This window comes from Cricetulus griseus, chromosome X (assembly GCF_003668045.3).
Source record: "Cricetulus griseus strain 17A/GY chromosome X, alternate assembly CriGri-PICRH-1.0, whole genome shotgun sequence".
NCBI classification, from domain to species: Eukaryota; Metazoa; Chordata; class Mammalia; order Rodentia; family Cricetidae; genus Cricetulus; species Cricetulus griseus.
The window spans coordinates 30,592,939-30,737,117 of record NC_048604.1 but is presented as its reverse complement, the minus strand read 5'-3'; the positions used below and the strand labels follow the sequence as shown (position 1 = coordinate 30,737,117).

At 38.0% G+C, this 144,179-nt stretch overlaps 1 protein-coding gene, 1 non-coding gene and 1 pseudogene across 4 annotated transcripts; all 3 read left to right on the top strand.

Annotated features, from left to right (window-relative positions):
- The first annotated feature begins 42,091 nt into the window (after positions 1-42,091).
- Wdr44 (WD repeat domain 44) lies at positions 42,092-135,303 on the top strand. Of its 3 annotated transcripts, XM_027431945.2 has the most exons (21): positions 42,092-42,297; positions 42,382-42,567; positions 77,220-77,253; positions 84,289-84,363; positions 88,719-89,358; positions 90,129-90,259; positions 91,417-91,512; positions 94,490-94,626; positions 95,388-95,471; positions 100,215-100,321; positions 101,953-102,104; positions 104,180-104,318; positions 106,183-106,247; positions 115,596-115,709; positions 122,041-122,163; positions 127,311-127,502; positions 127,662-127,763; positions 127,968-128,083; positions 129,100-129,227; positions 130,666-130,800; positions 134,257-135,303. In XM_027431945.2, the coding sequence occupies exons 2-21, from the start codon at positions 42,491-42,493 to the stop codon at positions 134,349-134,351; spliced, it is 2,742 nt and encodes a 913-aa protein (XP_027287746.1). In that variant the 5' UTR covers positions 42,092-42,297; positions 42,382-42,490; the 3' UTR covers positions 134,352-135,303. The 3 variants fall into 3 exon arrangements, with proteins under 3 accessions (XP_027287746.1, XP_035305873.1, XP_035305874.1); XM_035449982.1 differs by having other exon boundaries at positions 42,092-42,567; XM_035449983.1 differs by lacking the exons at positions 129,100-129,227; positions 134,257-135,303 and having other exon boundaries at positions 42,092-42,567; positions 130,666-130,797.
- On the top strand, positions 57,349-67,814 carry LOC118239405 (annotated as a pseudogene).
- An 8,335-nt stretch (positions 135,304-143,638) lies between the features above and the next one.
- On the top strand, positions 143,639-143,913 carry LOC113837555. Its single transcript, XR_003488206.1, has one exon.
- The last annotated feature ends 266 nt before the right edge of the window (positions 143,914-144,179 follow it).

Sequence of the window (144,179 nt, the reverse complement as noted above, 5' to 3'; positions counted from 1 at the left end):
AGCCAAAACAACTCTTTACAATAAAAGATCCTCTGGAGGCATCACCATCCCTGACTTCAAGGTCTACTATAGAGCCATAGTTCTGAAAACAGCTTGGTATTGGCACAAGAATAGACAGATAGACCAATGGAATCGAATTGAAGACCCAGATATTAACCCACGCACCTACGAACACCTTATTTTTGACAAAGGTGCTAAATCCATACAATGGAAAAAAGATAGCATCTTCAACAAATGGTGCTGGCACAATTGGATTCGAACATGCAGAAAATTGCAGATAGATCCATACTTGTCACCATGCACGAAACTTAAGTGCAAATGGATCAAAGATCTCTCCATAAACCCAGCCACACTGAATCTTTTAGAAGAGAAAGTGGGAACAACCCTTGAACAAATTGGCACAGGAGAACGATTCCTGAACATCACGCCAGAAGCACAGACACTGAGGTCTGCAATTAATAAATGGGACCTCCTGAAACTGAGAAGCTTCTGTAAGGCAAAGGACACAGTCAGTAAGACAAAACGACCACCCACAGAATGGGAAAAAATCTTCACCAGCCCCACATCTGACAGAGGACTGATTTCCAAAATATACAAGGAGCTCAAGAAGCTAGCCACCAAAACACCATACAATGAAATTAAAAAGTGGGGTGCAGAACTAAACAGAGATTTTTCAACAGAGGAATCTGAAATGGCTGAAAGACACTTAAGAAAGTGCTCAAAATCCTTGGCCATCAGAGAAATGCAACTCAAAACAACTCTGAGATACCACCTCACACCTGTCAGAATGGCTAAAATCAAAAATACCAATGACAACCTATGCTGGAGAGGATGTGGAGAAGAAGGAACACTCCTCCATTGCTGGTGGGAGTGTGAACTTGTAAGACCACTTTGGAAATCAGTATGGCGGTTGCTCAGAAAAATGGGAATCAATCTACCTCAAGATCCAGCCATTCCTCTCTTGGGTATATACCCAAATACTGCTTGTCCATACAACAAGGACATATGTTCAACCATGTTCATAGCAGCATTGTTTGTAATAGCCAGAACCTGGAAACAACCTAGATGCCCCTCAACTGAAGAATGGAAAGAGAAAATGTGGTACATTTATACAATGGAGTACTACTCAGCAGAAAAAAGCAATGGAATCTTGAAATTCGCAGGCAAATGGATGGAACTAGAAGAAACCATCCTGAGTGAGGTAACCCAATCACAAAAAGACAAACATGGTATGTACTCACTCATATATGATTTTTAGACATAGAGCAAAGGTTTACCAGCCTATAATCCTCTACCCCAAGGAAACTAGAAATCATGAATGACTCTAAGGGATAAATGGACCCCAGGAATGGGAAATGGCATGAACTCCCGAGCTAATTGAGAGCATGAGGGTAGGGAAGTGGGTGCTGCCACAATAAGAGCACAAGATGAAGAGTAGAGGAGAAGAAATGGAGGAGCAGATATATTGAGTTGGGGGAAGAATAGAGGAGAGAGAGCAGGATGAGAGATACCATATCAGAGGGAGTCACTATAGGTCCGAGAAGAGATCTGGAACTAGGAAGATCTCCAGAGACCTATAAGGATGACACGATCTGACAGTCTGGGCAGTGGAGGAGAAGTTGGCCTAGAAACCCTTCCCCTAGAATGAGATTGATGAATACTCTCTATGCTATTCTAGAGTCCTCATCCAGTGGCTGATGAGAGCAGAGACAGACATCCACAGAAATACACTGAGCTGAAATCTGGAACTCAGTTGAAGAGAGGGAGGAATGAAGAACGAAGGGGTCTGTACCTGGTTGGAGAAACCCACAGAAACAGTTGGCCTGAAAAAGGGAAAGCATATCGACCCCAGATGCTCTTTGGGAGGACAGTACAGGACTAATCCAGCCCCCTGATCATGGATGCCAATGGGGAGGCCCCTGCACTCCTGGGATTTTTAGACATAGAGCAAAGGTTTACCAGCCTATAATCCTCTACCCCAAGGAAACTAGAAATCATGAATGACTCCAGAGGGAGGTGGACTGGCGTTTTGCCCTGGTGGGTGGGAGGGACTTCGAGAGCCCATCCCACTTGAAGGGATTCGCTCTGTCTCTGAACACATGGGGAGGGGCCTAGGCCCAGCACAGGAAGATTTGGTGGACTTGGTGGAACCCTGGTTGGGGGCCCTACCCTGCCTGGGGAGTGGCGGGTGGATGGGGTGGGGGGTAGGTTGGAGGTGGGGGAGAAGGAATGGGGGTGGGGGGAGGGAGAGGGAGAGGGAAAGTATATGTGAAAATATTAATAATTTAATAAAAAAAGAAAAAAAAAGATTTTCCAATCAAATGGACCCAAGTATCAAGGTGGTGTAGCAATTCTAATATCTAACAAATTAGACTTCAAACTAAAATCAATCAAAAGAGATGAAGAAGGGCATTTCATAATTATCACAGGAAAAGTCCATCAAGATGAAGTCTCAATCCTGAACATCTATGCCCCAAATAAAAAGGAAACCACATTAATAAAAGAAACATTATTAAAACTCAAATCACAAATAAGACCTCACACACTTATAGTAGGAGACTTCAACACCCTGATCTCACCATTAGATAGGACCATCAGACAGAAACTTAACAAAGAACAAAGGAATTAACAGAAGTTATGACCCAATTGAGTTTAACAATAGAACAATAGAACATCTATAGAACATTCCATCCAAACACAAAAGAATGTACTTTCTTTTCAGCATCACATGGAATCTTCTCTAAAATTGACCACATACTTGGCAACATAGCAAACCTCAATAGGTACAAAAAAAAAAAAACTGGAATAACATCCTTGTATCTCATCAGACCACCATGCTTTAAAGTTAGAATTCAACAACAACACAAATTGCAGAAACCCTACACACTCATGAAAATTGAATAATGCCCAATTGCACCACTCCTGGGTCAAGGAAGAAATAAAAAAGAAATTAAAGACTTCCTAGAATGCAATGAGAATAAAGATACAACATACACAAAGTTATGGGACACTTTGAAAGCAGTGCTAAAAGGAAAGTTCATAGCACTAAGTGGCCACATGAGGAAACTGGAGAATAGTCACACTTGAGAATTAGCAGCACTACTGAAAGCTCTAGAACAAAAAGAAGGAAACTCACCCTGGAGGAGTAGATGCCAGGAAATAATCAAATTGAGGGCTGAAATCAATAAAGTAGAAAATAGGAAAACAATACAAATAATCAATGTAACAAAGACTTGGTTCTTCGACAAAATCAACAAGATAGACAAACTTGTATCCAAACTAACCAAAAGGCAGTGAGAACATGCAAATTAACAAAATCAGAAATGAAAAGGGGGCATAACAACAGACACTGAAGAAATCCAGAGAATCATCAGGTCATACTTTGAAAACCTGTACTCCACAAAATTTGAAAATTTAAAGGAAATGGACAATTTTCTGGATAGATAACACTTACCGAAATTAAATCAAGAACAGATAAGCAATTTAAATAGACCTATAACCCCTAATGAAATAGAAGCAGTCATCAAAATCTCCCAATCAAAAAAAGTCCAGGGCCACATGGTTTCAGTGAAGAATTCTACCAGAAATTCAAAGAACAGCTAATACCAATTCTTCTCAAAGTGTTCCACACAGTAGAAGCAGAAAGGTCATTGCCAAACTCTTTATATGAGGCTACAATTGCCTTGGCACACAAGCCACACAAAGACACAACTAAGAAATAAAACTACAAAGAAATCATGCACCATGGTCAAATAGGCTTCATCCCAGGGATGCAGGGATGGTTCAACATACAAAAATCCATCAATGTAATCCACCATATAAACAAACTGAAAAAGAAACCACATGATCATTTCACTAGATGCTAAAAAGCTTTTGACAAAATCCAACACCCCTTCATGATAAAGGTCCTGGAGAGATCAAGTATAACAGGAACATACCTAACCATAATAAAAGCAATATACAGCAAACCATCAGCCAACATCAAACTAAAAGGAGAGAAACTCAACACGATCCCTCTAAAATCAGTAACAAGACAAGTCTGTCCACTCTCTCCATATCTCTTCAATATTGTCCTTGAAGTTCTTGCTAAAACAATAAGACAACAAAAGGAGATCAATGGGATACAAGTTGGAAAAGAAGTCAAACTTTCACTATTTGAAGATGACATGATAGTTTACATAAGTGACCCAAAAAACTCTACCAGGGAACTCCTACAGCTGATAAACACCTTCAGCAAAGTGGCAGGATAGAAGATTAACTCAAAAAATCTGTAGCCCTACTATATACAGACAATAAATTGGCTGAGAAAGAAATCAGAAAAACATCACCCTTTACAAAGGCCACAAACAACATAAAATATCTTGGGGTAATGCTGACAAGTGAAAGACCTGTATAACAAAAACGTTGAGTCTTTAAAGAAAAAAATTAAAGAAGATACCAGAAAATGGAAAGATCTCCCTGCTCTTGAATAGGTAGGATCAACATAGTAAAAATGGCAATCTTATCAAAAGCAATCTACAGATTCAATGCAATCCCCATCAAAATCCCAACACAATTCTTCACAGACCTTGATAGAACAATACTCAATTTCATATGGGAAAGCAAAAGACCCAGAATAGCCAAAACAACCCTATACAATAGAGGAACTTCTGGAGGCATCACCATCCCTGACTTCAAACTCTATTATAGAGCCATAGTCTTGAAAAAAAAAGCTTGATATTGGCACAAAAAATAGACATGTAGACCAATGGAATCGAATTGAAAACCCTGATATTAACCCACACACATATGAACACCTGATTTTTGACAAAGGAGCTAAAATTATACAATGGAAAAAAGAAAGCATCTTCAACAAATGGTGCTGACATAACTTTATGGATGCTGGCATGCAGAAGACTGCAAAGAGATCCCTATCTACCACCATGCACAAAATTTAAGTCCAAATGGATCAAAGACTTCAGCGTAAATCCAGCCACACTGAACCTATTAGAAGACAAAGTGGGAAGTACCCTTGAATTAATCGGTACAGGAGACTGCTTCCTGAATATAACACCAGTAGCACAGACACTGAGATCAACAATTAATAAATGAGACCTCCTGAAACTGAGAAGCTTCTGTAAGGCAAAGGACACAGTCAACAAGACAAAACAGCAGCCCAAAGACTGGGAAAAGATCTTCACCAACCCCACAACTGACAGAGGGCTGATTTCCAAAATGTACAAAGAACTCAAGAAGCTAGTCACCAAGACACCAAATAATCCAATTAAAAAGTGGGGTACAGAAGTAAATAGAGAATTCTCAATAGAGGCATCTAAAATTGCTGAAAGACACTTTAGCAAGTGCTCAACATCCTTAGCCATCAGGGAAATGCAAATCAAAACAACTCTAAGATACCATCTTACTCCTGTCAGAGTGGCTAAAATCAAAAACATCAATGACAGTTTATGCTGGAGAGGATGTGGAGAAAGGGGAACACTTCTCCACTGCTGGTGGGAGTGCCAACTTGTACAGCCACTTTGGAAATCAGTATGGTGGTTCCTCAGGAAAATGGAAATCAGTCTCCTACAAGATCTAGCAATTCCACTCTTAGGCATATACCCAAAACATGCACATTCATACAACAATTACATCTGTTCAACTATGCTCATAGTAGCATTATTTGTAATAGCCAGGACCTGGAGTCAATCTAGATGCTCCTCAACTGAAGAATGGATAAAGAAAATGTGGTACATTTACACAATTGATTACCACTCAGCCGGGAAAAAAAAAAAAACAACAAAAAACAGAATCTTGAAATTCACAGGCAAATGGATCTAACTAGAAGAAACCATCCTGAGTGAGGTAACCCAGTCACAAAAAGACAAACATGAGCCTGCATCCAGTAGCTGATGAAAGAAGAATCAGACACCGATAGCTAAACACTGAGCTGAACTCCAGGAATCCAGTTGCAGAGAGGGAAGGGTGATGAGCAAAGCGTTCAAGATCAGGCTGGTGAAACACACAGAAACATCTGGCCTGAACAAAGGGGAGCTCATGGACCCCAGACTGATAGCTGGGAAACCAGCATAGGACTGTTCCTGATCCCCTGAACGTGGGTGTCAGTTAGGAGTTCTGGGAAATCTATGGGGCCTCTGGTAGTGGATCAGTTATTTATTACTAGTATAAAATGGACTTTTGGAACCCACTCCACATAGATGGATACTCTCTCAGCCTAGATACATGGGGGAGGTCCTCGTCCCTAATCCAAATGACATGACAGACGTTTTAGATCCCCATGGAAGGCCTCACCTTCCCTGGGGAGCGGAAATGGGATGGGATGGGGGTTGGTGGGAAGCAGGGTAGGGGGGGAAGGGAGAGGGAACTGGGATTGCCATGTAAAACAAGCTGGTTTCTAATTTAAATAAAAAAGAAATAAATGAAGCAACAAAGAAAACACAAACTGAGAGGATTCTGAAAATGAAAAATTTAGCAATTGGAACAGGAATTACAGAGGCAGGGTTTGTCAACAGAATACAAGAGATGGAAGAGATAATCTCAGACATTGATGATAGGATAGAAGAAATGCATACCACGGTCAAAGAAAATGTTAAATCTAAAAAATTCCTGGCATAAAACATCCAGGAAATCTTGGACAGTATGAAAAGACCAAGCCTAAGAATGATAGAAACAAAAGAATTCCAGCTGAAAGGCAGAGAAAATATTGTCAACAAAATCATGGAAGAAAATCTTAGCTTAAAGAAGGTGATGTCTATAAAGGTACTCGAAGCTTACAGAAGAATTAAATGGATTGGACCAGAAAAGAAATTCCCCTTGCCACATAATTATCAAAACACTAAAAATACAAAACAAAGAAAGATTATTGAAAGCTGCAAGTGGAAAACACCAATCAACATGTAAAGGCAGAGATATATTAGAATTACGCCTCACTTCTCAATGGAGACTTGAAAACCCAGAAAGGTTGGAACAGATATGTGGCAGACGCTAAGAGAGCACAGATGCCAGCTCAGATTACTATACTCAGCAAAACTTTCAATCACCATAGATGGATAAAATATTTTATGATAAGGTCATATATAAATAATATCTACTACAAATCCAGACCCACAGAAGGTAGTAGAAGTAAAATTCCAACCTCAGGAGAGTAATTGCACCAATGAAAACACAGGAAATAAATAATCATTCCAACGATAGTTTCTCTTCCCTCTACTCCTCCCAGTACTAGCCCCCTCTCCCTCAGATCTACCTCCCCATATCCCTTAAAATATACCAGGCCTCCCAGGGTTATCCAACAAACATGGCCTAACAGGTTACAATAAAACTGGCTGAAAGAGGCAACCAGTAGGAGGAAAAGGATCCCAAAAGCAGGCAAAAGAGTCAGAAACATGCCCACTTGCCTCTACTCTGAAGCACATGCTCTCACTATACCTCAAAGGCCAGTGGTGGGGATTTCTTACAATTTCCTGACGAAAGTTTTAGTATTTTTGAAGAACTTCCTATTCCTTGACTGTTAGAGTATCATCCCCGAATAAACTCAGAAGTGTTTACTTCACAAAGCCTAGTAATAAAAATTACATGACCACTTTGGCAGAAATATCTTCAAGTGGCTGAATACAGAATCAATTATTTTCGAGTGGAAAGCCCCCCACACGGCTAAGGAAATCAGTTACTGGAGAGCCCCTAGTTTTCCACTTTTGTAATCATTAAAAAAAGGAAGGTTTGTTTCTTTGTTTTTTTAACTCAGAGAGTCACATATCATATAGACTATGGCAAACCCAAACCTCCAGGGCACGTGAGTTATAGATATCGGTGGCATTGGCAAACTGGTGGCGTGTATCACCTGCCACAAGATCAACTTCAATAAATATCCCCCAGGTTACTTTTAGAAAGTCAATGGAAGACGTGACTATTCAAAAAGAACCAGAGTTTATGCCAAATTGTCAACCTTAATAAATCACAAGTGTTGTGAACAGGCTGTCAAAAGCAAAACTATACACACTGATGTTGGGCACTCTAGAGTTCTGGGGAACACTTCCAGAGTAGTATGTCATCATGAAGGTGAACTAACTTCTGTGTAGAAGTACAGAGAAGATTTGTGATGTTTTCAGAAGGGAATTATGTCCTAACAGCTTAAAGCAACGTAGAAAGTTCACTAAATTCTTATAAATGCATAAAGCAAGAAGAGAAAGAAAAAGAAAGTTTGTACCCTTTCTCTAGCTGCAGCCAAACCATGGCAATAAATGAAATCACCACTTACATATGCTTTTATTGTTACTTATCTTACCCTCACATGCTCCTAAGTTATAAAAACCAAATACCAATTCTATAGAAAGAACCGTTTAATTACATTCCCTCCAAAATGCTTTACCTTACTCTTGAACTATTTTTAGACAAAAGTACATAGTTCTGGAAGGTACTAGGTAAAGACCTGTTACTTCAAATTCCTTTTAAGTTCCTTTGATACAACAGACACCACTAGCTAAAGATACTCGGCAAATCAGTTAACTTGATTTTTTACAAACAGGAAGAATAGTATTTGTATGAGTTTTTTTTAAGTTCCACATCTAACATAAGTTAGATCAACAAGCAGATGCCTTATCATATAACACAAAATGCCAGGGAATCACAGATGCTGCCTCACTCCAACAGGCCCCAACAACTGAAATGCTGTAGCCAGGTAGCATCACATAGGATTATAAAACCCAATAATTACATCAGAAAATATGCATAGCTGAAGTTCAGGGTATACTTAATAGAGAAAGAAAAAAAAAGAGAGGATAGATAATCTTCCAAGGAGTCATTGATTTGTCTAAATAGAGGGATCCATACATAGGCTCTGTACTTCTATTACAGACAACTCCCACAGTCAGCTAGAAGATATCCTTGCAAATCCCCACTCACATACACTTGTGAAATACACAATTAGACCCAAGAAGCACAAATTCAACAAATACTTAATAGTGTTTATTGTCACTGACCATAAAAGGGTGTAGAATCAATGATTGCCCTATAGATCAATTGTGGTCCTGTTGAAGTTTAAAGTATAGTGAATGTCGACATATTAAGCACATAATTACAGTTATCCTGATCACACTACCGTGATTCAAAAAGACAGGATAGTTCCAGAAGGGCCAATGACTCACGATGTGGCAGAGTATGGCCATGAACACTTACCTCTGGTCACAAATGATTGGATTACATGTGTGTCCCACTACACCTGATTCCTGTAGCATTTTCTAAGTATAAAATACACCGAATTTATTCCCCCAGTTTAACTGAAATTTTGTATCCTTCAACCAACTTTTCCCCAAACTTCTCCCCTGACTTACAGAGTATGGGTGATTTCAAGATGTTAGCATAAATCACTTTCTTGACAACTTTAGCCAGCTCCAATATGCCACTGTGTGACAGGCATACTCACAACTTTGCCCACTTACTTCCTTAGAAGGGATTCTTATAAACACAGAAGGTAAAGACAGGCTATGCTTAGAGAATCTTTCTCTCAGAACCTTTGTTAAGATAGTGTCGATCTTGCCCTTTCTTGATATAGTAAAATGTGAGGCTAGAGAGGGCTCAGCAGTTAAGAGTGCTCACTGTTCTTGCAAATGGTCAACTTCAGTTCCTAGCACCCACAATGGCGGTTCACAAACACCCATAACTCCAGCTCCAAGGGATCTAACGTCCTCTTCTGGACTCTGAGAACAACAGTATCAACCCCCACATGTACCCTTCCACATTATTTTTAAAAGCAATAAAAAAATAAATCTTAAAAATATAGAAAGATAGCCAGGCAGTGGTGGTACACACTTTTAATCCCAGCACTCGGGAGGCAGAGGCAGGTAGACGTCTGTGAGTTCAAAACAAGCCTGGTCAGCAAGAGCTAGTTCCAGGACAGGCTCCAAAGCTACACAGGGAAACCCTGTCTCAAGAAAACTACACACACACACACACACACACACACACACACACACACACATTATATATATATATATATATATATATATATATATATATATATCTTGGGATTCTATCTCCTAATTCAAGACACCAGAAAGAGGCAGAGAAACAGAAATACAGAGAGAGACAGAGACAAAGAAATACACACAGAGATTTCTTAAGCTATATGATGAATAATCTTGCCTTTGCTATTTTTTCTGACATATATTTAATGCCTTTACAGTTTAAGAAAAATAAAGCAAAAAAGAAATAAAGAACATACCTGGAAAATTGTGTATTAAAATAAAATACAATATAATATTCTATTGGAAGAGCAAGACTCCAAACCCCAAACTTCCCAACCCTAAATGGATAGAGTAGATGAAATCAAAATTTAAAATACCTGACAGCTGGTACATACCTGAAATCCTACCAAGGCTGAGGAGGAACTCAACTTATAGGACATCCTGGAATACACAATAAGAACCTGTCTCAAATAGTATTTTTAAATATTTGTATAACAAAATATAACAAACTTAAAATACTACAAAGTAGCAAACAAAGATTTGCATTATGTGAGAAAAGGATTAATACTTAGAATACCTGAAGAACTCATCTTCCTGTAAATCAATGAAGATAAGCCATAAGAAAAAGTCAGTTATTATCAAGTTCTGGCAGGTAGCCAAGTAATGTCTTTTAATGTTGAGATGTTTATGGGACTTCACTAACCAAAAACTAGAGAAGAGGTAGCCTATACCTGGCATTGAAATCTTTATTTGATAGCCTATGGTATTTGGTAGAGGCTCTATCCCACTGTTATATGGTAATTCCATTTAAGCTTTTATATATATATATATATATGTTTTAGAAAGTTTCTATGTTAGTAGGTTTCTATATGGTTTCTTCAAAGGTCTTTGGTGTTCGTTATTCCTCCATCCTCCCTATTCTAAGCCTTCACACCCACAACCTTAGTTAAACCTTCCTGTGCCTTTCCCCTTCATGCTACCTACATTCTATACCCTGTCCCTCAAAATTCCCTTCCATGGATACTCACTGCTTTCCTGACTTATATGTGTACTCCAATGTAAACACACATATTTAAAGATTCAAAGCCGCAAACACATATAAGGGAGAACATATGGCATTTGTCTTTCTGGATCTAGGTTGCCTCATTCTGAATGATTATTTCCAATTCCATCCATTTACCTATAAATTTCATTTTCCTTTACAGTTGAATAGAATTTCATTACATATATGTATCACATTTTCATTATCTATTCAACAGTTCACACATATCTAGACTATTTCTATGCCCAGTCTATTGTGAATAGAGCAGCAAGGAACATGGAAGAGCAAGTATCTCTATAGTAGAATATAGAGCCCTTTGAGAATATGTGTTGGTTTAAATAAGAATGGTCCCCATAGGCTCACAAATTTGAATGTTTAGTCATCAGTAAGCAGCACTATTTGAGAAAGATTAGTCTATGATATGTCCTTGTTTGAGTAAGTGTGGCCTTGTTGGAAGAAGTGTATCATTGGGGGTGGGATTGCCAGGGTTTGTAGGGAGAAACCCTGATTAAGAGGTACCCCTGACCATGCCTGTTTGGGCCTGGCCACAGGTACCACTAACCACAATCCTATATCCAAAACAGCTGAGATGATGCAGCCATAGTTGACTACGGCCATATTTCTGTGTTTTATCATGATCCCCACGGTATGGATATCGCCCCCAACCAGCAAGAAGCAGTTTGGAATGAATGATGCCCAAATTCCCAAATATTGTTCATAAATGTTGGTTTTCATTTAAATAGGGTTGGTTGTAAATGGTAATGATCACAGTCAATCTCTTTTTAAAGGAAAAAAGGGGAATAGGATATAGATACGAATAGATTTTTATTTATTGATACAACTTTAAGGTCAATTTTGTGATATGTATGTGTCTCCTCATGTTTAGGTATTGTGTTTATATAGATCTTTTAAAATGATATACATAATTAAGTATAGATTATATAGTTACCTATAATAGTCAAAAATTATAATTAGGTTAGTTAGGTTGTCTAGATATACAGAGATGTATTTGAGATGGATAGATATTCTTCAAACCATTCAAAGACCTACAGAATATATGGCATTTAAATGGCTTAGGGTTTTTCATGACAGTGAGACACAACTGTTCCTGGCACGCCAATTACGTCAGAAAGGAAGATGGGTGTCAAAGAAACTCGTTATGGAGTTTGCCTTCAACATGGCAAGATTAGCCATTTAGGCAAGGAACTGTTCTTGCCTAGACTGTTTGTTGCTATATAAACTGGACATGCAGGACCCACAGGAAAGTGACTTCTGAACTTACAAACAAGATGAACAGCCTGAAGGGTTCCTGCTGAAATGGAGAAGTGTACCAGACACACTGTGGCCTATGGGCTGAAGATGGATGCCCCAACATTACAGAGGAACTTTGGGTGACTATTCAGTTAGCGAGATGTCTCTGTCAGTTTTAGAGTTTATATATTATCCTTCTGTGGTCTTTGATGGAGTTGAAGACAGATAGTTATGGTTATAGTTTTCTTCAGTTATTATAAAAGATAAGTTACCCTTCTTTTTATTTAGACAGAAAAGAGGAGATGATGGGGAGGTCCTTCTGTACATATGATTGCCTTATTGGTTGATAATAAAGTACTGTTCGCCAGTAGGAAAACAAGATAGGTGGGACCAGGAGTCAAGGAGAATTCTGGGAAAGGTAGGAGAAAGTGCAGAGTCACCATGTGAGCCTGGGAAGACAGGATGCTTGCCGCTGGCATCTGATAAGATAAGTCTTATAAAATATATAGATTTATGATAATTAAGACTTAGCTAGAAGATGAGAAATCCTAGTCATTGGCCAAGCAGCACTTGTACCTAATATAAGTCTTAATATGTTACTTGGAACCTTAAACGTGGCAGCTGGCAGAACTTGGGAGGCCTGGCAGAAAGACTTACTGTTACAGGGTAGGAAGAGCAATCCCGAGAGGATCGAGAAGGCATCAGGATCCTAGATGTTTTAACTGTGGCAGAATAGGATATAATAGGAGAAATCGTAGGCAAGGAAATTCCAACAATGTCTCATTTAGAAGGCCTTTACCTCCTGGATTATGTAGGAGATGTGGTAAGGACAGACACTGGACCAATGAATGTAGACCGAACACAGACATACAAGGAAACCAGTTACAATTAGTAAACTCCTTTAGGGGCCTCTCGAAGGTCCCCACATCAAGAAAGGTGTGGTCATTCCCAGTCATTGTGATGGAAAATCTCTCACAGGATGAATAGATAGTACATTGCCTATTGCAAAGAATATTACCACTCTAGAAGGTAGTTTGGCTAGTGAGGAGGAATCAAACGTGACTGGAGAAGACAAAAAACATTTTGGCAAACTTCTATAAATGATCAGAGGCCTCAGTTGAAAGTAAGAATAAATAATAATTATTTCTGCACATTGGTGCACATTGGGACGGACATGACTATTATAACCCAAAAGTCTTGGCCTCAGAGTTGGCCCCTAAAAGAGGCAAATGTTCAATTTTTAGGGATTGGAACTCTATCTAGAGTATGCCAGAGTGTTAGGTGGGTTGTCTGCATAGGACCGGAAGGACAGAGAGGAAGGTTAAAGCCATATGTAGCAGACATAGCAATAAATCTCTGGAGTCATGACCTTTTACAGCAATGGAATACCCAGATTAACATTCCTCCAGTATCAGATGCAAATCATATACAACCTCTAGATGGTAGACAAAATATAGCAAGGTATTATGGAAAACAGTTACCAACCATCCAGGCTGTAGATAAACAAAGTACAAATGTTAAACCTGCAGAGGAACCAGAAGCTTTAACCTTAAAATGGCTTACAGATGAACCTGTCTGGGTAGGACAATGGCCTATGACTTCTGAGAAACTAGAGGCTTTGGAAAAGCTAGTGCAGGAACAGCTAGATGCTGGGCATATAGAAGATTCCACCAGTCCTTGGAATTCTCCTGTATTTGTTATCAAAAAGAAGTCTGGTAAGTGGAGGATGCTGACAGATCTGAGAGCCATCAATAAAGTAATTCAGCCTATGGGCTCTCTACAGCCTACAATGCCTTTGCCTTCCTTGATTCCTAAAGGATGGCCTATCATAGTCATTGATCTAAAAGATTGTTTCTTCACTATACCATTACAAGAAAAGGATAGGGACAAATTCAAATTCACTGTACCCACACTTAATAATTCACAGCCAGTTAAGAGATTTCAGTAGAAGGTTTTGCCACAGGGAATGTTAAATAGTCTTACCTTGTGCCAGCACTTCATACAAAAGCCTCTGGAGATAATTTGTAAGAAATTTCCACAATCCATACTTTACCATTATATGGATGACATATTATTGTCGGCTTCTAAGAAGGAAACATTAGAACGGATGTTTGAGAGAGTGAAGGAAGTTCTACCTCGTTGGGGATTACAGATTGCCCCGGAAAAGATACAAAGAGGAGATTCTATTAGTTGTTTAGGTTATAAAATAGACTTACAAAAAAGTCAGGCTGCAAAAAGTACAAATTAGAAGAGATCGTAATCAAACTCTTAATGGCCTGCAGAAATTGCTAGGGGAAATTTCTCAACTACAGAAAACAATTGGAGTAGAAGGACATGACTTAAAACATTTAAAAATAGCCCTTAAAGGGGACAAGGACTTAAAAACAGTCCAAGAATATTATCCGCTGAAGTGGAAAAATAATTACAATGGGTGGAAAGCAGAATAATGGATGCACATGTAGACCGTGTGGACCCTAATTTAGACTGTATTCTTGTTATGTTACCATCCAGAGAATACCCTACAGGGATTCTCATGCAGAGGGAAGATATTATATTGGAATGGCTATTTCTGCCACATAAAGAGAATAAAAAGCTAAAGACACACATAGAAAAGATTTCTGATTTGATTCTAAAAGGCAAATTAAGACTTCGTCAACTGACTGGAAAAGACCCAGCAGAAATTATAGTACCTTTAACTAATGAGGAAATTTCCTCCTTATGGGAGGACAATGAATACTGGCAGATAGTTTTTACTGACTTTTTGGGAACAATTTGCAACAATTATCCTAAAACTGACAGAATTAAATTCATAAAAAAGACAATCTGAATCCTTCCACGTATTGTAAGAAAAACTCCTATTTCTGGAGTTCTTACCTTCTACACTGATGTGAACAAATCAGGTAAGGCAGGATATAAATCAGGAGAGATAAGTAAAGTAGTTCAAAGTCCATATGACTCTGTACAAAAGGCAGAATTATACATAATTCTTATGGTACTTATGGATTTTACAGAGCCTCTCAATATAGTCACTGATTTTCAATATGCAGAAAGAGAGTCGTTTTACACATCGAAACTACAGAATTCGTTCCTGACAAGACAGAATTAACTTCACTGTTTATAAAATTACAAGAAACAATCAGGAACCAGAACTATCCGATATATATGACACATATCAGATCCCATACAGGTCTGCCAGGCCCACTAGCACAAGGCAATGATGAGACTGATCGTTTATTAATAGGAAGTGTGTTAGAAGCCTCAGAATTTCATAAAAACACCATATAAATAGCAAAGGTTTAAAAAAGGATTTTTTCATCAGTTGGCAACAAGCCAACGAGATAGTGAGAAACTTTCCTACCTGTTCCTTCTATAATCAAGCTCCATTGCCAGCAGGCTATAATCCTAAGGGCATTCAGAGAAATGAGGTTTGGCAGATGGATGTCTTTCACTTTCCAGAATTTGGAAATGTAAAATATGTGCATCATACTATAGACACATTTTCAGGGTTTCAATGGGCAACTGCTCTTAGCTCTGAAAAGGCCGATTCTGTTATAACACTCCTGTTAGATGTAATGGCCATTATGGGTGTATTTGCACAAATAAAAACTGACAATGCTCCAGCATATGTCTTCACCAAGTTGGAACAGTTTTTTCAACTATTATAACATAAAGCAAGTAACCGGTATACCACACAATCCCACAGGACAAGCAGTGGTAGAGAGATCTAATCAAACACTGAAAGAAATGCTCCATAAACAGGCATGGGGAACAAAACCCTCAAACATAGGTTACATAATGCTTTATTAACACTAAACTTTCTTTCTTTCTTTCTTTCTTTCTTTGTTTTTTTTTTTTCCGAGACAGAGTTTCTCTGTGTAGCTTTGGAGCCTATCCTGGCACACGCTCTGGAGACCAGGCTGGCCTCGAACTCATAGAGATTTCCCTGCCTCTGCCTCCCGAGTATTAAAGACGTGTGCCACCAATGCGAGGCAACACTAAACTTCCTTAACTCTAATGAGAAAGGACAAACAGCTGCAGAAAGACACTGGACTACAGAAAAAAACTGCTTAATTAAATCAGCCGGTATACTTCAAAGATGTATTGACCTCTGTATGGAAACCAGGACATGTGTTACATTGAGGAAGGGGTTTCACTTTGTTTCTACAGGAGAAGAAAAGTTTTGGATACCATCAAAGTTGATCAAGATCCAAGTCAAAAAAGAAAAACCTCTCGATGAGGAGAAATGACAGGTCATCTATCCACCATATCACATAAACTGTATAGAAACCTCACAAAGGAAAGGGAAGTGTTTTGTTTTACCTTCACAGGAAATCTCATCTCCAGAAAGCAAAAAGACACTGCATGGGTGGATACTTAAAGAAGAGAAGGTAGCTATCCAAAAAGAACCATAAAACAAAAGGAATTTGCCATATGGTAAACCATACAGCTGTCTCTTGGGGAAATCTATTTCTCTTTATTTCCTAGTCTCTATTCAATTAAACCAATGCTGGCTTAAGAGTTGGATTTGCCTTTCCTCCTATAAATCCAAGCATGCTGTTAAAATAAAATTCAGAGTTTCCGTACTATATCAAGAAGCCAATTGAAGTAATACAGAATGAGAGAAAAATTGGGGACTGTCATTTGTCTTTTCTCAGTTCTTTCTCTAAAAGTATAAATTCCCTCATAATTATTATTTTCTTTAATGTTGCCTTTCCCAGTATGCATACATATAAAGGTTAAAATTTCTCTGCTAACATTGATGTTTAAGTTCCCCACAGCCAATATAGAACTTCCCAACAGCAATCCTTGAACTCTCCGGAAAGAAAATGGTCCCCACCTCATTGAGTCCACTGGATCCAACTTGATTCGTTTGAACTGACACTCTGACCAGAGCTTTGGGTACTGACTTCAATCAACACAAGGACTTCAATCAAGATAAGGACTTCAACCAAGACCTTCAATCAAGCATCTCCCACCAAACACGGACTGGATACATGTGTTGCAGATAATCCACTCAAGACTTTCACTACTCTAATATTTTCTTCCTACAGGACCCTATGAGGCTATCATTATCCCAGTTCATCAGGAAGTAACTTGCAGAATACTACGCCCCCTTTTCCCACTGTTGTCACTAAGAATAATATACACCTAGTTAGGGCTAGTTTCCTATTGTTTAGGGTTGGATTTGGAAGAAGGTGTTCAGGCTTGGACATCTCTTTCAGATGACTTTAGAATTTAGTTGGAATAGATATAGTTAGGATGTGATATTAGTAGATTATTATATCTTCTTGTAATTCACCTTTATGATTATTAATTATAGATAATTTACACTGTTAAGTTTAAATCCTCTTTAGACTAAAAGGGGAATTGTAGGGAGAAACTCTGAGTAAGAGGTCCCCCTGGTCGGGCAGTGGTGACGCACACCTTTAATCCCAGCACTCGGGAGGCAGAGGTAGGTGGATCTCTGAGTTCGAGAGCAGTCTGGTCTACAAGAGATAGTTCCAGGTCAGCCTCCAAAGCCACAGAGAAACCCTGTCTCGAAAAAACCAAATCAAAAAAAAAAGAGGTACTTCTGACCACTCCCACTTGGGGCGGGTCACAGGGGCCTCTGACCACACCTGCTTGGGGCTGGTCACAGGTGCAGGGTGTGGTCAGCGTGATGTAACAAGGCTTTAAGTAGTAGGGAGGTGCACACGCAGGCCCCCTTTCTCTCTCCCACCTGGTTGAGAGGACTAGGAGGCATCTTGTGGGTCACTCCTGCTCCAGTGCAAACCTGGTCACTGGCTCCCTTGGGTGAGTACTAACTACCTGTTATCAATCTAGTACCTCTTTAAGGCTTTCTGTCTGTCTCTCTCTCTCTCTCTCTCTCTCTCTCTCTCTCTCTCTCTCTCTCTCTCTGTGTGTGTGTGTGTGTGTGTGTGTGTGTGTGTGTGTGTGTGTCTGTCTCTCCCAGCCCGTGGATCAGGATGTAGCTTTAGCTACTACTCCAGCACTATGTGTGCCACCATGCTCCCCACCATGATGATAAACCTCTAAAACTGTAATAAAACCTCTAATTAAATGATTTCTTTTATAGAAGTTGCTTAGTAATGATGTCTCTTCACAGCAATAGAACAATGACTAAGACATACTGTTTATCTAAGACCTTGAATATAATAATATATATATATATATATATTATATATATATATATATATATCCCTACTAACACAGTTACTATCCTCAACAAACCCACTTCAATACTGTTGCTGCCATCACCAATACCTAACTTTCCATCACCTTTAAAAGATCTATGGAAAGCATGCCTTGTGATGCATGCTTGCAATGCTAGCATTTATGAAGTGCAGCAGGAGGATCAAGAGCTGAAGGTCAGCTGGTGGAACACACTTTTAATGCCAGCACTCAGGGGACAAAGGCAAGAGGCTGTCTGTCTATGAGGTCAAGGCCAGTCTGATCCACAGAGCAAGTTCCAGGACAGCCAAAGCTACCCAGAGAAACCCTGTCTCAAAAAAAAAATCAAGGTCAAGTTTGTATTTAGTTACATATCCAGCTTGAACTCATTTTGGCAATTTAAGACTCGGTCTCAAAAAATACATAGATAGATATATAAATAGATGATAGATTGATTATATATATATATATATATATATATATATATATGGGTATATATGCGTAGACTAAAACATCTATAGTTTCAACATCTGAATATATCTAAAATATAACAACTTTTTCCCAAGATCATATCTTGGACAAAGTTGCTACCATATCTCATTTATGCTGTTAGAAGCATCCTAAACTAAATGGTCTTCCTATTTCCATTCCTGCAACCATCTAAATCATAGTGCATTTTTTTCTTTTTTAACTGAATTTTTTGGTTACCTTACATAGAACTTGTTCTGTGGGCCAGACTGACCTTGAACTCATAGAAATCTACTTGCCTCTGTATGGTTTCATCATGGCATCTTCACAAAGTGTGTCACTATTACCTTGTTCTCTTTCCTTACTTCCCCTATTGTTGTCTCCTTCTCTCTGGCTAGTTCTCACCCTTCCCCAAGTTAGTCCCATATTCTCCTTTCTTATCACATGTATTCCATTATGCTCTCAATTTCCTACCTCCCTTGAGATCTGTCCCTTGTGTCCTGTCTAGTGTTATCACACACACACACACACACACACACACACACACACACACACACACCTACACATACACCTACACACACACACCTACAAATGTATATAAAACCATGCACAAATTAAAAAAATTTAAATTGAGATTATGACTAAGAAAGAATTTGTATTTGTGTGTTGGACTCTCTGGCTTGTTTCAGTTAGCATAATGATCTACAACTGCATCCTTTGTCCTGTAATTATCATGTCTTAATTTTTTAATGACTATGAAATTCCATTGTCATGTATATATACCACATTCTCTTTATTCAGCCATCTCTTGGTTCCATTTACTGCCTATTTTAAATAGTGCCACAATAAACGTGAATATTAAAGTAGTCAGTTTTTCCACAGCAGTATGAATGGTCATTTAAAATAGAAATTAGATCTTAGCATATCCCTTCTCCAAACCACTTAATGATTCTCCATCATAATAAAGTTCAGGCTCCTTATCATGATTTTATAGGTTGTATAAGACCGGTCCACTACCTACCTCAAGAATTTCACTGTGTATAATACTTTCTCTAATCTGACTGATCTAGTCATACTGATTTCTGTTTCTCAGACATGCCAAATTTGCTTCTTCCTTGAGGTTTATTGTGGTTTCTGTTCCTTTCAGGATAAAGCTATCCTCCTGTTCTTCATATATCATGCTTTCTTGTCAGTCATCTCTTACCTTAAATGCTACATCATCAGAGAGCAAACTTCCATGACCTACCAATCCAAACAGACAGATATCATTCTCCATGATATCACTCTGTTTAAAACTCTGCATACCATTAAGCAATGCCTTGTATTATTCTTGCTCTTCTCCAGCCAGGAGAATCCTCGATCTTATTCTACTTTGTTTGTAGCTCTATGCTTAGCAAGTATGCTAACTCCTTGTGCAATAGCACTGACTCAGTAAAATTTTGATGAATGAAGAGATCACTAGTACCAACACAGCAGCACTGTTGCCAATGCCAAAAGTGTTTGCTCTTTGTACTTGAGCTTACTGTGACAGTTCCACTTTTCCTCTCTTCTTGTGGCTCTTTGTACCTAGATCTTAGATAAGGCAGCTGAGGTGTGGCCTCATGTATGGGTCCAGAAGTAGAGCCTACATTCAATTTGGTTGCTCGAGATCTGCTTCCTTGAGCACACTTTTCCCTCTCACAATGGCCAGTATTCCCGACTCAAATCTATAAATCCCTAGGCTCTCATCTTCTAGAGAAGCAGTTCTCAAATTTGGCTACACAAAGAACTACCTGCAGAAATGTAGTGAATATTAATGTCTGTCCAGGTCTCAACCTCAGAGGGTCTCATTATTTGCACACAGATGCATCCCGAGCATTGGCACCCTTTAACACTTCGAAGTCAACAACCACTGCTTTAGAAGATTTTTCCCCCACAGGGTAATCTAGGATTCCTTATAAGCAGAGTAGGTCAATTTTAGGTCCTCCTGATTCTCTCTGATTTATCATCAGTGATAAACGTAGACTTAAACTGTAATCCTTGGTATATGGATGTGCCACCAGCCTCTAATACTGAACTATTAATTCAATAATGTTTTGATCAAACACAGGATCTTAAATAATACTCTTGATCACTTTACCCAAATTAAGACACATTTAAGAAATGCTGTGAGGCCGAAGAGACGCCCAGCTGTTAATGCAGGAGGGAGGGTCTAGGTCCTGCCTCAACTTAATGTGCCAGGCTTTGTTGACTCCCCATGGGAGGCCTTACCCTTTGGGAGGAGTGGATGGGGGATGGGGAGGCAGGAGGGCAGGAGGAGGAATGGGAGGGAGAACTGTGGTTGGAATGTAAAATGAAATTAAAAAATAAAAAGAAAATAGAAAAAAGTGCACAAGCTGTTCTCACAGAGGACCCAGGTTCGGTTCCTAGCAATCATGTGGCAGCTCACAACTGTGTACAACTACAGTTCCAGGAGACCTGCGGCCTTCTGTGAGCACCATGTACACATGTGATACTCAGATACTCATGTGGGCAGCAAAAGACATACTCGTGTGATAGTAACAGTTATTTTTTTTTAAGAAATGTCGTGTATATTTGCTGTCACTAAGTTTTCAGGTGAGGTATGCAAAAGGGCAAGGAATGACTTTGCCAAACTTTCAGAGACTTTATCTACCACCATAGCTCACATCACACTGATGAGTACAAATCTACATTTTCTATTTTGTGTCCTGCCCACTTTTCAAATCTCCATCACTGTATATTCATTCAAGTGACTCCTGTTTCTTCTATTGCCTGACATTTAACCAACCAGTAAAATCAAGCACATGTTTCCCAAAAACTGACTTGCCCTTTTGCATGCTGCTTCTATTCCTGACAATTTTACTCTAGCAGTTACTCAAAACCACACAGTCCTGTGCCTCTTTATCTCCACATCTGCACTCCCTCTATGCTTTCAATTGAATTTACTTTCCAAGTAATTCCCACATCTGTCTCTTGCCCTTTATCCCCATTACCATGGCTTAAATCAAGGCCTATAAGGCTTCTCGCCTAAGCCAATTATTATTATTTCCCAAAGGGTTTCTTAGATACAGTTTGGGGCAATCAATTCCTTCCTTAATAGTAGCACTAAAGTGACCCTTTTAGCCCCAAACAGCCAGGAATGGTGATACGCTCTTGCAATCTGAGCATTTGGGAGGTGGAGGAAAGAGATCAGGAGTTATATACCTTGGCTATATAGTGAATTTGAAGCCATCTTGGCTACAGGAGATCTATCTCCCAAAATCAAAACCCAAATCCACAACTCCCTAAAGAGCTAGTCATGGCTGTGGTACTTCCCCACTCACAATCCTTCAGGAGCTCCATAATGAACACATAATGTACAAATATCTTCTCAGGTCCATTTAAGATCTGGTTCCCAGGAAGGGGGAATAGAAGTTCCAGGCCAGCTTGTCTATGGAAACCTTAAGGCCAGCTAGACTACACAGTAAGATCCTGTCTCAAAAGGAAACAGGAAAAATGGGGGAGAAAGATTTAGTTCCTCCTTCTCTTGCATACTTAGATTTAACACTTTCAAATTTTCAGTTCCCCATCTGTATCCTTGCAAGTGCCATTTCCTCTGTCTATAATACTCTCCTTCTTCTTAATCGAGTAAGCTACTCAGCATTCAGAGATACAGCTAAAGAGTTTCCTTCTCTTTCTAGGCAAACGAAGCTTCTCCATCCACTCAACAGTCTGGGCATGGTAGAACAGACAACTTTAATCCCAGTACTTGGGAGGCAGAGGAAGGTGAATTTCTGTGAGTTTGAGGCAAGCCTGGTGTCCGCAGTGAGTTCCAAGACTTCCAGGGTTACATGATATAGAGACTGTGTCTCAGAAAAAAAAAAAATTCTCTGGTGCCATTCAGGCTTAAGGAGTTTTAAAAGTTCTCCATGTGTCTCTGATGTTTATCCAAAGCTAACTATCACTGCTATCATATTGCTTTATGCTACAGTGTATTTCAACTAGGTCCCATCATTATCTCTCTCATCTAGATTCTCAAGCCTTTGCAAAAAGAAACCATGTCATATACAACTTTGTAATCCCAGTACCTGAAGAAAATAAATATAAAAATGAATTTCTATTATTACTTTTGTCATATTATAAACATATGCAGGTTTCTTTTTTATCAAAGTATGATATAGTATTACCTTATGAGAATATAGGAAGTCTTAATAATTTAGACTAAATATTTTCGCCAGTGATGTAAATGGCCACATGTCCTTAGTGGCATTAAACTCAACCTGCTCAGAGATGTGCCACAATAATTTAAGTTTCCTTTAAAAAAATTTACTGTAAGACTACTACATGTGAATTAATAAATCTCTCCTGAAAGTATTTATAACTGTAGCTACTCGTATTTCCTGAGGATATATTTACTAGTGGCATGCAGCAACATTCCAGGGCCTGCTTGTAGACACAGAGTGCAATGAGCCCACACCTAAAGTTTTCTTTTTTAAATAGAACTCGATCCTTGGACCAAGAACAATTTATCCCCAGAGCAGTCTTTCTAGATGGCTTCATTACACCATCACATTCTTACCAACAGCTGCCTAGCTAAAAAGTCTTGAAGATGGCTCAGCAAGCCCAGCTCAGAAATCTTGAAGATATTTATGGAATTACAAAAGAGTTCAGAGACCATTGAAATAGAGGACACCTGTCACTGTCATTACACAAAAAGAAGATACCAGACTACTTGAGCCTTTATTTTAGGAGAGAATGTTTAACCATACTTTGGAAGTCCCTGGACATGGAGCCATCGGAAAACCTGAGTTGGGTCTAGGATATGTGTATTTTTAACCTGTGCCCTACTTTGGCAAGACCTGTGAAAGGACCTTCTCAACAATTTCACCTTGATGACCTAGCCACAAATAGCATATTTATGGACCATTACACATTTCCAAAAGAACAGGGACCTGAATATTTTGTAGGGCCATGGGCTGGCAACAAGTGTCTTGATGCATGTGTATAGTTAATTCAAGAAATACAGGGTTCAAAAGTATTTGGTGTCCCTACTAACAAACTCATAAAATGTGCTTTAAAGCTACAAGCACAGGGAAGCTAAAAGTTGCCTCAGCCTTAGTCTAAGAATGACTGTTTGAGGATTTGTTTTTTAAAATAGCAAATACACTTCCAATTTTCAGGCCTGAAATGGCATGCAGCATGTTCCTTAGCAGAGGGCTTTATTATGGTTAGAGATGGGAAGAGATGGATCATTTTGGCTGGACCTTGATTTCTTTACAATTTTCCTTAGTCTATTCCAAAATAGGCACAGAAAACTCTCAGAAGAAAGTCTGCAAAGATTAGATATATTTGCAAGTATATCAGGTAGTGATATACTCTGAACAGGTGAATTTACAAAGAAGTTCCTCCCAGCACTCACTGCGAATACAGGGGGATGACAATATTCTCTATACCCCAAACTTGAACTCTTAGCCTTCTCAATTATTTTCCTTCATGTCCTACCTCTCATTTCCCAGGTTACAATATAGGCTTAGCTTCCTTTTTATTCTCTCAAAGGACACGGTTCTTTATTATCTGCCTTCAACAGACATGGTTTTTGGCTTCAGATTGAAAGAGCACTAGCTTCCTGACTACCTTTCATCACTTATTTGGCTAGTTTCCCTCTGACTGCTCCTAGGATGTCCTGTTTTTTCCTATCTCTGCCATGTTTGTGAAAGAACCCCTGCTCCCATGCTGTTCTTGGAGTTTTCTCCCAGAATTGTAACACCCAGTAATGGGCTACAGTTTTGCTCTTTCCAGAATCCCTTCCTGGCCCCTGCACTTTGCACCCACCATCATATGTTCTGTACCCCTACAAGCTTCTTCCCACCCTCGACACCGGCAATCCCAAATGTTTGGTCTCTTCTATTTGTTTTTCAAAAGTACTCTTGAATTTTGGATTTGTTTTCTGTACATCTACCTTGAAATATCATCCAGCTGTCATGGCAGACTGCATTTCCTTATCTCCCTCCAATTTTGTTTCTCTCCCCATTCATTAGTTAGCAACACAAATCTTCAGAGGAACTATCGAAATGACTAATTGATTTCAAGCACGTGTGTGTGTGTGTGTGTGTGTGTGTGTAAGGGGTAAGTTTCATATTTTAATAATGTCATTTAAAATTCTTCTCCCCAATTTCAGTCAACCAGAGGAATGACAACATTAGTTTATAGATGTTCTGAGTGTTTGTGGCTAGAAACTACAATTCATGGTGAAATGACAAATCCTTAAATTGTAAAAATGCAACATGGAGCTGGGTATGACAGCATAGGAGTATAATCTAAGCTGCTTACTTGAGAGGATAAGGAAGGAGGATTACTTGAGCCTAATAAGTTCAGGGTTGATCTGGGAAACATAGCAAGACTACAGTGTGTGTGTGTGTGTGTGTGTGTGTGTGTGTGTGTGTGTGTGTGTGTATTTACCTCAAATAAACAATGTTTAAAGTATTAAGTAATGACTTCCTGTGTCACATTCACTTTGGGGGAATTTTTAAATGCTGATATAAGTACCTTCTCAAGCACCCAGATTTTCATAGGGCTATGCTAGAAACAAAGCTCAGAAACCCTTTCTTTTAATAGGATTTCCAAGATGCCATTTTATATAGCTTTATTCAGTTTAGGAATTATGATATTGATCACATCATTGGGCCATGTACCCATAACAGTATATAGTAAGTTCTTTAACTTGGGTTTTTAAGAAGAAAGCAAAACCATCCATTGAAAACAACTGAATCTGGACTCTGAAGACCCCCCCCATGGAAGACCTCACCCTCCCTGGGGAGCAGAAAGTGTATGGGATAGGTAGGGTGTTAGTGGGGGACAGGGGAGGAGGGGAGGGTGAGGGAACTGGAATTGACATGTAAAACAAACTTATTTCTAATTTAAATTTTAAAAAATGGAAAAAGAAAACAACTGAATCTGAACTCTATTAATAATAACTAAATATTACCATTCATGGTTAAACATGCCTGAAACCCAGCACATAGCTGGCTAGAGATAGAAGGATAATAGGTTCAAGGTCATCCTGAGCTATATGGTGAGTTATAGGCTAGCCTGAGACACATAGTGAGACCCTGATTTGAAAAGAAACGAAGGAAGATAGAAAAAGCCAGAGGGAAGAAGAGAAGAAAGGAAGGGAGGGGAGAAGAGAGAAAACAAAACAAAAACTATTTGCTTTCTTGGGCACAAGTACACATTTATACATAGTGCACACAGTTAAACTCTGCTTTATCTAATGCATTTATTTCAATAAAACAAAATATAATTACCTGTGGTCTGTTTTGACATTAATCTCCAGATCCTCCTAAAGAACTGGCCCTTATATATTTTCTGGGCCTCTTTGCCTGTCCTTCCTAATTTGCCCTAATTGATTTATGAGATTTAATTCCTGCCTGCTTCATGATGCTCATGAGAAACTCCAAGTACTTGCCCTCATTAATTATTAAGAATTAATTAATTTCGGTGTTAATCTTTGTTTCTTTTAATATACACTGCAAACCACTAGATACCCGTCGAACTAATAAGAATTGGCAATTGTTTCAGCTAATATGTAACCTTAAAGTTCCAAAAGTGGTAATGGAAAAGAGAGAAGGGCATATGATGGCTAACCATGTTGTTGATATGATTAGACATGGAACCATCTAAGAGACAACTAAAGGTCTGTAAAAGCATTCTCTAGAAGGATTAGCTGAGAGAAGATCCTCCCACAGAGTAGGAAGTTCCTCCTGCCAGTGCAGTTCGAAAGTGATCTAAGGAAAAGACAGTGCTGGCGCTTGCTCCTTGCTGGGCAGAAAATCTATGCTGGTGTTGGTTTTGCTGCCGCTGATGCTACTGCTTCTGCCATCAGAGCCCTACTCCTTTAACCTTTCGATATGGACTAAAGACTAGCATCTAAGAATCATTCAGGTCTCAAAAAAAGGACTGCTGAGAAGTCAGCTCGATTTATACAATGAGAAGCAACCATGTTCTCAGCCTCTCTGAGAGCCAGAAGATGGCCATTGTTGAAGTATCCCTCCCTATTGTGTAATAAATCTCCTTTAAAATTCTGATGGCTACTCTTGGTTGTCAACTCGACTACATCTGGAATGAACTACGATGCAGAAATGGAGGGCACATCTGTGAGATATTTTTTGCTTGGATTGAAGTGGGTGGATCCACTTCTAGTCCAGACCTTTGAGGTAGGAAGACACATGTCTTTGATCTGGGTCTTGAGAGGGGAGAACACACCTTTAATCTGGGCCACACCTCCTGCTGGAAGCCTATATGCTATATAGTATATAAGGACACGGAAGAAGGAAGCTTTTGCTCTTTGCCTACTTGCTCACACCTTGCCAGCAAGTCCATTCCTTCACTGGCGTTAGAGCCTACTTTTTCAGGATTCCACTGTATACAGAAGACCAGCTGAGACATCCAGCCTTATGGAGTAACTTCTGGATGCTTGGACTCTACATTCATAGGCAGCCATTGTTGGATTACTTGGGTTATAGCCTTTAAGTCATTCTAATAAATCTCCTTCATATATATATATATATATATATATATAATATATATATATATATATAGAGAGAGAGAGAGAGAGAGAGAGAGAGAGATTCTGTATATAAGTTCTGCTACTCTAGTTCTAGAGAACACTGACAATACAAAAATAAATTCCCTGATGTATGGATCTTTTCCAAATGACATGGATACCTGAGATTTTGGCAAGACACAAATTTGTGGATAGGGTAGAGATTTGGGTTGAGATTCACAGGTCTAACTGACTCCATGTCTGCGTTAGCTGCAATATTTGGATTTTCTCATTTTTTAAAAAATTACCAATCTTCAGGAAAAAGGATGGCAGGAACAGCCTTGCTTGGGAAAAAATAAGTTTGGACTCTAAGCTGAAAACAAATTATTTTATTTCCCTTGCTACATAATAGGATGTCCTCTGTAATACAATAAATGTCCTCTACTATTATCCCAATCCATACACTTGTAGTGGTGTCACCTAAAGGTCCAGAGTCTTTCCCAGTACTCATGTGAAACACAGCTTACAATCCAAAATTTCTCATGTATAGTACATGAAGATTTCTATTACTAGCCTCATTGATTTCAATTCCACAACTAAAATGACAGATGCTGAATAATTGTTCACTAACAAATACACACCCAGAGGAACAATATTTAAGATCTGAATTAAATAAGTGAGTAACCCTGTCTTAGTTATTTTTTGGATACTGTGATAGAATGAATACCCTGGCAAAACCAACTTGGAAGGAAGGAAGGAAGGAAGGAAGGAAGGAAGGAAGGAAGGAAGGAAGGAAGGAAGGGTTATTCTGGCTCACAGTTCAAGTTACAGTCCATCATGGTAGGGGAGTCAAGGCAGCAGCAGCTTGAAGAGGCTGGCCACATTTCATCTTCAGTATGAAGAAGATGTATATGAATGCCTGTGCCTGGCTCACTTTCTGCTTTTATACACTCCAGGATCCTAACCCAAGGGATGGTCCTACCCGTAGTGGGTGGGTCTTCCCACTTTAATTAACCCAATCAAAATACCCCCTCCAGACACCCCCAGAAGCCCATCTTCCAGCTTATTCTAGGTATCATCAAATTGAAAATCGAGATTAACTATCACAGACCCTTTCTTGGATAAAGTTGTGGCTCTTTCCTTATAAAGTAGCCCAGTTGAAAACCAATGAAAACTCTACACTGACTACACAGACTAAATATTCTCACTCCACTGTAACAGAAATCGTCTGTCACCTTCTACTAGTGTTGGACCCATTTTCTGTAGTCCTTCAGCTCTTTGTGAACTACTGCTTGTAGGGGAATAGCTGTTCTCAACCGCAACCACTGTGACTCAGCTTTGCAGGGTGGTAAAAAAAAAAAAAAAAAACAGGATGAATGAAGCATGCAAAAAAAAGAAAGTCAGGTTTTTAGTATAAGACAAGTAATAACGAGGAACATAGGAATACTGTAATCAGAGGAGGCTGGAGAAGGCTGATATCCAGAAGCCTGGACTTAAAACATGAAAACTTTGAATATAGGCAAAAGACGATCAGTGAGAAATAAGGGATTCAACTTTTTAGGAACTGAAAATTTACCCATTGGAACCCCACTCCAGCTGACTTGGGTCACATATAGGCTCAGGATATTGGGGGTTCAAGTCAAACTTAAAACTAAATACTCACATGACAAAGTTAAAAATAGCTATGAAGAAAGACTCCATTCCAGGTACCTGTAATCCAAGCACTTGGGAGGCAGAGGTAGAAGAATCGGGAGTTTAAGGTCATCCTTTCCTATGTAGCAAGTTTGACTCTGTACCGAAGAGGTGGGGGAAGAACTAAGACATAGTGTAATGTCTGACATATAAGAACATTTCATCTGTTTTTAATTCTGTTTAAGATTCAATGAATAGAGTTGGTGAGGTGACTTAGCTGGTACAGGTACTTACTGCCAAGCATGATGACCTGAGTTTGATTCTCCAGGACCCACAGAGTGGAAGGAGTGAATTGACTTCTGTAAGTTCTCCTATGACCTCCACACACCTGTTGTGCCCCCTCTCTGACACACACACACACACACACACACACACACACACACACACACACACACACACACACGATAGGTGATAGATAGATGGATAGATAGACAGACAGATAGATGATAGGTGTTAAAATTTTTAAAAAAGGCATGAATAATGAGTGATCAAATAACCAAGGTGAACTAGATAACGATGCTGGAAATCGAGAAGCAGCATTAATACAAAGCAAACTATTAGAATCTAAAAGGAAGGAAATCAGCCAGGCATGAAAGAACATGCCTGTAATTCCAGAACTCTGGATACTGAGGCAGGTGTGCTATAGGCCATCCTGGACTCCATGGCAACAGCCTTTCTTTAAAAAAATCTGCTGACTTATAACAATTTGTTGGGTGAAATAAGACAATCACAGAAAGAGAAATGCTTTACAAGATCATTTATATATGGCCTCTAAAATCAGCAAACTCATAAAAGCAGAGAATATAATAGCGATTGCCTGAGCTTGGGGGAAGTATAGAGTCAGCTGTAAAATAGGAAGATATTGGTTGAAGGACACAAAATTTCATTTACATGACAGAGTAATTTCTGGAAATCTATTGCATGTAGCTACTATAGTTAGGGATAACACATTGTGCATGGTAGAGCACACCTGTAACCCCACCACTCAGTAGACGGAGGCATGAGGGCTTGCTTGGGCAACATAGGGAGATCCACTCAAAAATTACAATATTGCTTAGATCTTAAATGTTCTCAGGACAAACAAAGTGCTAAGTATGTAGAGTGATTTATATATGTTAGCTTAATAATTTCAAAATATATTTCTAAAAAATATTTATACCATACATACTTTATACTATAAATGCTTATACTACAAATACTTTATACTATAAATGTTCAACTCTTATTTTTGATTATAAATGAATTAAGATTTTTTCTTTTTTTCTTTCTCTCCATTTTATTTAAATTAGAAACAAGATTATTTTACATGTCAAGCCCAGTTCCCTCTGCCTCCCCTCCTCCCCTGCACTGCCCCCCAACTAACACCCTACCTATCACATACCCTTTCTGCACCCCAGGGAGGGTAAGGCCTTCCATGGGGGGGGGTCTTCAGAGTCTGTCATATCCTTTGGGATAGGGCCTAGGCCAACCCCCTTGTATCTAGGCTCAGGGAGTATCCCCCCAGGTGGAATGGACTCCCAAAGCCCATTCCTTTGCTAGAGATAAGAACTGATCTACTACGAGAGGCCCCATTGATTTCCAAGATCTCCTCACTGACACCCACGTTCCTGGGATCTGGATCACTTCCATACTGGTTTCCCAGCTATCAGTCTGGGAACCAAGAGTTCTCCCTTGTTATCAGCTGTTTCTGTGGGTTTCACCAGCCTGGTCTTGACGCCTTTGCTCATCACTCCTCCTTCTCTACAACTGGATTCCAGTTCGGTTCAGTGTTTAGCAGTGGTTGTCTGCTTCCACTTCCACCAACTGCTGGATGAAGGCTCTAGGATGGCAAATAAGTCAGTCATCGATTTCATTATCAGGGGAGGGCATTTAATGTAGCCTCTCCTCTGTTGCTTAGATTGTTAGTTGGTGTCAGCGTTGTAGATCTACAGACATTTCCCTAGTGCCTGATTTCTCTTTAAACCTATAATGGCTCCCTGTATTCTGGTATGTTTTATCTTGCTCTCCTCTATTCTTCCCCCAACTCGAACTTTCTGCTCCCTCATGTCCTCCTCTCCCCTCCTCTTCTCCCCTTCTCATTCTCCTAGCTTCCTCTTCCCTCCCATCATGCTCGCAATTTGCTGAGAAGATCTTGTCCCTTTCCCCTTCTCTGGGGGACCATGTATGTCTCTCTTAGAGTCCTACTTCTTTCCTAGCTTCTCTGGGGATGTGGATTGTGGGCTGGTAATCCTTTGCTCTATGTCTAAAATCCATACATGAGTGAGTACATACCCTGTTTTTCTTTTTTTCACTGGGTTACCTTGCTCACAATGGTTTCTTCTAGTTCCATCCATTTGCCTGTGATTTTCAACATTCCATTGTTTTTTTTTTTCACTGAGTAGTACTCCATTGTGTAAATGTACCACACTCCATCCATCCATTCTTCAGTTGAAGGGCATCTAGGTTGATTCCAGATTCTGGCTATTACAAATAATGGTGCTATGAACATAGTTGAACAGATATCCTTGTTTATGAATGTGCTTCTTTTGGGTATATGCCTAAGAGTGGAATTGCTGGATATTGTGGGAGATTGATTCCCATTTTTCTGAGGAAACACCATACTGATTTCCAAAGTGGCTGTACAAGTTGGCACTCCCACCAGCAGTGGAGGAGTGTTCCCCTTTCTCCACATCCTCTCCAACACAAACTCTCATTGGTGTTTTTGATTTTAGCCATTCTGACAGGAGTAAGATGGTGTCTTAGAGTTGTTTTGATTTGCATTTCCCTGATGGCTAAGGGTGTTGAACACTTTCTTAAGTGTCTTTCAGCCATTTTAGATTCCTCTATTGAGAATTGTCTATTTAGTTCTGTACCCCAATTTTTAATTGGATTATTTCGTGTTTTGGAGACTAGCTTCTTGAGTTCTTTGTAAATTTTGGAAATCAGCCCTCTATCGGATGTGGGGTTGGTGAATATCTTTTCCCATTCTGTGGGCTGCCATTTTGTCTTGCTGTCTGTCTCCTTTGCCTTACAGAAGCTTCTCAGTTTCAGGAGGTCCCATTTATCAATTGTTGATCTCAGTGTCTGTGCTACTAGTGTAATGTTCAGGAAGCGGTCTCCTGTACCGATTAATTCAAGGGTATTTCCCACTTTATCTTCTAATAGGTTCAGTGTGGCTGGGTTTATGTTGAGGTCTTTGATCCATTTGAAATTAAGTTTTGTGGATGGCAATAGGCATGGATCTATCTGCAGTCTTCTACATGCCAGCATCCAGTTATGCCAGCACCATTTGTTGAAGATACTTTCTTTATTCCATTGTATAACTTTAGCTTCTTTGTCAAAAATCAGTTGTTTGTGTGTGTGTGGGGGGTTAATATCAGGGTTTTCAACTCAATTCCATTGGTCTACCTGTCTATTTTTGTGCCAATACCAAGCTGTTTTCAGGACTATAGCTACATAATAGAGCTTGAAGTCAGGGATGGTGATCCCCCCAGAAGTTCCTTTATTGTACAGAGTTGTTTTGGCTATACTGGCTCTTTTGTTTTTCCATATAAAGTTGAGAATTGTTCTTTCAAGGTCTGTGAAGAATTGTGTTGGGATTTTGATGGGGATTGCATTGAATCTGTAGATTGCTTTTGGCAAGATTGCCGTTTTTACTATGTTGATCCTACCTATTCAAGAACATGGGAGATCCTTCCATTTTCTGGTATCTTTAATTTCTTTCTTTAATGACTCAAAAATTTTATGATACAGGTCTTTCACTTTTTTGGTTAGTGTTATCCCAAGATATTTTTTGTTGTTCGTGGCAATTGTAAAGCGTGTTGTTTCACTGATTTCTTTCTCTGCATATTTATCATCCATATATAGTAGGGCTACAGATTTTTTTGAGTTAACCTTGTATCCTGCCACTTTGCTGAAGGTGTTTAGGAGTTCCCTGGTAGAGTTTTTTCCAGTCACTTATGTAGAGTATCATATCTTCAAATAGTGAAAGTTTGACTATTTCCTTTCCAATTTGTATCCCTTGCTGTCGTCATTGCTCTAGCTAGAACTTCAAGGAAAATATTGAAGAGATATGGAGAGAGTGGACAGCCTTGTCTTGTTCCTGATTTTAGAGGAATCGCTTTGAGTTTCTCTCCATTTAGTTTGATGTTGGCTGTTGGCTTACTGTATATTGTTTTTTATTATATTGAGGTATGTTCCTGTTATCCGTGATCTGTCCAAGACCTTTATCATGAATGGATGTTGGATTTTGTCAAAGGCTTTTTTAGCATCTAGTGAGATGATATGAATTAAGATTTTTTAAAAATGAACTTGGAATGAAATTCAAAGTTTTGGCACTGAAATTAATCATAAGTTTTAAAGACAAGCAGGTTAGTAAATGTAGAAAGCCCTTGTAAACAAGAAGGCAGCCATTCTCTTAAATCAAATAAATAGCAGGATTACTGGGGTTATAGATAATATTTTGTAAATGAGATGGAACTTTTGGTCCAGTGTATGCATGAGTATATGTGAACGCACACATTTCTTTCACATTTTAAATGCATATTAGGTTATTTTTCTGAATTTGTTAGATATTTTTTCTTCTTTTACATTACTCCTTAGTTGATATTCATTCCAATGTTACATTTAATCACAAGTGCACTCAAGGACAAGGAATTCTTCAGAAAACACACAGTGTCTTCTTGTTTTATCATAACTTATCATAACATATCTTAACCAGAAGCCAGAAGATAGGGATGTTTCCCTCTGTATTAGTTCTATATTGATTCACAACAGATTACCACATAGTGAATTAAAACAACACTCACATCTTAGCTTACAGTTGTGTAAATCAGAAGTCTTCATACAGGCTGGCTGGGCACTAAGCCCAAAGTGTCACAAAACTAAAAGCAAAGTGAAGCCAAGCTTCACTCTTATCTGCAGCTCGGGATCCTCATCCAGGTCCATTAAAGCTGTTGGCAGAATTCAAATTGCCATAGTCTTAGGACTGAGGCTTCCATTGACCGCAGCAACAGGAGGCTGCCATCAGCTCCTACAGACTGCCCACAATCCACATCCAGTGGCCCTCTCAGGCAGTTCACAATATAGATGTTTGCTTTCTTCCAGGTCAGCCAGAGTTCCTTTCCCTGACTTGCTCTTCTCTATTAGCCATCAAAAACTACATTTAGAGAGTTCTTGTCATTAGGTCAGATTCATCTACATAATCTCCATACTTGTAAAGTGAACTGATCTGGGACTTCAATAACCACTACAAAATCCCTTTATAGCATTATATGGATTGTTGGATTGAATAATCCTGAAGAAGGTACATAAACCAAGAGTGGGAATATTGGGACCATCTTGGAATTCTGCTTAATGTATCCTCAAATGAAATGCATTCATTTATATCAAATGTGCCATAAAATGAAAATAAAAAGAAATAGCAACTGCTGCCTACACATCCCTAGCCCAGATGATCCCGCTGAACCTGGTCAGCAACTAACACAGCCTGCTTTTCCTGACCTTGACCAACATCCCAGCTTCCTTGGATCCCTAACAACCACGTCCCAATATCATCAAGAAGCAGCCAAAGAGAAAGATTCCCACTTATCCACACCCACCCACCTAATAATAAAATGAAAAGGTAGGAGTGCAGGGCTCTAAAAAGCCTGAACATAGGAAATATGGTGCTGGCAGGTTTTGCCCTTTATGCTTATCTCTCCCTAGCTAAAAATCATTAGAGATTGCATGACTAAAACCAGCCTCCAAGGTCCACACCCTTATTTGGCCACCGAGTCATTCCTGAGACGAAACACCAAGGTCCAACAGCCAAAATTCATTGTTTGACTAACAGGTCTTATCAGGACTTATCAACTCATCCTAGTACAGAGACCCCTTTTTCTCCTTAAAAACCCACTCCCACAATAACACCTGCTCTGCTGCTGCTTGCTGACTGCCTTAGCCTGACACACGCGTGCGCCCGCGCGCACACACACACACACACACACACACACACACACACACACACACACACACTTCCCCCTCTGGGATAATAAATCTCCTTTGTGCTGTGTTCTGTGCCGACTCTACTCTGAGAGGGCCTCCCTTCCCTTACATCAACCACTTGCTTTAATTTTTACTTCTTATCATATTATTTCAGACAGCTGACTCATCAAGATGTTCATTTTCTACAAGCTATTGAAACTAGAACAAACTGGAAAAATGAATTCATTCCAAAGAGTCACGTTGGACATAGGATGACTCTGAACAACTTAGTTTTCACACTGATAAAGTGAAGGTGAAAGTGTGATATTCCCTAACCAAAAAAAAAAAAAAAAATTGGCTTAAGCTCTGAATTCAGATTGATTTGGCATCAAATCCTGACACTAAAAAAGCCACCTGTGAAACTTTGATTGATTTATATAATTCTTTTAAACCCTAGTTTCACTACCTAAAAATGAGGACAATATTAAGATTCTCCTCATGTAGTGCATGGATTAAGTGAAATAATATACACAAATTATGTAATACAGTATCTGGCATCTAGCAAACACTAATATAATGTTAATAATTACTTTTAAAAACTATCTCAGAAAATATGAAGATCTCCTCTAACATTATCACTAAGAACATAGAGATCACAGACCATTAAATAAGAACTCGAAAGGGCTGAAGAGATGGCTCAGTGGTTAAGTGCACTGGCTGCTCTTCCAGATGACCAGGGTTCAATTTCCAGCACCCACATGGCAGCTCACAACTATCTGTAATTATAGTTCCAGGGGACCTGACGGCCATGGCAAAACACCAATGCATATAAAATAAAAATAAAACAGCTAAATAAACAAGAACTCGACATATGCTGGATACTGATGTATTAGTATCTACATATACTAATGTATTTAATATGTCTTAATTTTACAAATGGAATTCTTATTTAACTCTGTCTTTGAACACTGTAAGCATATCAGTTGCATTTGTAAGATAAAACATGAAGAGAATTTAGAAGTATTGTTATGTTTTTGAAAAGTGTCCCCCAGAGTTCATACACTATGACCCCTGATGCAACACTGTTGAGGATCAGGGACTTATAAGAGGTGACTGGATCAAGGTGGCTCATAAATGGATTATTATTACTGTGTAGTAGGTCTGTTACTGAAAGACTAAATTTGTTATAAAAGTGAGTTGGGCCTCCTTCTCTTCCCTCTTTCCCTCTTTTTGGCTATAGGATATTGAAGGCCAAAGGCTCTTGTCCAGTGTGAACCTTCCCCTCTCAATGTTGGACTTAGAGCCTCTAGAACTGTACAAAATGAACTACGATCCCACAATTACCCAGACTCAATTATCTCATCATGGCAGCACAGAAGAGACTAAAACAATCATTTTCTTACAGATGAAAAATTTGTATGAACTTAGTGACATAATTATAAAAGGCTCAAAGTTACAGAAATCTAGTTTCAGGTTAAATAAAATGAAGAAATTTGTTATTGTTTGAGATTAAAAAAATAAACCTGGCTGAGAAAATACTAAGTTCCATGACCCTGAAAGATGATGCATCAGGGGAGTTTGTATAATACACTCACTCATGAGATATGAAACTTGGACTTAGACTAGGATCTAAAGATCCTTCTCAATGCCAAATATTGGAAATCAGATTTCAACATCCAAATTCTAAGAAGAAATAGTCTAATAGTGTCATAAAATTTTACTGATTCTTGTTGAGGATATATATGTGTAAGACCTCTGGGTGACGTTTCTACATAAATGTTTGCCAATAGATTAAGTTCAGCAATAAATAGATTTATAGATACACCACACACACACACCACACACACACACACACACACACACACACACACACACACACACACACACACACACTTGTGAAAGTTACAAAGGAATTCTTCAATTTGTGAGAAGAAGCTGAGTGTGGTGGCTTTAATCCCAGCACTGAGGAGACAGAATCAGGTAGATGTTTGTGAGTTCAAGGCTAACCTGGTCTACATATTGAGTTCAAAGACAACCAGAGCTACATAGTGAGACCTTGTCTCAAAAATGTGACCTAGAGTCACAATACACATACACTTTCTTTTGAAAACATAAAAGTTTATTCAGAGAAAACTCGAACAGGATAATATGGGAAGGGCTATAGTCAACATACAATATATACCCATTTGAAATTTTTGAAAGGAAATAAAGTTTGTCAAATGAAGTGGGTGTCAGAAGAGTTGAAGTTTATGAACTATTTTGAAGTAGCATTAAGGGCACTACCTGAGAGCAAACTGGAAGCTTTACCACTACATGTAAACATAGAGGATTTAAAACAATGAACCAAGGTAGCTGGCAGACATCTGAGGTATTAGTATGCGCATTTGTGTACTCCTATGCAACTTGCTTCAGTTTACATGCAGTTTTCTGCTTTTTCCTAATTTTGGGCAATGAGTTATGCATATGCAAATGTGCAATTCCCCTCATGTTCTATTTTGAATATATTTATCATGATGAACAACTATAATCTAACAAATTCTCTTTTGAGATAATTCCAGTTTGCTTTCTTCCAGAGTCCTGAACAAGAGTGAAGGGCTAGATAGTATTCTATTATCAAATAACACATTTGAATTGCAGGCTGGTTCTTCTGTGTCAACACACTTCTAGACTTTCTACTTCAGTTCTTGTTAGCTTAAGGGCTGAAAACTATTTTTAATGTTAACCTAAAGTATCATTTAGAAGGTACACTGAAAGGCTGAGAAAAGATATGAAAATTCCAAAGTCAAACGGGAACAAGTGTTTCAATATTCAGTATCACAGCTAGAACACAATTGACCTTTCAAACAGATAATTTAGCGCTGAGGATTAGAAAATGTTATCTTGTTCCCAACAAGGTCTGAACAATTTCAGAATGTGTTTTTCATGGTTTTGATATTTCAAAAACCCATAAAATATCTTGCATAGATACCAATATTAAATCTTTCCCTGTCTCTATTGTATCTCCAGTACTGTAATCCTCTATACAATTTTTCCTGAGTTATTGCTGTAGTGCTTGCACTACATGGCTTACAGGGTGCTTGGATCACTGATGTTCTGAGTGACTATTTCCAGGGTTGTCACACAAAACTAGCTCTAGGGCGCCTGACAGTTTGGATTATTCCTGTTGAGAGAGAAAACGCCCCACAACAAGCTCTTCCATATGGTAGTGGTGACTTCCTTTCTGTAGAGTAGAATTGTTGCTATATAGAGGAGTAGCTTAGCCAAGCACAAAGACTTTCCTTAAACCTATGTTAGCCTTACAGCAGTGTAGGTCTTACAGCCATTGGGAATGACCAAGTGGGAAAAGATTTTATCACAATTCCCATCTATGCAGAAGATTTTGTGAGCTCCTATAATTTTTGTGAAATGAAATCAAATAACCATTTAATTCAAGGGTGCTTTCAATTATGGGGTGACCCACAGAATATTATTGTATAGACCAGGGATCAACAAAATTTTCTGTAGAGACTTCAATAGTAAACATTTCACACCTTGCAAGTCATACAATCAACATTCCAACTGCTAAACTCTTTCAGGAAACCAGCCAACACATAACATAAAAAGCCCTAGCTATATAGCAATTAAATGCTATCTTCAAAAACAGCATGGACCAGTTTGTTGACCCCTATTTAGGAAAACAATAGTTTTCCCTTTTCCTTCTGTTTGTTTTTAATTGTGTTACACAACCTCAGAGCTTTCCATGAAAGGGTCAGGGAAGGCCAATAAAACAGAGACATGAACTATCTATGCTTCAAACAGAGCATTTAAAAATTATATATAGACTTTCCTGTGAAATTAGGTTTGATTAAAGGGCTCATTTATAATGAAAACTTTTTTGTTATTGTTCTTTCTCAAGACAGGTTTCTCTGTGTAACAGTCCTGACTGTCCCAGAACTCACTCTGTACACCAGGCTGACCTCAAAATCACAGAGATCCATCTGCCTCTGCTTCCTTAGTGCTGTGCTTAGAGGCTTGTGCCACCATCCAGCTATAATGAAAATTTTAAAACCACTGCTTTAAACTAAACCTAATGCTTTAAAGCTAAAAAGCAGACATTTGGGCAAAATAAACACATTTTATCATTTTCAAAAATAATGAATGTTAGGATATGTTTTATTGCTCCTAACAATTAATACTTCCATGAAGTTATAAAGCTGTTTAAATAGACAACTATAATAACTCTAAGATGTCATTGGCTTATCATTCCTACCACCCATTTTGACGTTTTCTCAACAGAGATATTAATGTTTAAACCTTGAAAACTCCAAGAAACTTGGCATGGAATATTCAAATAAAACTTCAAACTGGGACTCCAATACTAGACTGTGTGCATGTGGAAGACAGGAACTAAGTTGCCTTTTTTATATTCAAATTGTCTTTAGCACTTTAGAATACTGCATGACATTTAGTAGACATGTTCACTGAACTGCTATATATTCCACATAGCAACATAGCATTCAAATTTTTAATATACAAACAGGTGATACCTCTACAATAAAACAAAATATTTTAAGAAACATGTAGCTTTCCCAGCAGCTGTAAGAAACATGCTTTTAATGCCAGCACTCAAGAGGCAGAGACAGGTGGATCTCTGTGAGTTAGAGTCCAGCCTGCTTTACAGAGTGAGTGCTACACAGAGAAACCCTGTCTCAAAAAACCAAAAATGTAATTAGCAAGAAAATAAATTTATGTGGTTATATCCTTTTATATAACATATTTTGATAAACATAGACTATCCTTTTCCATAATCCCAAAGCAAAAGTGTGTTCTCCATGGTGAACAAAAAACCTGTAATTTGAGATGAATTTTTCGATTTTTTTGAGACAGGGTCTTAGGTAGCCCAGGAGAGCTTAAAATGACTTTGAAATACTGATCTTCTTTCCTTTGCCTCTCAAATGCTACTATTGCTGACATTCACCAATGCACACAGTATCATTAGCTCATTTCAATTGACAAATAATTGCTTATAGTTTGATGGTTCAGTGTGTATGTTGATCAGTGCAAACATTTTAGCAATTTTCAATAAAGCTTTGTCATCTCACAAGCTTCTTTTATAACTCTATTTAACACATTTAAAACACATAAAATCTAATAGTAATTTTTGATAAAGTTATACTTTCAGAAGAGCCCAAAATTCCCTTGTCTGCACTTTGAGAATCCATAAAGCTCTTGAAATCCAGATATTTACCTGTTAATTAAAAAGGCTGGATTTCAAGCCTTCATTTTAAATCTTTAAAAAAACTTCATATATATATATATATATATATATATATATATATCAATTGGCTAGCCATAAAATGATATATGAGCAACATAAACTGGTCTCCGTAGGCTTTACACACACACACACACACACACACACACACACACACACACACACACACGGGAAGGGTTGGAAGAGGGTGGTAAATGATATTAAAAACAGTACACAATTTTTGTTTTAAGGAATTTATTTCACAATCAAATTATCTTTTTATTTGGCAGTAGTTATCTGAATAGAATGAGGCTATACACTGTTTTTGTGTACTCATATAAATTATCATATGTTCTGCTGCAAAATAGTAACATATTTGATTATGTTGTGTTTTTCTGAACTCCTCTGGGATGTTACAGAATCTACAGTTTATAGCATTTAAATTTATAGAAATCCACGGGCTGGGTGGTGGTGGCACATGTCTTTAATCCCAGCATTCAGGAAGCAGAGCCAGGTGGTGAATCTCCAAGTTCAAGACTAGCCTGGTCTACAGAGTGAGTCCCATGACAGGCAAGGCTAAACAAAAAACCCTGTTTTGAAAAAAATATAGAAATTGCCCAGAGCACACTCGACCTTGCCTGGAGTTGGATTGCTTCACACTACCTTTAAAACTCTAATGTCTCTGAGGCTATGTCCCTGTTCCCGATCCAAGCTTTTATGCTGCCATCTTGATTAACGGTTTAGGCAACACAAACAACTCCAAGAGCCTTTCATGACGTCAGTGGAAGAAATAAATGTGCCTCATGAAAACACTGAAAGTCAATATTATCACTTTAATGGGCAATGAATGACGCTTTGTTTCCGAAAGAACATCTCAGTCTTTCAAAAAGCATCTTTCTGTTTTAGTCACTGGACATTGGGCAACTGAAGATCAGAATGAAGTTACTGTCTTAGCCTTGCAATGGTAACCTCTTCTTGCTCATAAACGTGTGCGTGTATACATACGCATATATCATATATATTTACGTTATTTGGCTGACACACATCTTGGCCAGTGTAGAATTTCTCTCACGTCGTGGGCAGCGACGACAGATAAGTATTGAGGAAAAGTAATTGGGAGGTGTTATTCTGGCTCAGCTCCAGCAATAAATCCACCATTAACTAATTACTCTTTGGAAATGGGACACTCCCCAGCTATCTATTTCTTATGGACTTTACCTTTTGGCCATCTGGATCAGATGTAGATCTCAACTAGAGATCTCATGGTAAGTGAATAAGACAGGTCTAATCGTATAGACTAGAGATGGTGAAACTGCCCCAAATCCTAGGGTGGGCTATTTCAGACTTGGCTAAGACGACAAAGTAAAACACAAACCCAAATGCCCACCCCGTCCTCTCACGATAAACGGAAGAGACTCAAAACCATCCCTCTGAAAACGCTTCTCTTTCCAAGTGCACTTAGAATTAGTGACTCAAACGCTGTAAGCGAGGTCCCATCCAAGCCGGGCGCGCCTCAGACTTTTGGCACCGGGCTGCTCCTGCGCAGGTCCTAGACTCCGCCCCTCTGAAGCCTAGCCACCTCCCTTACTCCCCGCTACTTCCGGCCTCCGCCAAAATGCCCTCAACGCGCTTGCGCCGTTTTGACAGGCTTCTCCCACATTAGTAATCAGAACAGAACATTGCCTCTCTGGGACCGCCCCCCCCCCCAGCCACCACCACCCGCCTCCCTCCCCCCCCCCCCCGCCACCTCTCCGCCCCGCCCACGCTTTACCGGCCCGAGCCGAAATCTCGCGAGGGTAGGTGCGCGTCGGTATTTTGCGGGCTAGTAGCTTTCCCAGCAGCTGTAATTGCCGCTGCGGGAGAAATTGGAGCTGCTGTCGCCGGCACGCCCGCTGCCTGGTCTCCGGGACGGAGAAGAGCCACAGCCCCTTCTCTAGCGCTCTTCATACACCTAGCGCCCGGGACGCCGGCAACAGTCCCAGCCCCACTGCAGCCACCCCAGCCATTCGCTTTGCAGGTCATCCCCCGTGTGCCCGGCAACTGAGGGTGGTCCCCTGTCCCTAACCGACTTCTCACTCCACGTCATCTGTGCCCTCCTCAGCGTCGCCCGGGACCCACCTCTCCACACTCTAACTGACGAGGAGGAGACGCTGAGAATCACCCTTCCTCCAGGCGGAGCCGGCCCCCTCACCCGCGGGTGTGTCCTATAAATGGCGTCGGAAAGCGACACTGAAGAATTCTATGATGCCCCCGAAGATGTGCACCTGGGGGGTGGCTATCCCGTAGGGTAAGTAACCCAAGCCCGGGCCCAGAACTCGGACATCCCAGTGGCTTGCTTCTCCCGTGTCTGCCTCTACTCCTCTCCCAAATCCCGCTGTGTCTGTCACCGCTGTTCCTCTTAGTCTCGCTTGGACACCTCAGAACCCAAACCTGGAACTCCTTAAGGCAAGATGAGTTGGAACAGGGACAGGGAAGCCTCCTCTGTCCTTTTCCCTAGTAAACGGCCCGGGGACTCCTTCGGAACCCCTTTCTTGTCTTGGCCAGCCATCGAGTGGATGGCATTCGTGTCTAAGAGGCAACGATTTGTATTGGCGGTGTTCAAAGCTTACCTTTCCAACATCTGTTTCGACCCTTGGGGACCAAAAGGAGCGGTAGCAAGAGAAATTGAACTTCCCTGGGTCTTTTATGTAAAAACCTCTAGTTTACCTATTCATTTCCGAAGTGCCTGTAACTCTATACTATTTGCTAATTCACCTTTTCTTTTGCATAAAAAAAGAAGCGGGGAGACGGCAGGTATTTACTCAACGAAGCCCTCCAGCCAACGTGCTCGACATCAGCAGTGTTTTACTGAAATAGCACTTAACTGTGCGCCAGAGGAAATTGTAGACAAGATCCTTACCATTAGAGAGAATGATGTGGTCTGAAACGGCAGCCGGACATAAATGTACACAGCCGAGTACAGATGTCCAAACAAGTGCTGACTAATCTGGTCCTTGGAAGGAGAGCCCAGCTTTGTGCCCTTTATCTACTTTTGCAAGATGTTTTACTTGTGATTAATATGGGTAGCTCTGAGAAGGAAGTTCACTAGTTGGACAGCTTCTCTGATCAGGATTTGGACTTACTTATTCTTTCCCTTTCTCAGAGTTAAAATAGCGTTTAAAATGATTTCAAAACTCTTCTGACGTGTCTGGAGCCAGCAGACTGTGAGATCTTGAAAATTAGTAAAATGTGTATATATCAGTGTGTGATTCTTGGTGTTGAACTCTCTTCAGTTTTTATGTTTACCCCCGTAGAACAAATATAGCTATCACTACATTTTAGAAGTCCTTTAAAAAAACTGCTATGTTTTATACACAATATATGTTATACCCCCCCCCAAAAGTTACAGCAACAGAATCAGAAAGAAATGTATGTTGGTACATTACTAATGTGTTTGTTTCCAGGAAGCTGTCTGTGACTATTGTGAGATTTTAGGATGACAATGATCTGCCTTGAGATAGCACTGAATCTCTCTCAAGTTCAGTATCTGATCCAAGTTTGTAACTTGGTAGAACAGGGTAGAGAATGCCTTTAGATTTTCAAAGAGAATGAATTCTCCTGAAATAAAGTCGTGTGGTTTTCACTTCAAAGTAATGAACTGTCAGTTCAGGTTAAATGACTGAATAAATCACTTAGTAAGCATTTTTGCAAGGTTTTTTTTTTTTCTTTTCTTTTTTATGTGGAGGGAATAATCAGTTTTCACTATGTTAGCAATTTAGAGCCATGTGGATATTGTTCTTCCTCATTGAATAAAGCAAGTTTAGTTGAGAAAGCAGTTATTTCGGGACCTCTGTAAACTGTTAAGTTCAACACCTAACACAGAAATCATAGTCAAATGTGAATTCTCCTTTCTTGGCATTAGACTGTTAGCTTTATACAGTGATTACTTTGGGAGGCAATGTACAAACTTATACTGTTTTACTTATCTGAATCCAATGAGTCATTATGGTAGAATCAATAGTCACTTCTCCCCCCTGGGATGATATTGCTTCTCAAGAACTTTATACTTTGATAGTAGGTGAAAAGTTTGTTTCTTTTCAAAGTCCTTTGGGACCCAGCTTTCTAAATTTAATTCTAGCTTACCCCCAAACTGAGCATGTTGAGAGCTCTATGGTAAAATAATGACAAGATTTGACTGGATTCCATGTCCTCCCTCCTACTGTATTAATGAGAGAATTGGGAAAAAATAGACTTATTTGGAGAATTGGACCTGAAAACAGCAATATTGAGAGGGCAATAAAGGGGTGGCTTTGTTTGTATTTTCCTTCATCCTCTGTGGCAGACTTGGAAGGTACTGTGAGCAGACTTAGCTTAGCAGCTAACAGCTTTAAAACTCAGTGAGAAATCTTGATTTCTGAAAACAGGTGGTGTCACTAGCTAGTTGATCATAAGAAATGTCTTCTGTTCCTTGACATGAACCGAAGTGGCACACCATACAAGCTCTAAGAGGCTAATTGAGTGAATTTGGCCACTTAAAGAAATGCTTCTTGATGTTTGTGTGTTTGGGAATATACGGAGTGTTTCATCAAATTGTACTAAATTGAGTAGACACTTGAGACGCCTGATGTTTGGTTAATCAGCAGAATCAAAATACACAGTCTGTCGCTCAATATTGATCTACTCCTTACACTTCTTGCCTATTTGTTAATCTATACTTTGAAAGAAAATTTAATAAACAGCCACTGATTAGAATTTGAGTCCAGTACAGTTACATTTCAATGGTGGCTGATCATCTCTTATCCAATTTGCAATGTGTACCACATGTATAATGGTTTCTTTTGATGGGGACTTTCTCCATTTTTACATAAAAGATCTTACAAAAGTTAAATGCATTGTTCTAGGAGAAACACCTTGCAAGCAGCAAAACTGGCATTTGAAACCTGCTCATCAAACACTAGCCCAGTGTTTTTCTAATACATCATAGCTGTTCTGCACTGTGTGGAAAAGGGATCTTCCCCCAGTTGATCCAAGAGTAAAATGCTTTTGTACCAACCCTCTAAATTGAATTGATAAATCTATTTAAAGCCATCAGCCCAAACCTTTCACCTCTTTTGGCTGCAAATTCCCATTTGCTCTTTCCAGAATCTATATTTTTGCTTTATTATATAGGACTTTTATAATGTCACAGTATGATATACCTAGAAATGGCAGTTAGTTTAACTCTAACAAAATGTTATGAAAACTAAAGCCCCAAGAGAGAAAGTGGCTTACCCCGATGCCATAGTGAATTAATAACAGAACTACATCCCAGATAAGTTTCATAATGTGACATTCTTTCTGTTCTGCTGCTTAATACAGCAGGAAAGGCAGGAGGAACTGTGGTATAGTAGAAAAGAGTCCAACATTGTGAGTCATCGTATTTCCTCAACTTTAAATTGAAATTGCATTTTGAGAACCCTTTGAAATTTAAATGTCTGTCATTGTATTGAGATTCAATACTTCATGCTTTTAATGATAAACTTTTGTTCTTGGAGAATATATATATATATATATATATATTATATATATATATATGGATGTTGTTGAGTTGTTTTGTTGTATTGATGATTGAATCTAGGGTCTGATACATGCTAGATACACTCTACCACTGATCTGTATTCCCAGACTATTTATTTTGTTTGTATTTTAATGTATATCCTGCCATCATGCCCAGGCAGACCTTGAACATTCTGTTCTGCCTCTGTTTCCTGAGTAGCTGGACTTACTGGCTGTTCCACCAGGCCTAGCTTACATATTTTTATAATGTCTTATTTTAACAAGCATTGATGGCTTTGATACATGGCTCCAAATCCATAGATTTGAAATTATTTATTGCACAAATTATATGAGTTGGATGCCTCTTCCAACTGTGAACTATACATACATATTCTAAAGGCTGCAACTGAGAACATGTTATAAAGATTAATATTTTCAACATTTTTTAGTAGCAGCCAAAGTCCTAGACTTCCTAGGTCTCAAAGTCTTCGAAAGGATAGGATTATGCATTTTTAGAATAGGGATTAACTACACATAATCTGGCTTAGCCTTCCCATTCAACTGAAAGCGAAACGTAGACTTAGAAAAGGAAGTGACACCTCTTAGTTGGAAGTAAAATCCAGGTCTTTTGAGTCCTTATTTATGTGATGTTGCCGCATTTGAATGGAGAGAGAGTAAGAGCAGGTAGCCATGCTATATAGATTCTTGGCACATGCACTGTTAAGTCAGGCCACTAAGGTCTACTTCTACTTAACATGACTTTTCATGCTTTACCTTTCAAAAGACATTTACTGTTCTAGGACTCTAATTATGGCTCACTAATTTCCTTTACGTCAGAATGAAAACCAATGATTGAATAGCTTACCTACTAACAGTGATTATGTAATTTTGTTTCATTTTTAGTGGTCTTGTTAGTGTTAACTGCATTTTACCATGTTTAGGTTAGAGTAATGGTAAATTATAGGATGAATCATGGGAACAGAGATTAAAGTATCTGGGAGAATTATTAGATCTAGCTAAGCATAATAGCTCACACATGTAATCCCAGCACTCAGGAGGCAGAGTGGCAGGAGGATCATGTCAAGTGTGAGGCCAGCATGGTCTAAATAGTGAATAGCAGAACTTAATAACAAAAGTTATATCTCAAAAATAATAATACAAATAAATAAAAAGAGCAAGAGACATATCTCTCTAAGTAAGAACACTTGCTATGCAAACAGGAGGATCTGAGTTTGAATACCAAGCACCCACATACAAGCACTGCATGGCTGCACCTGCCATAATGCTAGTATTAGGGGCAGAAACAGGTGGATTCCAGGAGTTTATTGGCAGACCAGCCTAGCCAAAATGGTGACCTTACAGGGAGAGAACTGTGTCAAAACAAGTGACAAAGTGCTAGAGGAAAACACCTGCTGGACTTTGTAAGTACACAAACCTATACACATGTGCTCATATACCATACATACCTACATAGAGAAAATAACTCAATTATTAGATCTGAAAACATCCCCAAATTGAATAGCTTCCTATGTTGAAAACTCAGTTTTCTTACTTTAGTTAGGCATCAGAAGCATTTCTCCCTGAAGCGAAAATTCATATTTGCTTTTTCTTGGTGATGGTGGCTGTTAGTTTTTGTTGTTGTTGTTGCTGCTGCTGCTGCTGCTGCTGCTGCAGGTGGTGGTGGTGGTGGTGGTGGTGGTGGTGGTGGGGGTGTGTGTGTGTGGTGTGTGTGTGTGTGTGTGTGTGTGTGTGTGTGTGTGTGTGTGTGTTTAATGTCAGGTGTCTTCTTCAGTCACCTTGTATTTTGAGAAAAGAGTTGCTCACTGGAGCTCAATTATTGGGCAAGACTGGTTGCTCACAAAGCCCCAGTCAGTGATCTTGTTCCTACTGCTAGGATGATAGTTGCATATACTTGTCTTTTTAAAAGATTTATTTATTTTATGTGTATAGATGTTTTCCTGCATATATGAATATGTACTGCATATATGCCTGGTGTCTGTGGAGTGCAAAAGAGGTATCAGATCCCCTGGAACTGGAGTTTCCAATGGTTGTAAGCTGCCATGTGGGTGCTGGGAACCACATGCAAATACTCTGCAAATACTCTTTAACCACTGAGCCATTTCTCCAGCTCTCAAGTCTATTTTACAAGGGTCCTAGGGATCCAAGTACTTTATGGACTGAGTCCTTTCCTCCTCATTGGTAATCCTAATGGACAGAAAATAATTTCTGATTTGGTATATGTAAGTGGCACAACAGTGAATATATTCTATTCAGTGCATTATTATAACTTTGATAAAGTCTGATAAATTTATCAATTGAGCTGGTGTTTGTTCCCTCCTTATACTCTGCTGCAATTTTGGTAGCAACTTTCTGGGAGTAAAGAGATAATATTAGGAGGGATAGTAGTTTGAGATCATGGAAATTGTGATACTGGAGATGGAAGAGGTGAATGTCACCCTAAGCATCTAATGTAGGGGCCAGATTATGAGCTATGTCCTGCAGCCTGATAACTGAGATATGATATATAATTCCTAAGGGCATCTTGTCATACGGATACACATACACAGTACAAATTAAGTAACCCTTTCTGTTAGAGATTAATACCTAGTTTAAGCATTGTTTAAAATAGTAAAATTTATGCCCATTTTATGCTGCCCTACTGATTTGAATTGATGACTTGCTTCTTAATTCTGTTCACAAACACCTAATTTATTTCCCATGATCTTTCTTTCATCAGTTCTTTCCCCCTCCTGCTTTGAGATATTTTTTAGCTAAAACAGCTAAATCCTTAATTGGTTGCTTTCTTGATTTTCAAAGTGGAATTCTATCTATTCTCTTATTTCCAGTTGAACCATCTTTATATTAGTGTAGTCCCATGATTCAAAAATTGAAGGAAAGCAATTAAAATATAATATGGACTTCATATCTTATAGCAGACTCAGTGTCTCCCCCCTAGTCAGTATACAAATTTATCTCAGTTACTATAGCAACCAGTCTATCAGTTATTCTTCTAGCTGTTTTGCCTTCTCTCAGATACTGGGATTTGCCATATAATTAGACTCTGCAAATGTGTTTCAGGTCTCAGCATTTTATTACTAGCTGCAGCTGTCTGGCAGTTTACAATTTGTCTTTTCCATCAGGGTTGCTTGCTCTCAAGTTCACTGAATCTTTTTGTAGCCAAACATGCAAACATTTTAAACATACAGAATTAAAAACAAAATACCCGTGTTCCTTCTACTATTTTTCTGTTTCATTCTTAGCCATTGTCTTGAAGACTGGATGCATTGCATCACTATCATCCATGTTTATCCCTTTCTGATAACAATAAGAGTGAATCTCAAGCCCAAAGGTGACCATTCAGAAAATATTTACCAATAGGGTTTTGGATACATTATCAACCCTAAATAGCTGAAGCACCTTGAGTAAAAGCACCTTAGTTCACCAAATAAATAATCTGGATTTTTTTTTCCTATTTAAAATTTTATTTATTTATTTTTAGTTTTAACTTTTTTGTATTTTTTTTTATTAGTTCAATTAGGAACAAGCTTGTTTCACATGTAAATCCCTTCTCCCTCCCCTCCCCTTCACCCCTGCCCCCACCCCCAACCTACTCTCCACCCGGTCCACCCTCCACTCCCCAGGCAGGGTAGGGCTCTGGACAGGAGGGCTCCCCAAAGTCCACCACATCATCCTGGGCCGGGCCTAGGCCCTCCCGTAATCTGGATTTTATAAACTGATTTTCATAGGCTATAAGAAGAATGCTTAGCCTTCAGATTAATTTGTTCTAACTTGAAAAATGTTATTTTTCTTGTGCTACCTTTGAATAAGCAAAAAATGAAAAAAACCTGAATAATTGTATGGTTCTTTACATTTTTCCCATTCACCTAATAAATTTCATCTTCTGTAGATGTCACAATGTATATAACTAAAATAGCTTTAAAATACATATTTATCCTGCTGAAATATAAGGAATATTTAGAAAATTCAACTTGTTTCTGTTAATGCATGGTTCTGGTACTAATTGTTAATACTGCAAGATATAGTAATAATTTATGCATATGTACAGCTGTTCTCTAGAACTGAATGAATTCTAGGTGGTTACTCTGTCAATGACTGTACCAGTACAGTTGTCTTCTCTGTACAAAATGATATAATCTACTTTTTAAGATCAAAGGAAAATTTTGTTTTTAAAAAACTGACATGAGCCAGGAGTGGTGGCATATACCTTTAGTCCCAGTGCTCAGGGAGGCAGAGGGAGCTGAATCTCTGAGTTCAAGGCCAACCTGGTTTGCAGAGTGAGTTCCAGGACAAGCAGGACTATTACACAGAGAAGCCCTGTCTAGAAAAACTAAAACAAACAAAAAACCCAAAACCTGATCTGTAAAAATATACATATGTCTGGCTTATTATGATGTTTTGCTACATGTATATATTATGCAGTGTTTCTCTCCATTATTTCTTTATGGTAAAAACATTAAAAATCCTTAACAGCTTAAAAACATATAATACCTCATCATTATAGTCACTATTCTGTGCAGTGATAGATACACCAAGCGTTGGAATCACAGAAAGTCCATCACAGTTGGCTCCATAGGAAGGAACTTCATGAGTGTTTTTTCCCTTGTTCTGTGAAGAATGTCATTGATGTTTTAGTAAGGATTACATTGAATATTGGATCACTTTAGTATGGACATTTTAGCAGTATCAGTTCATGCAATTCATGAACATCAGAAATCTGTTTCCTTAAATCAGCAGTGCTTTATAGTAGTTTTTTATGGTAGTTAGTTTGAAGCCTGTATATGTGTGTTTTTTTCTTGTTGAGACAGGTCTTCATTTTGATGCAGTACATAGCTGAAGATGACCTTGAAGTTCTAGCTTCCTGCTACTCTCAGGTGCTGGATTACAGACAAGCCACCATGCCCTTCTTTATTTATTAATTTATTTTTTACAATTCAATCCCCTCCCGCCTCTCCTCCTGGTCCCCATACTACCCCTCACCCAACCTCCCATCTGCTCCTCAGAGAGGATAAGGCCTCCCCTAGGAAGTCTACTGAGTCTGTCCCATCTTGAGGCAGGACCTAGGCACCTCCCCCCACCCTGTGTCTCCGCTGAACAAGGTATCTCTCCATATAGAATGGACTCCGCCAAGTCAGTTGGTGCATTAGAGTTAGATCTTGGACCCACTGCCAGTGAGTGGCCTCATATATTGTCCCAGCCATATCATTGTCACCTGTATTTAGGGAGTCCAGTTCAGTCTTTTAAAATTTTTTTAAATTTATTTTTTACATTCCAATCCCAGCCCCCACTCCCTCTCTCCTCCCGCTCCCCTTATCTCCGCCCTCCCTCCCCTTACCTTGCACCGCTTAAAGAGCTCTTTCATCTCTGATTTAAATTTATTCCTAGGTGTTTCTTGTAGTTCTAAAACTGGGATTGCTTTATTTCTTTTTCAAATAATTCATTTTTAGTATCTAGTAATGGGTATGTTTACCAATTACTTGTGAGACCAGGTCTCACATAAGACAGGCTGACTTTGAATTCCTATGTAGCTGAGGATGATGTCAAACTTTTGGTTCTCCTGCCTCCACTTCCCCAGTGCTAGGATTACAGGTACATGCCACCATGTCCAGATGGTTTATTACAATTTAACTTTTAATATATTGAATGCACTTTTTTCCAATTAGAAGATTGTTGTAGTACAACTTACTAGTTTATCCTTTTGGATGTGGAATTATTAAGTTGTCCTAATTTTAGTTCTTTATTTCAATCATGATTCGTGTGGTTTCATTTAAATACTTGTGTATCTAAAACTATTCTTGAATTCTGTTAATGTTCCCAAAGAAAACTTTAACTTCACAAATAGACTTAAGCACAGAAAATTTTACTTATGCCAAGGAGCCCTCTGATCCTTATATTTTTTTTAAAAAAAAGGGGAGTTACTTTTTAAAATCCTAGGGTTAAAGCATAATATCTTTGAAATTTTCTTGTTTTTTTCCATGTCTCCCTGACTAGCCTTGAACTCACTTTATAGCCCCAAAATAACCTTGAACATCTGCCTTCATTCACCTCCTAAGTGCTGAGTAGGCATATACCATCATTCTTGGCTTTATTTTTGAAGGTTTCTGATAGGGAACAGAATTTTTTCCCATTCCTTGAGCTCTCTTAGTACCAAACTCATTGAACCTTGAATATTCTTGTGAACTACAGGTTAAACTTACCAGAGAAATAATAGATGTGCTGTGTTAAAATATATATTTTTCAAAACAGACATTTTGGTCATTAAGTAGGTTAATGAAGAGGATTGGGAATGTTCCTTCTTAGATTGGTAAAAAGTAGTTCGGATAAAACTTAATTTCATAGTCTTTCTTTAAGTTGGTCCCTGAAAGTCATTAAAATAAAACTAGGAGACTGAATGAATAACCTTTTTGTTTATCAATAGTATTTTGATGCAGTACATATCTGAAAATGACCTTGAATTTCTAGCTTCTTGCTACTCTCAGGTGCAGGATTACAGACAAGCCACCATGCCCCCTTTTTTATTTATTAATTTATTTTTTTACAATCCAGTTCCCTCCCGCCTCTCATTTTAAAAGTCTCTATTTTAAAGATATGCTTATCTATCCATGAAAAACTAAAATGGCAGGTGGTATCCACACCTCCTTGCCTACTTTCTCCTTCCTAGTTTAGGCAGTATCATTATGTTTTAAGATGTACTACCATAACTCCTTGTCCCTTACAACTGAAAAGGGATAGTAATGGATGAAATGTAAAGGGTAGGGGACTTTGGGAAGAAGCAAAGTAAAACTTGGTTAAAGTGGATAAAATATATACACTGGTAAATGGGATTGGTTGATGTCTCAGTTGGCAGTTAGTTATTGGGTTAGTGAGAGATGGGCAAGCCGAGTGATTTAAGTAGCTGAATAAAGATTAGTACCTGATGAATAAGAGCAAATACATTTGTCAGTATTTTACAGTAAGTATTTGATCTTTATCAGACTGACTTAAGGAGTTAATGACTGGGATTAGTTGTTTTTTGTTTTTTTTCCTTTAGGTGACTTTTTCTCTCTGTTATGTCTTGACTGTTGACTTTTATTTTAACCTTCACTTTATTTATTTATTTATTTATTTATTTATTTATTTATTTAACATGGAAAGATGTCCATAGTTGATATGTAGAAGAATGTTTAAGTGGACTACAATTGGTTTGTAAGCATGTTCTCGTATGTTGCACTTCTCTTTTACTTTTGGATTTCTTAGCTCTGTCAAATCTCCTCCATTAAAGCCCACATACACTAGTTAGAGGAACCATACACTAGTTAGCCGGGCGTTGGTGGTGCATGCCTTTAATCCCAGCACTCGGGAGGCAGAGGCAGGCAGATCTCTGTGAGTTCGAGGCCAGCCTGGTCTCCAGAGCGAGTGCCAGGATAGGCTCCAAAGCTACACAGAGAATCCCTGTCTCGAAAAATCAAAAAAAAAAAAAAAAAAGAGGAACCAGGTAAGGGAGAGGGCTGAGATGAGGACAGTGTTTTGCATTTATAGAATCTTTGTAACCTGAGGATATCTTCACTAATACTGAACGTTTACAGTATAGTCTTAGATGATGACAGTTATCCTGCACACATCAGTTCCTCATTATCAACCTTGTTTTCCAGTGTGAATGTGTTCAAAATAAGAAAGAAATGATATCTAATCCTACATGTTGTTATATACAAGAATGATAAATGGCACAGTGTGTTGGCTAGTCACTTTCAGGAGTCTTTTATGTGCATGGCCACACCACTGACTTTGTAATTCTGTGAGATGGGACGGTTTTTGTGAGGTGAGTAGGACAACTATTGAAAGATCAGTATGATAAGGGACTTGCTGCATAGTCAGCCAAGGGGTGAAACCTCACTAACTTGAGTCATTAGATGAAAAGTGTGTAATGGAGCAGGATGACTCAGCAGATAAAGATGTTTGCTGCCAAGGCTGATACATTCGTTTAATCCCTGGGGTCTCCATTGTAGAAGGAGGAAACCAGTCTAGCAAGTTGTTTTCTGACATCCACATGTGTGCTTTGACACATGCGAGCACACACTCGTACACATACACTCCCCCCCCCCACACACACACAAATAAATGTAAAAAAAATGAGAAGTCTAGGTACCTCTCTATACTTTTTCTAAAGAATGAGCATTTTGCTGTTTTACACGTGATTTGTTAGAATAACAGAGGTAATCCTACCATTTGTATACATATATATGCTGTTAAAAACAAGATAAATAGCATTTTAATTTTTCTTCCTATGCATTATTCTAATTAATTATTGGCCAAAAGCCAAGTCCAAAAGTGACTTTGCTATTGAAAATTTTGGAATCTCAGACCCTGCCTACTAACTTTCAAAGAATATATTCTTTGTTTCCAGGGGAGCTCTCAGAGTCTGAGCCACTGACTGGGTTGCCAGTGCCTCATCAAAGTCTCTCTATGCATAATTTTTCTCTAATTGTTTTGTAGATTGTTGTCACTTGTTTAGTCAGGCACAGTTCTGTGTTGTGGGTTGTTTTTTTTTTAACTCTGATTCATTTTTTTTTTTGGCCACATGCCACTAACTAGAAACACAGTATTTCCCTTGTTTCCCTCCTTTCCCCTTCATATGTGTTTTCTAACAGTCACAATGAATTTATGCGGTAATTATTAACATTTTCCACCTAGTCAGTCCTCAGTTGGCTGTTAAATAAATGGGAAAATACATTTCTAACATCTGATTAGAAAAGGTACATAAGCAAAAATTATTAATTAAGATACAAGTAAGATCAAATAATCTTTATAATAAATAAAAAAGGACTTAAATTTGGCCTATGGAATCTTTTATGTAGGTAAATGTAGGTAGCTTAAGCATTTTCTAGAATGTTAACTCTTGATACCTATTTCAAAAAAGAATATAGGAATTCAAACATATAGAACAGAAATTGAATTCATAACAATACAATTGAATTCTTACTGAAATACAGTTTTTCTTATTAGTCATAGAGGGAGAATATACATAATGAAAAGCTACCAGTTACACCATGATCTTAATTCAGTGGTTAATTTACAACTTCCATTTTTTGTCAAGCCTTTTATTGGAGTATAACAGATTGTCTTAAATAAACCAAAGAACTAGGCTTTATGATGCCTGTCCTATAGTCTCAAGTATTAAGAGAGAAGGGGAATTGCAAGTTTAAGGCCTGTCAAAGTTAGAGAGGGAGATCAAGGCCACTCTGGGAAGCTATGATACCTGGTCTTAAACATAAAAACCAAGGAGAAGGTATTTGCTCAGCATGTGGGAGACTCTAGGTTCAACCCTTGGTAACATTTTTTTTTTTTTTTAAAAAAAAAGATTTTGTTTGAATTTTCTCTTCCCATCTTTGGTGATGACTATGGTCTCGGAAGAAGAATCAACATTCTGGAAATGAGATCACTATCAATAGTTTTTTTAAACATGTATTCATTTGGTGGGGCAGGGAGATGTCAGTTTGGGCATGCACCATGGCACAGGTGCACGAGTCAGAGGGCAACTTTTGGAAGTCGGTTTTCTCCTCAGTCTCAGGTCATCCAACTTGGCAGCAAGAGCCTTTCCCCAGTGAGCCATCTCCCTGGCCCCTAGAATAGTTTTTAAAAATAGGAGCTTGTGACAGGTGCTTTAGAGCCCTAATTTTTACTTAGAAGTTACTGGTTCTTAGTTATCAAGACTAGAACTCCATTGAATGTTTTATATGGCATCAAATCATATTAGCATATTAACTTGATAAAGTATCTGAAATATGGCTTGTTTGTTTACTTTTAAAAAATGACCTGGCATATCTCAGATATATCAGAAATTACTTTAAACCATTAATTGATCTCAGTTTTATTCTAACCTACTTTGACACACTGACATTGTGATAATGCCACATGTCTCTCTGGGTATTAATGTGCATGTTTGTTGAGTGGTTGCAAATGTATACAGGAGCATAGTTTAGTTTGGAATTTTAAAGTAGGTGAAGAATAGTTGCTGATTTGTTTTCTGTTATTTTGTCAATAAATATATCATTAAGTTATTCTTTTAGGGATATGGCATAAAACTGTGTAACATAAATATTTTTGGAAAATCAGACTTTTTAGACAAGATATAGTTGTTTAATGATCCACTTTAAGCTTATAGTTTACCCTATAGTGAATAAATGTGGTTTTCACAGTTCCCTTTGATTTCATTAAATTTTATTAATAAACAGTCCCACAAAGCCTCCTTTCAAAAAATATTCAGGCATTGTGTCAAATTGCCTCACCATCTAATTCTATTAATATCATTGATAAAATCCTATTAGTTATATATACACTGGTTCCAGGATTTTGTAGCATTTAAAACTTTAAATGAAGGGAGAGGTGCTATATTAAATTATAATATCAAAAATAAAATTAAAGTAAAAAACTTTAAATTACCAAAGAATAATAAAACTAATGAATTACATCTTTACAATTCAGTTAATACTTAATATTTGATTATTTTAGCTATATTCTCAGATTTTTGTGAGTAATAATTATTTTCTACTTAGTTAAAACATGACATTTCTGGGCCTGGTGAGATTGCTTAACAGGTGACTGTTCAAGCATGAGGACCTGAGTTTGAATCCCCAGCACCCACGTAAAAATCCAGCCATGGCTATGCATGCTTATAATCCCAGCATTGGAGGACAGAGATGGGTATGTACAGAGAAATTACTGGTCAGCTAGCCTTGTTGAATAGTGAGCTTGTGGTTCAGTGAGAGTTCCTATCTCAAGGCAATAAGGAGGAAAGTGATAAAGACAGACACCGGATGTTGTGTTCTGGCCTCTGCACACTCAGGTCCATGTACCGCATGCCCATCCACACTGATCCACGCAGTGCTAAAAATGACTTCTCTTAAGAAAATAAGAGTGGATTATGATTGTATAGTACCTATTTTAGCACCATTCCTAGATTTTATAGATTTTCTTGATGTCCCCTTTAATACTAGTAAAGTTATAATAGTACCATGAGACCATATGGGTAAAGTCATGGTTTGTGTTTCAAAGGCAAAAGCAAGTCATTTTTTCTTAGATGTCATTTCTTTAGTTTTAGTACTTATTTTTAAGTTGGAGGTGCTTTTTGGATTCCTGGTTTCTATAAAACATTTTCTTATTAGCATAGGATCAAATAACATGTTCTATAAGACCATAACAAAGAATGATTATATTTATTTCAGTGCCAATATCCAATATTGCAAATCAAAAATTTAAAACTTACATAGACAAATATTTAAAAAGGAAAGCAAGACAGTATCGTGTTCTATAAATTTGAATGTTTTTAAAATTATTTTTTTATTTTTGAGATGATAATACCTGTATAATTTCATTTTTTTCCCTTTCCTCCCTTTAAGCTCTCCCATATACCCTCCTTCTTGTCTTTCAAATTAATATTCTCTTTTTTATTAGTTGTTGTCACCTGCATATATCTATTACACACACACACACACACACACACACACACACACACACACACACTCTCTCTCTCTCTCTCTCTCACATACTCACTCACTCCTGAATGTGACCTGCTCAGTCTGTATAATGTTACTTGTATGCATGTATTCAGGTTTTTTTTTCTATTCAACTTGTGATTGGTTGTTTTATTTATGCTTATTTATCTACTTAGTTCTAGCTTCTTCCTCTTTTTTTCCCTCCCTGGCCTCTTAAGCAGAAAATAAATCATCTTAGTTTTCAGAACACCAGAAGCTTTCCAAGTTCCTGTTTAGACTTTACATTTTAGTGTCAGTCTTTGTTTGCTATCAGATTTTACTGTTTCAGCTGCTTTCTGGGCTTTAGAAATCCAAACCCTTGAGCTAGCTTCTTACTATAATGCCTGACAAAGGCCTTATCTCTACTCATGTCCTGTTCACCTCAAGGAAATTAGGATCCCAGCACTTTCTTTGTAGAAGCAAGTTGGCTTTTCACTCTGCTTGTTTCGGTTGCTTGTTACACTGCTTTACCTCACCTTACTTTTATATTTTCTGTAATGGCAAAAGCAGAAGAGAATAAAGCGCAAAATTAAGCTACAAGGTGGTTCCTGTTAAACAGCCCTTTGTAGTCACCTTCCTATAAGAAATGTTTCCTGAGCAACCAGCTTTATTCCAGCCAGCTGACTCACCAGACACTTTCCTTCTGTGTCATTGCCCCTTTTACCTCTTCAGGACTCTGTCAGGGATTTTGCAACCTGACTAGCTACTTAAGAACTAACCATCCTTTTTGTTCAAGACTAAAATAGTCAGCTTTTTTTTTTTTTAAACCAAAAGAAAAGGCCTTGTTAGTCGACTTTTCAGTGTGTAGTTCTGTTGGGCTTTTGGTTTTTTAGGTTGTGATTGGTTTTCTTTTCATTTGATTTTTGCTTGTTGGTTTGTTGGTGGTGATATTGGTGGTATTATTGGTGATATTGATGGTATTGGTTGGTTGGTTGGTTGGTTTGCAATGCCGATATTTGAGTCCAAGACTTACCCTGGGCTGGGCAGGTGCTCTATCGCTAAGCTGTATTCCCAGCTTTTGGCTAGTTGTTTTAATATATTTTCATAAGCATAATGAGAAATGTAGAATTGGCAATGTTTAGAATGAGATAGCTCTTGGATTTTGTTTTTACTGTAGGAAGTGGCCTTTGCGTTTCTCGTTTTTTTTTTTTAATTGAAGATGAAACAGGTGGCAAATGTAGGATTAGTCTGTTTACTGATTCCCCTTTGTTTGCCAAAGACTTAGTGACTGTTTATTTTCAGATAAGCTTCAGGTAAGGGGAAGAAAAATAACAACCCGGCAAAGCAGACTATCTGTGGCTAAAGGGTCGAGAAACTAAAAATAAGATGGCTTATATAAACTTTTGGTCTTTGAAACTATAAACATTTAATGTTTGTTATAAAAAGTAGTTTTTAGCTCTTGCCCAAGATTTTAAGGACTGATAAGGCATGAACATTAAAAATCTGATCTTAACATTTGGAAAAGATGACCTGACAATAATTGTCTATAAGCAGCCATATATAACCCACACAGGCCACATGCAGCCCAGTATAGCTATGAATGTAACTCAACACAAAATTGTAAACTTACTTAGAACATTATGTGATTGTTTTGTGGCTATTTTTTTTGTAACTTGATTGTGTGGGTTTTGAGCTTGAACCTTGTACATGATAGTACTGTTACAATGTCACATAAAATAAATGTATGTATGTTCTCACAGCCCACTGGGAAATGGGTTGGAAACCCTTCCTTTGGCCAAAGACAGTTTTGCTTCCAGTGTGGCTTAGGGAAGCAAAAAATGTGGATACTCTTGACTCTAAAGAAACCCTGTCTCAAAAAAACTTTGAAACTCATATATTGTTAGGGATACAAACACGTGAATGTTTGATGAAACTTTTATTTGGGGGTGTGGTTCCAGACAGGGTTTCTCTGTGTCGTCCTGGTTGTCCTGGAACTCTGCAGACCAGGCTGGTCTCAAACTCAGAGATCCTCCTCTCTCTGCCTCCCAAGTGTTGGGATTAAAGGCATGTGCCCAGCATGATGAAACTATTTTTTAAAAACTAAAAATTAGGGAATTTTACCCAGTTTGACCTGTATTTGTTGCACCAGTTCTAAATGGTCTTAATAAAAACCCAGAGTCAGATGAAGAGGTAAATGCTGAAAGATCAGAGAGACAAAGGTGCAAGCTTTCTGGCTGTCTATACAGACCTTCAGACCTATATGGTTAGCTAGTGGCTAACTCCACCCTCTGATCTTCAGGCACATGTATTGAATAGGTAGACAAATAAGCATACAATAATGGTCCTGGCAGGGTTGCTACTCAAGTGTCCAGGTAAAATGGGGAGTCATGGAAGTTTTTTCTGTGTATTATATTGAAAAATTACATGCATATGTTGAATATCCCAATTTAAAATTGATGGAAACATAAATGTCTTAGATTTAGGAAATTTTAAGATTTATTTTCATTTTAGGAGATATTTTCATATATATAATAAGATATCTTTGGAATGGGAATTGACTGTAAACACAAGATTCATTTATGTGTCATATATGCCCTATGCAAATAGCTTGAAGGTAATTTAATAGAAAATTTCATGTGCCTGTAATTTGTACCCTTCACATGAAATTGGGTTTAGAACTTTCCATTTGTGGCATAATTGTTGACAATCAACCTTTTTGAGTTTTGGAACATTTTTGATTTTCAGATTCAGGTGCTCAGGTTTCATAATCTAATAGTCTTGTGCATATCAAATAAAGAACAATAGCTTAAATGTTTAAACATGGACTTCCATGAGAAAGTTAGCCTATATATAAGAGCAAACGTTGCATGTACTTTACAAACTAAATCCAAAAAGAAAAGTCGAGCCCTCTACTGATTTCCCAGAGATCCTATCAAGTAATGAATAAGTTTTAGTATGATTACTTAACTATTATAATATGTCTAAATTTAGCCCCTCTGTTTATAAAGATTTATTATTTGTTTTCATTATTTTGTCTCTACTGTCAAAGTTTCAGTTTGTGTTTTCACTTGGTAAAATTAATGGTGCAGATGTATTATGTTGTGTTAAAGGGGGGTTCTAGAGTATGTGGTTAGTTTAAGTAACCTAGGTAAAAGTATTAGGGTTCCTAGAACAAAGATCACACAGACCTCTTCTGTATCTTATTGATGTTTAAAATTAGATTTCAAACTACTCCCATATAAGAACTACAACCATGTGATACATAGTGATATTTTTGGTTAATACCTGTCTGCACACAGGACAGCAGTCCTGTAAGATATCATCCCTGATGGGATCATTGCCATTTTAGTTTTGTTTAATTGATGTTCACTTAACAAAACTGCATACCACACATTTCTTAGAGTGTGCCCGAATTGTTAATTGAGTCATGCCTGTGTTTGGACAGTCTATAATAACCATCAAGAAGGACTATACAGCTTAGTGGTAGATTGGTTGTTTAGCATGTGCAAGGCTCTGCCTTCAGCCTCCAACACCACAAGATATACACATGGATGGCTGTACACACAAAGTACCAGCTTCATGCATAAGGCTGAAGCATTTTGTTTATATTTAGTGTTTTAAAGTGCTATTATTTTCTTTAGCCTCCTATAAGTTCCCAGTGTAGAAATAGCTAAAAGGCTACTCCAATGAGCCTTTTAAACATCCTTTATCTCTTTACCTACACCTGAGTGCCCCTCTTTTTGTCCTTCCATGATAGCATGTGTGTCTTTGGGTACAGTTATCATATATTAAAATTGTCTCTTCATAGGTTTGCCTCACCTATTATATTATGACCTCTCTGTGGGCAAAGGCTGGGTCTTTCTTATCTTTGTTTTCTCCCTGTTGCCTAGCAATGCCTGACCTGGGGTAGACAATCAACAAAGGTTTGTTGATTAAACGAAGGAACCCAAGAACCCAGCTTATCTAACTCGTTAATTTTTTTTTAATTTTTATTTTTTGGTTTTTTGAGACAATGTTTCTCTGTGGCTTTGGAAGCTGTCCTGGAACTAGCTCTTGTAGACCAGGCTGGTCTCAAACTCACAGAGATCCACCTGCTTCTGCTTCCTGAGTGCAGTGTGAAACTTGGGTTTAAATTTCGTGAGATTGTGACTTTAAGAAGTAGAAACAGGAAACCACAGGGGTCATCTGTCCCAACTTTCTGTAATGTCCTTGTTAATGTTATTACGAAATTTCTGTCTGAATACTTATCACAGAAAAGGTTCTAAACTCCAGTTGTTAATTAAACTTATTAAGTTGAGAAAAAAAGACTATTCCACCTGGGTATTTCTGCTCTTAGTCCTTGTTCTGATGTACAGTACTTAAAACATTTGAAGGCAGGTTAGCAGGTTTTTTGTTTGTTCGGTTTTGTTGTTGTTGTTTTCAGTTGATCATCCTTATTTCTTTATAACTTTCACATGGGTTTCAGAACATTCGCCAAACTGGTTTCTCCTCTTTTACTTTATCAATGTTCTTTTCTAAATGTTATTTCTCAGATAGTGCACAATAGTTCCAATATGCTCTTATCAGTAATAATATGCATACAACGTCCCCCTTACCTATGTTCTGGTAAATCAACCTTGGATGGCAACCATGTCACAATTTTGCCTGATAACGTGTAAGGCTTCACTTGGCATCTTATTAAACCATAAATCACTTACCATGCACTTTGTATTTATTCCTGTTACATTCCATCCTGCTAAGATTTGAACTATTGTTCTAGTCCATTTGAATATTTTTGAATCCTTCTAGTCAGATTGTTACCTATCTGCCCAACTTTGTCTGATCTGGAAATTTATAATATATGATCAATGTATTTATCTAAATTATTAAGAATTTGAAGTAGATAAGAAATGGGTGTTTGTGGTGGTTTGGATGAGAGATGTTCTCCAGAGTTTCAGGCATTTAAATATTTAGTCCCCAGTTGGAAACGTTTAGGGCGGTTTAGGTGGTACAATCCTGCTAGAGGAAATACATCACTGGAGACAGGCTTTGAAATCAAAGCAGTTCTCTCTGTCTGCTTCATACTTGAGGTTTAAGATGTAAACCATCAGCTTCCTGCTCCTGCTGATGCCTGTTGCTTGCTGCCATGCTTTCCTGCCATGATGGCCTCTTATCCCTCTGGAACTATAAACCCAGATTTGTCCTTTCTATAAATTGTCTTGATTATGTTGCTTATCTTAACAATAGAAACCAAACTAGAACAGTGCTTTAATCTAGATTTTTTGTGTACAGTATTCCTTTGATATTCTGGGCCAGTAACCATATCTAAAAGGAAAACCAGGATAATCTTGCATGGTTGGTTTCAGTGAATGCTTGCTGACTCTTAATTGGCACACCTTTTCCTTGCCCAGGGCTCTTAAACAGTTTAATAGTGTGTGTCAGAAATTTGTTTAGGATTGATATGTAGTGAATATATCTATAATTTGTGGTATCTGCCTGCTTTCTATTGTTGACTATTAGAGTGTTTTCTCTATGGTGATCTCTTCTATTCTCCTTGGTTTTCCTGAGGTTTTTTTTTTTTCAAATAGGGAATGAGCTGTGTAAATTCTCCCATAGACTAAGAGATAATGTATATGGTACAGTAAAGCTGAACTTTAGAACAGCCTGTGACTTTATTCTTGAATGCTGTCAGTTCCAGTTTCCTCATTCTATGATTTGTTTGTCTTCTGTGACTGTTAATGATGTTAACTGAAGAAACAACCCACATGTGAGCAAACCTGAATTCTCTTTTTGTTGTTCTTGCTAAGAGTGTAAATTAGAGAAAACCAGCTCCTCATTGTTTTTGAAACTTTTGCACACTTTGCGCACCAAACTTCTGACACTTTCTTCAGCTTTTTTTTCTTTTCAGCTTTCCTCAGATACGTACCCATTCCATCCTTCCAGGCTGTCTGGAATGTTTTTCTTTAAAGTAGTTCTCATAATGTGCTTTCAACCTCCATTCAAGGATTCACTCAGGTCTTCTTCCCGGGATGTCTGCAGACCTCACAAAGCAAAGGCTCCTGCAGTTGCAACACCCAAGCCTGTCTCTGTCAGTAGAAGAACAATTAAGGACAATAAAGCTGATTGGCATAATTTAATCCTGAAGCAGGAAAGCCTCAGTGATTCAGGTTTACTACTGCGAGTAACATTGCCAAGCTGAAAATCAGCTTGTTCAGTAAAGACGAAATTGGATTAGATCACAGCAGCCTAGCTTCCAACAAAAAAGAAGAAAACACATATCCAGAACATGATAAGGAACTCCAGATGCTATGTGAGGAACTGTAGGCTACCTTGGATGCTTTAATAAAAAGACATGAAAGTAGAAAAGCTGTCTACCAAGAGATTTTTTGAAATAGGAAATTACCATTATGGAAAGGATACTAAAGGAACACCACTGTTTCACATGTGGCCAGCAACCTATTTTATGAAATCTCCTGCCAGCTGTCTGGCATATACAGAAAGGAAATCCTTCTCATCACACCATTAGTGTGGAGCTGGCTCCTCACCAGACTATGACCTCATCCTGAGATGCCTGTCCTTGTAGCTACACCTACAGGGAAAGGGACAGCAAGCTACAGCTAGAGAGCATGCTGCTGGAAACATGACCAGGCCCTGTGACTCCCCAGATATGGCTGAGGCTAGACCACTAGTTGGACAGTCCCCTAGATGGAATCTGGCATTGTGTGCCTTAACCAGGCACTTTTCCGGTATGACCACAGCCCTCTTTGGATCCTGGGATCACTGTACTGGTTCTTGCAGCCTCTTTAGGTTCCCATTGTACCTCACACCCACCAGAACATTTAGTGAAATTAATGAATTCCCTAGGGAAATGATCTTTCTTGTATTGTCATGATGATGCAATCAACAAAATTCAAACCATGTGAATTTCTACAAGATGATCAACACAGTTTCTTCAGCACATGAATCATAATAAATAAACATTAAAAGGAGGACCTACTGATTGGTTTAAAGAGACATCTCAACTGATGACTCAGTGGGTAAAAGATAATGCCATCAACCTAACTTCAGTCTCCAAGTGGAAGGAGAAAACCAACTCCTGCAAATTGTCTTCTCACCTCCACACAGGCACTATGGTGTACAAGCACACATCACAGCTCCACTGAATACATTATCAAAAAGATTGAAGCAACCTAAGAAATATGGATGTGAGTAATTAGGTATAGCTTTATCATATTACTCTACAAGTTTTGAATATATTCTAAACATTCATAATGAAAACTTGGACATTCACCCCCAGATATTTTTATTGTCATATAGACAGTTATTTGCAGGTTTAGGTCTAAAATTCTCTCTGACTATAACTTATATATTCTTCTATTGCATGGCTAAAATTACAGTCTTTTTACTTGTAAATTGATATCATATTGATTTTAGTTTCTGGGACCCAGTCTTGGTCTTTGCCTAAGAAGTTGAATCAAAGCTTTAATAAATAAATGGTTCAAGTTTCAACTAGCAGGTTGCCTACCCATGTGAAACCATAAAGGGTCATATGAACTATTAAAGTAAATTAGGAGACTAGGTAATATTTGTTGGAAACAGCAAAGAAACTATTCACACCATCCCTAGTTCTAACTAGGTTTGGGTTGATTTGTGATGGGAATTGAACCTAGGACCTCACACATGCTCAGTATGTACTCATTAACATAATATCTCAAGCCTTTTGACCTTAGCATAAGTTCTAGGATGGCAGGGACAGTTTCTGTTTTGTTTCCTACTTTATACTCAGTGCTTAGCAGGCACCATGCTATTTGATAACACAATAGATAGATGTTAAATGATTTAATTTAACCTTTTTGTGTAGGAAGAGACCCTGGATACCTATACCACTGACCACACTGGGCGTGGTCACAGGTATGGAGAGGGGTAGGATAAAGAGAGAGGTACTCCATCTCTCTTAAGGTCTTGGAAGTATCTGGGACCCAATTTCTCGGAGTGCCAAATCTGGTTACTGGCTCCTTGTGTGAATATATCTTCTTAATAAATTACCAGTTAATAACCTATCCTGGGTTTGATCTTGTTCCTTATTAGCTGGTACAAGGGGTGGGGTAGGCATAGCAACCTTAGGAAGATCTTCCTGACGTTTAATTGGTGTGGGTGATTTTAACCCTCTTTGATGGCCTGTCATATGCATTTGAAATTATCAGATTCAGAGGTATCAGATAGAGGGTCGTCTAAGGCCTGTAATCTGTTCACCATTGTTTCCCTGAGCATTTGTACTTCCTGGATCATAAGTGGTATGCTAAATTGTAAAGTTTTTATTAGTTCTTTGAGAGTTTTGTATATAATTTGATCATGTTCATCCCCCATCTCTTCCCAGATCCACATCCCCTTTCCTGTGCACTCACCTGTTTGTCTGGTTTTTAAAAACCCATTAGGACTGATTTCTTCTGATACTCGAAAACTCTTATATGTGTGGTGTTTTCACCGGAGTGTGCTTGACTTACAAGGGCTGTGCTCTTAGAGAAAATGGTTTCTCTGTTACAGCAGCAGCTAACAGTTGTCAATAGTTCCATGGCTGGGGACGGGAGTTGGTGTCAAATTCTCTTCTGCATGCTGGGATTTGGTATGGCTTGAGCTTGGACAGATCTTATTGTATGTGTTGCCACAACCACTGTGAGTTCCTGTGTGCAGCTTGCCCCACTGTGTTCAGAAGGCTCGTTTCCTGTAGTCACCTATCACCTCTGGCTCTTATACTCTTCCTGACCTGTTGTGCACAATGATTCCTGAGCCTTGGTAGGAGGTGTGCAATATATATTCCATTTTGGGCTCTTATATTTTCAGCACCTTGGTTAGTAATGTGTTCTTTGTGCTAATCACCATCTACTGCAAATAGAAGCTACTCAGAGGAGGGTTGAGAGATTTATTGATCTGTGAGTATAATGATAAGTCATTAGGAATCAGAATAGTACTATACCAGTTTAGCAGAATTATGGTCATAGGTTCTCCTCTGGGGCCTATGACCTGTCTAGATAGATAGAGGTTCTGGTCTGATAATGGATGCCAAATATGGTTTTCACTTTGTGAAACAGGACTTAAAAATCTAATCAGAAAGTATCTGGTTATTCCCATGGTATTTGTGCACAGCTGAGTAAGATTGATAACCACTTTTCTCTTCTGGAAGCATGCACAGTACCTTCAGTATTGTGAAAGCTGGCCAGTAGAGGTGAAACTTCCAGGTCAGTGCCAGCTCAGTATCTTTAGCAATACAGTCTTACCGTCCAGTTCTGGAGGGTAACCAAGAGCAAAGGCAATAGCCTGTAATGTTTGAGGGTCTATGGGGCCTCTCTAGACAACAGTTCCAAAAGAATTAACCCGTTCATGGCACTGGGCTATTTATTTGTTAGCCTTTGTGTCCAGTACTGGCATTGCTACGTTGTTATAGTATAGGTCCATTTTAACTCCATGTGTTATGTATATATGTGTGTTAGGAAGTTTCTGTAGTAGTAATTTTCCATAGGACTTTAAAAAAGTGTTTTTGTGTTATTTTCCTTTCACATACTTCCTCTCTTTTCCTGTCTTCTGCTCTCCCACCCCAGTGCAACCTTTCCTGTTCCATTATCACATTTTAACTTTTTCTACCAGTGCAGTCTATCTCCCCTCATATGAAAACCCCTTCCTATGATTCCTTACTAATCTCCTAACCTCTATGATCATTCTAATTGAAACACAAATATCTGATGGTTCAAGTCTAGCATCCACAAATGAGAGAAAACGTGATATTTATCTTTCTGGAACTGGGTTACCTCTCTCAGAACAATTGTTTCCAGTTCCATTCATTTACATGTAAATGTCATAATTTCATATTTCTTTATAGCTGAATAATATTCCATTGTGTAAATATGCCATATTTTCATTATCCATCAATCTTATGGACATCTAGGCTGTTTCCATTTCCTGTCTATTTTGAGTAGAGCAGCAGTGAATGTGAACGACCTGGTATCTCTAGAGTAGGCAATGGAGTCTTTTGGGTATATACCCAGGAGTGGTATAGTTGGATCGTGTGACAAGTCTATTTTTAGTTTTCTGAGGAACTTCCACGCTGATTTCCATAGTTGCTGCTCCAGTTTGTACTACCACCAGCAATGAATAAGTGTTTCCCATTCCCCACTAACTATGATAGCAAAACAAAGAACAGTTGTTACATCTAAACCTCTGAAACAATAACCTGATTGATTCTCTTTTATTATATTCTTGAGAGTATGCTAGAGATCTCAGTCTTTGTGCACACTAGGCAAGTATAATATTTGGGGAGTAATTTATTGTTATTAAAAGAGGTAAATACTGCTCTCAACACACAAAAGAGTCAGGTTTAGCAAGTTCCAAGTCCATCTTTAAGAGAATCAATAAAATGTTGCTTTGCTTACATATTTGTACCTTTTACTGCAGTTGTGTTTGGTTTTATAACCTGTACAGTCTTTGAACATCTTCTAGGTTTGTTACAGATATTGTCATCAAATTTAAATCCCAAGGATTAGACATCTATGCTTGGATGTTGTGAACTTATTATATATATTTTGCTTCATACACTTGAAGGTTATCAGTAAATTTGATTAGAAATTATAAAAGAAAAATAAATTTCCCCAATATTCTACAAAACGAAAGAGCAAGTGTTTAAATTGTGTCATTTTTGTTGGATTTTTGAGACAGGGTTTCTCTGTGTAACAGCCCTAGCTGTCTTGGAACTAGCTCTTGTAGACCAGGCTGGCCTCAAACTCAGAGAGATCTACCTGCCTCTACCTGCCGAGTCTTGGGATTAAAGGCATGCGCCACCACATCAAACTGTGTAATTTTTAAAAATGGCTATAATGCAGGTAGTAAAATACATTCAGACTGTACCCACCAATGTGCTGCCTGCAAAAAGAAAATTCATGATCAAAATACTAAATAGATAAGCTAGAGAAAATATCTGTAATGCATAATTTTAATATTCAAGCATAATTTTGTTATTTATAACTGTATATAGTATAAACTGTAGTATGCAAAAATAAGTTTTTCATAGACAAATTTACAGCCAGTATAGAGGTACATGAGAGGCTGAGGAAGAAGTATTGCTTGAGCTCCAGACTTTGCAGAGAATGTTGGCAATACACTGAGAGTCTAGCTCAGAAATACAAAAGCAAGTTCTAATGAATAAAAATATTCTATATATGTTGACAGCTGTTGAGTTACTAATTTGAAAGTTACCTTTAGATTCAAATCCTACGTGAAAGCAACACTACTTTTTCCTATTTTTACACGAAAGCCATGTTTTTTTCTTTTTAATAAACCCCAATATTTGTTTCAAGTACTTTCATTTTGAAGATGTTTCAGAAATTGCTTTTTTTCATATTTATAGCTAAGTCACATTAATAGACATTGTTTTCAATATGCTGAAAAATCAAAGTTTTACTGTGTGCATTGATTCAGTCAGTAACTTTTTATATTTGACTATAAAAGCACAAATAGCAACAACAGAGATATACAAATAAGTTTACATTAAACTTAGAAACTAATGAACAGGAAAAGAAACAGTTAACAGAGGAGAAAAAGTATAGACTGTGAAAAAATAGCTGCAAATCTTATATTTTATAAGGCATTAATATCTATAATATATCAGAAACTCAAACAGCGCAGAAGCAAGTAAACAATAACCCAGTTAAAAGATGGGCAGGAGCCAGGAGCCAGGCTTGGTTGTTAAGAACACTGGTTGCTCTTCCAGAGGACCCTGGTTCAATCCCAGCATCCATATGATGGCTCATAATCATCTGTAACATCAGTTCCAGAGGATCTGACACCTTCTTCTGGACTCCGAGGGTACCAGGCACACACTTGGTATACAGACATATGTATAGGCAAAACACCCATACATATGAAATGATAAAACAATTGTTTTAAACGGACAAAGAGACATGTTTCTAATTCTAGCACTCGGGAGGTGGAGGACCAGCAGTTCTAGTTCATCCTCAGCTACCAGTGAGTTTGAGGTAGCCTATCCTACCTACAATCCTGTCTCTACACCCAAAATAAACAAACACCTGAAAAGGCAGTTTTGAAAAGGAGAAAAGGGGATAGTCAATAAGTATATGAACTGCTCAGCATCATTAATCATAAAGGTAATGCAAAAATCATGAGATACCTGTTAGGACTGTTGTCAAAAAATAATGTAAGTGATAAGAATTTGGTACATTGTACATTATTGGTATGGATATAAAATTAGTATAGCCATTGCAAAAGCTAGTATACAGGTTCCTCAACTACAAATAGAACTGATATATGAACTAGTAATTCTACTTGTGGATAGATAGCCAAAGAACATGTAATCAGTAGTCCAAGGAATATTTGAATTTCTGTGTTTACTCTGCTGTGATTTACAACAAAGATACAAAAGCAAGATGAATGTTTATCAGAGGCTGAGTATATAGAGAAAAAATGTTATATGTGCACAATAGAATATTATTCTGCCATAAAAGAACATTCTGTGATTTATAGCAACATGCTCAACCTAAAAGATATTATGTTAAGTAAAACAAGCCAGGCACAAAAAGTCGAAGGCTTTATGATCTCACTTATCTGTGCAATCTTAAAATGAAGTTGTGCCTGTAGAAATACAAAGTAGAGGTTATTGGGTGCTGGAGAGGAGGAACAGTATAAGAAGGCTTTCTTGAAAAGGTTTAGAAGGATAAAGTTTAAGATCTATGGTATAACATGATAATTGCAAATAGTATTTATTTAAAAATTGCTGTGTTCGGTTGGGGATGTAGCTTAGTTGGTAGAGTACTTTTAAAGCATGCAAAGGCCCTGGGTTTCGTCCCTAGCACCATATAAACTAAATGTTATGGTACATGCCTTTAATCCCAGCAATTAGGAGATAGAGGCAGGAGGAACATAAGACATTCAAGGTCATCCTCAGCTATGTAGTGACTTAAGGCCAGTCTGAGTTAAATGTTACCCTGTCTCCAAATAAAATTGCTATGAGTGTAAATTTCAAATGCTTTTTAGAAACAAATGATGAATATGTAAACTGAGAGGGTAATTATCTTGATTTTATCATATATATATGATATATATATATTATATATATCTCAAATCGTTTAATTTTCCCCAATAATTAGGAACATTATTTGTCAATTTCTTTTTTTTAGACAGTCTCATGGAGAGTTGGTCAAACAAGACCACTTCCTTTGCCCCAAATCTCTTTGAAATGTTTGTAGATGTGTCATACTGTCTTTGCTTGTACTATTATAATATAAAACTGTGTTTGTCACATAAAGAACATGCTTCACACATGAACAGACACCAATTCTGCCTATACCAACATATTGTTTTCTTTTAATAATATGTTCATAGGATGATATTGAACTCCTAATCTGGCCTGGCTGGTTAACCTGTTGAAATTATTGTAAAGATAAGTTTTGTTTGATAATTAACTATTTTTATTATGATAACTTTCTGGGTTATGATAAATTATAAAAATAAATTTTGGGCTTTTGTAATATTAAAAAACTTCATAAAATCACAGAAACTCTACAGATCCTTGCTTAAGATCTTGCAGCTAGTTGATGGTAGAAGAAAGACGATAACATATTTTTGACATCTGGTCCTCTATTTTTTCCCTTCCATCCCTAAGCCTGACCTCAGTAGTTGTTTTTATAGGTATTTGCCCGCTCTGAAATAGTATTTTGTCTTCACTTTGAAATCAGAGACTGAGATATGTAGAAGGGCTAAGTGGTCCCAGGATACTGTAGCATACTTATCTGGCAGCTATTTCTTCACTAATGACAATTCTCAAATAGAGCTGAACATAGAAACAAGCATTTAAAAAACTTGTACAATTGAAAAAGTCCCACAAAGTGCAAAATAAAATCACAAAGTCTCTTTGGCAGTGTCCCTGAATCCCTATTCTTCTTTGACCTTGCTATTACAGTTTTTAAAAGCTGGCTTCTCTGTTCAGCACAGATAAGAAGCAAAATTAGAAGGGCAAGAATGCTTTTAAGCATAGGAACATGGCCAGCTGTAAGAAGTGACCACTTAAGGTGAGGAAGAAACAAAACTGCAAAACACAGATACTCTAAGCTAGAATTTTTGGCATGAAAACAAATAAATTTCCTGTATTTTATCACATCCAGGAGGGCATTATTATATTACAATATTAGTTTTAGCACACTTAATTAAGGGAGAATTGCATATCTTTTATTTAAAGAAATATTTCTAAGTGACAGATACTGAAACTGCAAGTCTTATATATTTATATACAAGGTGCTTTTGAGAGTGTCTGTTCAAAAAGCCATTAAAAGACAATGGTTAGGAAAATGCAGTAGCTGGTGTTATGCATGAGCAACAAAGTGAAGGCAATTAATGCTGTTTCTTGAGTTGGACTAAACTTGTTAAGGCTTTGAATTCTGACTGGCCCTTAACGGCTATAGTAAATGTCTAATTGACATGCCATAGCCTAGGAATGAAATAAAGATTCACATGTAAAATTTGCAAAGAAATGAAACTTTTGAATCTTCAACTTTTGCAGTGTTTTAAGACCTTGCAATATTGCAAAATGGTTGAGAGCCCGGAGTCAGGCTGCCTAAGGTAACATTCCATCCCCTGCGTTTTAAAGATAGAATTTAAATGATTGTGTCTGGTCCAAGTTAGTCTTTTGTTCTGTGAAAATAACATAATTAGTAGGAGAGTTTTAAGGACTTAAAAATGTTCAAGCATGTTAGCATTGTTTTGGCACATATGTGAGTTACAGGTAGTTTCGAGCCAGTGGATGCTTAGAACAAAAGTCAGTCTTCTACAAGAGCAGCAAGCACCCTTAACCATTGAGCAATCTCTGCAGTCCCATGTTTGCTGCTTCTTATGCTGGAATGAATTGTTGTTTTCTCATTTTGGCACATGACAAAGGTCACTTACAAGTTAGTTTTGTTTTTTACTTTTCATTAGGCACTGAATTTCTATAAATAGATCAAAAATATATAACAAAATAATTCTAGCCTTACATACTACCTTGATTTTAAAAAAAAAAACAGTTTCAAGCTTAATATATAAGAAACCATGGCAGTTTGAAATATTTTGCTACCCACCAAACTCTTAACAACTTTATACTTAAAATGTGCTTCAAACACCACAAGTATTTTTGGTTACCAGGTTTTTGTTAATAATATCACCTGTTGGTAAGATTTCGTTTGAATCGCCAGCTCAGTATACGCTGGCTTTTTTTCACTCTTTTTAAATGACATGGAGCTTTATAGGCTGTAGAGTTCCCTTTTGTGCCCAGAAATTAGTTTTTGGCTCCTCATTACTGATAGTTGCCAAAGTACCATGGAAAAATGTGGAGCAATTCAAAGTTGCTAAAGAAACTACCATGCACTGTGTATGTCTTCATGTACTCTGAATCCTCACATCAGTCCAAGGGAAATGTTTTTACCCCTATTTGCAGAGGACAAAACAGCATCTTTAAGAAAATGAATCATTAAATGATTTGATCACACACAGGGTATCATTAAGCAGTGTTCAAGCAAAGTTAGCCTGCCTAAAAGACTATTTTACTATGCCCCTTGTCTTTCAAAAGGAAGTAGTTACTCTGCATAATCTGGAATGTCTCCAATAATGTCAACAACTGGCCAATAACTTAGACATTGAATCAACAGCCAGAAACCTATTATATATAAGAGCTAAGATATCTTCTTTTCTAGGGGATGCAGCCAGCCAAAGAACCTGGCCAAATTTCTCCAGGTGTAAGGAACCTGAGATGAACAAAATTTCCTCCCTTCTCTACTTCATATGGGGTTTAGTATTTTTTTGTTTTGTTTTTAAACAATTTAACTCTTGCTTTTAGACTTCTATTGCAGATCTGCACTTCCCCTTTGATATCTTTCAGAATTTGAGGTTCATGGAATTTTTTTTGTTGTTTGTTTTGTTTTGTTTTTCAAGACAGGGTTTCTCTGTGTAGCTTTGTAGACCAGGCTGGCCTTGAACTCATAGAGATATGCCTGCCTCTGCCTCCCGGGTGCTGGGATTAAAGGCGTGTGTCAGCACCGCCCAGCTGAGGTTCATGGAAATTTGAGTTTTTTAAGGTCTTTGTTTTTGTTTGGATTGTATTTGTTTGTTTTAAACATTCATTTATATAGAATTGATCTTTATTTATTTCTTTGGAATTAGAATAGCCTTTGTTCTAACAAACTTTTTGTTGTTGTTGTTTTGGGGGTGGAAAGGGTTTATTTAGCTGACACTTCCACATTGTAGCCCATCATTGAAGGAAGCCAGGACAGGAATGCAACTCTGCACCAACTCTTTCTATATTCAGGATTTTATTACACAGCTATATAGATTAGACTAGAGAACTAAATGATTGTCAACATACCAAGTGTAGCATGAATAATAAAAACTCAGAGACAGGGGCTGGAAAGATGGCTTAGTGGTTAAGAGCTCTGGCTGCTCTTCCTGAGGACCTGGGTTCAATTCCCAGCTCCCACAGTAACTGTACCAGTAACTACTGTCTGTACCTCCAGTTTCAGGGGCTCTGACACCCTCATACAGACATACATGCTGGCAAAACACCAATACACATAAAATAAAAATAAATAAATAAATTATATTTTTTTAAAAACCCAAAGACAGATATTGGGGTTAAAGCTGAAGATCAGAGAAGCAAAGCTGCCAGCCACTATAGAGTGCTCAGACCGAAGGGGTGATCCACCAAACCTCAGGCTGCACTGAGATCTACCAAACCTCAGACTCCCTGAGACTGCCCTGAGCTCCTCCTGCCTTATATTCCTCTCTAGTTAGGGATTAAAGGTGTGTCATCCCAAGTGCTGGGATCAAAGGTGTGAGCTCTGTTTCTCTTTTAGGCTGATGCATGTAGCCCAACGTGGCCTTGAACTCACAGAGACCCATCTGTCTCTTTCTCCTGAGTGCTGGTAAAGGTGTGCACCACCACTGCCTGGCCTCTATGGCTTTGGCTAGTTTTGCACTCTGATCTTCAGGCAAGCTTTATTAGATCATAAACTGTGTATCATCACACCAAACATATAATCCCAGAACTCAGGAGACTGAGACAAGAAAATCTGAGTTTGGACTATGTATCCAGTCCCTGCCTTAACAAATGAAATCTGTTTTCATTTCTGGGAATTTTCCTTTGTTAATATAAATATATATTGACCCAAACCACTGTTAGTAAACTGGGAATTATTTATGATAGTTAATTTTGTGTTTTTGAGCCACCTTAGAAAAGCTAACTACAATTGTCTAATTCATCTTCTTATCTCTAGTACTAGGACATAGTGGCATTCCAGAAATGTTTGTTCAGTGAAAGGATTGAGTGTTCTTTGAAAGTAATTTTGTTTCCCACCAAATTTTAAGTAGATAATGAGGATTCCTGTAACAACATCATACCAAATTTGACATATAAATAGTATGGTAGTTTGGTTCTTGTAAATATGACTTTGAGGAAAAGTCACCCAGTCTCTTAAACTGTTTTTCTTTCTCTATAAAAACAGTGATTAAATGATTTTTGTTTGAAGCTGCCTTTCAATCTAAAGTTATATCATCTGATAATTGCATTTCATTTTTTTTAAAATCTAGGATTGGTGTATTAATTATTTACTGTTGCTGTGTGTCCCTGAGGTAAAAATAATGAGTGGCCATAAATGTGTTCTCTCGATTATGCTTTCAAGCAAATATTAAACTGTTCTTACTTGGAAAAAACAAAAAGGTGAGGAAGGAATCATTAAAAAATGAGTGAGAAATTATTGTATTTAACATGGGGGAGGGCCTAGGTCCTGCCCCAAATGATGTGACAGACTTTGATGTTGGTGGGAGGCATGGGAGGATGGGAGGGAGAGGGAACTGGGATTGATATGTAAAATAAGATTGTTTCTAATGTAAATAAAAATTTATAAAAAAATAAAGCAAGGGGTAGGGGAAACATGGGAGGGGTTGGAAAGAAGGAATTTTATCATTATCCGGAATAAATAAAATTTGAAAAGGGAAAATTAGCAAAAGAAATTACTGTATCTAGAGTAGTCTATGTTTAAGGGTAGAATATTTTCATTTATTATTTTTATTGAAAATAGATTCTTTTCTTACATAATAATCCAGATTACAGTTTCCCCTCCCTATATTCTTCCCCACATCCCCTCTCATCCATATCTTCTCCCTTTCTGTCTCTCATTAGAAAAGAACAGATTTATAAGGGAAAATTTAAAATATAACAAAATAAAATATAATAAGATAAAACAAGACTGTCACATTGAAATTGGGCAGGACAGCCAACAGAGGGAAAAGAGCCTAAAAGAAGGCACAAGAATCAGAGAACCACTTGTTTGCACACTCACGATTTCCATAAAAACACTAAACTGGAAGCAGTAATCTATACACACAGGACCTGATACAGACCCATACAGGCCCTGTGCATCTGCTTCAGTCTCTGTGCGTTTCTATGATCTTTGATCATGTTGATTACAGGCCTTGTTCTCCTGTTGCCCTCCATCCCCTCTAGTTCTTTCCGCCTCCTCCGTTGTGGGGGTTCCTTGAGCCCTGAGGGGAAGAATCTAAATGAGACATCTCATTTAGGGCTGAGTGTTCCAAGTTCTCTCACACACTGTGTAATGTCTGACTGTGGGTCTCTATACTGTTCCCATTTGCTGCCACCGTAGGAGGAAGCTTCTCTGATGATGGCTGAACAAGGCACTGATCTGATTATAGCAGAATATCATTAGGAGTTACTTTATCACATGTTTTTATTTTTCTAGACCTGTGGTTTTTGGTTTTACTCCAGATAAGGGTAGAGTTTTGCTTCAGTAGAAAAACTGAAGTCAAAACGAAAATGATTTCTCTCTCCAAAATCAGTATGTATTTGAAAATTTTCAACCATGTTAGAAATCAAGGAAGTGCAACATAAGACAAAAATAATACGTACTTTTGCTTATCAAATTGGCAAATTTTGTAAATGGCACTCATTTTTGATGAAGGCATTAAACTGGCATTCTTAAAGCAGTGAGAGCATAAATTGGTGTGGTTGTTCCAAATGTCAATCTGAAAGTTTTCTGAAAATTTGAAGCTTTTACAATTTTGACCCACAATTTCACATTTAGAAAAATCATTTTGAGGAACTTTATTTTGAAGTTCAACAGTTTCTTATGTACAAAACTCTATATAGTGTATGTATGTGAAGATACTTGGTAAGCTTATTAATAATTGCTTTGGCTTTCTTTCCTGCTCTTTTGTTTTCCACAGTTTCCAGGAACAAAATATGTACCTATTTTTTTAATGCAAGCTTGTCTTGTAGCAAATAAAGCTTGCCTGAAGATCAACATGCAGAGCTAAGCCACACACCTAGTTAAGAGTTAAGCCACTAGTTAGACACACACACACACACACACACACACACACACACACACACACACACACACACACACACACACACACAGAGAGAGAGAGCGCCAATAGTTAGCCACACACGTAAGCAACTAGTTAGCCATAGGGAACAGGCAGTGGTGGCCATACCTTGAATCCCAGCACTCAGGAGACAGAAACAAATGGATTTCTGTGAATTCACGGCCACTGTGGGCTACATGAGAGTGAATCAGCCTAAATGAGAAACTGAGCTAACACTTTTGATCCCAGCACTTGGGATGTCACACCTTTCATCCCACACTAGAGAGGAATATAAGGCATGAGCTCAGTGCAGTCTCAGTGCAATCTGAAGTTTTTGGTGGAGAGCATTGCAATTTGCAGTCATGCTGAGGACAGGATCATTCCCTTTGGTCTGAGTCTTGGTAGAGGTAAAAACTCTCTAGTGGTTTGGCTGCTTTGCTTTTTTGATCTTCAACTTGAACCCCAGTATCTGTCTCTGTTTTTTATTACTTGTGCTACATTGTCTTTATTAATATGTAGAAGAAGTCTTTCTTATTTCTTCTATCTAATACCTTCTTTTGTTTCTGAACAGGTCTCCAGGAAAAGTTGCACTATCATCAGCCAAGGTGAGTTGTGTTTTCTCAAATGTTTTGGTATTTGTCACCTTCTTGCTACTGCCTTTTTAAAGTTATTTTTTCTTCAGGAACATTGTCATACTCTGATTTACCAATTGTTTAGATAATCCATAAATATCTATGTGAATATTGTGTTACAAGAACAGATCTATATATAGTTTTTAGATTTTTGTTAATATTTGATTTATAATTTAAAAATAAAAGAACACTAAAAAGGACCAAGTATAAACTTAGTGGTAGAGTATTTACCTATTTCAGACCCTAGTATTTTAAAGAAAAAATATAGAATAACCAAAACACTTGTATGCTTCTTATGGACACATATTTTGACACTATTAGTATAAATAAAAATTAATACTGGTCTTTTTTATAAACAAAGAGATTTTCTGTTGTGAAAGTATATCATTGGTAGCCTTTTTTGTTTGTTTTTGTCATGCCAGGAATCAAACCTGGAGCCTAGCACATGCTAGGTAAGTGCTCCATCATTGAGCTACATCCTAGCCCCTAAAAGATACCCATTTTAAATAAGTATTTATATATGTGTATTATATGGTTTTTGTATGTATTATCTTGAACATTCTCTACATTTCAGGTATGTATGCATATATATATATATTTTCATATATATATGTATCTTTTAATGCACATTGGATATATTATAGTATATTTATGTGGTACATTGTACAGAAGTAAAAATGAATTATATACAAACCCAAATGAGTCTAAAACACCACAGAAAAATATATACAATGTGATTCCATTATGTTAAGTTCAAAAGCATACCAAAAAAGAATGTATTGATATAAATATAATCATGAGCTCTCCCTGAGTCCCTTGATTCAATCACCTCAGTACCCCATAAAATTGGGCATGATGACTAGTAGACGGTATTTTCTGTCCTGCCAGCCATCTCCCAAGTAACTACACAGAGACTTATTAATTATAAATGCTCGGCTGATAGCTTAGGCTTGTAGCTAACTAGCTCTTACATCATAACCCATATTTCTTACCTACCATATGATGGTGCCCTTTTTCAGCATGGTATGTTCATCTCCTGCTTCCTCTGCATCTAACTGGTGACCCCACCCTCCTTCTTCCCAGTGTTCTCTCAGTCCAGCTCTCCTACCTAACCTCTTCCTGCCTAGCTATTGGCCAGTTGGATCTTTATGAAACCAATGAGAACAATATCTCTTCACAGTGTACAAAAGGATTATTCCACAGCAATGGCTCATGCCTATAATCCCAGCACTAGAGATGTGGAGGCAGGAGAATAAAAAAATTCAAAGTCATTTTTTGTTTACATAGTGGATTTGAGGCCATCTTGTTCTACATGAGACCCTGTCTCCATCAAACAAAAAGAATGAAAAGGAAACATAAATATGGCCAAACTGGAAAGAAAGCAAAGCAATGATAAATAAAATTTAGGCTATCATTTCTCAGAGGAGAAATCATTAGGGAAAATGAGAATAATTTACAAGAGACTTGAAAGCTTTTCTGTTTTCTTCAACTGGATGCTTAAGAAAGATTCTATTATAATTCTTTCTTGTGTTTTATAAAAAATATTTTGTACTTAATATTTCCATAAAACATGTTTTAAAAATAATACATATAAATGGTTTAAATGTCCATAGAGCAAAAGATACATGGTGAGAAGAGCCTTTCCTCCTATTCCTCACCCTTCCTTCCTAGTCTCCATATCTGGAAGTGATTGCTTTTTATGCTTGGAGGTTTTCAAAGCCACTTGGCTCTAAAGTATTTATAGGTATAACAAATAGGTTTGGAGAATCTACTTCATGCCAGTAATTAAAGACTGTCCTTACTTGACTACAATTAGATAGCAAATGTAATATATGTAGTAAATAAATATGAGATTGGATATTGTTCCCTTTTTACTTTTTTATTTCAAGATAAGTATGGAGTCACAGAAATCTACAAATATAGCATGAAGAAGTCCTGTGTGTCCTTCAGCCAGTTTCCCCAATGGTTGTGACTTAATTATAGGACAGTATCAAAAGCTAGAATTTAGCATTGGTCCAGTGTGAATGTATAATCCTATGTCAGTATTTTGTGTGTGGATGTTTCTGTAACCACCACAACCAAGATGCAGAGCTATGTCATCAACATCTGCCTTGTGCTGCCACTTTATATTTAACATGATACCAACACCTCACATCATCTCCAAATTGGCTTTCCATCTCTGTAATTTTGTCATTTTGAAAGATAATCTATAAATGAAATCACATAGTATGTGTTGCTTTGAAATTAGCAGAAAGCATTGAGATACCTCAGAATTCTATTTATCAGCATTGTGTTCATTTTCATTGCTTAGTATTGTACATACATGTATATTTACTGAGGCTATGGAGTATGTTTTATGTATGAGTGATGTATCTACCACTATCCTTTTTAAAGATTTATTTTTATGTGTGCATCTCTGTGTGTATTTACTACACAGAGGCTAGAATAGGGCATTGAAACCACGGGAGTTAGTGTTATAGACAGCTGTGAGCCAATCAAATATGGGTGCAAATAACTCAACTCAGGTCCTGTGGAAGATCAGGAAGTGCTTTTTACTACCAAGTTCTCTCCAGATCCTCATCTACAAATATCTTTTTTTTCTTTTTATTTACTTATTTAAATTAGAAACAAGCTTGTTTTACATGTCAATCCCAGTTCCCTCTCCCTCCACTCCTCCCCTGCCCTCCACCAACCATCTATCCCAAACCCTTTCTGCTCCCCAGGAAGGGTGAGGCCTTCCATGGGGAATCTTCAAAGTCTGTCATATCATTTGGAGCAGGGCCTAGGCCCTCTCCCATGCATCTAGGCTGAGGGAGTATCCCTATATGTGAGATGGGCTCCAAAAGTCCATTCTTATATTAGGGATAAATACTGATCCACTATTAGAGGCCCCATAGATTGCCGAGGCCTCCTAACTGACATGCATGTTCAGGAGGTCTGGGTCAGTCCTATGCTGGTTTCCCAGCTATCAGTCTGGGGCCCATGAGCTCCCTCTTGTTCAGGTCAGCTGTTTCTGTAGGTTTCTCCAGACTGGCCTTAACCTCTTTGCTCATCACTCCTCCCTCTCTGCAACTGAATTCCAGAGTTCAGCTCATTGTTAAGCTGTGGGTGTCTGTTTCTGTTTCCATTAGCTACTGGATGAAGGCTCTAGGATGATGTATAAGGTAGTCATCAATCTCATTATTAGGAGAAGGGTATTTAAGGTAGCCTCTCCACTATTGTTTAGATTGTTAGTTGCTGTCCTTATAGATCTCTGGACATTTCCCTAGTGCCAGATTTCTCTTTAAACCTATGATGACTCTCTCTATTATGGTATCTCTTTTTTTGATCTCCTCTATTCTTCCCCCAACTCAAACTTCCTGGTCCCTCATGACCTCCTCACCCCTCCTCTTCTCCCCTTCTCATTCTCCCAACTCCCCAGACACAGGGGTGTGTGGGGGGAGAGGTGCCTTGGTCCTGCCTCAACAAGATGATGGGACAGACTTAGTAGATTTCCTAGGGGAGGTCTTACCTTCTCCAAGGAGCAGATGAGAGGAGGGGGAGAATGGAGGTGCGGGAGGAGAGGAAGGAGGGGGAACTGGGATTGAAATCTAAAAAATAATAATAATAAAGTGGTGTGAGAGATAAAGACACCATGTGACAGGGTTCAAGCAGAGGGTTTTTTAATTAGGGAAAAGGATCATAAAGGGGGAAAGGGGAGGGGGAGACCATTCTCCAGGGGCAGGAGCAGTGGGAAAGAGGAAAGAGAGGCAGAGGTACAGGGTGGGAGGAAGACAAAGAGGATGGGAGTTGGGCAGGGCCCTTTTTAAAGGGAACATATTGAATAGGCACAGGTGGTGCTCTTAGTGGCAGCAGCAGAGGGTGTATCTTTTCAGAACCCTAAAGGCATTTAGATGCCTAAATACTAACAATGATAATGGACTGAACTTCTGAAACTAGAAGCGAGCAACCACAATTAATGTTTTCCTTTATAAGAGTTGATGTGGTCATTATGTCTCTGACTTGAGCCTGTGCTCTGTGAATTCATATGTGCATCAGGCCTGTTGTATCTGGAAGACACAATTTTCTTGGTGTCTTCAATCAGCTCTGCTATTTCAGTCTTTCCGCCCCCTCTTCTGCATAGCTCCCTGAGCCCTGAGGGGAAGGGTTTGATGAAGACTTCCCATTTAGGAGTGTTCCAAAACCTTTTACTCTCTTCACATTGTCTAGTTGTGGGTCTGTTAGTTACCATCTACTCCAAGAGGAAGCTTCTCTGATAATGGCTGATATGACTGAGGCACTGATCTATGGGTATAACAAAATTTCATTGGGCATCAGTTTATTGCTATAGCTTTTTTTTTTTAGCAGTACAATAGTATTTTGTTTTCCTCTAGACCCATTCATAGCTGTTAGAGAATGTCAGGCATGGTTTCCATCTTTTGGAGTAGGTCTTAAATTCAGTCAGAGTTGTGGGTTACCCCATGTTTGTGCCACTATTGTACAGCATATCTTGCAGTCAGGTCACCATTGTAGATCACAAGTTTTGTAACTGGTTGCCTTTTTCCTGGTAGCATGCAGAGTACCATAAGCACTAGTCAGTAGGGGTGAAGGCGCTAGGTAGGCACCAGCTTGATTTCTCTGTGTTCACTGAGATTTGTAAGTACTGTCTTCAGCAATAGGGTCTTACCATCAGTTTGTGGAATGCAGCCAATAGCCTTGGCAGTAGCCAATGTTTGGGGCCTTCTTTGGCCAATGACTCAACTAGATATAGCCCACTCCTGGTGTTGGTGGTATTACTTGGCAATGAAAGATATCTAGTCAGGGCACTGTTTCTATATGACCTTTAGTGTTAATTGTCCCTTCCCATATTCTCTCTCTTACCTGTCTCTTACATTCTCTTCCCTGTTTAATCCTCCTATTCCAGTCTCCCATGTCTCTCCACTAACATACACACATACATATACACATACACATAAAAGCAAATGAGTGTGATTTTTAAACGATGGCCAGGCAAGCCTTTATGACAAAAATGTCACTTGAACCCTAATAGCAAGGGTTCACTGAACTGTAGGTATTGGGGGGCGGTGAGAAGTACATGAGCTATCAAGTGTGTAGGAGAGACCATATCATGTTAAACCCTTGGGGGCTGTGGGAGAGTTTAGATTTTACCTAATACTTAAGATTCCATGGGAGAGTAATGATCCTTTATCAGATTCTATTATAAAATTAATACTATTCCCCAAATATTAAAGAGGAATCCAAAGAAACAAATTTGATATTGAAAATGTTTCAAGGCTATAAAAATTTCAGTAGAATATTGACTTAATTATACTAATCAGTAGTAATCTTCAGCAAAACTTCATCATGGAATTAATATTCATACAAATAATTCTGATACTCATATAAGTATCTTAATACATATAATCTAATATGCCTTATATCATTTGTCTATGAAAGTTATTATAGCAGACTTCCTCTAATAGGCTCTGTGATGTATAAGAATTATGAATTGATACTCCTTTATATCAATAGTAGCGTTCAAATTGCTGTACTTTTATGAATGTAAAAAGCAAATTTGCAAATTCACAACACTATTATTTTACTCTAATTTTTCTAGCAGCAATGCAGTATGCATGTCTGCCTTTATAACAAACATACAAATGTATACATAGGTTTATATGTATTTTGGTGGGTTTAATGTTTTCCATCTTTTAGTGTTTTGAGAAACTTAATTTAACTTCTGGTTTAATCTTGTTTCTTTTTGTTTTGGGGGGTTTGTTTTTTTGGGGGGGGTTTGAGACGGCTTCTGTGTAGTTCTGTAGACCAGGCTGGCCTTGAACTCACAGAGATCTGCCTGCCTCTGCCTCCCAAGTGCTGGGATTAAAAGCGTGCATCACCACTGCCCAGCTATTTTGCTTCTTTTTATCTAAAGCATATAGAATTTAAAAATATTCTCAGAATATGTTTTTCTGTATCATGAGATTTTTATTTTTATATATTTATAGAATAATACTTTTGGAAAGTTTTTAACATCTGTTTATGTAATATGTGTAGGTGTTTTGCCTGTGTGTATGTCTGTGTGTCACTTGCATGTCTGGTGTCAGCAGAGGCCAGAAGAAGGCATTAGAATCCCCTAAAACTGAAGTCTCAGAGTATTGTGTTGTGAGTCACCATTTGGGTTCTAGGAATTGAACTTATGTCCTCTGGAAGGCCAGCCTGGGGCACTTAATCACTGAGCCATCTCTCTAGCCCCAGGGAAAATATTTTTGATCCTTTGTTTTCTAGCTACTAAGATACCCAGAGTTCTTATCGTCTATTAAATGCTTTAAGTTAAAAATTATTATTATTGGGGGCACATGCATGCTAAGGCTCAACTCTGGAGATCAGAGGGCAACTTGTAGGAATTGGTTCTTTCCTTCCATGCTGTGTGTTCCAGGAACTGAACTCAGGTGGTCAGACTTGTAACAAGCACTTTTACCTTCTGAGCCATCTCACCAGCCCTCTATTAGCTATTTAATGTTTAAAAGATAAGCTCAGGGGTCTGGATAGATGGTTCAAAATTAAGATAATTTCCTGCTCTTTCAGAAGACCCAGGTTTGGTTCCCAGAACCCACGTGGCAGCTCATAACTATTTGCAACCCCAATTCCAGGGGATCCAGTGCCTTCTAGCCTCTACAGCCATCCAAATTGTGTTCATACATGTACCCAGGCAGAATACCCATACATATAAAAATAAAAATAAATCTTCTTTGCTGAAAGTTAGGCTCAGTTTTTCACATTTAAAAGGAAAAAAATACAAATTTGCTGATGTTTATTTTTGTAAATCAAAGTGTCATGGTTGGCATAATACTGTTGGTTTCTCTTGTTTCTTTGCTTTGTTTAGTATTATTATTTTCTTGTTTTAGCTTTTAAGCACAATCTCATGTGTTCTTTGATTTATGAATGCTATATTTCCCCTTTTGCACCCCTTTTGAGGAGACTTTTAAATAAAAGCCATCATTTGGTCTGTTTCTTTCTTTCTTTAAACAGGAAACAGAGAATACGGCATACAAAGCTGAAAAGGAGTCCTCTGTACAAGAACTGAGACAAGATGTATCTAAAAAGGTTGGAAAGATAAAATGTCAACTTCAGTTTATAGAGGATATCAAATTTATATGATGCATTTAAATAGAATGTTTTCTCTATTGTTTCAGCATATTGTTCTGTACATACTAATCGTTTTAGCAAATGTTTTTTTGCATCAACAGCTTTATGGTAGAAGGCACATTGGGCTTTTTAGAAGTCATGTCATCATCTACTTGGTAGTTTATCCTTGAAACAGTTCTCTGTTTGTTTAATATGGCTAAGTGCTATGGCACAGGCCTTTATTCTCAGCAGTTAGAAGGCAGGAGAACATGATGTATATAGTGAGTTCCAGGTCAGCCAGGGTTACAAAGGGAGATTCTGTCTCAAAAATCAAAACAATAACACCAGCAGCAAAATACAATTGTATATATTGGTTTACAAGTTCCTAATCTTGACTTTACTATTAAAAGTTACACGTTCTGAGCCAGGCATAGTGTTGCACACCTTTAATCCCAGCACTTGGAGTCAGAGGCAGGTAGTTCTGTATGAATTTGAGGCCAGCCTGGTTTACTTAGCGAGTTCCAGGACAGCCAGGGCTATATAGTGAGACTCTATCTTAAAACATTAATAACAAAAATAGAATTTACAGATACTGAAAGGCTTATTGTAGCAAATTACGATATCTTAGGAAGTCCTTACACTGATAGAGTCCTTGGTGCCTTTTAAATAATCAGTGATGTGAAGCTCCAGAAGTTAGCTCACAAGAAGAGAGACTGAATGCAAGATACATATTTTGTGCCTGGGGCTGGCATGGTATCTCAGTGGGCAAAACACTTGCTGTTTAAGCTTGGAGGACCTGAGTTCAAATCCCCAGAATTTATGTACACAAAAAGCTAGTCATGACCATGTGTGTTTGTGTTTGGAAGTGCAGGAATGGATATAGGTTTACCCCAACAGGAGTTTCCTGGCCTTGTAAGCCAGGAGGCTAACCAGGTTCAGTGACAAACCCCGTCTCAAAGGAATAAGGTAGATAGCATTGAGGAAGACACAGGGTATTCTTATCTAGCCTCTGCATGTAGTACTCACATATACAATTTAAAAAATGAGCATTGTAAAATGGACTATTTGTAATATCAGCATAAATTCCAAGGAAAAAGATATTTATATTCATTTACTTTATACAAATTTTGAGTATCTTCTGGGCCATGAGCACTGTGCTAGCCAGAAGTTTCTACAGCCCAGCAAAACAGCTCATTCTCTACCTCAGCTTCTCCAACAGTAACACTCCTCACATTCATTGTTGTGAAGAGAAGCAGCAACTATTGTGTGCACTGTAGGATTTTTCTACCTACCTGAACACCAATAGCATTGTTTCCACCCTTTAGTCATAACAACCAAAGATGTCTCTGTATCTGGAATGGATTTGTGGCAAATTTGCTGTCAGTGGAGAATGCTATTCTACCCTTATAAAATTTATAAATATAACAAACTATGAAATTTAATATTGGTCATACCTTTCACTATAAAAGAGAAAAACACCTTTAGGGAGAAGAGGTGTTCTTTGTGTTAGCATATAGAGAAGAATTGTTTTTAAAAATAGGAAAAAACTCACAATTCTACAGTGGAACAGATTCTTTGTTTTTTATTTTTTTTTCGTCATTCATTCTTGGTTCTCAACCATTTGTATATATTTATTTCTTGCCAATTACAATGTAGGTAGAATTTTATATTCTACATTTTATTCTTACCATGTTTATATGTCCTTCATATTTCATCATTACTATGCTTCCTCTAAACATTTTAAAACATATTTAGCCATTTTTATTGTTGAAACTTGTTCTTTTTACTGTATTTCTCCCTTCCTCCTCCTTTAGCCACTCAAATGCTAGGATTACTGGCATTCATCACTACCCCAGTTTGTAATTACCCCCCTTTAAAAATCAGTTACTTACTTACAATTTATCCTGTCTATAGTTAATACCCAAAAGGTGATTTGAAGAAGAGTTTAAGTAGAAACTGAAAAAGTAGTAAGAAAATTCTGTGGGACATAAAGTGAGGCTTAATACTCTTTTAAAGTTCTAGCCCTTTAAGATTAATTAAGTATTAATTGTTGAAGACCATAGGCATATAATACTAACTACCCTGCTCAGAAGTATCTTACATTTTAGTAGAGGAATTTGATTAAGCATAACCAGACATGGTGGCACAAACTTCTAACCTCTGCACTTGGGTTGTAGAGGCAAAAGAATCAGAAAAACTCAGGGTCATACTCAACTACATCAGGAGTTTGAAGCCAGCCTGCATACAACCATATGTCAAAAAGAAAATAAGGAATGTAGATTAAAATAAATGTAATAAATGTTACATTAATTTTATAAAATATAAAAATACAAGGAGAAACGCTCTCTTATTTGACAGTAGGAACGGAGATAATGTTATGGGAAAAGTATATGTGAACTGATTTGTGGTGAATAGATAAAATTTTGGCAGGCAGAGATTAAGAGGAAGGACATTCCCAGTGGCTTAGGGCTGGGGAATGTGCAGTGTTTGGAGGTGAGTCTAATAAGTCCAAGTTATGAGAATGCCTATGACGTACTAAACTATCTGGGTTTCATTTTACAATCACTAAGAAAGCAGCATGCTTTGATGTAAAAAGTACAACAGCACCATCATATCTTTGCTGCTTTTAGTTCTACTTTCTTTTTTCCCCTTTTCCTTGCTTCCAAATCCATAAAAAATTGACAAGAATTAGGCACCATAAATAGGTATGGAAGGCATCTATCATCAACAGACTGAAAAATGTGTATTGCTAACCAGGAACTATACCCTATATATGTACTCTATGTCTTTGCTTTTTAGTCATTTTTTTTAAGTTAGTTCTTTGAGAATTGCATATGTGTTTTGAAAACATTCACCCTTCCCCCAGCTCCTCCCAAATGCACCCCTTTCCCTTCCCATCAAACTTTGTGTCTTTAAAAAAAGGAAAAAAAATCAAATCCTATTTGTGTTGCCCATATATTCTTGGATGTATGGTCTTCTACTGGAGCACAGTCAACTTACCAGGGGCTACAGTCTTTAAAGACTGACCCGCTCTCTTCACACAGTTGTCAGTTGCCGGAAGCTTCTGGGCTAGGGGTAGAACTTTGTGTCCACAACCTCTCTTCATGTTAGTATTTGTTCAAACTTGAGCTTGCACTGATCTTATATGCACACATTGTTCATTGAGTTGCCCTTCTGCACCCTGAAGTCCGTTTCCTTGTAGTCATTTACTGCCTCTGGCTCTTACACCCTTTCCACTTCCTCTTCCACAGTGATCCCTTTTATTCATTTTCACACCCATTGTTATCTGACTTACCACTAAAGTCACCAATGCTGATTAAATGCCAAATATGATGAACATTGTGGACCGCAGTTAATATTATATGTGGTGAAAACGAGGTACTTTCTAGCACTAAAACTTTCAAGATAAAGAAAAAACTATTACTTGTAATATATTCTGGGACATCAAGGGCCAATCTTACAGAACAGCAATGACAGCCAGTTCTACTAGTATGGAATTGTAAAAAAGCTGTGACATATTCTGTTAACTTACTGGAGCTGGATAATTAAGAAAACAGAATCCAGAGTTGGTAAGGTAGAAGAATGAGTGGATCAGGGAATATAAATGTGTTAGTAATGACTAGACTGGGTAGAGGATATATTTTCTTCTAAATGTTACTTGAAGACATAGACCACCTCTGTGTATTTTTCACTTAGAAGTAAGAAATACGGGGAAAAGGAGCAATGTGGGCTGATGTCAGAGCTCTATTCATAGACCTGCCCTCAGTCTGAGGAATGAAGCCTTATAACTGATTTAAGTGTGTTCGTCTCCTTGCATCTGCTGACTTTTCTGATGTAGTCTTAAGTTTAGATTGACACAAGTTAAATTCTAATCCTGGGTGGATTTTGTTCTCATGTTTTTGTTAACTAGAGACAGCAGGGAGTTATTGCAGCTAGTTTGGCAGAACTATGTAAATAAACTCTTGACATTTGGAATCTTCATGAGAAGACATATGGCTCATCTTACAGGGTTTATTGAACTTTTATGACTATATAATAACACAGATGCCCTACTACAATGGGTAAGCATATAGATTCTGGAAGCAAATTTCAAGGGTTTATGCCACTTTTTTTAAATCACTAACCAACTTGAAAACATTGGGCAAATCACTTGGTCCATGTATGCTTTAGTTTCTTCATTTGTAAAATGAAGATAAAAGGGCAAAACTTCAGATATTTGTGGTAAAGATTAAAATCAGTAAAGTGTTACAGACATTGCCTGTCATATATTGAATTAGCTATTATTTTGTTATTGTAAATAGCTTCATTATTTTTATTTTTTTACCTTTCATTAGATAATTGAAAGTATTATTGAGGAAAGTCAGAAAGTAGTACAATTGGAAGATGACTCTTTGGATTCCAAAGAAAAAGGACTCTTTGATCAGGCTATTGCCAGTACTTCTATGGCTGGCACAAACTTTAGTAACATACCTGGACTATTATCCATACAGCAGGAACTACAACAAGATTCTGAAAAGGCAGACAGTTCAAATCAATTTGAAGAAACCGAATTAGAAACACAAATATGTTTGCCTTCTGATGACACCTGTGAGAAGACAGAGGATCAAACTTCTGATTTAACTGAAGTAAGTTCAGCTGAGAAGCTTGATGTTTCTGAGCTGGAAACTGAAATGTTGAACAAGGAAGCAATGGAAGTCAAAGAAAGTGACGATCTAGATCCTGCCTGCTCAGACTCTTTATCTACTAAAGATTGTGCTGCTGCTGCCGAAGAAGTGGCTCCTGCCAAACCCCCAAGGCACCTTACTCCAGAACCTGATATAGTAGCCAGTACAAAGAAGCCTGTTCCTGCACGCCCACCGCCACCAACGAATTTCCCACCTCCTAGACCCCCACCTCCAGCCCGACCTGCGCCCCCACCAAGAAAAAAGAAAAGTGAACTGGAGTTTGAGGCTTATAAAACACCTGATCTGGATGGCAAGTATTAATTGAGAAATGTTTTGGTTGGGAAACATGAGAGTTGACACTTAACTTTCCTGCTTTGGGTGGGGGAGAGGTAAGATAGGGGCCTTTTATGTCATCCAGGCTACCATGGACCTCCAACATAGGCATTTGCTGATTCTTAGCTAAGTTTTCTGCTTACGTTTCACTTTGTGCTAAAGAAAAACCACTCTGAAGCCGGGCGTTGGTGGCGCACGCCTTTAATCCCAGCACTCGGGAGGCAGAGGCAGGTGGATCTCTGTGACCAGATCTTCGAGACCAGCCTGGTCTACAAGAGCTAGTTCCAGGACAGCCTCCAAAGCCACAGAGAAACCCTATCTCAAAAAACCAAAAAAAAAAAAAAAAAAAAGAAAGAAAGACCACTCTGATAGCTACAATATATAAGTTACTTCTTCAGTAAGTTGACAAAAGTTGAAAGGTATACTAGTCACAAGTTAAAATAATTTTACTCCAGACTTTCCCATTTCTTACCCTCTAAGAATTGGTGTGGCAGTGATAGAAAGAAAATAGGAGTGGAAGACTTAAAACGTCTGAATTCAAATCCTGTATCTTTGAATGTATAAACTGTGTAGTCTTGAAGAAGTTAAATGATTCATTTGAATCAAGGATTTTTTAATAAAGAAAACAAGAATAATAGAAGTCATTGTTCCCAGAAGCTTGTTACAAAAATTAAATAAAGGTTAAATCACTTCTTTATTATTTTTGAATATGTGTGCATGAAATTATTATTTTTATTATCATTGCAGTAGCCAAGGACAACATTCCATCTGATTCTCTCCTTGCTACAAATGTGGCTTCAGAGAGTACTGTTAGAGATTCCCAGCCGTCTCTTGATTTGGCAAGTGCTACAAGTGGAGATAAAATAGTTACTGCCCAGGTTGGTGAATTACTATTATATTTGATACAGGGTTATTCAAACTTTATGCAACTAGCTGGCTTAATGATTGAAGCCTTTTTTTCTTCTCTAGGCCAAATATTTCTTTGTCCCCTATGCCTGACCACCTCACTTCCTTTTCTAGCTTGGCTACTAACTGGTGAGATTAGCTAGCTATTTAGCATCTGATTTTTAAGATGCCCCACAAGGGAAAAGTATCTGCTTTGAAGGTTTTCTGCAAGAATGAAATGTGTTAATGTATGCCAAGTGTGTGGCAGATTATAGGTATTTTTAAAAACAGATGCTTCTATTTTTAATATTACAAGTTCCTTTTCCTAGAAATAAACTATTTCATGTACTAAGCTGTGGGCTATCCAAAAAGAAGTGCATAACGTTTTACCACAGTGAAATTCTGGAACTCGGGGTAATTTAATTTAAATAGTAGCTGAGATGGGGAAGGTTAACAGGTCTGGAAATGTAACATTACCATCTCTTTTGTCTTTCATAAAAAGGAGAAAGGGGAGGGGAGAGACAAGCATCCAGGGACCAGAGGTGCAGGAGAGAGGAAAGGGAGGGGAAGAGACAGACAGAGAGGGAGAGAAAGAGAGAGGGGGAGGGAGGGGAAAGGAGAGGGGGAAAGAGAGAGAGACAGAGAGCACATTACTATCTTGTTTTAACAATGCAGTAGATCTAGCTCACAATCCGTCTGTTTTTGGAGGATCAACATGGTGTTTGCCTTTTTAAAGTATTGTGTTTTTTCAATGCAGAAGAAAATGCAGCAACAACAGTATTTTTAACATGTTAACATGTTTGTTGTCTAGTCTTTACATAAACAAAAGTTGTCCTAACCCTTCTTTAGCAATATCCACATATGGCCTGAATTAATTCCAATCTTAATAGAGAATTGTCGTTTTAGATGGGTTCAAATAAAACATGTATTTGTTTAATATACTACCAAGGCACAATTTCATGTGCTTTGGTAGCTTTTGTTTCTAGCAACATGCAGATAATAATAATAAAGGACTAAAATGGAATCATTATTTTAAATTTTCAGTAAGCTCTATTTTCTGATTTGTAGAATTTTGTAGAAGTGTGCGTGGAACTGAATAATTAAAATTTATAGAAATTGATCCAATCTGTTTATACAATTACAATTTTAGGAAAATGGAAAAGAACCTGAAGTGCAGACAGTAGCAGGTGAAGTGATGGGCCCTCAAAGACCTAGATCCAACTCTGGGAGAGAGCTCACTGATGAGGTAGAATTCAATTTTTTTGTTCTTAAAAACATAAAACGTAAAAATCATAATGGGAAAATGAGAAAGTTCTAGAGATGGAATGTGGTGTTGGTTGCATAGCACTATAAGTGTACATAATGACCCTGAGCTGCACTTTAAAATGGTTAACACACTATTATTTCATGTTACCTATAACTTCACTTTTTTAATTGATGCCTCACATTTGTACATATTTATGGGTTGTAATATCATGGTTTGATAAATTGATGTGTATAATGATTAAGTCCAGGAAATCAGCATTTCCATCTTTTTGAACATTATTTCAATACCAGGAACACTGAATATGCTTAGTTATTTTGACATATATACCGAATTATTTTTAGAAAACAATCATTGGGAGTATTTGAAGTTTGGGATTTTATTTATATATTGAAGTTTGAATCTCTGATGGAAAGTTGCCATTTCACAAACATATGAAGTGGAAAACTTTTATTAAAAGCAGAATCCAAGATGGGCTGATGATAAATCAGGCCTATAACCCCCAGGATCACAAGTGCAGGTTCTACTTGGGCTACAGAGTATTTCAAGGCCAGCCTTGTAACTTTTTGAGACATTAAATCAGAAAGAAAAAGGCAAAAACATCTGGGGCTGTAACTCAGCTGTATGTTTGTTAACATTCATAGAGCCATAGATTCCATTCACTCACAGACAGCACAGACAGCACGACCTGATTTTATAAAAGGTGAGCTTTAAACTAAACCTAGTATTTCAGAGACTTTTTTTTACATTTTTTTTTGTGCATGTGTGTCCCTGTGTGTCCCTGTGTGTCCCTGTGTGTCCCTGTGTGTCCGTGTGTGTCCGTGTGTGTGTGTGTGTGTGTGTGTGTGTGTGTGTGTGTGTGTGTGTGTGTGTGTGTGTGTGTGTGTGTGTGTGTGTGATACATGCATGCCACAGTACCTATGTGGAGGGCAAAAGATGATTTGTATAAGACTTGGACCTCTCATTCCACTATGTAAGTCCTGGGAGTTGAACTTGGGCCATCTGAATTGGTCTTGACTACAAGTCCTTTTGTCTGCTAAGCCTTTTCTCTGAACCTATAAGGGTTTATTACCTTTAAACTTTAGACTGAGGGTCTGGAGAGATCACTTAGCAGTTAAGAGCAATGGTCACTCTTCTAAAGGACCCAGGTTTGATTCCCAGACTCTACATAGTGGCTTACAGCTGTCTGTAACTCTAGTCCCAGGGGATCTCATGCTCTCTTCTGGCATCCATGAGAATAATGTGTATGTGGCACATAGACATACATACATGCAGGCAAATTCCCATACATATAAAAAAATATTAGAATTTATTTATTGGCCAATATATTCAAAATGAAGAGCTAAACCAAAGTAGGGTTGTTTTTTGTTTTGTTTTGTTTTGTTTCTTAGGAATCCAGACATGGTGGTACACAATAATAATTTCTTTTTTTTTCTTTTCTTTTTTTTTGTTTTTTCAAGACAGGGTTTCTCTGTATTACTTTGGAGGTTGTCCTGGAACTTGGTCTGTAGACCAGGCTGGCCTCGAACTCACAGAGATCCGCCTGCCTCTGCCTCCTGAGTGCTGGGATTAAAGGCATGTGCCACCACCCTACAATAATAATTTCAGTACTTTGGAGGCTAAGGATACCAGATCATTCATTTGAGGTCATCCTGACCAACATAGTAGCTAGATGCTTTCTCAAATATGTTAAAATAAAATATTTTTCTAAATTATACTTTATTTATACTTTGGAAAACATTTGAATATTTTCTCAAAATGTTAATCAATGTTACCTTGACCCAGCAGTTCCATTCCTATTTTTATACTATAAAATGAGAACATACCACACAAAAATGTACACAGATATTCACAGCAGCATTGTTCATAATTGCCAAAATAATTAGAAGCATCCCAAACATGTATTATTGATGGATAAATCCTTAAATAAAAAGTAGTATGTCCATTCAATAGTATGTATTTTAGCAGCTGAAAGGAATATGGTATTGGTATTTGGATAAAACTTAAGAATAGCATGCTGCTGGGCGGTGGTGGCTCACACCTTTAATCCCAGCACTCAGGAGGCAGAGGCAGACAGATCTCTGTGAGTTTGAGGCCAGCCTAGTCTACAGACCAAGTTCCAGGACAACCTCCAAAGTAATACAGAGAAACCCTGTCTCGAAAAACCAAAAGAGAGAGAGAGAGAGAGAGAGAGAGAGAGAGAGAGAGAGAGAGAGAGAGAGAATAGCATGCTAATGAAAGAATCCAGATACAGTGTGTGTGTTTGTATATGTGTATTATACATATATTTTTGATTGAATTTATGAAATGTCCTGAATAGGCAAATCAGTAGAAACAGAGAGATAGTGATCTTAAATCTCATACTATTTAACAATTACCAGAGACTAAGAGGAAACATTAACTGGGATTGACAGCTAATATACAAGCAATTTCCTTTTTGAGTAATCAAATATTATAATTTAATAATAAAGAACTGTAAATATATTATTAACCATTGAATTGCATGTTTTAGGGATAATATTTTATGGTATGAGAATTATATCTCAGAGTAAATGTGAAGATTACTGTGCCAGTAGTGATATCTAGAAAATCGTAACTTAAAATTTTAAGGATTTTGTAGACTCAAAAAAGATAATTCAGGACTGGAGAGATGGTGTAGCAGTAAGAATACTATTGCTCTTCCAGAGGACCTGAGTTTGAGTCCCAGCATCACAACTCACAACTACTTGTGACTTCAGCTCCCAGAGATCCAACACCTCTGGCCTCTATGTGTCACACACACACACACACACACACACACACACACACACACACACACAGAGAGAGAGAGAGAGAGAGAGAGAGGGGGGGGGAGGAGAGAGAGAGAGAGAGAAAGAGAGAGAGAACATGTATGCACATAATTAAAAATTTTTAAGATAATTAAGTTGCAAGTCATCTTGAAGTTAATGTTTACCTCCAGGAAATTTTAGCCAGTGTAATGATTAAGAACCTGGATACTGGAGAAGAAATACCTCTAAGTCTTGCTGAAGAGAAGTTACCAACAGGTATTAATCCTCTCACTCTACACATCATGAGAAGGACAAAGGAGTATGTAAGGTATGACTTAATGTTATTTAACATTTGCAGCATTTCAGTGTGGTAATGATTATTGAGCTTTCTGAACTACAACTGTCCCTATGTAGTTAAACTCACTCTATTTTAATCTAAAAGTAAATTTGGCTCAAGTATGTATTCTTTACCTTTGATCTCTGTTATAGTCATATTTTGTAGTTACTTGTGGAGAATATTCTAAATCTTAAATCTCATACTATTTAGTTTCTTGTCATTTAAAATGATTTAAGGTAGAGACAGAATCAGAACAGTAAGGCTAAAAAGCCATGTGTGAGGAGCACTTAGTCTTCTAAAACTTTGCTTCTAAGTCTTTGTACTATGTATTGTAGTGAGAAAATTGCTTTAGAGCAAAGCAATTGATTTTTGTTGTGAGATTTAATGAGGGCCTTAAGGAATAAGTTCTAGAAAAGCAAGAACTTTTATTGAATTTATTATGTTATACCTGATGGGCCAAGAAAGAGCTATCTACAGGTTACTTTATTATTAATATACACAGCCTTGTTATAGTAGGATTTAATAAGCTATTAAATTCCATACATTTAAACTTTGCACATTGCATCTTGTTTTAAGATTCCAGTCTTTAATATTGGAAGCCATTTAGTAATTCTCTGGTTAGTCATTAATTTGAAGTTATATAAACTTATCAAGATCATTTTCTTATTCTGATTAGTTGCTATATAATAAACATAAAAGATATTTTTGAGAAGAGAAGTGGTTCCTTTTAAAATGACTTCCCCTTCTTGTAGCAATGATGCCACACAGTCTGATGATGAAGAAAAGTTACAGTCACAACAAACAGATACTGATGGTGGAAGGTTAAAACAGAAAACGTGAGTTACTCTACATGTCTTTTCTTCTTTTTAAGTGTTTATTAGAAAAGTAAGAAAATTGCCAGGTTATTTTTTAATAAAAAATGTAATACAAAAATATTCTTGGCCACCTTTTACATGACAATAAAGCATGTCTTTTAAAGAGATTTATCTGCTAAAGTCCTCGTTAAACTCATTCCAAGGCTTCTAACATGGTACTGTTACCTTATATTACCACCATCCCAGTTTGTTCTGTTGCCCCTATTAATTGCCATCACCACACATTGATCTACCAGAAAATTTCTAAGATTATCAGTCCTTGCCATATTGCTTGGACATAACTGCTACCTCTTAATTTCAGTAACTTCTTTCTCATAATTTCCTTCAGCTTAAGAGAGTTGTTTTGAAATGGAATATGTGGGTCTCCCTCCAGATGTTAAATGTTAACAATTGTGCTAAATGTCTACCCCACATTATCCCCTCCCCTCTATTGGTTGATTATGAGTTTCTTCCATTTGTATATGTCACCTTTAAAGCTTCTGACATAAAATAAATGACCAGTATATATTGTGTCATCCTTGCATTGTTTTCTATCATAGGTGCTAGAATTCAGAGAAGAGCATCATTGGCCTTAGATATCTTCCCCCTTTTCTTCATCTTTCCAAACCCTATTTATATGTCTACATAAAGTATGTGAGATTCAAGTCTATAGCCACATTAGTTATTTTTTCTCTTTAGCATATTATCCTAATGCTGTTTTCTAATTTTAAATGCAAAACATCTTACCACCATACATTTTACATGTTGTTCATTATATTTTCATATATATAATGTATTTCATCATATTCACCCTTTTTTTACCTTTTCTTGTACCCCCCATTCCTACTTATCTTTCTCTTTCTAACTAGTTTCCCTTCTACTTTTATGTCTTTTTGTTGTTATTTTTTTCATGACAGAGTTTCTTTATCTAGCCCTGGCTGTTCTGGAACTTACTCTGTAGACCAGGTTGGCCCCGAACTCACAGAGATCATCCTACCTCTCACTCCTCTGAGTGCTGGGATTAAAAGTGTGTACCACCACCTCATGGCTGTTTTTGGCTTTCGTTTTAAATTAGCCAGTGAGTTTAATAAGGGTTACTTACAGGAGTATGGGCAACTTCTCAGTGACTGCACTGAAGAGTGTTTTCTCTCTAGTAGCCAGTAGCTGCCTATAGGTCCTCAAGGATGGTGAGTCAAAAGCAAACTCATTTTAAACAACTAAACAATGTGATATGAAAGGTTTATGATCATGTGATTCTTCTGTTAACCCAACAAATACACAGTGTATTGGTGGTCATGTGGATTGTGTCTGATTGTGCATGAGTCACTAAATTGGCAATATTGCAATGTAAAGTCCAAAGCGAATGATCCACTCAAGTCTAATTTTTTTCCCTTGTGTATAATAAGGGAAGTAAGACTATTTAGAAAAGATGTGCCAAAAATGCAGCTATATTGTAACACCAGATATATGATACTTGAGTGTCTAACAGTGACAACTGTCAGGATCCACAGAATTAGGAATTGTTCGGGAAACAAGCATACAGTCGAGTTGTCAGACAGCGTATGTCCTAAAGCTCATTTATGTTCCAATTTGGTTTTCTTAGCAAGTTCTCACTATATGGCTCTCTACACCAGCTCAAGCTGGTGTGAACTCACAACTTCCTGCTTCTTTATCCTGAGTGTTGTGATTATAGGTATACATCACTAAGCCCTGTTAAAGCTCATTTTTCTAGGAGAAAAAATATTTAGGTTTATTCAGTCCCATTCTTAATTCATACATCATTTCTTAAACCTAGTCATCTAGTGCCTGAGCAACAGAGAAGCTAAAACCATGGCATAGAAGTTAGCATGTAAGCCTGTTAGGTGATATTCTGATTGCAAGACTGTAATCAGAAAATGATAAAAGGACCCATACATAGCACAATAGTTTGTGTGTAAGGTAGCTCTTTCCAGCCCTTTCTCTTGCCATGATACACATAGAACATAGAAATATTTGCACTGAATGATGGGGTAGACCAATAAGGCAGCCAATAGCCAGAAAAAATTAGCCCATGGTTCTAACCTTCCTAGATCATAATAAGTTGTTTTAAAATCTGAGGAAGCAATTAATAATTGAGCCTACATGATTACTGTTCAAAGTACCCTGAGAATATGAATGGTAACTGACCCTATTCATCAGTGAAAAGAAATCTATTGAATATTTAGTGCCATTTTGAAGTCATGTAAGTGTATAGCTGGGCGTAGTGGCACACACCTTTAATCCTAGCACTTGGTAGGCAGAATCTCTGTGAGCTCAAGTCCAGCCTCGTCTATAGAGCTAGTTTCAGGACTGCCAAGGCTACATAGATGAGCCCTGTCTTGAAAAAACAAAAACAAAACAAAAAGTCTATATTTTAGAAGATCATATCTATAATGATTTAAATGTCTTCTCGGCTAGGATCTCTGTAAGTTCGAGGCCAGCCTAGTCTACAGAGTTAGTTCCAGGACTGTTACACAGAGAAACCCTATCTCTAAAAAACAAAACAACCCCCCCCAAAAAAAAACCAAAAAAGGCAGAAGGGCTTGAAGCCAGGAGGTGGCGGTGCACACCTTTAATTCCAGCACTTGGAAGGCAGAGGCAGGTGGATCTCTGTGAGTTGGAGGCCAGCCTGGTCAACAGAATAAGGTCTAGGACAGGCTCCAAAGCTACACAGAGAAACCCTCTCTCAAAACCCAAAAAAAGGTAGTCATCTTAGTTTCACTTCCTGTTGGTGTGATAAAATACCATGATAAGAGCCACTTAAGAAACAAAGGGTGTATTTGGCTCACAGGATTGTTAAGGCAGCAGGAACTTGAAGCAGCTAGTCATAATGTATCCGCAGTGAAGAGCAGAGAGCAATGAATTAAATACTGCACTTAGTGCTTAGCTCACGTGCTCCACTCTTAAACAGTCCATGACCCCTACCCAGGGAATGGCATCACCCACAGTCTTACCATTAATCAAGAGAATCCCTCATAGACATGTTCACAGGCCAGCCCAATCTAGACAATTCCTTATTGAGCCTCCCTTCTCAGGTGATTGTAGATTGTATCAAATTGGCAATTAAAACTAAGCATCATTGTAGTGAACCTATAGTTATCCGTAAAGTATAACTTTAGAGTAAACACCTTATTTTGGTTTTAGAAACTGGTTTTTAGAGGGTTGGGGATGTAGCTCAATGGTAAAGTGCTCACCTAGCATATACATAGCCCTGGGCTCAATTCCCAGCATTATAAAAATAATCTATCATCTCTGTTTTCTGATGACTGAACATAATAAGAGAAATGTATAAAATTGAAAATGAAAGTTTCTAATAATGTCACAGATTATTAGCAAGATTCTCTATAATTTTTTCACAATGCTGGTGAGTTAAAACTAGGGACCAGCACATGCTAAGCAAGCACCCTACCCTAGAGCTATACCCATAGCCCTAGAATTTTTTCTTTCTTACAAAAGAGGGACTAAATTTTGTCTGTAGATTGTTAGCTTGCTTTTTATTATTATAGATGTCATTGACATCTCTTCATGTTAGCACCAAAGATAAATACATTTCAGTCTTTCTATGAACCACACATAGGAATTAGTTACTGTGGATACAGTAGTTAAGACAATTATACTCATACCTTCACAGACCTTCTGTTTAAAAGAGGGGGCAGATACCGAATATGTAATCATGCACAAAAATGTAGCTGTATTTATAATGATTGCTGTAAAAGAAAAGTACATGGTGCTGTGGAAGTCTATAACAAGAAAACATGTTTTGGCTTGAGGAAAGCATTTTTGAGAGAAGATTATTTGATCTGAGACCTAAAGGGTAAATAGTAATCAGTGCTGGAGTGTTTGAGTCAGAAGTAACGACATGTGGAAAGGCCATTAGGTGAATATGAGCTTGGCAATTCAAAGAACAGGGGTTTGTTTTATTACCAACACTTATTAAGACTTATTTATCCATTCTGCTGTTGATAGACATTTATAAACCCTTTTTAATTGAAAAGAGAATAATCAAATCATGTTTAAAGAAGCTTTGATCCTTGTGAAACTTTGTGTTTGGGTGTGTCTCCTGGGAAATCTCAGCCTAATTTTATTACTGGGAATACCCAGATGAAAAAGAAAACTCAATAGGTCTTCCTAGACTTCCCAGTAATTCTATTTTGTAGATAAATGACTTCTTAAACCCTTCCTTTTTGTTGATAAAATTTGTTCTTAGAGACAAGTCTCTAATGCAGTTTTTTTAATTATTTATGGCTTCACCACAAACTCTCCAGATCAGATTGTCTAGTGATGGGGCCATAAATCTGCTTAACCATGACCCCCTCCAGTCCTCCATTGCCAGTCACTTACTATTCTCACTTGAAAGGTATGGCTCTAGATTATATAATACCTGTTAATTGTGAGAAATTATATTCATAGATATTGTCTTTGAAGGATATTGACTTGAATATGTTTATTCAATAAAACAAAGAATCAGTGGTTAAGAGGATCCATGTTCAATTCCCAGCACCCACATGGCAGCTCACAAGTATCTGTAATTCATACAGACATATCTGCAGGCAAAATACTAATGTACACAAAATAATTTTTAGAAAAAGCAAGGAATCTGAGAACTTGAATACCTACTATTAATGTTTTAAGATACCTCTTAAGTTTGTCTGTGGATAGTTCACCTTGCACGATTATGTCAATACAATTTTATATCTTTTTCTTTAGGACTCAACTAAAGAAATTCCTTGGAAAATCAGTAAAGAGAGCAAAGCATCTTGCTGAGGAATATGGTGAACGTGCTATAAATAAAGTTAAAAGTGTAAGAGATGAAGGTCAGTAAAATGAGGGCATTTTACCTGAGTAGTCCATTAATGTGAATTTCCTTTTTTTTCCGAGACAGGGTTTCTCTGTGTAGCTTTGGAGCCTATCCTGGCACTCGCTCTGGAGACCAGACTGGCCTCGAACTCAGAGAGATCCGCCTGCCTCTGCTTCCCAGTGCTGGGATTAAAGGCATGTACCACCAACCTTGGCTAATGTGTATTTTCTAAATTTAGCTAGTCACTTAAAAGAAGCACTCTATATCAATTAATATAATAAACTTTTATAACTCGTGATTTTATTAAATCACGAGTGTCTCACTTAGTTTTATGAATATGAAGAAAGATAAATGTGTACTTTTAAGTATGAATTGGTTCAGTGTTTTGTGATTATAACAGCCTTGAAGGATTTACTGTACAGTGATTAGGTATAAATTGGTTTTGTGTCATTGGCTTTTAAAAATATTTTTAAGGGACTAGAGAAATGGCTTAGTGGTTAAGAACACTAGCTGGCTCTTCCAGAGAATCCATGTATAATTTCCCAGTACTCTCATGGCAGCCTGGAGTTGTCTGTAACTCTAGTTTCAGGGGATCTGACACCCTCTTCTGGCTTCCATGAGCATCAGGCGCACACATAGTACACAGACAATCATGGAGGCAAAATATTCATACCCATAAAAATAAATAGATTTTTAAAACTGTTTTTTTAATTGGGTAAACTTGGGACCAGAAAATTGTTTCATTGGGTAAAAGTACTTGCCATGCAAGCTGGATGGGGTTCCTTGGAACGCAGGTAACTGCTAGATGCTATAGTGTGCATCTGTAATGTTAACATTTTTATGATTATAGAGGAGATAGAGGAGAATTACCCTCAAGTTCACAGGCCAGTTAGTCTGCAGCATGTAGCACAGCAGCAGAAATGAACAAGGGAGACCCTGCTCCAAAGAAGGTGTAAGGCTAGAACCACTCCCTAAAAAATGTCCTCTGATCTGTCTCTACTTTTGTGCCAAGGCGAGTGCATTCATCCACCCTCATACATGCACGTGTATACACACATACACACACACACACACACACACACACACACAATCTCTCTCTCTCTCTCTCTCTCTCTCTCTCTCTCTCTCCCTCCCTCCCTCCCTCCCTCCCTCCCTCTCTCCATATGTACCTCATGGCATGCACATGTATGCACAATACATAACTTAAAAATAGATTTTCTTAATTTTCAGAGACTGTAGTTAACTGTGCCTTTGTAATTACTGTACTCATTTGTTTTTATTAATAAGTGCATTTAGTACTCATACAATACCAGATAGTCTTCTAACAATTAACCTAAATTTTAATTAATTTAATCTCATAATGAAGTGAGTATCAACATTATCCTCCTTTTATAGATGAGAAAGCTGAGAGGTCTAGAAAGATTGAGTAACTTCTCTATGGTCGTGCAGATTATAAATCACAGCTGGACTTAAATTTAACCAATCTAGCATTAGATTCCATTTTCTCAACCAATGTTGTATAGTAATAGACAAATTTTGCTTCTCTGTTTACTCAAAGTATACTTGATGATCAATTTATTTGAAAATATTAATGTAACTAGGCATATATTAAGGATTAATTAATAAATTTTATTGTTTTGTCTACAGTGTTTCATACTGATCAAGATGATCCTTCATCAAGCGATGATGAAGGAATGCCATATACAAGACCAGTTAAATTCAAGGCAGCACATGGCTTCAAAGGACCTTATGATTTTGATCAGATCAAAGTGGTGCAAGATCTTAGTGGTGAACATATGGTAAGCAACCATTTGATTTTTCGTGACTGGTAGGGTATTTTTTAGGCTTCTATTTAAATTTATCTTTACCAATATATGTACTTTTGCTAATCAAACTTAAGAACAGTAAATTTATATTAATATGTTTAAATGAATAGGTAATGTAGTGTTTGTCTCTGAATTATTGTTTAAGGAGTAACACTTTAGGCTGAGTGTAGTCTCTTGTGCCTATAATCCAAGAACCCTGAAGGATGAGGCAGGAGAATGATGAGATTGAGGCCAGCCTGTGCTGCATAGGGCAACCCAATCTCAAAATAAAAGTGAGGTTTGGAATAAATGAACTCTGGGCTGTATTACTGAGAAAACTATGCAGTGAAACCAACCTTAAAGCACTTAAAGTAAAAAACAGTCTATCACTTGTAAAAATATTTTAAATGTCCCCAACCATAATTTAAACAAATATTTCAGCCAAGATATAGGTAGAGGTTTATATTGTTTCAGGTTTCAAAAGTACCAGACTGGGGATGTGGCTTGGTAGAGTGTTTTCCTTCATATATGTGAGGCTCTGCTCTGATCCCTAACACTGCAAAGAAAAGAAAATCAAGCCTACCAATGTGAGACGAAAATACTCAGATTGTGTTGTAGATAGTTTCTGCAAATAAATCCCGGAACATAAGAAAGACAGTAGTGAAACTCAAACTTAAGTAAACTGTGCTGTGCCCTTGATTAGGAATCAAATAAAGCCTAGGTGTCACCGTAACTACAAAGCGACTATGAGCTGCAGATAGTGGCCACATTGAAATTTAAATTTTTGTGCTAATAAACTATGCATCAATGTTTTAATTTGTACAATGTTTTCATTTCAGAACTTACTGAATTTTCTTTCTTTCTTTTTTTTTTTTTTTTTTTTGGTTTTTCGAGACATGGTTTCTCTGTGGCTTGCCACTGCCTCCCGAGTGCTGAGATTAAAGGCATGTGCCACCAACGCCCGGCCTGAATTTTCTTATACTATATTGAGACCACCTTTATTACCTACTTAAGTAAAAAGCCCATTATATTGGGATCCAAATGATTTTTTTTTTGCTGTATTTGACTTTTATAGAAATGAATGCTACTTAAGTTAACTGTTGCTTCTAACTAAATCTTTCTTCCTTGAGAATCTATAAGCAGGTAGTCTTTTTTTTTTTTTTTTTTTTTTTTGGTTTTTCGAGACAGGGTTTCTCTGTGTAGCTTTGGGGCCTATCCTGGCACTCGCTCTGGAGACCAGGCTGGCCTCGAACTCACTTGCCTCTGCCTCTGCCTCTGCCTCTGCCTCTGCCTCTGCCTCTGCCTCCCGAGTGCTGGGATTAAAGGCATGCGCCACCAACGCCAGGCGCAGGTAGTCTTTTTAATACACCTAGGTCTGTGTTATCATCTTATTTGTTGGAATAGAATTTGGCCCTTCATACTAAAGACTTCTATCGCTTAATACTTTTCTGAAAATATACTTCTCTGATGTTTTCAGTTTGTATAGAGTGTAGTCATGTCCTGTAGAGAGAAAAGCAGAATAGGGCCAAAGTATTTAGGTACTTGGAAGTGTCTCATGCTATAGGCACCACAGCTAAGGTAGGCTAGGCCTTATTCTTTTCAGTCCTGGTAGTGTTTGTTTGTGACATAAAAGTGCTTTCTCTTCCCCCTTCATGTTCAGTTAAGGGACTAAAGTTTCCAAGCTGTGGTTTGTGCTTTTCTAGATAACATTTCTAGCCACTTGGAGACTCTCACAAATGGCACCTGGAGTTGCCCTTTGACCTCTCACACATGCTCACACAGAAGCATGCATATATGTAACAAAAAATACCCCTCATTTTTATTACTGTGTGAGCATAGTCTGGGTTGTTAAATCTGTTGGGTTAAACTATGGGAAATGATGATCCTAACAGATCTTTCTTCTGAAAGCTTCCCTTTGTGGTACTGTAGCACTATTGCACCTGTGACTAGGAGCTGTGTTAGGAAAGTAAGCGTTACCTTATTTGTATGATATGGGAGAACTTTAAAGGTTGGGTTAAAGGAATGTCTCTTAAGCTTATAAAGTCATTTTGAACCTTCTGTTTTCATAGGGAGCTGTTTGGACCATGAAATTTTCTCACTGTGGCCGATTACTTGCCTCAGCTGGACAAGACAATATAGTGAGGATATGGGCTTTAAAAAATGCTTTTGACTATTTCAACAATATGCGAATGAAATACAATACTGAAGGTATTTTTCATTTCTTTAAATATCTAAATAAATCTGGAATTTTTGCGTTTTAGGCACATTATATGTTGAGCATCCTCAGTTCACAAATTCAAAATGCTTTGTAATCTGAAACTCATTAAATGTTGAGAAAATGCTCAAAGTTTTCTAATTTTAGAGAATTTCAGGTTTTATTCTTTTCAGACTAGGGACACTAAACTTATAAAGACCATGCAATTATTTATAAAATCCAACAAGCTCCAAAATCTAATAAGGAATATCCAACTGTATTGCTCTCTTTATCTGACTGTCATTTGTAGTAACCACTACTTATCATAATAGGTAGCATTTATATGGTTTGGTGTTGTGCACCTATAATAATCTTGACTCTTTGGAGGGCTGAGGCAAGAGGGTCAAGAATTCAAGGCTAACCTGGCTTATATAGCAAGACTGTTTAAAAAATTAAATAAAAATGAAGCAAACAGCAATAGCAAAAATCTCTAGACTTAATGAAAAGAATATCACAAAGCTTTTGATTTATACTTTTTCAAGTATAATATGTAATTTTATCAACCACCTAGAAATTACTTGGTTTCCCTGGTAGCCTTCAGTTGTATCCTGAATTAAAATGAAATATTGAATTAAACTGGAATAATAATAATACTATGTAAACTCACTAAGTTAAAAAAGGTTAAGAAAATAGTCATGAAAAATAAATTAGGTTTGTGGATATATGGAATCAATGGATATTTGAAAAACTTAACTGACAAAAATCCAATCTCAGAATACTATGACTATATGGTAAACAATGACTATACCTAAACAAATTATTCTTGTTATGTAATGATTTAAGAAAGTATGAAGAATTTAACTAAGTAGGGACTCTAATTTTATGGATAATGTTCTTATAATTTTTAATGTAACAAATTTTATCCACAAATCATCCTCTTCCCAATCATTTAAGGCTGAAAATAAGAAGTTAAGAAATGGGAAAAATTAAAATGGAGTAAACCATTGGTGAGAATATAGAGTACAATTGAATCGCCAATTTAAAGAACACAGAAGTTTCTTATTTATTCAACTAGCTAGTGAGACCCTGTGTTTTGTTTTGTTTGGGGATTTCTTGGTACTGGAAACTGAACCTAGGTCCTCAAGTATACCAGGCATCTGTCATTAAGCTCTATAATTAAGCTATATTCTCAACTTCAGTCTGCCTCCCACTTAGAAAAGAAGTTATCATGTGACAATTTGTCAATTTGATGCTCAGTCTGGCCTTGAACTCTCTTTGTAGCTCAGTCTGGCCTTGAACTTAAGATATTCTCTGCATCAGCCTCATGAGTATCTGAGATAATGGGGCTGTACCACCAGTCCTGAGGACCCTATATTCTCTAGAAAACCTTTGTGAATTTCTTAATGCATGTCATAATACATAATTGAAGATGTTGATGTATTTGACAAGTTGAAACGGGTTACTTTTAGAGTGAGTGGGCATTTCGTCTCCTACCTGGTCATTTCTTCTTCTACCTGAGGCAAAAACAGTATTTCAGTTGCCTTTGAAACCTGACCTCAGCCCAGACCTTTTCTTGGCCTTTTGTTGTTTCCCGTTGCTACTTTTTTGTAATTAGTAAGAATGTATTCACTATGAATAATGAAAATTAAATGGTACTTTGTTTACTAATTTAGGGAACTAGTTAAGCTGTTTTATTTAAATTGATCAAAATGATACCGGCAGATATGTGGGTGCTTGTGTGATAATAGTTCATATTTAGAAAATGTGTTTTTCCAGGATACTATATTGTATGACTATTATTATTTCATAATATTTTTGTTGGTAGATTAGTGTATATACATATATGCTTTTTTAAAAAATTACTAATCTTGTTTTTAGGCCGAGTGTCACCGTCACCATCTCAGGAAAGTCTAAGTTCATCAAAATCTGACACAGACACAGGGGTATGTTCAAGTTTTATAGTTACTTTTATTAAATTCTATGATTTATTTGATGCCTAACATAATTTTCAATTATAAATAAACTCTGCCAAGGTGTTTGATTAAAATTAACATGTAATATTAAAAGTGTTTCTTCTGTTAGTATTCCCAAGTGAAAAATTATCAAGGTTAAGATTGCCAAATGCTAAATATTACTATTCAAGTTACCAACCTACTGATGCATAGTTAAATAAAACATGATCACTTTCCCTCAACCCAGGTTTACTATTTTTAAAATACTAATTTTATAGTTTACTTATTGTTAAATTCTTCTGCTTTATTGCCTCCAGGAAAAGGATACTTTTTATTATTGTGTCATATTGCCTTTCTAACTCAATTCTAATCCTCTGTTGTCTGTTAGTTCTACTTTCCATGCTGGTCTGTGTCCTAAATACTCTTTCACATCGATATCTTTTCCCATGTGTTTGCTTTGTCCAGAATGCCCTGTCTGAATTCAGCTCAAATATCTTATGTCCTCTTATTAGTTTCCCTAAATTCAGGAGGCAAAATTATTACTCAGTGTGTTTTAATAATATGTCATATGTAGTTTTACATTTATATTGCTTACAATATCTTCTTTCTATTTAGGCTTTAGACTAATCCTTGACATCTTACTCCATGCTAACTGTAGTAGATGAACAGTCAGCACTGAAATCCTGCTTCTGGACTTTTATTCTAGGTTTTTCCCTTATCTGAGTGCTCCTAGTCTCACTTCTTTCCATTCAAACTATGTCCATTATTCATGGGCCACTTTTTCTCTAAAGCCTTCACTCACTAATGCATAGTGACAATTTTAACTGCTTTGCTTTGGGGAAAAGGGTTTCTGTATTTATTAGTTTAATTTACTATAAAGCTTCTAGGTATTTATTGCTTTTGAAAGACAGCCTAGAGTGCATAAGGCTGTCTTGTATATTTTTAGCAGCTTATAGATTCATAACTACTTCTGTCTAGCCTCCCTTCCCCAACTCTAAGTGTAATTACAAAGTTAATGGAGTACAAGACATTATAAATGAGAACTACTCAACTTCTTTAATAGAAAAGTTAGTCATTTTTCTTATACTATTTGATTTTTTTCTTCTGAAATAGTTGAGTAATCTATCATTTTCAGGAAAAGGTCATTGATATTGTTTTGACTTTAGTCACTCCTTCTCAAAACAGCTGAAAGAGGCCTCTGTTTCATGTCTTTTGGGGTTTGGTGTCTGGAATTACTTTTTAACCAAACTCTAGATACAGTGCAGATCATTTTCACATGCATTTTGTCTGGCTTATGGCAGTGAGTCTTAACCCTTTTGAAGTACTTTTACATGTTTTCTCAGCATGTGAAACGAAGTATAAAAGGACCTTCTGTACAGTGGAACAGACAGTCATGAGCCAGGGTCACTCACCTGCTCCCTAGCAGTATTTCTCTTGATTCCCGAAAGTAGCTTAGAAAGTATAAGGGATGTGTGTATGCATGCTTAGCTTGCCCTCTTGTCTAAATGCTTAAAGACTTGGCATTAACATGGACTTTTTAGCCTTCTCGGTTTCTAAGAATCTATAGTTGGATAAGAGTGTAATGTGGCGATTCTGTATAAAATTTCTTCTTAATGCTATAAGTTGTAAGGGTACCTTTTTACCTAGATTTTAGGTTTTTTTTCTTGGGTAAATTTTTGTTCAGTATACTTAATTGGTGGAATGTTGATAAGTATTAATAAAACTTAACTGATGCTTAAAATTTTGAAGGGGAACAAATCACTGAAATTTTCAGAGGGGGAATAGATTATTAGAAACTAGAACTTGAATAAAGGGAGCTAACAATCTAGAAGGAATTGAAAATTTGTGTATATAGCCTTTTATAAATCTATACTTTAGTGCTATTAATAACTAATTTATAGATTAAGAAAAAAGCTTTAAAATGTTAATTAACAGTTTCACAGTTGATAAATATAGTATCAGAATTAGTATCCAGCTGTGTCTCTGTAACCTGTAACTTAAGAATTATGTACCCTTGTTGCCATCTTGATATCTGGGACTTGTCTTCATTCAGTCCAAAAATATTTATTATTGAGTTCCTACCATATATTAATCACTACTTAAAAAACTGGAGAAATAGTAAAGAAAGAAAGAAAGCAAAGCTATGGTATAAAGATTGTATTTAAGGATATAATTTTATACAACACTTTATTGAGGACCATCAAAATGGTTCAGTAAGTAAATGTGCTTTCCACTAAGCCTGATGAGCTGAGTTGGATTCCCAGGACCCACATACTAGAAAGAGAGAAGCAACTCCAATGAGTTATACTCTGACTTGCATGTACTCATACACATACACAAATATAGTAATGTAATAAAAAGTTTTAAAGATGCTTTATTGAGTTATGACATACAAAAAGACATATATACTTGACATATATGAATTCGGAGATAAATGTACAAACATGAAAACATAAATACAGTGAATACCAAAAATCTACCCATCAACTCCAGTTGTTTCTTCATTCCCCTTATTTATTAATTTTGTGATAGAACTTTTGAACTATCAATTTATAAAAATTTAAGTATGTATTACAGTATTATTAACTCAATCATTGTTCTGTGCTCTCCAGTACTTAATAATTTTGTATAACTGAAACTTTATACACTTTGAGTAATGCTATCTGGTTTATCTTTCTGCTGATCCCTGGCAACCCCCATATTCTGCTTTTGTGAATGGAATTATGTTATGTTACATTTATCATTTATGTGGTATGATATAGTATCTGCCCTTTGTATCTATCTTATTTTACTTATCTTCTAAGCTCATTCTTGTTATAATAAATGACAGCATTTTCCTATTAGAATAAATAGCATTCTATGATGTATATAAGTCACATTTACTTTACCTATTCCTCTGTCATTGGATATTTGGTTTACTCACACGTCTTCACTGCAGTGAACATGATAGTGCAAATCTTTTAGATCCCGACTGTAATTCCTTTGGATGTACACCAGGAAATGGGATTACTGGATCACGTAGGAGCTCTATTTTTAATTTTCTGGGGAATCTCCATACTGCCTTTCCTGGTGGCTGAACTGGTCAATATTCCTACTAGCAGTGTATAAAGCTACATTTTCTCCAAATTCTTGCCAGCCTTTACCAGTGTTTTTCTATTAAGATATTTTTCCATATAATACATTATTTTAACAGTTTCCCTTCCCTCATCTCCTCCCAGATACTCCCTACCTTCCCACCCATCCAACTCCATGCCATCTCTCTCTCTCTCTCTCTCTTTAGAAAACAAAAGGTAATTTTTTAAAAAAGGAATTTTAAAAAGCACAAGAAACACATATACACACACTAAACCCATAAAAACACAAAACCAGAAACTGTAATATACAAACAAAAGACCAGTAAGTTAAAAAATAAAGGCCTAAACAAATCAATGCAAGACAAAAAGTTCCAAAAGTACCGTTGAGTTCATTTTGTGTTGGCTATCTACTTCTGGGCCTGGGGCCTGCCCTTAAGTGTGGTTTTTAATTTGGGTGAGACTCAATCAGCTTGGTTACTCCCACTACATTTGTGACTTTAGTGCACTATCATATCATGCAGGCAGGTCACCACTGTGTATTGTGGGGTTTGTAGCTGTATTTTTTATGATAGCCATCGTGACAGCTGTAGGGAAATACATTGTTATATTTTTTACTTTCGGTAGTACAAATTAAATCACCCTGATGATTAGTGATGTTGAATGCCTTTGTGTATACCTGTTCACCATTTGTATGTTTTTATTGGAGCATGCCTGTCAGTTCCTTTGACTTTTTTTTTCCGTTTGTTGTTTTTCTGTTCTTTTTCTTTTTGCGTGTGTGTTGGGAGTGGAACTCGGGCTTTCTGCATGCTAGGCAACCTCTCTAACTCTGAGCCACATTGGACCTTTGGACCATTTCTAATTGTGAGTTAGCTTTTTACTGTTCAGTTGTAGAGTTCTTTATATATTTGCATATAAAAGTTTATCAGATATGTAGATGACAAATAGTTTCCTCCATTTCTGTAGCTGCTATTTCATATGGTTAATTGTTTACTTTTATTTTTTTATGGTTTTCAAGACAGAGTTTCTATTTGTAGCCATGGCTGTCCTGGAACTTGTTTTGGTTTTTTTGGGGGGGTTGTTTGTTTGTTTGTTTTTGAGACAGGGTTTCTCTGTGGCTTTGGAGGTTGTCCTGGAACTAGCTCTTGTAGACCAGGCTGGTCTCGAACTCACAAAGATCCACCTGCCTCTGCCTCCCTAGTGCTGGGATTAAAGGCGTGCGCCACCAACGCCTGGCCTGGAACTCATTTTGTAGTCCAGGGTGGCCTAAAGCTCACAGAGATCCACCTGCCTCTGATTCCCAAGTGCTGGGATCAAAGGTGTGAGCCACCACTGCCTGTGGGATGATTACTTTACATGCAAAAAGTTTTTGACTTTGATGTCTCTCCTTGTTTGGGGAGATGTAGTCCAAAATTCTCAGTGGATACTAAAAACTGTGGGTATAACAAAACCATACACATGCAATGTTTCATTTCTTTTACGTGTAGACCTATGATAAAGTTTAATTTATAAATTTTGATATGCAAGATTTAATAATGCATAATGAAACAAAACTGTTATAGTAATATGCTGTAATAAAATGATATGAATGTTCTGTTTCTCTCTTCAAAAAGTCAAAATAAGTAACAGTTTTTGATGGTTGGTAAATGAAACTTCAGAGTGTTAAACTGAGAATAAAGGAGGGTGAATGCAATCTCCCATGTGTCATTTTCCTTTTGCAGATTTTGTTGGTAGCATAACTAATAAATCATTGCTAGACCAATGCTTAGAAGATTTTTCCTTGTTTTTCATGGAGTTTTCACTGTGTAGGCTTTACAGTCAATTCTTTAATCCATTTTAATTGATTTTTATTAATGGCATAAAATAAGAGTCCAAATTCATTCTGTTTGCTTGTTTTGAGCCAGGGTTTCTCTGTGTAACAGCCCTGGCTGTTCTAGAACTTGCTCCGTTGACCAGGCTGGCCTTGACCTCACAGAGATCCACCTGCTTCTGCCTCTAAAGTACTGGGATTAAAGGCATGCACCACCATTGCCCAGCTCTCCAAATTCATTCTTTTGCATAGAGGAAAATTAAAAAGATAAAGCAAGTAAGTAAGATGCAAGCAAAGTTTCACCCAAAGCTTTTTGGTGCAAAGTCGGAAGGTGATAAAGAAGTTATCCTCTTTATATCTAGAAGGAAGTACAGCTGCAAGGCAAGTCTACTGTGTTCAAGAAATAGCATCCAAGTCTGGGTATCTGGATCCAGGTGAAAAGGGGGAGAATTAGTAACAGAAGTATGTGTATAGACCATTAGCAAGCATATGTGGATGCTGAGAATCAAACCTGGATCCTCTGGAACAGCAGCCAGTGCTCTTAATGTTGTAATAATAATAATTTAAAAAGCAGCGCAGGAGAAAAAGATGCCATGTGCCAGAGCTCACATGGAGGTTTTTTTTTTTTTAAATTAGTGGAAAAGGAATGGGAAAATAGGAAAAGGGAGGCCAGCCTCTGGGGACAGGAGCAGCAGAAGAGAAAACAGAGGGGGGTGGGGGCAGAGAAAGAAAGGGACAGAGAGAAAAAGAGAAGGTGGGCAGGGCCCTTTTTAAAGGGAACATAGTGAATGTGCACAGGTGTTGCTCTTAGTGGCTGCAGCTGAGGGTGTATCCTGTCAGAACCCTAAGGACAGGCCAGTACAGATGCCTGAATTCTTACACTTAACCTCTGAGACATTGCTTCAGCCCAAGGAGACATTTTGAAATAATCAAGAAAAGCAGTTGAACACATACCTAATCTGCAATCTAAACCATTTTGCGTACCAGTGTGATACCACAAATAGAAAGTTCCAACAACATGAAAACTTTTCTCATATGTAAGGTAATTACAAATAAAGCTTGTGTGGTGGCACAACCTTTAATCCCAGCACTAAGGAGGCAGAGGCAAGCAGATAGAAGTTTAAGGCCAGCCTAGTCTACAGAGTGAGTTCCAAGACAGCCAAGGCTACCCAGAACAATAAAAAAATGACTAAAAATATTGAGAGACTGGAGGACTGGAGGTAGAGTGCAATGACTCTGGATTAGACCTCCAGCACAAAAATGTCAAGGAGAAGAAAATGCATATTTAAAAAAAGATATGATGGTGGGTCGGGAGCAGTCGGATGGTTAAGAAGGAACACTTGTTGCCCTTGCAGAGGACCTAGATTCAGTTTTCTGCACCAACGTGGTGGCTCACAACCATCCTGAGCTCCAGTGCCATGATATCTAATACCCTCTTCTAATCTCCAAGATATAAGGCATAAACTTGTAATACATTTGTGTACACATACACACAAACATGCATGCGTGTATATATATATGCATATATATATATATATGCATGCATGCAGGCAAAACATACACATAAAAAAACATCATTTTTTAAAAAAAATAAAGAGGCCTGGAATCACTGCTGGAGGAAATGTGTTTAGGAGTTAGTGAAAAATTAATAATTATTAAGCAAGAAATTAGCTTTTATGTAATAGGGCAAGAATATTAATGTTATGTCTTTATTGGGGCTCACTAGTCTGGAAGTAAAATTTGGGGAAGAAGTTGTTACCTAGCAGTGATTGTTAAAAAGCCCAGAGCTTAGTGTTCTGGTCTGCCTGTGTGGTTCCTGTAAAGATGTTCTTACAAACTAATTTTAAAGTTCTCTATAAGGCTGGAGGTATAGTACAGCATCAAGAGCCTTTGTCTAACATGCATGGGGCCTTGGATTCCATCCCTAGCACCAAATACCAAGCTCCAGAATAAACAAATAATATTCATTGATATTTCTCTACCCCATAGCTACTGCCCTAGTTCAAGCTGTCATTTTTACCCTACATTTTATTACTTTGATAATTTTGTTATTAAAATGTAATTACATCATTTTCCCCAATTCCCTTTTTTTTCCACCCCCACACACTGCTTCTCAAATTCGTAGACTCTTTTTAATTGCTATTCTCTCTCTCTCTCTCTCTCTCTCTCTCTCTCTCTCTCTCTCTCTCTCTCTCCACACATAAACCATGTAAATATATTACTATAACCTACTGAGTATGGTTAATGTTGCTTATGTGTACATGAATTCAGTAATTAAGCAATTGGGGGCTCATCTCTGGGAACAAGACTATTTCTCCCTCTCTCAAAATCAATTAGTTGCATATAATTGTTTGCCCTGTGATGTGATCCCATGACATTTCCCACTTCCTCATTACATGTCTTTTCGTGTTGTCTTTGTTCAGGTCTTGTTTGGGTAGCTATAAAATAGAGATATCATGGATGAAGCATCTCTGTCATTTCTAGGAGATACAATCTCACAGCAGATATCCTGGTCCTCTGGCTCTTAAAGTCTTTCTGCTCCCTCTTCCTCAATGTCCTCTAATTTTAGGTGTAGGAGTTGTGTTGTAGATATAGCTACTGGAGCTATGCACCCTATGATCAGTTTTTCTCTGCATTTGGACCTGTTGTGATTTGCTATAATGGTCTCTGCCTGTTTCATAGACACTTCCTCAGTGAAGGCTGGGAGCTACACTTACCTGTGGCTAAAAGGATAAGTATTTAGAATGCAATTAGAAATTATGCTGGTTTAGTAAAGTGGCAGTAATAGTTTCTCTTCTAAGATCCATGACCTCACTAGACCTAGGTAGTTAGCTAGGTTTCTAGTACCAGGCATGAATTCCCTCCTTTTGAGTAGGCCTTAAATCCAATTATAGTTGTTGGTTACTGCCAAGATAGGAATGCCACTGTTACAGTCTTAGGGATATCCCATAGTACTTATTGTTGTGATTCATAGGCTTCTCAGATTGCTTGCTTCCCTTGGCAGCTTGCATAGCAGTTTGGTAACTATGAGAATTAGTCCTCGGGGAGGAGGCTTTCAGGTGAAACCCAGCTCTGATCTTCCTAGACATGTATTCTTAAAATTATTGTTCTTCAGCCTCCATTTTCTTCATCCAAACAGTCTTTGACATTGTTCAGTTTTCTTCCTAAAGTTCCAGTCAGATCATGTTGCCTTTTTCTTTTCAGAATTGTATATTGGTTCTCCATGGCCTTATACAACAAGACTTTTGAGCTACAAGTTTGAGGTCCTTATGGAGTAGTCTCACAGTACCTTTCTAACCTACTATCTTTTCACAGTTCTGGGAACATTTTGTATTTATCCTCATCCTAGCGACTCTTCCTAAACATGAAAGGCTTAGCTGGCTTGCCATGTTTTCTTTCATGCTACATGCTCTGAAGCAGTTGAGAGATAAATAAATCTGGACTTAGAGTTAGATAACTGCCAGCCAGTGGTGGCACACACCTTTAATGCCAGCACTGGGGAGTCAGAGGCAGGTGGACCTCTGTGAGTTTGAGGCCAGCCTGGTCTACAGAGCGAGTTCCAGGACAGCCAGGGCCACACAAAGAAACTCTGTCTCAAAAAGAAAGAAACAAAAAAAGTTGGATAATTTATATTCTGCCTTGATTCTCTTGTTCACAGGTGGCTATGTGACCTTCTAATGTATTATTTGGATCTACAGAGCTTTTCTCAATGTCTCCATATTCATAGTGTTACACCTATTCCAAAGAGTTGCTAGGCTTCATTCAGATGATGAATACACAAAGCATGCACCAGCTAAATTTGGCATGCATGTATTGCATTATTTTCTACATCCTTCTGTCAAATAACAGGAACCTAAATAAATAATGAGGCAGTGAGTATAGAGGTGAGGTTCCTCAGGGTTAGTTAGCTCAGTAGTATCATCAAGGAACAGAGTCCCACCAACTTTTTGCTTTTTACTCTTGTATCTTGGGCCTTTCCCTGCCTTATGGTCGTAAAAAGGCGGCTACTGTCTTAAGTATCACATGGAAACAACAATGTTCAAAGGCAAAAAAAGTGGAAAGTCTCTTAAGTGAGCTCTGTTGAACACACCCTGTGGCTAAACTAGTCATCCTTGGGAAATGGAGTCAGCTAATCTTAAATTAGTTTAGCCTAGTCATGACTCAACCTCTTGAGCTGGCCTCACTTCTCCTGAAGAAACAGATGCTAAGAAAGGGCTCCTTTTGAGAGGGAAGAGTACAATAGCTGGGTATATTACTCAGAAGTGGTCCTGATTTGTTAGTGCCTGGAGAGAAAGAAAGGTGGTAAGTAGTTAGTCTGGGGGTTCTGCTTTGGCTGGCTTGAGATTTCAGTTGGGCATCATACAAATTCATGAGAGAACAGGTGGCTGGGAAAAGTCTGAAGTTCTTGTTTTGATAGCATCACATCTCAGTTTTAAAGTTTGTTTTATGTCTAATTAGGCATGTAGTGGAACCGATGAAGACCCAGATGACAAAAATGCACCGTTTCGGCAACGACCATTTTGTAAATATAAAGGACATACTGCTGATCTCCTTGATCTTTCATGGTCTAAAGTAAGAAATTATTTGAATTATACATTAATTACGTATGACTTTTACATTAGGATTTTAAAATGTCTTATTTGTATGATTATTACACTAACAAGTATAGGCTGTTGACTTTGTGAAAGTTGTTTATAGCTTATCTGAGTTCTACAAGAGTAATTTCAAGCTTAGCAATTTAGACCGATCTATGTATTATTTGCCATTTGCTTTTCATATGCACTGATTTTCAGAGAGAAATGATCCTTCACAAAATGGATATGACTTCAGCTACAAAGATCAAATTGGGTCCATCTTTAAGCCTGCTTTAGGGCTAACTTGCTACCTTCACGCAATTATTCATTTTTCATTAAAAGTTCATTTTGTTTTTTCCATAGAGCAGTATCGTAACAGCAGTAAAGAGACAATTTTTGCCACTGAATACCTCAATACTTTTTCTAAAAATTGAAGATTTCTCAAATTTTAAATAAGGTGTTTATATATGAAACACCTTAGCATTTTTGCTTGGTAATTTAAACTTTGTCAGTAACCGGTATCTAAAATATATTTAAAACTTAAGAGAGAAAATAGTATTTGAATATGTTGACTTGAGAATAATGAACTGCATTAACTAGACAATAATAGCGGGGATACAAAAATGGTACCTATACATTTTAATTATGTCAGAAAAACCTTATGCAGTACAGAGATATTAATGGTATGTTTTGGCAAACTAAATCAAGCTGCACCTGAGCTATGTTTGCTTGCTTGTTTGTTCGTTTGTTTTGCTGAGACTGAATCTCTGTAGTTGAGGGTGGGCTCACACTGTGACCCAGGTTGGCATTACATTCTCTGAGCTCCTCCCACCTCTGTGTTTGCATCTACCTCTATCCCTTGCCTGCCAAGTACCAGGATTATATAGATTTCAGTCAGCATTGCCTGCTATGCACCACCTTTGAGTCAGTCCACTTGGGAATTGCTAATTCCCTTTAGGTGTTCTGGGTGATTTATATAACCTGTCATAATCTCAATCCCTCCCTCCTACCCCCCCTCTCTCCTCCAAGTCTCTGGTGGTCTGCTTTTTAACCCAAATATCTTGCAAACTTGACGACCTGAGTTTGAGCCTAAAAATTCACAGTAAAAGAGAAAAGCCAGGCAAATGGCACACATTCTAATTGCAGTGCTGTTAGGAGACATACAGACACAGGGGGCTCTCTGGTAATCCAGCCTAGCCTGCTTGGAAAAGTCACATAGCAAACCCTGTCTCATAAATAAGTAGCCACACCTGAGGAACAACACCTAACATTGTCCTCTGATCTCCACATGCATGTACACACACACACATTTACATGCACACACATGAACACAAAATAGGAACAGGGCCATTTTTGAAAACAAATTTTGAAGTTTTGTTTTTCAAATTTTAAAATGACATTTATTCATTCATTTGTTTGTTTGTTTATGTATATGTGTGGACATATGTGCCAAGGTGTTCATCTGGAAGCCAGAGGACAAGTGGGAGTCAGTTCTCTCCTAACATATGTGTCCCAGCGATCAAACTCAGGTCATCTGGCTTAACAGCAAGCTCCTTTAACCCCTGAGTCATCTCCATGGCCCAAGAGCCTTTCTATATAGAAAGTGGCTTATGTTTTAGTTGACACATGACAATTATATATATTAATAAAGTAATAATATGTGTATACAAAAGTGTATAAAAATCAAATAATTGACATCTCTACCTCCTTTTTCTTTTTCTTTTGTTTTTTTAGAGACAGGGTTTCTCTGTGGCTTTGGAGGCTGCCCTGGAACTAGCTCTTATAGACCAGGCTGGTCTCAAACTCACAGAGATCTACCTGCCTCTGCCTCCCGAGTGCTGGGATTAAAGGCGTGCACCACCAACACCTGGTGTGACATCTCTACCTCCTTAAAGATTTACCATTTTCAATTTAATATCTTCAGACTCCTCTTTTCTAGTTATTTATAAAATCCACAATAAATTGTCATAAATTACAGACACCATCCTGTGCTATGGAATATGAGAACTTATTCCTCTTACCTAATTGCATTTTTGTCCAGCACTAAACAGACTAAGCAGGTTGTCGTGTTCTCCCCCACCCCCATTCACTTAACCACCTAATTAAGAGCATAACTCTGGAGCCAGACTCTCAGGATTCATATTCTAACTACTTTGCCCTTCTAGTTGTGGGATCTTTGTTCACTTTCCTTACCTTTACCATACCTCACCTGTACAACAGGCATAATAAAAGTAGCTTCTTTGCAGAGTTATGGGGAAAGAATGACTGAGTAAATACAAAGCACTTACATGAGGCTACAGAGGTGGCTCAGCAGTTAAGAGCACTTGCCACTTTTGCAGATGACCTGGGTTCCATTTCCAGCACTCTCATGGTGGCTCACAGCCATCTGCCTCTCCAATTCCAAGGGATCCAACAGTGTCTTCTTGCCTCCATGGGTACCAGGTAGGCATGCAGTACTCATATATTCAAACAGCAAAACACTCATACACATAAAATAAAATTTAAAAAAATATCGTACCTCCTTAGGACACAGGAAATGCCCAATTAACATTACCTGTGGATGGGTCTGGGGTTATGGCTCAGCAGTTAAGACAGAGCACTGCTCCTCACAGAGGTCCCAGGTTTGGTTGCCAACATCTCCATGGGGCAGCTTACAACTGCATATAACTCCAGCTTTAAGGAGAGACAATACTTTTGTTCTCCATGAGCAACTACACTTAACGTGCAAATAACCCCCTATACACGTCCACACATACAAACACAATTAAAAATAAAAAATAAAAGCATGATCTATGAATGTGCCAGGTAGAGGATTTTAGGCACTAAGGACACCAAACTTAAGTATTTTACACGTGTTGTCTATTTGTGTTATCAAAACAGGTGACACCACTGATGTTAATAAAGAATTAAAACGAAGAATTGTATGAGTTAAGGAACATGCTGCCAGGACTAGGAGTAGGGAATTGAATTCACACTCCATGTCTTTAGAGTCGTACTCTCTTGCGCCATTCCCATGTCACAATAGCTCACCCAAAAACTAGCATATAAAAATTGAAAATGCTGGATATATTGCAAAAATTTAAGAAACATCAATTCTTCCTTTCCTGCATTCTTTACAAATTTTGTAGGTCACAGAAATATATTTAGTATCAGTCTACATACTTGCCTTATGACTGGTGCCAATTTGTAAGCTAAGACTTGCTGATTCTTGGTATTATGAATACTAGTCATAAAAGAGAAATATAGAAAACAAGGGTATAACACCTTGAACATTTTTGTGTAAGTTATTCACATTAGTGTGTATATGTATGTGTTCCTTAGTATATAATACAACCAGCTCAATATAATATAATGTTACTGGTATGTTATGTTTTCAGGGCTGACCATTTGGTATTGGATAACAAATTGGCATGCTTTTCACTGGGAAAGACCTAACTGCTGCTGTCGTAATTACTTTCCTATTGCTGTGAAGAGGCACCATAACCAAGGAAGCTTATAAAAAACATTTAATTGGGGGTTTGCTTACAGTTTCAGAGGCTTAGTCCATTCTCACCACGGCAGGGAGCATGGCAGCAGGCAGGAAGACACGGTACTGGAACAGTAGCTGAGTGTTTTCATGTTGAGACAAGAGAGTCACTTGGGAATGGCTTGGGTTTTTAAAACCTGAAAGTCCACTCCTTAGTGACACATCTCCAACAAGTCCACAGCTCCTAATCCTTCCCAAACAGTTCCTCCAACTGTGGACTAAGTATTCAAATATGTGATCCTATATAGTCTATTATCGTTCAGACCACCATAGATTTCTAGATCTTATTTACCTGTTAAAGGGTAGCGGCCAAATCTGATTTTACTGTTATTTCTCTTCAGTGTCTATCAGAATCTCTGTAGTGAGTTTTCTTTTTTCTTTTTCTTTTCTTTTATTTTATTTTAAAAAAATTAAATTAGAAACAAGCTTCTTTTACATGTCAATACCAGTTCCCTCTCCCTCCCCTCCTCCCCTGCCCCCCACCAACCCCCATCTCATCCCTTTCCTGCTCCCCAGGGAGGGTGAGGCCTTCCATGGGGGATCTTTAGAGTTTGTCATCATGTAGTGAGTTTTCTATTTTTTAAATGCTTCTTTATGACACATAACACAATATTATATCATAGAGTATTCCATGTAGTAAAAGGATCTTTCATTGTGTAGATGAGAGGACTGTATTCCCTGATCTGTCTAAGGATTGTAAGTCTAGTTATATACAGAATTCCAGATTGAATATACTTTATGTCACACCAAAGGTCAGTGATTAGTTTAAGAAATTATTTCAGGGATGGAAAGATGGCTCAACAGTTAATAGCACTGGTTGCTCTTCCTAGGGACTTGGGTTCAATTCCCAGTACGCACATGGTGGCTCACAACCATATGTTCCAGTTCCAGGGATCCAACACCCTCTTCTGGCCTTTATAGGCACCAGATATGAACATGGTGCACAGTCATACATGCAGACAAAACATTCATACACATAAAAATTAAATTAATTTCATCTAGTGAGAATTTATTGAACCAAACCTATTAGCATAGTAGAGTAAAATTTAATGTGTCTTTGGCATATTCATTTACTATTTTCAGAATGAATCATATATCATATGCTTAAAGCAATAACTGAACAAAGCCAAATTTTATTTCAGTTATTTTGGTTGGTTGGTTGGCTGGTGGGCTGGCTTATTTGGGTGCTAACCATACCATAGACTCTACTGTGCTACATCCCCACCTCTGAAGAAAGATAGTATTAAAGAGCATTGGGCTGTAAGTTTAGTGCTATTAACCAACAGAAAATTAGAATGCAAGCTATATATACTCATTAAAACTTTTCTGGAGCTGGGTTATCTTTGAAAGTAAAAAATAATTATTAGATACCTCCAAAGTCTATTATAAATCTTTCAAATTTCTCCTCTTCATTTCTTTCCTCTTCATTTCTCAATACTAAGGGTCAATCCTAGATCCTTGCAAGTTCTTTACTACCATGTGTGGCCCCAAAATTCTATGTTTTAATGATAAGGTATAATATCTACTTAAAATAGGTATTTTAAATGTGTTTTATAGAATAGCTCATTACAGTTATATAGCCAAATAAATATTTGCAGTTAGTCTTTTTGCTTTTTTTTTTTTTTTTTTGATTTTTGAAGACAGGTTCTCTTGTAGCCTGGCATCCTCAAATTACTATGTAGTTAAGGATGACTTTGAACTGCTGATTCTTTTGCCTCCACATCTACAAGCTGCCACACAGATAAAGATTAAGTGTTCTTAACTACTTTGAGCAAAAGACAAAGCATATTGTTGCATTTCTGCACTCTGCAAAGCATAGTTAGAGCCTAGACCTGGAGCCAGACCACCTTCTCTTGATCCCGAACTCTACCACTGACAGGCTGTAATCTTAGGCAAGTTCTTTTTCTGTGCTTCACTGCTCTCAGTTGTCAACGACATAGAAATAATCTGCCCACCTCATAGAGTTTTTTTGTAGTGCTAAGAACAAAGCTTTTAGCACATTGTATGTACTCAATAAATGCTGTTACTACCTTGATTTGTTGGTCATCTTAGACATTTCAAAAAATACTAGAGTGCACTTGAGTTTCCTCATTCAGTGTAATATATAGTTCTGCCCTTTAAATAGTTGAGTTTTTGAAGTTATTGGACCTTGCCAGCTGTGAGCTTTTGATGGGTAGGTGCTTGGTTCTGTGGTAACTGGTCCAATGTAATGCCTAAGTCAGTTACCCTACTTCTTCTAGTTCAGAAAATTCTATGTATTCTGAGAAACTTGACAGTTTCTGTTCTCTAATTGTCTTGCCTAGAGTGTGACAGGAGCACAATAACTTTTCATTTCTATGATGCATTACAGAGTAATCTTTTTGAAGACATTTTAAGTGACAATTAGGATCCACGTAAGTTAGAATTCACCAACAGTTTTGGTGTGAAAAATAACTAAACTGAAATAATCAAATTAATAGATATCATATATTCATAGTTAAGTTTAAACATGTACAGGTTAAAACAGCTAAAGTATTCCTAACCCTCTGCTAGTACCTGATATACTTCCTATCATACGTTGTAAGATTCACAGTAATGTGACGACAGGTAATTCTACAATGTCTTAGAGTCAATGAAATACACTAGATAATAATTTGAGAAAATAATACATTTTTCAAGTGAATTGATAGTCATGTTTTTATGATTCTGCATATAGCAATAATAGTATATAAAACTAAAAACTGTAATTCTAGTTAAATTTTATTATGTAAGTAGTTTTTTCATATATACAGTAATAAAGTAACTGATACAATTTTCTCCATAGAACTACTTTCTGCTCTCTTCTTCTATGGATAAAACAGTCAGGTTATGGCACATTTCTAGAAGAGAATGCCTTTGCTGTTTTCAACATATAGATTTTGTCACTGCCATCGCTTTCCATCCAAGAGTAAGTAACCATTTATACACTCTTTGCCATGCTAAATACAGATGAAGGAATTTGATTTCTGTGGAGAACAATTGGGACTACAGGATAAAAAAAATCATTAGTAACCACATAAGTGAGAATAACTTAAATTACTGTCCCATTTTGCTTCAAAAATGGGAAGGGAGCTGAGTGTTGTGACCCAAGCATTTAATCGCTGCATCCAGGAGACTGAGGCATGTGAATCTTCTGTGAGTTTGAGGCCAGCCTAGTCGATATAGTAAGTTTTAAGACAGCAAGGGCTACCTAGAGAGACCATGTCTCAAAAAAATGGGGAATGGGACTGAAAATGTAGCTTAGTAGGGTATTTGCTTAGCAAGCAGGAAGCTCTAGGTTCTGTTGTAAACCCTATAAAAACTGGGTGTGGTGATGTATGCCTGTGTTCACAATTCTGCAACGATAGTAATTGAAGGATCGGAAATTCACAGTCCCTCTCGACTACACAAAGAGTTTGAGGCCAGTCTGGGATACATAAGACCCTGTCAATCAATCATTCAGTGGTTGGAAAAGAAATATCCTAATAATTTTCATTACAAGTGGGAATTAGAGTAGTAAAAAGTTATCCCAAATCCTTAATAACACATGAAATGTAAATACAATATATACTAAAGATGGGAAATAGTGGAGATAGTGATAGAAAAATAGCAGCCAAACATAGTAGTGCATGCTTGTAATCCCAGTTTGCTTGAAGCTGAGTCAGGAGGATCACTAATTTAGGGCCAGACTGGTCCTTGTGGCAAGACAACTGTCTCTAAAAGGAGGAAACCATAGGTGTAAAATGATAAAGGTTAGTATATAGGTGAGAACTGTGGAAGTGAGACAAAGTACAAAAGACTGAAATGGGTAATGACCAAATTTCATTATATGATATCCTGAATTAATATTTAGGGTCTTGAAACATTGTTAATAAACATTCTGTGTGTGTATGTTATATTTGTGTATGCTTATATGCATGTGTGTGCACTCGTGTGTATACATGGGCACATGTGGATATACTTGCCATTGTATTTGCTCGTGGAGGCTAAGGTCAACATTGGATTGATTATCTTCCTCTATCACACTCTACCTTATTTTTTAATAACTAATGAACTCTTTTAAAATAATTTATTTATTATTATTTTATGTGCGTTGGTGTTTTGCCTGCAAGTAGTATGCCCATGTGAGGGATCCAGATCCCCTAGAATGGAGTTACAGACAGTTGTGAGCTGCCATGTGGGTGCTGGGAATTGAACTTGGGTCCTCTGGGAGAGCAGGCAGTGCTCTTAACCACTAAGCCAGGTCTCCAGCCCCACTAATGAACTTTTATTACTTTGTGTATATGGGTATTTTTGCATGTGTGTCTGTGTACCATATGTGTCTGGTGACCTCCAAAGCCAGAGATGGTGTTGGATCCCTCAGAACTTGAATTATAGGTGCTTGTGGATGCTGAAAATTGCACCTGTGTCCTCTGGTAGAGCAGCCAGTGCTGTTAACTACTGAGCCATGTCTCCAAACCTCCCTTAGTTTTTGTGAGAGTCTCTCTCACTGAACCTGGAGCTCACTGTTCTGGCTAGACTGGCTGGCCAGCAAGCTCTCAGAAAGCTACCTGTCTTGTCCCCTGCCCTAGCACTGGGGTAACAGACTTGTGCTGACATACCCAACTTTTATGGAGGTTCAGGGATCAGAACTCAAGTCCTCCTGCTTGTGTAGCAAGCACTTTACCCAAACGAGCCACTCCCCAGCTCCTGTTGTTTGTTTCTTGTTTACTGTTTGGAGATCTGTTTGGAGATCAGCTCTCACTGTGTTGCTCTGTCTCTCATCAATATCCTGGCCTCAAGTGATCCTCCTGCCTCAACCTTTGTGAGTAGTTGAGGCAACATACATGTGTTGCTGATCCTGGCTCAATTGTGTTCCTTTTTATTCATTTTCAATCTAGAAAACCCTTTAATATCTACCCCTAGAACCTGAGTACGTCACCAGGTATGATGGTACATGTCTGGAATTCCAGCAGTCAGGAGGTTGAGGCAGGAAGATCATGAATATGAGCCCTGCCTGGGCTACAAGTTTCAGGGTACTGTGGCCTTTATAATGAAATTTAGTCTTGAGAAAAAGAAAAGAAACAGTATGTAATTTTATTTCAACCAAAGAGGAAAAAATGACATGGAATTGTAGATGCCTTATACCTTTATGATATAGAGCCATAAATATTTAAAACTGAATTAGTTTTGGATTTCTGCAGCTGTAAGCTCAAGGAAGAATACTTATTGATGCCACCACTACTGCCAGATTAAAATAGGTGGAGGAGTTGAGCTGGCTGTAAATTGACTTTTCTGTCCCTTAGTTTGGTGAATGGCTAGCTACCTTTCTAGACAGGTCACGCATCTCTATTTGTTTAATACCTATTATCTTCTTAAGTGCAACATTCAGTCATTTTCCCATTTCTTCTTTTTCCTCAAATTAGGAGAAATCACTAACTTTTCCCCTCAGTATAATTGTTCTCCCTAGGCAAGCCTGTAACATGGGCAGCAATAATTCTAAGTTTTTAAAAGGCTTAAGAACACTTGAAATTTAAAATGGGATAGTCTGTGTTTGTATCATATTAGTTTTGACTATCAAACTAGTAGAATGTTCTGTCTAATAATTCCTTATCCCTTTCCTTAAATAAGATAAAGGATAGAATTTATACCTAGCAGTAACTAAGCAAAATTGAAGTAGCTGTGCAGAAGGAAATACTAGTTTGTAATAGTTTTCTATATAATATTTTATTATTGAGGGTTTGCCAATAATTTTTATAATTTTCTTTGAAAACCTAAAAGGTATGATTCCAAAACCTCTACTAACATGAAGAGATTTTGACAGAGACTGGGGAATACAGAGTCATGTCAACATGTTCTTAGATGATGTGACTTTAATGTTACCTGGGAAGAAAGTAACAAAGCTCTAAATAGAATAAAAAATTGGAGACACATGCTGATATTTAAATGAAATTTAAAATTTGAAATCTAAAATGCTTTTTTATTAAAGATTTTATTTATTAAGTATACAGTCTTACATGGGGGCGGGCCTAGGCCCTATCCCAAAAGATATGATAGACTCTGATGACCCCCTATGGAAGGCCTCACCCTCCCTGGGGAGCAGAAAGGATATGTGATAGGTAGGGTTTTAGTTGGAGGGTGGTAGGGGAGGAGGGGAGGGAAAGGGAACTGGGATTGACATGGAAAACGATCTTGTTTCTAATTCAAGTAAAAAAAAAAGTATACAGTCTTCTGTCTGCATGTATCCTGCTCGCCAGCAGAAGGCACCAGATCTCATTCAAGGTGGTTGTGAACTACCATGTGGTTGTCAGGAATTGAACTCAGGACCTCTGGAAGAGTAGTCAGTACTCTTAACCTCTGAGCCATCTCTCCAGCCTGAAGTCTAAGATGAATATATATATGTGTGTATGTTTGTTTTTTGAGGCAGGGTTTCTCTGTAACAGCCCTGTCTGTCATGGAACTCACTCTGTAGAACTGGCTGGCCTTGAACTCAACCTGCCTCTCTGCCTCTTGAGTGCTGGGATTAAAGGCATGTATCACTACCAAGCCTGAAATGAAATATTTTTTAACTTGTTCAGCTTTTCTGGTAAATGCCAACTAAGTACAGTGTACTAAACCATAGTCTCAAGAATGTCCATCATGTATAGATCACCCATGACAGGCTTCAACAGTGAATTAAATGTCTTACATGAAGAAAGTGTTCTGATTATTGATATGTAATCATTATGTTTGTGGGGGTGGTAGCTGTAATGTATATGTGTACCCTGTCATATTATTTTTTGAGATGGTTTCTCATTTAACATGGAGCTCTCCAGTTTGTCTAGCATGGTTGGCCAGGAAGCTCTAGGGAAGCCTTTCTCTGACCTCAGCACTAAAGTTACAGATGTATGCCGTTACCATGTATGTGGGCCTAGGGATCTAAACTCAGGTCCTAACACTTTACCGACTGAGCCATCTCCCCAGCCCCTAGTAAGTAATTATCACGTCACCAGAATTTAACCCAGCTGAGTGGTAGTACTAGTTTAGTTTACAGAGGATTTTTTAACCTTGACTCTATTGACATTCTTTGTCAATAGATATCCTGTCTGTATATTATAGGATGATTAGTAGCACTTCTGGCCTCTATTTACAGTGGTAACATCTTCCCCTGCACCAGACTATGACAATCAGAAATGTCTGGTGACATTGCTATATGCCTCCGATGGAGCCAATTTCATTAGATGTAGAACTCCTAATCTGTAGTTCAGTATCAGAGTTCCTAAAAAAGCAGGTTCAATCTGTAACTGGTGTTAGACTTATATCCCAATGTTACATGTGACCCTGAAACATGTGGTATAAGATAGTGTTTCCCATAGTATACCCAAAGAAAGTCCACGGTGAAGTAAATTAAAAGCCACTGCCCACTTTATCCCCTTTTTGGATATTCAAAATACAGGTTAATTTAGAGTCCTATAAAGTTTTTCTCCATTTTATATTTAAATTAGAAACAAGATTGTTTTATATGTCAATCCCAGTTTCCTCTGCCTCCCCTCCTCCCCTGCCCCCCACTGACACCTTACCTATCCCATACCCTTTCTGCTCCCCATGGAGAGTGAGGCCTTCCATAGGGGAGTCTTCAAAAGTCTTTCATATTCCTTTGGGATAGGGCCTAGGCTCTCCCCCATGTCATTCCAGAATTTCTTAAACTTAATTGATTGTAGAACATTATTTCATATGATGCTTACTCCAACATTTATAGTTCTATACCATGGAAAAATTTTAAGGATATGATGAAATGATTCAAATTATGTTTCTCCAACCTGAAAGCTGACTTGTTTAATTACTGTCATTTTTAGTACACAAAATGCTTGCTTAAAGACTAATACTTTGTGGCCAGGCATAAATGTAGCTCACTGATAGATTACTTGCTTTCATGCATGAGGCCCTGACTTGACTCACTAGTTAGTTCCCAGCCTTCAAAATAAAAAGAAAATAACAGTAGCATACTTTTCAAGTACGATTTCATTTTTGAACATTATTTCTAATCACCTAATGTGTTCATTAGCTGAGCTTTTCCTGCTGTGAAAATAAAAGCATTCTCTTTCACCACCATTTTAGGATGACAGGTATTTTCTCAGTGGATCATTGGACGGAAAGCTCCGCCTATGGAACATACCTGACAAAAAAGTGGCTTTATGGAATGAAGTAGATGGTCAGACAAAATTGATCACAGCTGCCAATTTCTGTCAGAATGGCAAATATGCAGTAATTGGAACATATGATGGTAGATGTATTTTCTATGACACAGAGGTAAGAACCTTGTAGTTTCAGGCAAGTTATTTCTACCCTCTGGCCTCTAACTGCCTTATCTGTAAGACAGGACAAAAATGGTAATATCTGAGACTTAGAACAAATGATCCTTGAGGTTTCTTTTAATTCTGATATTTTTAATTTATGATTTTGATTTAGCATTTGAAATACCATACGCAAATACATGTACGATCTACTAGAGGGCGCAACAAGGTTGGAAGAAAAATTACTGGCATTGAACCTTTACCTGGAGAAAATAAGGTACTATAGTATTCAAAACCATCTCTCCACACTTTGTATTGATTCTCGAGAGTTACAATTAATGTCTGGGCAATAACATAGGGGAACACTGCTATTTGTAGTTGTGCTGTTTGTTTACTTGGTGTTTAACACCTTTTGGTGTTATGGCTTAAATTAGATTAAAAGATGATATTTTTTTAACTTTGTTTTTGGTTTTACTTTTAGATACTGGTAACCTCAAATGACTCCAGAATCAGACTATATGATCTCAGAGACCTGTCACTGTCCATGAAGTATAAGGGTTATGTCAATAGCAGCAGCCAGATCAAAGCAAGTTTCAGGTAAATTGGCATTGAGAAATCCCCAAAAGTATGGCATTCCTTCACTTCCTGTTTTTCATCATATAAGGTTATTAAGTCTTTACATTTTTACAACTCGTACCACACAGTATCATCATACAGTGCTTACTTTATCTACCTGCATGATAGGCAAGAAAACTATCCCTGTTTTGCAAATAAAGTAAGCAAAACCCAGAACATTAAATGATCGGTCTAAAATCATAGTCGTCAGAGACATGCTTAGAAGATCCGTAGCTCCAGAATGTTTGCTTCTCAAGTTTTATATAAGCCTTTAACAGACACTCCACCCCACCACCACCACTACACACAAACATATTGTCTTGATCCCTTTAGGTGCAGGAGCTAAGAAAGCATTTTATCACCCTAAAGTAAAGTACCATGTCACTATCATTTCAATTCTTAATTTGGGATCTGTAAGCTGTCCTGAAACAGGATTACCTGCCTAGCTTTTCTTCTTTCTAATCCTGCTATCAACTCTTCTCAAAAATCACTTATTTTCTTCTTGAAGTACCCAGTAATTACTCAGCCATTCAACTGGTGAACTACACTGCTTCTGGTGTCCTTTAAGTTGCTAGTTCTCCTAGAGTGGATTAACCCACATCACAGTTACCAGGGCTTTGATGAAAGTAGTAATGCTGGTGGAGTCCTGGTTAGCATGATGAGGCCCTGGGTTGGGTCCTCAGCACTAATAATCTTCAAAATGTGAACAACAGCTTACATCCCTGTGTCTGAAAAGATTAGCCTGGTTATCTCGAGATAGTATAGCCATTATAAATAACAAACAGTGCTAGAACAAGTGAGTAGCAAGGAGCAACAGTGTTAAAAAAGCCTGGCTCTGCATCAACACACCTTCAGAATCTTCAGAATAAGAAGATGGATCTAGTTTTCCAAGAGTCTCCCTCAGGGTTGTTTTAGATATTTTAAATTAGGAAGCACTGATAGAAGGAAACCTTGATTTTTTTTCTGTTTATTTTTTGACCTGTCCTGCTCAAATATAGCCATGACTTTACTTACCTCGTTAGCGGTTCAGAAGATAAATATGTTTATATCTGGAGTACTTACCATGACCTAAGCAAGTTTACTTCAGTCAGGAGAGATCGTAATGACTTCTGGGAAGGTATTAAAGGTAAGCAAATGCAGCTTACTTATATGTATGTGCCTTATTATAAAGGAGTAGATGTTTGTTGTGACCGCACTATGCCGGTAACATAGATGGATGTATTTATGTCTTTCCACTATGTCAGAATTTATAGATTAACAATAAACTCACAAGTTTCCACAGTTTTGTTGGCTGCAATTTCCCAAGAAGTCCCAGTTTTCTTTGATTGCTGGCCTTTGGCCAACACAAATTCTTTTGTTCCAATTCTTAAGAATTATTACTTGTGTGGGGGTAGTGTGGGTGGTACAGTTCCACACATGACTGAGCAAGTGTAGAGGCCAGAGAGAACAACTTTGTGGAGTCAGTGCTCTCCTTCTACCATGGGTTTTGGGGCTCAAACTCAGGTTACTAGGCGTGTGTAACAAGAACCTTTACCAACTGGGCCATCTCGATGACCCTTTTCCATTCTTAATTACTAATATTAAGTTTCAAACCACACATTGCACATGACACAGTAATTAGTAGCTACAAAAGGGTTAAAGAGGTCACAGAATTCAAGGAAGCTTTACTGGGGCAGAGGCGGATAGATGCAAAGAGTCACTGAGGTAGTTGGATAAGACATTAAGGAACACAATGGAAGAGCTTCTGGAGGCTCAACAGAGCAACCCACAACCAAACTATGAAAGTGCAGAACTGAAAAACAGGTGACAGGCAGGCAATTCAAGAGGTACACTTTCAGCAAGGGGACTAAGCTGAGCTGAAACTTAAAATTAGGAGTTCTCTGTTTTTGACATAGACCAGGCGGTCAGATAGCAGTTCACTGGCTCCATAACCATTGCCATTAAAGTGATAGATAGGTTCTATCTTTTTATAGGGTTCAGAGTATCCCACCTTTTAATGTGTTCACTAAGTTCTGGGCCCATTTTTTCTCTGATGTAGTTTAATAGGCCCTTGTAGTCATATGCTTCCAGTCTAATTTGATGAGTTTGTAGGTGCTACCCTTGTAGCTTTATTAACATATCAGTCTGTGCTTGTAGTTGGTGTTGGACGGACGGGTGATGGTGTCTATGTGTGCAAATAAGATGTAAAGTCATCCTGCCTCTGCATTTCTATTCAAATTGGAGTCAAACTCCGATTTGTAATTTGAAGCCACCCAGAGCAAGACATGGAAAAACTTAGAGCAAGGCACAGCCTCATCTTTAAGACATATTGGCAGTTTAGCAAGTATCACTGGTTGTGTTTCAATAGCAGACTGTTAATTTTTCTGTACCAATGAAGAATTATCCTGACCTAAAATTTGAAAAGTATAGAAGCATAGATACTACATGAGACAGTTTTTTTAAAAACATGCTTCTGGCTTTCAAATTAGTCTTATGGGTTTTAAAAGATCTTTGTCATAGTCTCCTTTTTGTCTTGATGTTTGGTGTAAAATTTCTCAGTTATCCTAAAATAAATTTTTTCCCAGCACATAATGCAGTTGTTACATCAGCCATCTTTGCTCCCAATCCAAGTTTGATGTTATGCTTGGATATGCCATCTGAGAAATTAGAAGGGACTGAGAAAAGTGAAGAAGCTGAAGTTTTGGGTAGCACATCTACTGGTAAGTGGCTGCATTTTATCTGTCCTCTATTTTTCTAGCCACCAGAAGACTTTATGCATATAAAGAACATTTCTTGTGTGCAATGGAACACTTGTGAAATACCCATTCTGCGCATTCCACTAACATGTTTCTTGCAAGTGTTACACCTTTAAATTCATCTAGGAATGTTGGAAAATTGGGAGTTCATCATTTTTGCAGGCAACATTCTCGGAAGAGAAACCAAAATGAGGCCAGCAAGATTGCTTAGCTGGTTAAGGCCCCACATGATAGAAAGAAAGGCTGCTTCTGACCTACTTAGAATATCACATGCACCCATGCATAAGTGATAAAATCAGAAATTTAAATGAGAACAAGGTTTTGTTTAGTTTTTGGTTTTTGGTTTTTTTGAGACAGGGTTTCTCTGTGTAGTTTTGGAGCCTATCCTGGCACTCGCTCTGGAGACCAGGCTGGCCTCGAACTCACAGAGATCTGCCTGCCTCTGTCTCCCGAGTGCTGGGATTAAAGGCGAGCGCCACCAACGCCTGGCTGAGAACAAGATTTTGTAAACACAACTTTAATCAACTTCTGCAACACAAACGGCAGAGACTCTAAGTGCTTTATTTAATGTTGTGTTGCTAGTTCCTAAGGTAGTGTTTGCTTGCTTTTAGTCAGTGCTTAATAGTCATTTGCTGCCTGCACTATTGATTCAAATGAAAGTGAGGTTCTGCTTTCTACATATTGATATAGTTAGCTGTTCACATACCCGCAAGCTTGTGTTGTCCTTAGCATTTGCTTTGAGAATGAGTGCTAATTTCAGTTATTTATTTATTTATTTATTTATTTACTTATTTGTTTTGAGACAGGGTCTCACTGTATAGCCCTGGCTGGCCTAGAACTTGCTTTGTAAACCAGACTGGTCCTGAGTTCACAGAGATCAGCCTCCCAAGTGCTGGAATTAGTTTCAGGTGTTTAAAATGCTCAGAACAGAAAGTGGTAGGAAACTGTCAAAAATAAGAGTGACTGTACAAAGCAATTATATAAAAATGTTCTCTAGTAGTCCTTAAGAGTGTGGTTAAGAACATGCATACATGGACCAATTGTTAAAGAAAATAAGATGTATTTAGAAAAGTTTAATAAAGAATACTTTATTAAACATTTTGCACCCTTCTTACAGACTCTTTACAGAGCCATAAAAAATCACAACAATAAAATAGGATGTACAGAGGGCGCTTTAGTTTTGTTTCTATTTTTTTTGAGACAGGGTTTCTCTGTGTAACAGCCCTGGCTGTCCTGGAACTCACTTTGTAGACCAGGCTGGCCTTGAACTCAAGAGTTCTGCCTGCTTGAACATTTGGATTAAAAGTGTGGGTCACCATGCCTGTCTTTAGAGGGTGCTTCTTTTTAAAGTACGTGAATTACTGGGAAGTTCTTAAGGACTTTCAATTAACTGTCCCAATAATGTCATTTATACTATCCATTCCACTTAATTTGCTATTCTGTCTGAAGAATACTCTAAGAAACAAGGATGACTTCCAGCCTAGCACTTTCTGGAGACAATGTATAGTATATTTTTTAAAAGCCTCAAAAAAAATGGAAAAGGACAGACATGGCTGCCTGAGGAAGGAGGGCAGAGGATGGAGCCAGGGAGGCAGCACAGAGCCCGGTTGCCATGGTTACCCCTGATCGTCCAGTCTAGCACACACAGCTCTGACCACCCTGCCCTGGGTCAGTCTGAAGCAGTTACAGCAAAGCCAAGGTGGGCTCAGTCAGGTCAGTCATGCTCCAGCAGAACAACTTTACTGTTCTGAGTTCCCTGAAAAACCCCACAAGAATGTTTTCTCTGACATGAGTGTCACCTTCAGGCCACCCAAGCATGAAAGGAGGCCTGTGGGTCTCTCCTGACCTGGTGGAGCCCCACGATCCTGATGCATCTGGACATGTTGGGGCCAGTGGGCAGCCTCACCCATGGTGGCAGTGCGGGAAGCAAGTGTGATGGGGTGTGTGGTTCCAGAAGCTTCCACAAGACAGGAGGTCAGAGCAGCTTTCCTGGCTCTGCCGTCCTACTGGCTGCTGTGTTACGTATTTCCCGAGTTGGGGGAGGGTGAGAATAAATTTATTAATGAGGAAAAAAAAGCCTTCTCAAAACTGAATCACATTAACAAAGCCCCATAAACTCTCTAGATCCTTTTTGAAGAGTCTCAACTTATAATGGATTATTTTCAAACACATCCAGTGGCACTCTCTTTATTCCTGGCATTTGGCAGTTTGACTTTTCTGTATTACCTCCCTCCCCAGGTGGGGGTGATGTGGTTTACACTATATAATAAGAATTAAAGACAGGGCTGGCGAGATGGATCAAAGGTTAAGAGCACTGACTGCTCTTCCAGAGGTCCTGAGTTCAATTCCCAGCAACCACATGGTGGTTCACAACCATCTGTAATGAGATCTGGTGCCCTCTTCTGGTGTGCAGATATACATGGAAGCAGAATGTTGTATACATAATAAATAAATAAAAATCTTAAAAAAAGAATTAAAGACAATGTAATATAGTATTCTCATTTTGTAGCTCAAGCTTACCTGGAACTCACTATATGTTGAGGCTGGCCTCCTCAAACCCCTGCCCCACCTACTTAGTACTGACATTCCAGCCATTGTCAGGCACTGTTATTGAGTCTCAATAAAGAATTTTCATTTTCTTCTGCTTTTCTTGTGTCTCTAAATCCTTTACTGCTGATGCACTGCTTGCTTTTAAGATATTCCAGAAGGATTGTAAGAACTGTTCAAAGGCTCACAAGATGTTATTAACAAACCTGGAGTGAAACTATTATGTCTTACTCATCCTGTACCCAACTTTTCAATGACAATTTAAATTCTTCTATCCCTAAATAATCAGTGCTTCTTGCATCTACAGTTCTTAGTCTATATATATAATCAAGTTAGTTAGCACAGAATTTGTTTGTCAAATGTTTTTACACCACTGGCAAATTTTAAAAGGTAAAGCATTTTGGCCATTCAGCATAGCTACATAGACATTCAGTATAGACCATAAAGGCAGAGTGTTGTCAGCATTCACAGAGCAAATGTATGTACTCATTTCATGGCAGTTTCAGTGTGTCTGTGGTATAGCCACCCTTATCAATCATCTTAGAGAGCCCTCTTAACAGCAGAATTGCCCAGCTGATAACATTCTTCCAGCAGTCTGATACCGAGGCTGAAATGGAAGCATTAGATGACTTTAAGGCCTAGACTGTCTTGGAGTAATGTAGTCATTCAGGCTACAAGGAACTGTAACATCCCTAAGACAGGAAAAGAACAAGGTACCAGAGAATATAAGAATTCTAGAGAAATCTGGAAAACAATTGGAAGACAATCTTTCCCACCAAAGGTAGAAACAAGGTGATGAATGTGTAGTATTGTGGCAGTGGGCTTCCTAGTCCTTTAATTAACAACTAATAGCTTTCTTTTCATGCTTTTCAGGTATTGTGAAGACAGATAACACAGAAGTTCTACTGTCTGCCGACTTCACTGGAGCAATCAAAGTGTTTATTAACAAAAGGAAAACTGTATCTTAATTTGGAATTATATTTAAAATAAGCATATCAGTAAGTTTCTATATGTATCAGAAATGAGAAAAGTATTATAGTGTTTCATGCTAACATCCTTTTATAACTTTTATTGAAAGTTGTCCAAATATAATATATATTTTTTGAGAGGCAGTGTTAGTGATCTAGGAAGCCCTAGACTGATAGACTAGAAAGAATGTGGCTAGATTAACATTGCCGAGCATAGAGTTTATGTTTTGTTATGTTTATGTTTTGTTATATAATTATAAACATGCACAGGTTTCTGCATGAAAAGATATTAATATATTAATCACATGTGCGTGCCTTTTGGTTACATGCACTAAATCTAACAAAGTTAAATTATTTCAGTGGCTCTTTTGGCCTCCTACTGGGTGATAGTCTTGTTTCTAGCTCTAAAATTTTTTTTGCACAAAATTTTGTTTTTAAAAAACGTGGTATCTTTTGACTGAATTATTGTTTCAAAAATGTTATATAGGTTTTCAATAGGTCAATAACCATGTGTAAATGGTTTTTTATAAATTTCTCAATTTGGGGACAAGATTTTTTTTGTGATCTAAATTGTGGATTTATTCTTTACTTTGTATGTGTATATATATAATTTTTTTCTTTGCCACACTGGAGCACAATGTTTCTATGTAAAGAATTCTTTTCTTTATCCATGAGCACCAGGCTTTGCTCAGTTAAAAATAAGCCACATTAAGGAGTGAGTCTTCTTTTTTACAATAATGTAAAAATGAACTGTTTACATTTTTTTAAAGCATTGTAGTTTTTAAAAATTAAGCTGTTTTGTTTGTGTTGTTGAATTTGAAAGGCTTTGTAAATACCAATGGAATGTACCAATGAAATAACACCTGGGACAATGGAACCCTGGTAATGTTGTTGATGGTTTGCATATGTTTCTGAAAATGATAATGTCATTAAAGTTGGTCATCAAAACTTGTTAAAGGTGAATTATTTTTAGATGAATTGAGTAAACCAAGAGATGCAAGAAAAGCAAACTTTTGTCTTAAACTGGCTTTAAGCAAACAGATCTTAAGCCCGAAGTTATGCATTAGATACATGCCTTTAAAGCTTTTTCTGAGTTTAATTCTAAAATGAGTAGTTCTGTCATATGTACTCACATGTTCTTTCTGCGTTTGTTTCCGGTACGGTCTTGATCTTAAGAGTTCGTGGCTTTCTACTTGATTGCTTGTCATCTGCCTCAGACTTCCCCTACATTGCCCTCTTTCTTTAGATAGTGCTCTCTCCTTCTCCCATCTCCCCTTTCTCTCTCTCTCATATTCTACATGACAAATTATGTCACTGTCTTTCTAACTAATCATAGTTTTTTGTTTTCTTTAGTCTTAAGGTCTGTGTGGCTGATCCAGTGGCACTATTTTAATTCCATCTCATTGACTCTGAAGCTCTGAGGCAACTTGGTGCTGTGTGACTGCTACTACTACTGTGACTGCTGCTACTGCTACTTCTCCTCCTCCTCCTCTTCCTTCTACGTCTCCTCATCTTCCTTCTTCTCTTCTTCATCTTCTCTGCCTCCTCCTCCTTCTTTCATTTTCTTTTGTTTTTTGAGACAGGGCCTGTCTAGTCCTAACTATCTGGAACTCTGTGTAGAGCAGTAAAGAAGGCTGGCCTCAAACTCACAGAGATCCTCCTGCCCCTGCCTCCTGAGTGTTAGGAATAAAGATATGTGCAACCACACCTGGCTTTGACTGACTTCTTTCAGAGAACTTCTGTCTTACTGGGTGTTTGAGCTGCAGATAACCAAAGTATTGCTATAGGAATATTTCCTGATACCTGTCATACACTTGCTTAAAGAAAAGGCTAAACTAGTTGCTTGAGGACATAATGCTGACACTTGGGATTACTGTGTAAGTACACTAAAGTTACAAGTCAGAAAGTACATGTGCAAAGGAAGCACCAAGATTTGTATAAAGAAGCTAGGCACGGTGTGGACACCTATAATCACAGCTCAGGCAGGAGGATCATAGCTTTAGGGCTTACCTGAACTACAGAGCAAGTTAGTTCAACTCCAGTATTTGGTTCCTTATTAGCACATTCCTTGGGCAAGTCATTTATCCCATGTTATTATCTTTTTTCTTGTATGTAATATAGAAATAGCTAATGCAAAATATAAAGATTCAATGGTAAATTACATATATGTGAAACATGAGATCTATCTAGTAGGTGTACTCAGTAAATGTGCATTGTTCCTTGCCCTTTTCAATTCCTCTTCTAAACCAAACAAAACATTTGCACACACATGCACACACTTTTTAAATGCATAGATTCACAGGCACATACACAATTCTGTGTTTGGTTTTACTCATGAGGTGGCCCTGCCTAGTGTAGACCAGGCTGCCTGGAACTGACAAGAGATCCACCTGCCTCTGCCTCCTGAGTTCTGGGATTAAACGAGTGCACCATCATGACCAGCCAACAATGGCATTTCAAGGATTAACATAGGGCTTTTTTAAAGGACCAATCCCAAACCCCTTTTCCTTTAGCTATCACTTTCTCATAAAAGAAAGAATATTTTGATTGGAGAAAACAAAGTAGAAACAGCAAAGTCTTGCTACCACAAGTAGCCTATGATAGTGAATAAATCTGACTTTTGAAAGAGCCTGGAGGCAGGAGCTGATGCAGAGGCCATGAAGGAGTACTGTTTACTGGCTTGTTCCGTGTGCTTTCTTATAGACCTCAGGACCACCAGCCTAGGGATGGCACCACCCACAATGGGCTGAGCCCTCCCCGATCAGTCACTAATTAAGAAAATGCCCTAGAGGCCCAATGTTATGGAGAGGCACTTTCTTAATTGAGGTTCCCTACTCTCAGATGACCTTGGCTTGTGTCAAGTTGATACAACACTCACCAGCATACCTAGGTTAGATTCGGACTCTCTATGTAGTGAATGATGGCCTTGAACCCCTGATCTTCTTTTTCTCTATCTCTAGAGTGTAGTGATTACACCTGGCTACATAGGAAAATTTCAAAAGAAAAAATTTGCCAATTGCACTAGCCTCTGGCTTCCCACTTTTCTCATTAATTATACAATGTTTATTAAGTACCTATTATGTATTTTAAAAACCGCTGGCTTGGTACAATAAATGGGCAGATTTGTGTCTTTGGAGAGAAGATGGCTGCAGAAGCAAGAAGCTTGGAACTATCTTGTGACTGTTGCCTAGATCTGTCCCCTTCTCTCCCTATCCCTATGTCTTTTACCCTTAGTAAATCATGGTGAACACTAGGTTATCAAGCCAATCTTTGCCGACCTCATATGAAGCACTATGGATAGTATGGTCAAAGAGTTTGTGCATGAGACATAGCAAAGGCACACAAAATGGAGTATCACCCAAGCCATCAACATTTTCCTTAGTCTCTGGCCCTTCCCCCTTTTCCAGCTGTGAGAAGCACTGGTGTCCCAAAGAATCTTAACTATCTCTGTTTTGAGCTAACTCTGGTTAATAGATCTCTTTCTCACAGTTGCTCTCATCGTTCATCACTTCTGAAAGCTGGCTCCTTTTTGTTTTGTTTTATTCTCTAGTTTTTGGTCGTCTAGTTTCCATTGTTCACTGCAGAACTTTTTTCTTTTGTTTTTTAATCTTTTAAATTATTTTTAAAATGTATTTATTTAATTTAGAAACAATCTTATTTTACATATCAATCCCAGTTCCCTCTCCCTCCCATCCTCCCATGCCCCCCACCAAGCCCCCATCTACTCCCTGAGGAGAGTGAGGCCTCCCATGGGTATCATCAAAGGCTGTCACATCATTTGGGGCAGGGCCTAGGGCCTCCCTCTTGTATCTAGGCTGAGAGAGTATCCCTCCATAGGGAATGGGCTCCCAAAGCCCATTGGTGCACTAAGGATAAATAATGGTTACACTGTCAGAGGCCCCATAGACTGCCCAGGCCTCCTAACTGGCACCCACATTCAGAGAGACCTGGTTCAGTCTCCTGCAGGTTCCCCAGCTGTCAGACTGGGGTCTGTGAGCTCCCACTTGCTCAGGTCAGCTGTTTGTGTAGGTTTCCCCAGTACGGTCTTGACCCCTTTGCTCATCCCTCCTCCGTCTCCTCAACTGGATTCCAGGAGTTCAGTTCAGTGCTTAGCTGTGGGTATCTGCTTCTGCTTCCATTAGCTACTAGATGAAGGCTCTAGGATGGAATTTAAGGTAGTTATCAATTTCATTATAGGGGAAGGGCATTTAAGGTAGCCTCTCCACTATTGCTTAAATTCTTGGGGGAAGAATAGAGGAAAACAAGAAAAGAGATAACTTAATAGAGGGAGCCATTATAGGTTTAAAGAGAAATCTGGCACTAGGGAAATGTGCAGCACTTTTTTAAAATAAATATGTGCACAGGAAATACATTCATACTGTTCTAACAGGGACAATATTAAGTATTAAGGTATGTGTCAAAGGAAAGATTTTACCACAGAGTCCTAATGAAGTCAAGTGTAATCCAAGCAGATTTCTGGTACATTCATCTACCCTACACTACATTCTCTTATTTTACAATCACTTTAGATTTATAGAAACGTTGTTTAAAAAGTAGAGAATTCGCAAAGACATGCTAACCCAGCACGCTTGAAGCCTCAGCATAACCTTCAACGTAAAAATATAAATAATACCACTGGGGAGATGGCTTAGTAAGAGTGCTTGGTGCTGAAGGATGAGAACCTGAGTTCAGATTCTACCACCCATGTAAAAAAGCCTAGCATGGCCACCTATGTGCCTACAACTCCAGACCTGTAGACTGTGTCCCTGTAGAGAGCAGGGACACGAAGATGAGTGGGGCTTGCTGGCTGCCAGCCTAGTTCCAGTTTCAGTGAGAATGTGTCTCAAGGGTATAGGCAGAGAGTAGAGCAGGAGAGTAGACATATTCCTTTGGTCTGTGAACATTTGCACAGGTATGCACTCCTGCACACAAGTGCATTCACCATACATACTCCTTACATACATATATATTAATGAGAGTAGTTAGTAAAATACAAAGCTCTCTTACACTCCTTACCCAATTCCCATTGATGTTTGTCTCGTATTACCAGAGTACATTCATCAAAAGGAAGAAACACCAGCAGTACATTATTATTAGGGAAATGTCAGAGTTTATTTGGATTTTACCAGTTTTCCACTGTTCTGAGATCCAACCTGGATGCCATGTTGCAGTTATAGACATTATGCTTTTTAAAATTTCAAATAGTTTCAGATTTCCATAGAAGTTGTACCCATATCCACCTACACCCATTTCCCCCTTCTGTTAGGATTACATTAATATGGTATTTTTTCACTGTTAAGAGTGGGCCAGCAGACACTCACAGCTAAACACTGAACTGAACTCCTGGAACCCAGTTGCAAAGAGGGAGGAGTGAAGAGCAAAGAGATCAAGACCAGGCTGGAGAAACCACAGAAACAGCTGACTGAACAAGGGGGAGCTCATGGACCACAGACTGATGGCTGGGAGACCAGCATGGGACTGACCCAGACCCCCTGAATGTGGGTGTCAATGAGGAGGCCTCTGGCAGTGGATCAGTATTTTATCCCTGGCGTACAAATGGCCTTTGGGAGCCCATTCCACGTGGAGGGATGCACTCTCAGCTTGGACACATGGGGGAGGGCCTAGGCCCTGCCTCTGATGATATGACAGACTTTGGGAATTCCCCATGGAGGGCCTCACCGTCCCTGGGGAGCAGAGGGGGGATGGGGTGGGGAATTGGTAGGGGGCAGGGGAGGAGTAGAGGGAGAGGGAGCTGGTATTGACATGTGAAGCAGGCTTGTTTCTAATTTAAATTTAAAAAAGTTTAAAAAGTGTGGGCCATTAAGATTGTTCATTGGATAAAGGCACCTGCCACCAAGCAGAATCTGGATCTGATTATTTTGTGTGTCCCTCAGTTTGGTCTCATCTGATATTTTTCTCATGATGCAGTTAGGGTTATGGACTTTTGCAAGGAAGACCACTGAAGTAAATTACTTTTTTATTAGATCACGTCCATCAACATGACTTACCACCTGGCAGAGGTAGTAGTTGTCAACTTCCTCTTCTATACCGTTACGACTCTTTGGCAGTTGTGTCGCTCAGCTTTCTGCTACTATAGCAAGTATCTGAGGTAATCAACTTTAAAAAGAAAATGTTTTTTACTCACAAGTTTTAGAGGTTCCAGTCCCTGCTGCTTTGGACCTTCAGAGAGGTAGCACCCTGTGAATCATTCACCCCATGGTAATAGAGTAAAACAGGGACAGAAGACGGGCTGGGGACCCATTAGCACCTTCGGTGACATGCCCACGGTGACATAACTTTCTCCCACTAGAGATCACCTCTTAAAAGTTCCACCATAGGGGCTGGAGAGATGGCTCATTGCTTAAGAGTGCTTTCTGCTGACAGGTGGGCCTGGTGACGTGTCTTTAATCCCAGCACTCAGGAGGCAGAGGAAGGCAGATCTCTGTGAGTTCGAGGCCAGCCTGGTCTACAGAGGGAGTTCCAGGACAGCCAGGTTTAAACAAAGAGACCCTGTCTTGAACTGTTTTTAGGAAGCGCTTGCTGCTCTTGCATATCTGAGTTTAGTTCCCATCACCACATCAGGTGGCTCACAACTACCTATAACTCCAGTTGCAGGGCATTTGGTGCCTTCTGGCTTCTGTGGGTACCCGCACACTCATGCACACACTCACTAAGAACAAATCTTTTTTTTTTTCTTTTTTGTTGTTTGTGACAAAGTTCCACCATGGACTCTAGGGATTAAGCCTTTAATACATGGGGCTTTGGGGGTGAAAGGTAAGATCTAAACCATAGCAGGAGTGAGTCACTCAATCATTGCCCAATCTCAAGGGTTGAAAGTGGATTAAGCCCCACTTCCCTTTTTATTCCCACCAATTTGGCAGACATTTCTTTTCCATTTTTCCCAAATTGATGAACCTCCAAAATAACATACATGGAATAAAAATCCTTCTTGCTATCCATTTTCTGCACTTTCAATTTCCTTGGCCTTATAGGTGTAACTTGGGGACCAACCAGTCTATTGGGTTAATGTTTTCCAACAGATTGTCCCTTCTTCAAGTGTAGGCCTCGCTGCTGCCCTAACCACGGGAGTTGAGCAATTTGAATTTGAAGCAATTATACATCAATGGCGCTATTTATCAATGAAAGCCTTGATTTATAATTTTTTGTTTTAAATTTTTTATTCATTTTACATACCAACCACAGTTTCCCTTCCCTCGCCTCCTCCCAATCCCTGCATCCCATCCCTCATGAGTCATGATCATCCGGAGTTATACAACAGTGAGGCCACTAGATGGAACCACTCACTGCAACATTCTTCACTGCCTCTTTCCCGATTTCTGCCTGGGGCTCTGAGGTTGTGATGCCTACTCTGTTCTTCAGTCTTCCTGGAGACCAGTGCTGCATGTGAAAGGGTCTGGAAGTCTGTCCATCCCGTTTGGCATTTCCAAAACTTGACTGAACTCAGGAACATGACTAGTGGCATTCTGTGAAACCAAATACATGAGACTCAGTGGAAAACAGGTCTCTCACACACGAGTAAGAACAGGACCTGAGTTCTACTACTGCTGTTGAATAGCAGAGCAACTTGTTCTCTATTCCTAGTTTTCTCCATCTTTTTGATGCTTTCATTTGCACACTTACTTTGCTATATAGTGGTCATTGCTGTGAAATTGAACTTGGGAGAATCTTTGCGATTGGCTCATGATTAAGAAGAGTGCATGCTGCTCTTGCAGAGGGTTTCAGTTGGGTTCCCAGCAGCCACAGTGAGTGGCTCAAAACTACCTGTGAATCCAACACCAGGGGATGTGCTCCCTCCCTTCTGGCCCTGCGGGCACCTGCACACACTAACATATAAGCACAAATGCAATTAAATCTTTAATCAAATCATAAAGGAGTCTTTGAAAAGTGAAAGGCTACAGAATGCAGTCCCCCCCCCAGTAGATTTTATTATGAGAAATTGGGAATTAACACTCTGTAAATGACTTTACTGTTATTACATTTGTGTATCTCTTGTGTGACGTCTTTCTCAAAAAAACCTTACATTTCCTTTTGAAACAGTTGATGATTTTGTATTTGTTGCTGTTGTTTGTTTGTTTGTTTTTGGTTTTTCGAGACAGGGTTTCTCTGTATTTCTTTGGAGGCTGCCCTGGAACTAGCTCTTGTAGACCAGGCTGGCCTTGAACTCACAGAGATCCTCCTGCCTTGCCTCCCTAGTGTTGGGATTAAAGGCTTTAGTCACCACCGCCAGGCAAGAATTGATGTTTTATAGTTTTCTTACACAGTAGGGAAAAACGTTTTTTAACCCAGAGGATTAATAGGCTAGAAAGGAAAGGAATGTAAAAAAACACAACTTTCCCATAAATTTATGAGTCTTGTTTTTTGGTTTTCTGCTTATTTTGTTTTCTTGAGACAAGGCCTCACTGTACTGGCCCAGAACTTGATATGTACATTAAGCTAACCTTGAATTCATTAAGACTCACCTTCCTCTTCCTTGTATGTGACTAGGTGGAAGTTGCACACTACCTTGCCCAGGACAAGCCTTGTATGATCATATTGAATGTTGTTTCAATCTTGATCTTTCAAGACACAATTGATTCTATTACCTACAATCTGTCTTGGCATATTAGATAGTTTCAACAGGCAGATGTGTACACATTCATTAATAAAGGTATTGTTTAGGGGCTAGAGTGATGGCCCAGCACTTAAGAATGCTTACTGTTCTTCCAGACGTCCTGATGTGGTCCCTAGGACCCATGTAGCAGTCCACAAAAGTACGTAGCTCTAACCCCAGGGCATACAACACCCTCTTCTAGCCTCTATGAGCACTGCATAGCCGAGCTACACAGACATACATGCAAGCAACACATCCACACATAAGAAGTAATTTTAAAAAATAAAAATAAATTGTAAAAGAGTGAATTAGATACTAAGACAGCCATGGCTATCAAAGTAGATATGTCAAAGGTGTCTGTACACTAATTCGTGTATATACACACTATTATGTTTATACACACACCAATGCACATATACCAATATTGCCGACCATTTCTATTACAGTTCTTTGGCACATGAGTTGCTGTATCACCCACTCGTTGCTTATGTGAAACCTCTTCCTCCAACGTTGAAAACCTGCTGACACTTATCCAGTTAATTGTTTCTTCAATCCCAGCACAGCTTATTCAACACTTCCAAGATCACTAACTTGTGCCTAATAAGAAACAGCTTTGCCACACAAAAGGTCAGTGCCTTTTTTTCTCTATTCCTATTCCCTTTTAAATATTGGGTTTTACCTCTATTGTTGGACCCACCCTGGGTTGACAGTACCCTAGAGCACACCAGATTTGCAGAAAAAGCATGCTCCAGAGGAAGCTGAGGCATGCCTGCTTGAGAGCCAATGGCTCCATGTGCAATTTTCCTCTGATAGGTCCTAGGTACGGTTGCCATGGTAATAACGGCTGTGCCGTGTCATTATCGATCCACCAATAGTCAGAGAAGCTTTGCAGTCAGGATATTGTTTAGCAGACAGAGTGGTTTCTGATGGACACTAATTACTGCTACAAAACCTTGAGTTACTAAAAATATTGCTGGAGGTGAACTGTTTGCATCTGGAGAGTAAATGTCAAATCAGAAAGTTAGCAATGGAGTCTACTAAATCATCACTGAGTGGGACACTTCCAAGTACTAATGAAGACAGATTGGGACACTGCCCAATTTGCTCCTTTTCTAAGAATGACCCCAAAATTAAAATCTTTCTATTTTTCCACAGAAATAAACATTCAATTCGTTTAAACTATCTGTTCCTCTAACACAGTCCTTTGGGATTCAATG

Coding starts and splice junctions, on each gene's coding strand:
- Wdr44 (XM_027431945.2), top strand. CDS start 42,491: ATGGCGTCGGAAAGCGACACTGAAGAATTCTATGATGCCCCCGAAGAT. Junction 42,568..77,219: donor GGGGGTGGCTATCCCGTAGG/GTAAGTAACCCA, acceptor GTTTCTGAACAG/GTCTCCAGGAAAAGTTGCAC. Junction 89,359..90,128: donor TAAAACACCTGATCTGGATG/GCAAGTATTAAT, acceptor TTATCATTGCAG/TAGCCAAGGACAACATTCCA.